Source organism: Oryctolagus cuniculus, chromosome 2 (assembly GCF_051225735.1).
Source record: "Oryctolagus cuniculus isolate XC-2025 breed Fujian yellow rabbit chromosome 2, ASM5122573v1, whole genome shotgun sequence".
Lineage (NCBI taxonomy): Eukaryota > Metazoa > Chordata > Mammalia > Lagomorpha > Leporidae > Oryctolagus > Oryctolagus cuniculus.
This window is the reverse complement of record NC_142868.1, coordinates 102282848-102427026: the sequence shown is the minus strand read 5'-3', so window position 1 is coordinate 102427026 and position 144179 is coordinate 102282848. Positions and strand designations below refer to the sequence as shown.

Genomic DNA, 144179 nt, shown 5'->3' with positions numbered 1-144179 from the left:
TCAGCAACCAGGCAGTCAACCAAATGCAAATACAGGAATGTGCTCGGCTCCCCACGCAGGAGACAGCAGCTTAAAACATCACCCCGTGGCAGCGAAGAGTGCCTTGTTGCTCCACATCAGCAGGGGTGGCTCTGAAGATGGATTGTCATCCCTCTGCACCTCTTGGACTTCTGGGACTGATGTGGTGGGCTGTGTGCCACTCTGGAAAAGAATGCTGCTTTTACACTGATCACTCGGGCCTAATAAAAAAATAATATGGCTGGCTAAATCAGGGAGGGGCTGGCAAAACAAAAAAGAGAACAGGAAGCCTCTCTGGGGTGGTTTGAGTCTTGGTTCAATTTTTCCCTGTGGCAAGCCACCCTACTATCAGGACTCATAGGGCCGTTATTCTCCTGATTTTAATTTTAACGTGTGGCCCTTGCTTTGTTAACAAACTTGTACAGCTTATGAAACAGAGATTGGGTACCATTCAATTAATGGTCCAACGGTCCCAATATAAACCCTTAAATGTTTGTAAAACCTATAAAATGTCAGTCCAAAACCCATGATTGGGTTTTTCAAACATGTACAAAAACAAGGGGGGAATGAAGAACCAAAGTGACTCCACTTTTAAACAATAAAAAAAGCAGCCTACATTTCCCATAGCAGACCCAAGTCCTTGTAAAAGCAGGCATTCAGGCATTCTGGAGATATCAAAGCTTACCAGGGACAGCTAGCTCGGTAGACCAAGACAGCACAGTAGAGATTGCTGAACAAAGTAACTCCCTGTGCCCAAAGCCTCCGTGCTGTAAGCGCCCTGCTGTAACGCCCTGTACCCAGAGCTTCCATGCTGTATGTAACTCTTTTTTCCTGCTGATGTAGCCCTTTTTTCCTTTAAAAACTCTCCCAAACAAAGACCGGGGCCTCACTCCTTCCTCCTCTGTGCTGGTTGGTTGGATGGGGTCCCTGTCGTGGCTTGTACTCCTGAATAAACCTTGCTTTTGCAGTTCAGTGTGATCGACTCTCTGGGGGTTTCTGCGGGGATCTAACCATCTGGGCACAACATAAGACATACAATGAGTAAAGCAATACGTACTGAAGAAAATGCCTTGTACTGGGCATGAGAACACTTGGATCCTGTCTTCCATTACATGTGATGTACACAGTAAGTACATCTATAGGAACAGCACATTTGTGTTGGCTTTGGTTTGGGAGAATTGAGGATAGGGAGGAGATAGAAAAAAAGTACTACATTTATTTTATTTGTTATTTATTTATTTGAGAAGCAAAAGGAGAAAGAGGAGAGAGCAAGAACAAGAGCAAGCCGGAGCCGCAGCTCACTAGGCTAATCCTCCACCTGCGGCGCCAGCACACCAGGTTCTAGTCCCGGTCAGGGTGCCGGAATCTGTCCTGGTGGCCCCTCTTCCAGGCCAGCTCTCTGCTGTGGCCAGGGAATGCAGTGGAGGATGGCCCAAGTGCTTGGGCCCTTCACCGCATGGGAGAGCAGGAAAAGCACCTGGCTCCTGCCATTGGATCAGCGCTGTGCGCTGGCTGCAGCGTGCCAGCCATGGCAGCCATTGGAGGGTGAACCAATGGCAAAGGAAGACCTTTCTCTGTCTCTCTCTCTCACTGTCCACTCTGCCTGTCAAAAAAAATGAGAGCAAGACCAAGTACTCCCATCTGCTGGTTCACTCATCACACAGTTAAAACTTAACTATGTCAAAGCTGGGAGCATCAGGACAGTCATTGCAGTACAGCAAGTTAAACTATCAATTTGGATGGTCACATCCCCTTTCAGAGTGCTGAATCTGTTCCTGGATATTCCTTTTGATCCTTCTTCCTGCTGATACATATGGGAGGCAACAGATGATGACCCACGTACTTGGGTTCCTGCCCCTCACAGGGGAGAATCAGATGAATGCCCTAAAGGCATTCCGATCTGGCTGAAAAGCCCATGAGAGTATTTCAGGCATGGAAAGCCAAGACACTCTGGAAAAAAAAAAAAAAAAAAACACCTAAATGAAAGATCTCTGTGAGTGAGATCCCAGTGGAAAGAACAGGTCTTCAAAGAAGGAGGTACCTTTCTCTGAAGGGAGGAGAGAACCTCCACTTTGACTATGACCTTGTCTAAACAAGATAAGAATCGGAGAACTCAAGGGGCTTCCATGGCCTTGGAAACTCATGACTGGTGTATAGGGAGATTACTGATGCCATAAACAGGAGTGTCAATTTGTAAAGTCAACAACAGGAGTCACTGTGCACTTACTCCTCATGTAGGATCTCTGTCCTTAATGTGCTGTACATTGAGAGTTAATGCTATAACGAGTACTCAAACAGTATATTTCATTTTGTGTTTCTATGGGGGTGCAAACTGTTGAAATCTTTACTTAATGTATACTAAACTGATCTTCTGTAAAAAAAAAATAAGAAGAAGTAGAAATTATCAATTCCCAACTTGACGCTCACTGGGATTAAAAATGACAATAGGTCTGATCTGATTTCATCATCATTTAAAAAATCATCTATTATTTTTCACTTTATGTTTCTGTGTGGGAGCAAACTGTTGAAATCTTTACTTAATGTATGCTAAGCTGATCTTCTGTATATAAAGAGCATCGAAAATGAATCCTCATGTGAATGGAAGGGGAGAGGGAGTGGGAAAGGGGAGGGTTGCGGGTGGGAGGGACGTTATGGGGGGGAAGCCATTGTAATCCATAAGCCGTACTTTGGAAATTTATATTCATTAAATAAAAGTTAAAAAAAAGAAATAATTCAATTTTTATAATATTTATAATTTAAGTGCTTCAAACTTAAATCCACATAAAATGCAAAACCCTTCTGTAGGCAACATAGCATCTTTATAAGTAGATATGGATAGAAATGCACGAGAAATTGATAACACTGTAGAAACGGGGTAATTAACATGATTGATTCAGGTTGGGATTTTTAGGAAAGGTGATGTTAATGTTACCTGTATATCCTTTACAAATATATTTATAAAATAAATTAATATAAACAAAACATAGTCGGACAGCATTGTAGCACAATAGTTTGGGTTGCCACCTGTGATGCCAGCATCCCATATGAGCACCAGTTTGAGTTCCAGCTGCTCCACTTCCAATGCAGCTTCTCATTAATGTGCCTTGGAAAACAGCAGAAGATGACCCAAGAACTTGGGATCCTACCACCCATGTTGGAGACCTGGATGGTGTTCCAGACTACTGACTTCAGCCTGGCCCAGCATCAACCATTGCAGCTATTTGAGGACTGAACCAGGAGATGGAGCATCTCTCTACCTATTTCCACCCCCTCCCACCAATTACTCTGCCTTTCAAATAAATAAATCTTAAAAAAATTACAAGCATGTTCAGATTCAACATGGACATGACTAATAGTATTGTTAGTGATGAACCAGAAAAGAATGACCTCATGTCTTAGTGCTGCTTGGATCCTAAATTAGTCCCACTCTCTGTTTATTATTCCCTTTATCTTTACCACAGGGACAGTTAATTCTTCTGCATTTAGTACAACTTAAATATTAGAGGGACCAGAGCTGTGGTGTAGCTGGTTAATTTGCTGCCTGTGATGCCAGCATCCCATATGGGTGCTGATTTGAGTCTTGGCTGCTCCTATTCTGCTCCAAATCTGTGCTTATGTGACTGGGACAGTAGTGGAAAATGGCCCATGTACTTGGACCTCTGCAACCATGTGGGAGCTCCTAGCCCTGGCCATTGTGGCCATTTGGTGAGTGAACCAGCAGAGGGATGATATTAATTCTTACTCTCTCTCTCTCTCTCTCTCTCTCTTTCCACCTTTCTCTGTGACTTTGCCTTTCAAATAAATATTTTTTAAAAAAATCAAACATTAGAGGGGCTGGTGCTGTGGGCTAAAGCCCTGGCCTGAAGTGCTGGCATCCCATATGAGCACAAGTTCTAGTCTCAGCTGCTCCTCTTCCAATCCAGCTCTCTGCTATGGCCTGGGATAGCAGTAGAAGATGGCCCAAGCCCTTGGGCCCTTATACCTGCATGGGAGACCCAGAAGAAGCTCCTGGCTCCTGGCTTCAGATCAGCACAGCTCCAGCCATTGTGGCCATCTGGGGAGTGAGCCAGCAGATGGAAGACCTCTCTCTCTCTCTAGACCTACCTCTCTTTATAACTCTGTATTTCAAGTAAAGAGTAACTTATGATCACTAAGTATTACATGGAGCTAAGAGAGAAGTGGTTACTTAAAGTCGGCTAACCGTAAGTGAGTATTGTGTTCCCACTTTTACAGTAATCCTCATGGAATCCACATCTCTAACCCTACTATGAACAACCCCTGCTAGTGGAAGTATGTGACCACCAGTATAGGAGCAATGACTCCTAAGAAAAAACAAAAGGATCAACTATTCCATGGTGCCAAGCTAGTTCCTTAATCACTGCACATTTATTTTCTATTTCAAGGAATGTGACTTTGAGACCTTTGTGTTCAGGGTACAATTGTGTTCTGAGATGGAGGTACCTAGGCTTGGACGTTTGAGACTGGGATTCTTTGATTAGCAGAATAAACTCACTGAAGGACAATGTCAGGATCAGAGAAGACACAGGAATTAGCACAGGGAAAATTGTATCTTAGACATAGAGAAAACTAGACATTGGTTGGGGCCCAATGCCCGTATCCCTATCACATCCCCACTCAAGCCCATACCAACACTGACCAATGCTTATCATTTGTAGAGGAGTAGTGATTGCAGTCATATCTCCATGAAACACTTGTGTTGACCTTGCTGGATTTGTGGCAAAAATCAACAAATGGAGGGAAAACTGAAGTCTAGCTTTCAGGACAATAAGTGAGGATTTGTTAGAAATTTAAATGGACAGTCAATGGGTACACAAATGGATTTCAGGAATTCCTAGGTAAATAAATACCAGACATTGGAAGTTTTGCATTTGTACAATGAATTTAGGATGAACCCACATTAAAACTTGGTATGCCATTCCAATATATGCAGTAGAATATTTTCCCAATGGGGGAACAAGATCCATGCATGGTTCAGGCATTCTTTTAGTAGATGAGAGCAAGCATCTTATTAAAGGGTTAGACATGAGTTGCTATAGCAATATTAGTTTTTTGTTTGAGGATATTAAAGTAAAATAGAGTCATTGTGATTTTCCTCATGCTTTAAGCAAGCATCTGTAATAATTAGATGTGTGTTCTATATGTACAATATAATTATCAGAACTAAAAATGAAAATAAAACAGAATGACAGTTATTAACAAATACTCTACATGTATTTGAATTTCTCAATTGTTTGTTTTGCTTGCTTGCTTGTTTCTTTTCCCTCTTCACCCACCCCCATTTCTTTTTTCTTTATTTTTACAGATGTATTTTGTTATTTGAAAGAGTTACAGAAAGAGAGTTTTTAAAGATTTACTTATTTGTTTGAAAGGCAGAGTTACAGAGAGGCAGAGGGAGAGAGAGTGAGAGGTCTTCCATCCACTGGTTCACTCTCCAGATGGCCACAATGGCTGGAACTGCATCAATCCATGCTAGGAGCCAGGAGCTTCTTCCAGGTCTCCCACATGGTTGCAGGGGTCCAAGGACTTGGGCCATCTTCTACTACTTTCCCAGGCTATAGCAGAGAGTTGGATCAAAAGTGGAGCAGCCGGGACTTAAACTGGGACTTAAACTGGGATAATGGCACTGCAAGCTGTGGCTTTATCTGCTACGCCACAGTGCCAGCCCCAGGAGATCTTTATCTGCTGGCTCAACCCCCAGATGGCAGCAATGGCCAGGGCTGGGCCAGGCTGAAGCCAGGTGCTTCATATGGGTCTCCAACATGGGTACAGAGGTTCAAACACTTGGGTCATCTTCTGTATTTTCCAGACCATTAGCAGGGAGCTGGATCGAAAATGGGGCATCCAGGACTTGGAATGCCAGCATCAAAGGCAGCAGCTTTACCTGCTATACCTCAACACTGACACCCCACCATTCTTTCAAATGTGAGTTTCACAAGCCAAGAATTAATCATCAGAATTCCCTATGGCTGGCACATGGATGAGGACCAACTCTGATGCATCATAGCTGGTCTCCAGGCAGCAGGGCTGAATACATGAGCTATGCAAATCCTTCTACTTGTTTCCTAATGGAGAGGTACAGAAGCTTGTGTAGTTTCACCCTCCATGACATTTGTAGCACAGAACCATGGGAAGGGCCTTCTCTGATTGGATCTGAGCATGGACTGTTCTGCTTTCATCTCAGAAATTCTGGGCTCTTGTAGCTCTCTGATCCTGCAGCACAGGCTCTGAGTGGATTATGTATCTTTGAAATTTGGTGTCAGGAAGAAAGATGGACCCAGCTGGTCATAGGGAGCCCTACTGAGTGGAATATGTGTTCTCCACTTTAAGGGGTAGAAACAACAGTGTCTCAGGTGGGCAGTATTTGACATGGAGTTGTGATTCCCAGCCTGGGCCTATGGGGGAAGTCAGTCTGTCATTGGATCCTCAGACCAGGAACAGGGCAGGGATACCATGTGCTGTACTTTCAGTGATTGCATTTTTTACAATTTTATTCTTATTTTTTCAGTGATTACATTTTAATAGGTGAGTATTCTGCCATAAGCTGATGTGTTCTTTTAGAGATACAGAGCCCGGTTTCAGAAACTCCATAAATGGAGTGGTCAATCCAAGATGTCTTTTTTTGGGACATATTATAGCCATACCATATTTCAAGTTCCATGTGTTTTTTGGTCTTTTCCAACCTATTGTTTAGCTTCAGTAGATTTTCATTTTAGTAACTATATTTTACACCTCTAGAATTTAATTATTTTTCTTTTTTGTTTACTTTTCTCCTAGTAAGCCCTATAATTTTTTCAAGTACTTTTATATAATCTTTTAAATACTAGAAGATATTTAGAGGCTTTTAACCATCTTGCCTGCTAATTGCAGCATTTGAATTAACTTGAGTTTTTCCTTTTAATAACTTTTCCCCTTGATCATGACTGATATTTTCTTTTTTCACATATATAGTGTTTCTGAATTTTGTCCTGGGTGTTGTAAATCATATGTTCAGGAACAGTGGATACTGTTGAACTCCTTAGAAAAATGATTTATATTTTACAAGGCAATTAATTAGCTGGATTCAGATTCCAAACTCTATTCCTTTCAGTGATCAATAAATGAACTTAGCTTCTGGTGGTTGTTTTTTATTCTTGCATCTGAAGTCTTCCATTATACATGTGTAGTGTAGTAGTCAACAATTTTGGTGAGTTTTTTTTTATGTCAATTTAAGCACTTAAGTTATTTTGTTCTCTTTCTTGCAGGGCTTATCTTCCTCCATGCTTTTACCTTCTCTAAGTTTTTAAAACATATTTATTTATTTGAAAGAGTGACAGAGAGCAAGATCTTCCATTCAGTGGTTTCCTTTCCAAATAGGTAAGCCACACTGAAGACAGAAGCCAGGAACTTCATCAGATTCTCCCATGCAGGAGGCAGTGGCCTGAATACAGTAGGCCATCTGCTGCTGCCTTCCCAGGCAGATCTGAAGGGAGCTGCTTTGGAAGACAAGCAGTCAGAACCCAAACTGGCACTCTGCTAGGAGATGCCAGCACGGCTAGCAGCAGGTCAACCTGTTGCACCACAATGCCTGCCTTTCTTCCTCCGTTGTTCACTTGTCTTCTTTGCCATAGACTTTCTGGTACAATATACCAAGTCATTAAAACTGCAGCTTTTCCTTCCTCGTTTTCTATACAAGCAGAATTTCCTGTGATAAAATATCCCAAATATTTGACTTTTTTTCTTTACAGCTTTCCTGCCTTTTGTTTTGGTTCCTAGTCAAATCTCCATATAGCTGTGCCTTAAATTTTGGTTGAATTGCATGTTTTTTCTTTCTTTTCAAGGGTTCATCTTGTAAAATATGTTGTCATCAGCATGATAATTTTCTGGTGCTGATAGTATAAAATCTGTCTTCTACAATCTAATCTCATAAGTCATTATTTCCACCCTGGATTATTGCTTTAGATATTGTCCTGTTTTATTTTTTCTGTTCAAATTGTCTTCCTTGCATAATGACTTATACAAATAAATATACATGTCAGATTTCACTGAATTCATTTTTATACATGGACTATGTGCTCCTCTTTTGGTTTACTGATTGTAACATCTTAAATAGTAGTTTTGTTTTTTAGTAGTCATTGCTTTTAATATTTATATGTGTATTTGAAAGGCAGAGTTAGTAAAAGGGACACACACATACACACACAGATATCTGCTGTCTGCATGCTCACTCTCCAAATAGCCTAATGGCCAGTATTGGGCCAGGCTAAAACCAGGAGCCAGGGACTCCATCTGGATCCCCTACATTGGTGACAGGGTCCCAAATACTTGGATCACCTCCACTGCCTTCCCTGGTACATTAGCACGGAGCTGGATTGAAAGTGGAACAGCCAAGACTTGAACTGGTACCCATATGTTATGTCAGCATCATACATAGTGGCTTAACCCACTGTGTCCCAATGCCAGCCCTGAGTCATCATCTTTTACTTGCAAATCATATTATACATCTTTGGGTATGGTATAATAACTGAATTACTATACATCCAGTTATCTTTTCCTGGTTTCTATATAATGCTTGTCCTACATTTTACCCCTACATGTTATTAAGTCCTTCAATACATTTTTTCTGTCTTGCTTCAAAAGGTCAGTGATTTCTTTTTTAATGGTTCATTTTATATATTTTAAAGGCAGGGTTACAGGGAGTGTCGCTCCCCCTCTTCGTGGAGGAACGACACAGGACCCTGCGCTGTTCTTTTGTCTGCTCGGCCCTCCCCGGGTTTGCTGCTGGTTCTTCCCGGGTTGGCTACTATCCCTTCCACCTCCGTGGAAGGGCAGTTCCCCCTGGCCGCATTCCCCACTTCCGCAGGGGAGCGGCACATCGCCGGCCGGCTCTTCTCGGGGGCTGCACAGGTGTTCCCTTAGATGTTCCCCATAGATGTTCCTGGTGCATGCCGTCTCTCTCCTCCTTTATAGTCCTCCTCCGCCAATCCTAACTCGGCTGCCCACACGCCGAGTACGCTGCTCTCCAATCAGGAGCAAGTCCTACAGTTTATTGGTTGAACTGGAGGCAGCTGGGTAGAAGCTGTTTTCTCCTCTCCCAGCGCCATATTGTAGGAGAGCAGATGCATAGAATAAGTCTTAATTCCAGTAACTCAGTCTAGTCCGGTTTGCTCCCCACAGTGGGAGAGCAGATGCATAGAATAAGTCTTAATTCCAGTAACTCAGTCTAGTCCGGATTGCTCCCCACAGATCCCCCTTTCTTTTTATTTTTGGCGTTGATGCGCGCCTGTCTTCGGTGTCCCGCGGCACACACGCTGCTCTACTTGCTAGAGTTGCCACAGGCTCTTACAAGTCCTATCAATCAGGAAAACCGAATCCGGGTCCTCTCTTCGCCATTGTGAGGAGGTTTTTAGGCACTGATGCGTGCCTGTGTTCGGTGCCCTGCAGCGCATGCTCTGGTCGAGCCTGCAGGGGCTTACAAGCCCTATCAGGCAAACCGAATCCAAGCCTTCTCATTGCCTTTTTGTGGGGAGGCCTTACTGATGTTAATTCGTGCCTGTCTTCGGTGACCTGCGGCGCATAAGCTGCTAGCCGCCCAGGTGCTCATCGCCTCACTAATCGGGCAGACCGAATCCAAGCCTTCTAATTGTTGTATTGTAGGGAGGCCTTTCTATTTCTCTATTTCTCTATTTCCGGGCATTCCTATTTCTCCCATTTTACTTCTATCTTCCAGCATTCCTATTTCTCTCATTTTACTTCTAAACTTCCCGCGGCTTCTCTTATCCCCGCGGTTTCCCGGCGGCGCTCGCCCCGAGGCTGCTTCTCGGCACCTCGCCCCGCGGCAGCTTCACGGCTCTGCGCGGCTTCCCGGCGCCTCGCCCCGCCAGCGCCCGCCCCGCGGCGGCTTCTCGGCTCTGCGCGGCTTCCCGGCGCCTCGCCCCGCCGGCGCCCGCCCCGCGGCGGCTTCACGGCTCTGCGCGGCTTCCCGGCGCCTCGCCCCGCCGGCGGGTTCCCGGCTCTGCGCGCACGCTCCGCGGTCTCCACGCACTTCGCGCCCGCACCACGGCCTCGCGCCAGCCCCGGCGTTCCCCATCTATTCACGCCCCGTGCTCTCTCTGCACGCGGCGGCTTCCGCGAATGTTTCCGCCACCACCGGCATTCAGTCCAAGTTCCCCGGACTAACCTGGCGAATTCCAACCTGGCGGCCCACGTCTCTGCCTCTGGTTCCAGATCTTCGCCTCTTGCTCCCCGGGGTGACTTGAAGAATTCCAAGGTGGCTTATGTCTCCGCCTCGGCCTGCACTCGCGGCTTCATCCTCCCTAACATTTTTCTCTACCCGGTACGTTTCCCTAAGTTTTCTTCCAACAATATTCCTCTCATTTCTCCTGGCTTCTCCCCACAGTCCGTATCCGAGTCCAAGCCTCCTCCAGGTTTCACTTTCGCTTTCAGTCTCCTAGCTTCCCCGCCATAGTCCGCATCCGAGTCTATGAAAGCTTTCACTTTCGCTGTCAATCCTAACTTCTTTCCCACAGTCCATATCCGAGTCTATGCCTAGGCTTTCAATAGCTTCTTCCAGCACCTAGGCTCTTTGCTAGTCTCTCTCTCCGGTATTTTCCCATTTCTTCCCGTTTCTTCCCTCCTAAGTTTGCTATCCGTCCTAGGTTTCCTATCCGAGTCAGGTTTCCTATCCGAGCTAGGTTTCCTATCCGAGTCACGGCACCATTATGTCGCTCCCCCTCTTCGTGGAGGAACGACACAGGACCCTGCGCTGTTCTTTTGTCTGCTCGGCCCTCCCCGGGTTTGCTGCTGGTTCTTCCCGGGTTGGCTACTATCCCTTCCACCTCCGTGGAAGGGCAGTTCCCCCTGGCCGCATTCCCCACTTCCGCAGGGGAGCGGCACATCGCCGGCCGGCTCTTCTCGGGGGCTGCACAGGTGTTCCCTTAGATGTTCCCCATAGATGTTCCTGGTGCATGCCGTCTCTCTCCTCCTTTATAGTCCTCCTCCGCCAATCCTAACTCGGCTGCCCACACGCCGAGTACGCTGCTCTCCAATCAGGAGCAAGTCCTACAGTTTATTGGTTGAACTGGAGGCAGCTGGGTAGAAGCTGTTTTCTCCTCTCCCAGCGCCATATTGTAGGAGAGCAGATGCATAGAATAAGTCTTAATTCCAGTAACTCAGTCTAGTCCGGTTTGCTCCCCACAGTGGGAGAGCAGATGCATAGAATAAGTCTTAATTCCAGTAACTCAGTCTAGTCCGGATTGCTCCCCACAAGGGAGAGAGAGAGGAAGATAGAGATCTTTGATCTGCTGGTTCACTCCCCCTGCAATGGGCAGGGCTGAGACAGACCAAAGCCAGGAGCCAGGAGCTCCTTCCAGTTCTCTCACGTGGGTGCAGGGGCCCAAGCACTTGGACCATCTTCCACTGCTTTCTCAGGCTATTAGATTGAAGCAAAAGTGCAGCAGCCAGGACTTGAATCTGCACTGACATGGGATGCTGGCATTGAAGTTAGTGGCTTTACCTGCTACACCACAAGGTGAGTCCTGTCAATGAATTTTTAAAGAGTTTGAAAATAAAAGGGAAATATATATATTTCTATGATTTGTATTTTATTTTTAATTAATTAATTTTAAGGGATACAAATTTCATAAGTACATCAGAAATGTAGTTATTCTTTCCACCACACCTGCCCTCCCAACCACATTACCATCCCTCCCCCTCCTCCCTCTCCCATTCCCAGTTGCATTCTCCATTAAGAGTCATTTCCAGTTTACTTTGTACATAGCAGACCAACTCTGTACTAAGTAAAGATTTCAACAAGCACACACACACACACACACACACAAAGCTGTTTGTAAACTGGTTTCACAGTTAACTCTCATAATACAACTCATTGAGGAGCGAGGTCTTGCCTCCTAGAAAAGGATTGAATGTGGGGAGGAGAGAGCTGACTCCTTAGAGAGAGAGGGATACCTAAGAAAGAGACATACACAGAGAGGCTACCTGAGAGACCTCTCCCTGACCACAGTGTAGGGTGAGAATCTGGGGGCACAGACAGAAAATATCTGCTATGCCAAACTTCTCATCAGTGCCCAGCCCTATCAAGAGCCATGTGTATTCACTGTGAAAAAAAATATTCCAGATGAGGTTAGTGGGACAAATGAAGAAGGAAAAGGAGGGAGATGTTTGGCCAAGGTTCAATGTTTGACCCCAGGTTTGACTTACAGGGTGGCAACTAGGAACCTGGAGGGGCCTTAAAGCTCTCTTAACTCCAACTTAATTTGGATTTCATTCATTCCCTAACCAGGACCACACCTATTTTCCTTTGGTGGCTCTGTTCTCTGATAGCCACAGCCCTTCCCACCCACTGCTGCACTAATGGCTGAGCCTGAGGATCCAAGAACCTCCATGGCCACTCAGACTGCTCTGCTGGCCCACTTACCACCCTCACAAGTGAAACTTGGGCTTTTGGCCTTAGCAACTCTGTCTTAGGCCTACCTCAACCTCACTCTGCAACTCCTCCTACCCTGTGCCTAGCACCTTCCCTGATCTATGTTACAAAGTCCAACTGTGAACACAGCACAGCCCCTGCCTGTTGCCAGGGAAGGCAGACATGGACTTCCAGGCTAGTAACTCTCCACCTCTTTGTCTTTGCTCCTCCTTAGCCCCTCTCTCATCTTCTCCCTGTGCCTCAATGCAGTAGCCCCTGCATGGCCAGATTAATCCTGTGTCTTTCCTCCTAGCCCTCCCACAGATCCTCTTCCTGTCCAACCCCAGGAGGGCATAACCAGCTCCCAGCCATCTTTATGGGCTCCAGTCAGGAATCCCTCTGCCTTGGAGCCAAAGGGGAGTAGAAGCTGGAATGGGGCACCCACAGGTCCACTGGTAGCAGCCACTGCATGGACTTGGCCACATTATGGGCCTGAGTATTTTGGCCCTGCCCAAAAGCTGAAAGATGTAGAGTACTGGGATTTCTGGCTTTCATCCCCTACCAGATGGCTGAGAGAACATGTGCTTATTGAGACTTTAGCCATAGAAGCTCTTAAGAAACACAAAAGCCACTGGCTCTAATCCTCATCAACATGCTGGGCAACACAAACCTGATGTGGCACTCGAATTTCATGCTCATAGCTTGACACTGGGCCAGGCCTGTGCTGCTGTGCTCAGACCCTATGGAGCTGGTTGCCTTTCTACCTGCCCTGTCAGCACCTTGTACCTTTTGGCTTCACACCTACTCCTACATTTTTTAAATTTTTTTTTATTTTTTTATTTTTTTGACAGGCAGAGTGGACAGTGAGAGAGAGAGACAGAGAGAAAGGTCTTCCTTTGCCGTTGGTTCACCCTCCAATGGCCGCCGCAGCAGGTGTGCTGCGGCCGGCGCACCACGCTGATCTGATGGCAGGAGCCAGGTACTTATCCTGGTCTCCCATGGGGTGCAGGGCCCAAGGACTTGGGCCATCCTCCACTGCATTCCCTGGCTACAGCAGAGAGCTGGCCTGGAAGAGGGGCAACCGGGACAGAATCCGGCACCTCGACTGGGACTAGAACCCTGTGTGCTGGCACCGCTAGGTGGAGGATTAGCGTAGTGAGCTGTGGCACCGGCCACCTACTCCTACCTTTAATGTAGCAACTCTCTTGCATGCATTGGCCACTCCCTGGAGTACCTGTTGTAGGAGTGCACTAATCTGGCTGTTCTGTGAAACTCATTGTGGTGAGCTGGCCTCCTTTCCCATGAAGCCTAGGGAGCCACCAAGCCTGGCCTTGCCAGCTCTTGTTCCCCCTTAGTCAGAGAACTTCGCTCTCCTCTTTCTGAATCCCTCTGTACCCTGAAAGTGTCATTCTGTTTAGCCCAGGAAGTGGTTGCCCTTAGCATCTCTTCCCTGACTCCTTTTAGGTAATCAAGCATCTCAGCATGGGCAGTGAAGAAGGCTGGCCCTAGGTCTAGGGGTCGGTCTATGGTTACTCTGCTCCTGGAACTTGGAATTTACTATAGGAGTTGCTTTGATGCAGAAGAGCCATGTCTCTCTCTCTCTCTCTCTCTCTCTCTCTTTTTACAATTTTATTTATTTTATTTGAGAGTTAGAGTTACAGACAGTGAGAGAGAGAGAGAAACAGAGATAAGGGTCTTCTATCAGTTGGTCCACTTCCCAGATGGCTGCAAAGGCCAGAGCTGCACCGATCCAAAGCCAGAAGCCAGGAGCCAGGGATTTCTTCCTGGTCTCCCACGTGGGTACAGGGGTCCAACGACTTGGGCCATCTTCCACTGCTTTACCAGGTCATAGCAGAGAGCTGGTCTGGAAGTGGAGCAGTCGGGACAAGAACCAGCACCCACATGGAAAGCTGGTGCCGCAGGCAGAGGACCAACCCCACTGTGCTACAGCACCAGCCCAAGCCATGCCTCTTGAAAGTGCTCATAGCCTCACCTGCTGGTCAGTCATATCCCATTTACTTTTACTTCAATCTCATAAGAAACACCTGCCTGTGAGATTGTGCCCTGGGCTTTCATGAGAGTGAAAGAGTTGGAGTGACAGACACCCAAGAGTGTCCAACTTCATGTGCTTTTGTGGAGGTTGGAGTTGGGGCATTGAGATATGGGTGTGAGCATTGAGGAAAGAGACTAAGAATGGAGGTGTTCCTGCTAGCATGCTTACCTTGACAAGAGGGAAGTCATCCTGTCTGCATGCAAACTCCCTGATTTTAACCCAATGGGGCATTTAACCCTGGGGAAGAGCTGCTTACCAATCCCAAGGATGGCATTGACAATGAGCTGGAGCTTGGACATGCAGGAGATTACATCCAGGGACTGACTGTTCACACAGGAGAAGGTCCAGTGAAGGACTTTAAGGCCCTGAGTGCAACAGTCATCAAAGACATTTACCTCTGTAGCAGCAGACCTCCATCTGTTTGTGGTGCAAGACGAGGAGGCTGGGCCTTGACTGTTAAGTCCCCTAGAGACAGACCCTACTAGTAAGCGTGCAGGCATTGGACTTTGCTTGTTTCTTTAATCTGCTGGCTATGCTGTTTATTTTATTTATTTATTTATTATTTTTTGACAGGCAGAGTTAGAGAGAGACAGAGATAAAGGTCTTCCTTTTCCATTGGTTCACCCCCAAATGGCCACTGTGGCCGGTGCACTGCAGCTGGCGCACTGCGCCGTTCTGAAACCAGGAGCCAGGTGCTTCCTCCTGGTCTCCCATGCAGGTACAGGGTCCAAGCACTTGGGCCATCCTCCACTGCCTTCCCAGGCCACAGCAGAGAGCTGGACTGGAAGAGGAGCAACCAGGACAGAATCTGGTGCCCCGATTGGGACTAGAACCCAGGGTGTCTGCGCCACAGGCAGGGGATTAGCCTAGTGAGCCATGGCCAGCTGGCTATGCTGTTTTGCACTATATTAGGCATGCTAAGAAAAAAAGCTTTTGGAATTTGCAGTCTCTCTAAGAGTTTTCTGTGTCCTGTGTTTTCCAGAGAAGAGTCTTGCAGGTCCCACGGGCCCAGAGCCCCCACAGGACTGAATGTGCAACAAACAAATGTCTGCCTGTGTGGATGACATGAATGTGCGGCACATGTGTGAGTGTGGGGAAGTACAGATGTGATTTAAAGGCCTATAGGAAGAACACTAAAGGAGGAGCCAGAGAAAGGCCCCTAAAGTTACCTCATTTTCTGTGAAAGGCAGAGCTGACTCATCCCAGTTCTGGAAGGAGTTGCAGTGCAAGATCTCAGCTGGACTGGGCAAGAGACCTAACATTGACCCTGAGGTCCCAAAGACTCCTCTCTGCAGAGAAGACTCCATTTGTGGTGGGGATCTGAGTACAGATCCATAGCCAGGACGATCATTACTCATCAACTGATTGGGCTTAGGTTAGCCGCTGGCTAACATGTTTTTGTGTACTGACAGCAGCAGCAAGTACACTAACCTGTAGACACCCTCCTTCAGCCCACAGCACCATAGACCCTAAACTTGCTAGTCCTCCAGATAGAACCAGAAATCCCACCCCAGGGACCTCTCATTTTGTTCCAGAAGCCTCAATAACTGTCTCTCCGCAGCTGAACTTCCTGATACCATCTTGTAGCAACTTGTAGTTTCATATCTTTGGACCCAAGCTTTGATTCAAAAGTCCCCTGATTCTCTAGGGGCCCCTATTCCAAGACCAAACCCCAGCCATAGCTATATCTATAGCGTAATGGAATGCTGCTTGTCCTAGCTGACTGCATTGGCTATGCTGTTAGGAAAGGATGCTATGGAATTACATATATATCTGGTAAGGGGCTAAAAGCATCCTTGTCCTCGGGGCTTCAGGAGCTCCTAAAGTTGTCTCCCCCACCCCACTTCAGGACTTGTGAGTTTGTCCCCAGCAGTACTAGGACTGTGCTAAATTTGCCCTGGGTCAGGAGCAACCTTACAACATTCCCTCCTCCAGGGAGAGAACATCAGTCCACCTTTGTCTCCAAGTCCATGGGCAAGTGGTCCTCACTGTGGATACTGTAATCTTCAGAAGAACATGTCAGTTCACATCTCAATTTAAAAAGGGAAGTATAGCATATGGAGATGGCAGTTAATGTGCTGCTTGTGATGTAAGAATCCATATGGTTATGACTGTTGGCTACTCTGCTTTAGATCCAGCTTCCTGATTGTGTGCTCCCTGGGAGGCTGCAGATAATGGCTGGAGTATTTGAGTAGCTGTCACCCATTTGTAAGATCTGGAGAGGTTCCAGGCTCCTGGCTTCATCCTGGCACAGCCCTTGCTGTTGTGGTCATTTGTGGGAGTAAACCAGTGGTATTTGAGGTCATTCTCTATTTTTTTCTGATATCCAAATAAATAAAAGAAATGAGTCTATAAAATGTATTGAAAAATTAATCATTAGAATTTAATAAAGAACAGGACCATGCTGCAGTGACTCTGAGGGAACATACAAATGTTTCACTATGAGTTAAGTTGGACTAAAATATGCTGTAGCAGCAAACATTTCCCACATCTTAGTGAATTCCAAAGGAACTTTCTGTTTGCGTACAATGCACATCTGGCACAAACAAGAAAGTAGCTACTCCATCTAGTCCCTCAGGCAAAAGTGGGCTCCATCACCTAGAAACCATTTGCCTCAATAGTAACTACAGTTTAGATTTTCATTGTCTTAACCTGGAAGGCATGAACGTATTTTTGATTTCTTAAATGTCACAGATTTCATGGACTATTTTAGAGTTTCAGATATAAGAAAAATAAAGCAAAATTTAAAAGTAGTCAACAAAGGGAGACTTAAAATTTTTTGAAAAGTACATGACTACAGGTAAATCTTAATATATACTAAATATAAATTAGGAAGTACATATTTAAAATCCTTGATGAAATAACAGCATGTAGAAATCAAAATGACACCTTTATAATTCAATAAGGTTTATCCAAAATTGTCAAGGAATATTGGGACATATGATAATACAATATTTGACTTTGAAAAGTCAGATAAAATAGATAAAATAGTTTACTAACCTGATTCTTGAATGGCCAAAATACATCTTACATTAGACAAAAACACAAGTAAATATCTTAGTGTGATAAAATATATTTACTAGAAACTACTTTTTTTTTTTTTTGACAGGCAGAGTTAGACAATGAGAGAGAGAGAGACAGAGAGAAAGGTCTTCCTTCCATTGGTTCATACTCCAAATGGCTGCTACAGCCAGAGCTATGCCAATCCGAAGCCAGGAGCCAGGTGCAGGGCCCAAGCACTTGGGCTACCCTCCACTGCCTTCCCAGGCCACAGCAGAGAGCTGGACTGGAAGAGGAGCAACTGACACAGAATCTGGCACCCCAACCTGGATTAGAACCCAGGGTGCTGGCACCACAGGTGGAGGATTAGCCTAGTGAGCCACGGCACCTGCCTCGGAACTACTTTTCAATATTGTTATTAAGAAATCAATGCATTCTATTTACATTATTATTGTATTTATTCACCTTGCACTAATTTATGAATGCTATGATTCTATTGGTGTTCTATTGTAGGTTAAAGTTTGTTTTCATCTCTAATAGCTACTGTTGTCATAGGTTTTTGCTTTATATTGGAGGGAGAAATATTAAAGTGCTTGAAGATGGAACCCAGTGATAGGAGAGAGTATACATTGGAAAAAGCAATCTCTAGAAGTGATAAGACAAGATATTAGATAATAAGAAATTGATAAAGTGTGCTTACAGCTGATATTTGGGAATAGATCAGGTCAAATTCAGATAACATTTTCAGAAAATAAATGAAAGAAACAATGACCTGTCAATTTGTAGTTTAGTGTTCATAAAAAAAAAATCTGTGCCCAATGAAATTCTATTTGAAACAGAAGCATGGTCTCGATTTTGGAAACAAATAAGCAGGCAGAAAATGCCAAAATGCAGTTTTCCAATATGAAAGAACAACTACAATGGAATAACTAAAAAAATTCATTCTAAAAAAACATCTCCAGCCTTCCTCTTCAGAAGTAGGGTAACTGGACACTCAATCAGTAGTTGCAACTGGTTCCTTTACTTTTATAAAAGAACAGACATTTAGTCATTCACCCACATAAGTATATAAACTTTCTTTTATTAACATAGGACTGGACTAGAGACCATGGTAGTAAAATGTCTCATGTTCAACTTTTGTTAAAGTTCAGGCAGCAAGATATATCTATATATAACAGCTTACAAATTCTAACTGAGTTACTCCATATCTGCTATTGTTTCCTTGAATTAGGCCAACGATTAGAAACCTGGCTACCTTGGCTGCTTCATTTCTCTCTCTACACAACTGTCATAACACACCTATACTTTTGCACAGTCATATTTTATAACATTGAAGGCTGTTGTAAAAGTGAAACAAAGAACTATCTTTAGAACTTTTTATTTCTTTTAATGAAAGTATATAGCCATCCACATTTTTCACATCCTTAATTTTGTTTCAACTTTGAGCTCCATATCTGAACTTTTTTAAACAAAGGCCCAGCAAATGATTTTTCTTCACTTCTGAGAAATTAGTGTATTTGGATCTATTAGTTAATGTGAATCCCACCTCTGAAAGTGAATCTATTTTGTTTCAGTAGAATCAGCAATTCATCTTTAACTCAGTAGGACTTTGGCTGATAAATCTAAATCTTCTATTGCTCCTTCCTTTTGACTGTTTCTTCTCTTTGTATTTGTTGTTTATTTTCTCCTACATTAGTTCATTCAAGACTCCTCATATCTTCTGTGAGGTCAGCTGGACTATAATTTAAAGAGATAAGGCAGAAAACTCTCCTAAATTATTTCATATTTTCCTGGATTAAAGGTGAGTATGTAGATAAAATCTTCAATGGGGAAATGTGAATAAACATTATGAAAATAACATTTCTAGTACCAAGGCTACTTTTGAGGGACCTGAGGTAATATTTAGGGTTCAATAATTACTTTGTGGAGTAGTCTTGAAATATTGTATACTTGTACATTAGGAGAGTGCCTTCTCCCAGATAGCTCAGTATTCAGCAATGTTTGTGCAGAAAGAAGGAAAACTTTCCTTCCACTTGTAAGTTTTCACCATCCAGTCTCTTACAATTTGCATAATATGGAAAAGTATGTAATACTCATGTGACAGCAAGAGTCAGCCTTAGGCTGTGAAATTTGCACCTCAGTCACTAATATTCTTGCAGAGCTCTCAGCCTGTATCAATATTTCAATGTTACATCCAGGTGTCCACCTGCTACTTATGTCGTACCTCAAAAATGTGATGACTCCTGAAATTCTGTAATTTCTTTGTATTGAAATATTTTCAGACATTGATTTACTTATTTTAAAAATAGGAAATAATGAGTTACATAGGTGTGCAGTAATATTTCTCTGGCTTGGAGCAAAATGGAGAAGAAATATTTATCAGGGTGATTTTGAAAATGAATTATTCCTGTTTAAGTGACAAGCCTACATTAGCTCCCTTAATTTGGATTGAAGTCACACATAAATAAATTTTAGCTGCTATTAATAAATGGACTTAATTCACTCTTTGTGTACATGACAGTTTGTTGTTTGTTTATTTGGAGTTATACTGTTTTCAGGATTTTTAAAAATTTGTTTTCAAGGGTTCTTTGGGGAGGGGAATATTTCTTTTGTATTTTCAATTTAAAATTTTAGTTAATTTTTAACAGATTCAATATAGTTTATAGATAAAATTATGAGAATAAAATGATATTCCCTTCTTCTCTCCCTGTCCACCTCCCTCCCCCTCTCCATCCCACCATCCTTCTCTCTCCCTTTCTTGCTTGCTTTCTCATCTTACACTTGAAGATAACATATTTTAAATTTACATAACAATAAAAGGCTTATTTATTCACCAAATGAGAAGTTTAACAAGTAAAAAGCAACCTAGTTTGGCAGGAATATAAGCAATGGCTATACACAGTAGTTGAATGGAAAGAAGTGACCATTTCACTCATGTAAAGTGCATTTTAAAGCAATCACAGATCATGAAACTATAGTAGTATAATAGTCCTAACCACTGGTTTGGCAAAGCTAAAAAGCAACATTTTATAAAATTATATTTCCATCAATACTGATACACACAGGTATTTCTTGTTTCGTTTTTATTTTTTGATGGGCTGATTTTTTTAGATAGAAACTTCTAGCAAATCCCTCCACCCCACTCCAATCAACCTTTTTGTTTCTGCTTTAAAAAATAATGCAAAAAAATCCACAAACCCTGCTCTCTGTACCCAAGCCCTTCTATCAGGAAAGCTAGTCTAACTGTGAAATCTCACACTGTCTTTGTAGTCAGATAACAGTAACAATGACAACAATAATAAATAGAACAAGACAACTGGAAAGTACTATTGGTGTTTACCAACTGATGTTTCTGTTTTGTGCAAGCTGCATGGAAAGGGCAGGAACCTGTGTATTTCAGGGCAGCACTTGAACCCCAAAACCCACTGTGGTCATGGAACCAGAGACACCTGGCCCACCTTCAGAATTCCACTCCAGCCAAGACCTCCACTGCAGTCCACTGGCAACACTGTATCTCCTGGATGCTGCTGCCACATCTGTCACACCCACACTTCCCTGCCTCTCCAGCCTCTCCTCCCTTAGTGCTCTGGAGTAGAGTAGGAGAGGCACCCAGGCAGGATGGCTAAGAGTTGGAATATGGAAACTGTGGCCTCATTCTGGCCCTAGGAGCCTTGCCTCCTCATAATCCTGTGTAGGGGCAGGGTGAGCTGGTATTTGTCCTTCCTCTTTTCTTCATCTTTCTTTTGAAAGATGGGCTGTTGACCAGAATTGCTTGTCAATGCTTTCAATAGGATGGAAAAACTTGGTCTAGCCATGGGGGTGCAGGGAGACCAGCAACCAAACAGATGTGGTCTGCTCTTGTATTTTATTTTTGAGTACTCACAAACTCCATGGTGGAGGCTGTCTCTTGCCAGAAAGTGCATGTTAGGGGCCCTCACCTGCCCTCACATTGAAGCCTCTGTGTCTCAGCCTCAAGACCCCCAGATTCCTTGTGTATTCATACTCACTTCTCTGCCCTGCCTCATTGCTCCTTGTTTCATTGCCCCTTTCTGATCTGTGTTTACCATATTTTGTGAGCTGGCCTCTGCCTGAGAAAACACCCTGTGCATTGGAAAATACAGGGGAGAACAGAAAAACATATGTTGCACTTAAGTAAAATTAAAATTTTGTGTAACAAGTGATTCTATAAACAAACCAGAAACACAGTTCACAGAATGTAAGAGTACACAGGGATACTTAAGTTCATGGAGAGGATGTGTATTATAAGAATAATGTGTGTGGATTTCAAAAAACATGTTTTGTACCAAAATAAATCCACCTTTTAATTCCATCTCCCACACATTTTAAAGTACTGTCTTACCTGGAAATTATATACTGATAAGGAATTAGTACCTAGTATATAAAAAGAACAATCACCACCCAACAACAACAAAAACCCTGAATTTAAAATGGAGACAGGTTCAGAATAAACTTTTCTCCAAAAAACATTCACAGGTTGCAAACAAGTACTTGAAAAGATGCTCAGAATCATTCATCACAAGTCTACTTGTGAATTCACCTCCATATAAATTACTACAATAAAAATTAAAAATCATTGGCAAAAATCATGGAGAAATCTGATGTTTATATATCGCTGGTAGTAATGTAGAATAGCACAGCCACTGTGGAAAATAATTTTTCAGATTATTCTTCAAAATTCAAACACAGAATTAGATCGTTCTTCAAAATCCAAACAGAATTGTCATGCAATCATGTCATCCAACTCCTTAGTATATACTCAAAAGAATGGCAAAGATTTTTATACAGACATTCCTGGATGTGTGATTCTCAGGAGCCAAAAGTGGAAAACAAGCCAAATGTGAATCAGCTGATGAGCTGATGCAGTGGAAATTGGCAACAAAGAGCAAGTTAGTGCTCATCCATCACAAGCTGTTGAGTGATCCATCCATTGATGAAAGATCACATATTAGATGATTTAATTTATATACCATACCTAGGATAGACTAATACATTCAAATGCATTCATGGTTTCCAGGAGTTAGTGGGAGGGAGAAACAGAGAATGATGGATAGTTGGTATAGTTTCTTTTTGTACTGATGCAATATTGTAAAATGCAGTAAAATAATAGAACGTTGTTCCCTTATTGTATTAGAGTGGTCCATTTAAGATTTTTTTAAATGAGATTACCTAAATAATGCAAATTTAGGTCATATTTATGAATGGAAAATTTTCTGTCATTTGATTTCCAATTAGAAGTATTAACACTTGGCCAAGACCATAATTTCTTCTTTTGTAAACACAGACAGATTCTACTTTCCTCAACTCTCATTTTTAAAATGTTGTTAAATGCTTTGAGAATGATTTATCACCAACAATCTTGTCTTTATTTCCTTGATGATAAGATGATTTAATGGGAAAGATGAGTTGTCTTGCATAAAATAGAAAAGGCTTTCTTCATGCTTGCTACAAACTTGGAGGTTCTTGGTTTAGAGCCAGATGCTCACATTTACACCAGGTCTTCTGTATCTTTAAATACATGTGCAGATACTTCTTTTTTTATTTTTTGACAGGCAGAGTTAGTGAGAGAGACAGAGACAAAGGTCTTCCTTCCATTGGTTCACCCCTCAAATGGCCACTATGGCCAGTGTGCTGTGCTGATCCAAAACCAGGAGCCAGGTGCTTCCTCCTGGTCTCCCATGCGGGTGCAGGGACCAAGCACTTGGGCCATCCTCCACTGCATTTCCGGGCCACAGCAGAGAGCTGCACTGCAAGAGGAGCAACCTGGACAGAACCAGTGCCCCAACTGGGACTAGAACCTGGGGTGCTGGAGCCACAGGTGGAGGATTAGCCTAGCAAGCCACAGCACCAGCCTGCAGATACTTCAATAAGTCATTCAGATACATATATACTGGAACTAATAATCCTGGACAAGGCATTTGTAAAATTTTATGTATTTTGAGAGACACAGAGAACACACACACACACACACACAGATGAGAGGGAGGGAGGGAGGTGGCGGGAGAGAGAGAGGGAGAGAGAGAGAGAGAAAAGAGGAAGAGGAAAAAGCATGCAGATAGAGAGCACCCATCAACATGTTCACTACTCCAATGTCAACAGCAGCCAGGTTGGGCCAGGCTGAAGCTGGGAGCCATGAACAACTCCCAAATTAGTGGCAAGATCTACCTACATAAACCATCATCTGCTGAATCCCAAAGTGTGCATTTAGCAGGATGTTGGAATTGGAAGTGGTGCTTTACATGGGTTATGCACATCTCAACAAACTTCTAAAAGTCTGCTTCCATGTAAATGGAATGACATTTTTAAAATTTTAAAATGTAAGACATTTTTAAAAACTTAAGACTCACAAAACATTGTTGAATTATTGATATTAATCCAAGAAGTTGCTAAGCTTTGACCTCATCATGTAACTTGCTTGTGGCCCAGTGATTTTTGCAAAAGAAGAAAATATTTGTAGAACAATTTGAAAAATATTACTGTTACTAGAAAATGTTACTGTTGAGAATGATATTGATAAATCTTTTTATTTATTTGAAAGGCAGAGAGAGAGAGAGAGAGAGAGAGAGAGAGACTTCCATCTGCTGATTCACTTCCCAAATGGCCACAAAGGCCAGGGCTGGGCGAGGTCAAAGCCAGGATCCAGGAGCTGCTTCTGGGTCTCCCATGTGGTTGCAGAGGCCCAAGCACTTGGGCCATCCTCCACTGTTCTCCTATGCCATTAGAAGGGAGCTGGATCAGAAGCAGAGCATCTAGGACTCAAAAAGGCACCTATTAAGGATGATGGTGCTGTAGGGAGAGGCTTAATCTGCTATACCACAGTACTGACCGTGAGAAATGATATTGGAAAATAGAAGTTCTGGGGGCAGGCGTTTTGGCATAGCAATTTAAACCACTGCTTGTGGTGTCTGCATCCAATATATGGAATGCCTGCAATTTAGTTTCACCTCTGCTTCCAGTCAAGGTTCCTCTAAATGCACCTTGGGAAGTACTGAGTGATAACTCAAGTACTTGAAACCCTGCCACCCATGTGTGAGACCTAAATGGATGTCCCAATGCCTGGCTTCAACCAGGGTCAGTCCTTGATGTTACAGACTGTTGAGGAGAAAAAAGATCTCTCCTTCTTTCTATATTTTTTTCTTTTGAAATGCAGTTTTAAATTTATGTAATATTTAACAGATTCAATATGATATACTTGCACATCTAACAACACAATAATATAACCTTCTTCCCTCTTTGTCACCCTCCTTCCTTCTTTTTTTTTCAGTTTTTGAGACAACATATTTTAAATTTACATTACAGTAAAAAGGGTTAATGCATAACTGAGTAAGAAGTTTAACAAGTAAAAAGCTAAATGTCCCTAGATTAATGGGAATATAAATAATGGCTATGAACAATTATTGAATGGAAAAAAATGGCCATTTCACTCAAATATAGTAAATGTTTAAGTAATCATAGATCATTCAAACTACAGTAGCACAATATTCTTAACCACTGGTTTTATAAATGTATAAAACAGTTTTACCCAATTATATTTGCAGTGATACTGATACACACAGACACTTCTTCTTTTCCATTTGTTTTTAAAATTTTCACTCCCACATGTAAGGTAGAACCTGTGTATTTTTCTTTCTGGGTCCAGCTTATTTCCCTCAACATGATGTCTTCCAGTTGCATCCATTTTGTTACAAATGGTAGAATTTCATTTTTTATAGTTAATATTCCATTGTGTATACATACCACATTTTCTTTATCCACTCATCTGATGATGGACAACTTGGTTGGTTCCAAATTTTGGTTACTGTGAACAGTCTTGCAATTAACATGGTGGTTCAGGTATCTCTTTTATACATTGTGTTCAAGACTTTTGGGTGTATACCCAATAGTTGGATTGCTGGATCATTTGTCAAGTTTATTTCTAGTATTTCCACACTGTTTTCCTCAGTGGCTTCACTAATTTACATTCCCACCAACTATGTTTAATATTTCCTTTTGTCCACATCCTCACCAGCATTTATTAGTCTCTGTTTTTAGCCATTCTAAGAAGAGTGAGGTGATATATCATTGTGGTTTTGATTTGAAATTTCCTGATGGCTAGTGATGTTAAGCCTTTTTTATACATTTGTCAGCCATTGATATTTCTTATTTTGAGAACTGTCCATTGATGTCCTTTAACTACTTCTCAGCTAGATTGGTTTTCTTTTGTTGTTAAATTGCTGATATATTTGGGTTATATTTTGGGTTATTAATTAATTTGTGTTGTAAGTGAAGGACATTTATACATAGACTATGTTCATTATTTTAGCATGTATTTATATATTTAGATGATAATTCTAATTGATTTATCTACTTCACTGACTTTCTAGTTTGCCCTTACAGACACTATCTTGTCTTTCTGTCTTAAATTATTCTCTCCTGGTGCCTTTTCATTCTTGCGTAACTTTCTATTATCTTTTCCTAATTTTTAAAACTTTCTTTACTGGTTTTCTTGTTATTTGTGTTCTACTATATTTTTTCATATCTTCCAGTTAATATTCCCCATTTTTCTATAGACAGAATAAGATCACATTGAATTTTAAGATTTTAATCAATCTTGCAGACTAATGAAACAGCATTTATTATTTCCATCTGCATTTAACATATGATTCAAGTGGTTGTTCAAATTAAGCACCCAAAATTTAAAGCACATAATGATTTATCTGGATACAATAAGTGGCAGAAATTAGGTATAATCCCAAGTTTCTTTTTTCTAAGTCTGCTACTCTTCTTTGTAATTATACAGAAACAAATTTTTTTTAGTGTTCTTACTAGATGAATAAAAATGGAAGAAGCAGTTGAACCCAATGGAAGGAAGTTTAAGAAGAAAAGGTCAGATTTGAAGAGGAACATTATTGACATGGATAGGAAAAATGCTTTAAAATGTTCTTTCTCATTTTTTATCTATTGTTATTATTTTCTATTTCTTTTTTGTTGTTGTTCTTTACTTTCTGTGTTCCTTTCCCCTCTTGTCCTTTTATTTTTTCTATTTTCTCATTCTTTCATATCCTCTAAACTTTGTTTTTTATTTTCTCTTCATCTTTACTTTATAAATTTTTTTCTTTAATCTTATTTTCTTTCCTCCTTGTTTTCATTCTCCTTTTTCACCTCTCTCTCTCTCTCTCTCACACACACACACACACACACACACACACTTTCATTCACCTCTAGGTAATACAGTCTAATTCCTATGTATTGATTTTTTTTTTTAACTTTTATATAATGAATATAAATTTCCAAAGTACGACTTATGGATTACAATGGCTTCCCCCCATACTGTCCCTCCCACCCACAACCCTCCCCTTTCCCACTCCCTCTCCCCTTCCATTCACATCAAGATTCATTTTCGATGCTCTTTATATACAGAAGATCAGCTTAGCATACATTAAGTAAGGATTTCAACAGTTTGCTCCCACACAGAAACATAAAGTGAAAAATAATAGATGATTTTTTTAAATGATGATGAAATCAGATCAGACCTATTGTCATGTTTAATCCCAGTGAGAGTAAAGTTGGGAATTGATAATTTCTTTTTTTCTTTTTTTTTTCTTTTACAGAACATCAGTTTAGTATGCATTAAGTAAAGATTTCAACAGTTTGCACCCCCATAGAAACACAAAGTGAAATATATTGTTTGAGTACTCGTTATAGCATTAAATCTCAATGTACAGCATATTAAGGACAGAGATCCTACATGAGGAGTAAGTGCACAGTGACTCCTATTGTTGACTTTACAAATTGACACTCCTGTCTATGGCATCAGTAATCTCCCTATGCTCCAGTCATGAGTTTCCAAGGCTATGGAAGCCCTCTGAGTTCTCCGACTCTTATCTTGTTTAGACAAGGTCATAGTCAAAGTGGAGGTTCTCTCCTCCCTTCAGAGAAAGGTACCTCCTTCTTTGAAGACCTGTTCTTTCCACTGGGATCTCACTCACAGAGATCTTTTTGCCAGAGTGTCTTGGCTTTCCATGCCTGAAATACTCTCATGAGCTTTTCAGCCAGATCCGAATGCCTTTAGGGCTGATTCTGAGGCCAGAGTGCTATTTAGGACATCTGCCATTCTATGAGTCTGCTGAGTATCTCACTTCCCATGTTGGATCACTCTCCCCTTTATTTATTCTATCGGTTAGTGTTAGCAGGTACTAGACTTGTTTATGTGCTCCCTTTGACTCTTAGTCCTTTCATTATGATCAATTGTGAACTGAAATTGATCACTTGGAATAGTGAGATGGCATTGGTACATGCCACCTTGATGGGATTGAATTGGAATCCTCTGGTATGTTTCTAACTCTACCATTTGGGGCAGGTCAGCTTGAGCATGTCCCAAATTATACATCTCTTCCCTCTCTTATTCCCACTCTTATGTTTAACAGGGATCACATTTCAGTTAATTTTCAACACTTAAGAATAACTGTGTATTAATTACAGAATTAAACCAGTCATATTAAGTAGAACAGACAAAAAAACTACTAAGAGGGATAATGTATTAAGTTGTTCATTAACAGTCAGGGCTATGCTGATCAAGTCACCGTTTCCCATAGTGTCCATTTCACTTCAGGAGGCTTCCTATTTGTTGTTCAGTCAGTTGTCACCGATCAGGGAGAATATATGGTATTGTTCCATTTGGGACTGGCTTACTTCACTCAGCATAATGTGTTCCAGATTCCTCCATTTTGTTGCAAATTACTGGATTTCATTGTTTCTTACTGTGGTATAGTATTCTAAAGAATACATATCCCATAATTTCTTTATCCAGTCTACCGTTGATGGGCATTTAGGTTGGTTCCAGGTCTTGGCTATTGTGAATTGTGCTGTGATAAACATTAGGGTGCAGACCGCTTTTTTGTTTGCCAATTTAAACTCCTTTGGGTAAATTCCAAGGAGTGGGATGGCTGGGTCGAACAGTAGGGTTATCTTCAGGTTTCTGAGGAATCTCCAGACTGACTTCCATAGTGGCTTCACCAGTTTGCATTCCCACCAACAGTGGGTTAGCGTCCCTTTTTCCCCACATCCTCGCCAGCATCTGTTGTTGGTAGATTTCTGTATGTGAGCCATTCTAAAAGGGGTGAGGTGAAACCTCATTGTGGTTTTGATTTGTATTTCCCTGATTGCTAGTGACCTTGAACATTTTTTCATGTGCCTGTTGGCCATTTGGATTTCCTCTTTTGAAAAATGTCTATTGAGGTCGTTGGACCACCTCTTAAGTGGGTTGTTTGTTTTGATGTTGTGGAGTTTCTTGATCTCTTTGTAGATTCTGGTTATTAACCCTTTATCTGTTGCATAGTTTGCAAATATTTTTTCCCATTCTGTCGGTTGTCTCTTCACTCTCCTGTTTCTTTTGCAGTACAGAAACTTCTCAATTTGATGCAATCCCAATAGTTAATTTTGGCTTTGACTGCCTGTGCCTCCCGGGTCTTTTCCAGAAACTCTTTTCCTGTGCCAATATCTTGAAGGGTTTCTCCAATGTTCTCTAATAACTTGATGGTGTCAGGACGTAGATTTAGGTCTTTAATCCACGTTGAGTGGATTTTTGTGTAAGGTGTAAGGTAGGGGTCTTGCTTCATGCTTCTGCACGTGGAAATCCAGTTTTCCCAGCACCATTTATTAAATAGACTGTCCTTGCTCCAGGAATTGGTTTTAGATCCTTGATCAAATATAAGTTGGCTGTAGATGTTTTGGTTGATTCCTGGTGTTTCAATTCTGTTCCATTGGTCTATCCATCTGTTTCTGTACCAGTACCATGCTGTTTTGATTACAACTGCCCTGTAGTATGTCCTGAAATCTGGTATTGTGATGCCTCTGGCTTTGTTTTTGTTGTACAAGATTGCTTTAGCTATTCGAGGTCTCTTGTGCCTCCATATGAATTTCAGCATCATTGTTTCCAGATCTGAGAAGAATGTCTTTGGTATCTTGATTGGGATTGCATTGAATCTATAAATTGCTTTTGGGAGAATGGACATTTTGATGATGTTGATTCTTCCAATCCATGATCATGGAAGATTTTTCCATCTTTTGGTATCCTCTTCTATTTCTTTCTTTAAGATTTTGTAATTCTCATTGTAGAGAACTTTAACGTCCTTGGTTAAGTTTATTCCAAGGTATTTGATTGTTTTTGTAGCTATTGTGAATGGGATGGATCTTAGCAGTTCTTTCTCAGCCGGGGCATTGCTTGTATATACAAAGGCTGTTGATTTTTGTGCATTGATTTTATATCCTGCCACTTAGCCAAACTCCTCTATGAGTTCCAATAGTCACTTAGTAGAGTTCTTTGGATGCTCTAAGTACAGAATCATATTGTCTGCAAAGAGGGATAGTTTGACTTCTTCCTTCTTGATTTGTATTCCTTTGATTTCTTTTTCTTGTCTGATGGCTCTGGCTAAAACTTCCAGAACTATGTTAAATAGCAGTGGTGAGAGTGGGCATCCCTGCCTGGTGCCAGATCTCAGTGGAAATGCTTCCAACTTTTCCCCATTCAATTGGATGCTGGCCGTGGGTTTTTCATAAATTGCTTTGATTATATTGAGGAATGTTCCTTCTATACCCAATTTGCTTAGAGTTTTCATCATGAAAGGGTGTTGAATTTTATCAAATGCTTTCTCTGCATCAATTGAGATAATCATATGGTTTTTCTTCTGCAGTCTGTTAATGTGGTGAATCACATTGATTGATTTGCGAATGTTGAACCATCCCTGCATACCAGGGATGAATCCCACTTGGTCTGGGTGGATGATTTTCCTGATGTGTTGTTGTACTCTATTGGCCAGAATTTTATTAGGATTTTTGCGTCTATGTTCATCAGGGATATTGGTCTGTAATTCTCTTTCAGTGCTGCATCTTTCTCTGGCTTAGGGATTAAGGTGATGCTGGCTTCATAGAAAGAATTTGGGAGGATTCCCTCTTCTTCGAGTGTTCTGAATAGTTTGAGAAGAAATGGGATTAGTTCTTTAAATGTCTGGTAGAATTCAGCAGTGAATCCATCTGGTCCTGGGCTTTTCTTTGTTGGGAGGGCCTTTATTACTGTTTCAATTTCTGTTTCAGTTATGGGTCTATTTAGGTTTTCTATGTCTTCATGGTTCAATTTTGGTAGATTGCATGTGTCCAGGAATCTATCCATTTCTGATAGATTTTCCTGTTTGCTGGCATACAGGTCCTTGTAGTAATTTCTGATGATTCTTTTTATTTCTGTAGTGTCTGTTGTTACGTTTCCTTTTTCATCTCTGATTTTATTGATTTGGGTCTTTTCTCTTCTTTTTTGAGTTAGTTGGGCCAATGGGGTGTCAATTTTGTTTATTTTTTCAAAAAACCAGCTTCTTGCTTGGCTGATTTTTTGTAGTGTTTTTTTTTTTGGATTCAATCCTGTTAATTTCTTCTCTGGTTTTAATTATTTCTCTTCTCCTACTAGATTTGGGTTTGGTTTGCTGCAGTTTTTCTAGGTCCTTGAGATGCACTGAAAGCTCATTTATTTGGTAGCTTTCCAATTTCTTGATATAGGCACCTATTGCTATAAATTTGCCTCTCAATACTGCTTTTGCTGTATCCCACAAGTTTTGATATGTTGTGTTGTTATCTTCATTTACTTCCAGAAAGTTTTTGATTTCTCTTTTGATTTCTTGAATGACCCAGTGTTCATTCAGGAGCATGTTGTTCAGTCTCCATGTGTTTGCATACTTTCTGGGGTTTCCTGAGTTGCTAATTTCCAGCTTCATTCCGCTGTGGTCTGAGAAGCTGCATGGTATGATTCTAATTCTTTTAAATTTGCTGAGACTTGCTTTATGGCCTAGTATGTGATCAATCCTAGAGAAGGTTCCATGCACTGCTGAGAACAATGTGAAGTCTGTAGACGTAGGATTGAAAGTTCTGTAAATATCTGTTAGATCCATTTGGGCAATAGTGTCAATTAAATCTGCTGTTTCCTTGTTGATCTTCTGTCCGGATGATCTGTCTATTTCTGAGAGTGGAGTATTGAAGTCCCCCAGTACTATTGTATTGGAATCTAAATCTCCCTTTAAGTCCCTTAACATATCTTTTAAATAGACCGGTGCCCTGTAATTAGGTGCATATACATTTATAAGTTACATCTTCCTGTTGAATTGAACCCTTAATCATTATATAGTGTCCCTCTTTGTCTCTCTTAACAGTTTTTGTATTAAAGTTTATTTTGTCTGATATTAATATGGCTACACCTGCTTTTTTTGGTTTCTGTTGGCATGGAATATCTTTTTCCAACCTTTCACTTTCAGTCTGCATGCCTCTTTGTTAGAGAGATGTGTTTCTTGTAGGCAACAAATAGTTGGGTTGTGTTCTTTGAGCCAATCAGCCAAACGGTGTCTTTTAACTGAAGAATTCAGACCATTAATGTTTAATGTGACTATTGATACGTAGTGACTTTGCCCTGCCATTTTCCCGGAAATATTTTCTAGTATATGCTTTGAGCTTCCCATGCTCTTTTACTGGTAGGTGTTCTTCCTTTAACTTCTTTCATATTGATGGCCGTGTTTCTGTGTTTCTGAGTGTAGCACATCTTTAAGTATCTTTTGCAGGGCCGGACGAGTGGCCACAAAGTCTTTCAATTTCTGTTTGCTATGAAAGGTCTTTATTTCACCTTCATTCACAAATGAGAGCTTGGCAGGATATAATATTCTGGGCTGGCAATTTTTCTCTCTTAGCACCTGTGCTATGTCTCACCATTCCCTCCTAGCCTGTAGTGTTTCTGATGAGAAGTCTGCTGTGAGTCTGATTGGAGATCCTCTGAGAGTAATCTGACGTTTCTCTCTTGCACATTTTAGGATCTTTTCTTTATGTTTCAGTGTGGTAAGTTTAATTACCACGTGTCGTGGTGAGGATCTCTTTTGGTCATGTTTATTGGGGGTTCTATGAGCTTCCTGTACTAGGATGTCTCTGTCCTTCTCCAAACCTTGAAAGTTCTCTGCTAGTATCTCACTTAAAAGGCCTTCTAATCCTTTCTCTCTCTCCATGCCTTCAGGAACTCCTAGAACTCGAATGTTGGTTTTTTTTTAATAGTATCCTGTAGATTCCCAACAATATTTTTTAGATTTGTAATTTCCTCTTCTTTTCTTTGGTTTGACTGTATGTTTTCCTGTGCTCTCTCTTCTAAGTCCGATATTCTCTCTTCTGCTTCACCCATTCTGTTTTTAAGGCTTTCTAATGTGTTGTCATTTGATCTATTGAGCTCTTCATTTCATTTTGATTTCTCTTCACTATCATACTTTCCTGTTCTACTAGTTTCTGCGTTTCATTTTGATTCTTCCTTAAAATTTCATTTTCATGAGAGAGATTTTCAATCCTGTCCAATAAGGATTTCTGTAGTTCAAGGATTTGCTTTTGAAAACTTCTAAATGTTCTTATCATAAATTTTTTGAAATCCGTATCTTGAATTTGTTCTATCTCATCATCTTCATAATCTTGTTTTGGGGTGTTTTGTTTATTTGGAGGCATCATAGTGTCATCATTGATCTTGTTCCCTCGATTTCTGTGTTTGTTGCTTGGCATAGTTAATTCTTCTTTCGTCACGGTGCCTTTTTTTTTAATTTTTTTTTTATTTTATACTATGTCTGGGTTAAGTGGACTGCCTGCTGTTGGAGGAGCCTTGGAGGTTTGAGATGGGTGTGGCCTGAGAGCTCTGCTTGGTTCTTCCTGGTTACGGGTGTGCAAAGGTGACACCCTCAGGTTATGCATGGTAAATCTCTCTCTATTTTATTTATTTATTTATTTTATTTATTTGGGGGGTAAGTAATACCACACGGCACGGCTGTGCAGAATTGATGGTATTGAGCTTCCAGTCTCTGGCTTCTACCCAAAGAGTCTGTGTAGGCTCCTCTGGACTCCCACTGGGTTGCCTAGGCTACTGAATTGTAGTGACTCAGTTCCTTAGCTCTCCCCTGTTGATATGTAAATCCAGAGAGGGGGCCTGCTCTTTGTCTCTTGTGAATTCTTCAAGCCTTGCAGCTTTGCAACCTTTGCAAGGTTGGGGGAGAGAGAAACCCCCAAGCTTTTTTTTTTTCCTTCTTTCTGGTAGTGAGTCTGCTGCACTTTCCGGCCCCCTCTAGATTCTGACACCCGTTTCCCTGCCAATGTCTCGGGTTATTGAGCTCACCTCCCCTTCCAGCGCCGATGTGTGGACTCGGAGCCCTGGATGTCCCAATTCTCCCCGCTGGTGTCTGTGTGACATGCAGTCCCCTTCCTGCACTGGCGCGCAGACCCTGCAACTCCCGCGACACCTGCGGCTCCCGCGGCTTGGCTTCCGCCCAGTGGGCGACCTTGTTCTCCCATTAGGTCCTCCGATTCACAGCCACTCGATCCAGAAGAGTTTCCTCTGCAATATTTTCCTGGTTCTTTTTTCTGAGGCTACCGTAACTCCCCTTTTATTAAACTAAATTTTCCCGGACTATCAGTGCACGCCCTCACTATTCTGCCATCTTGGCTCCACCCCTTAATGAATCTTGATCCTTAACTATATCAACCTCAGTAGACTTTCTGACTTTGATGCCGGAGGATATGACAGAATATAAATAGATCAGAACACTCAAACCCGATTTTTCTCCTTTGACTCGAATATGACTCAGGCTTACAATCCAAATGAAAGCTCACTTGGGTGGGAAAATGTGCTTTCCCCCTGGATCTCCCAGGACTAAACAAATGTCCCCAGGACCAAGTGCTATCTGGCTTCCCACTTGCACACATTCCAGGCAGGGCCCTGGTACAAGAAGGAGACAGAACTACATGAGACTCAGCTACACTGCCTTAGTTCACAGTCATGCTCAAGTTTAAATCCAGACTTCTAGGAATAGGACTTGAAGAAGAAATAATGTAAGCAGCCAACATGAGATGGTCTCAGGGCTCCCCTCCCCTTTGCCCTTTCAAAAGGTGTGAATGTTCCCAACTTCAAAGGAAGATCCTGAAGAAATACACAATCTCTTAGCCTGTGGTGCCTTTTCCAGCCCTCCCCTTGCAGCCCATGCCAGTAACCACCTTTGCAGGACCTGGATGTGTCTTCATGTAACACAGCAGCAGGCAGTGGGATGGCCTTTTTCTTGGTCAGAAACCCATGTCATAAAATTCGGCCTATATGAGCAGAGGGATATGCTCTGGGATACGCTGGTCGATGAACCTGTGTACCATCTCAGTGGAAACATAGTACCTGAGACACAATATTATGATTCTATTTGGGTTGTCATGTACACATCTATAAGCAGCAATTCAGGATGAGGAAAGGTAGCAACTCCTAAGGTCTAAGAAATCTGCTCTTCCATATTTCTTTCCAAATGTGTAACTAACTGTAAAGTAAATCAATAATTTATACATGTATTTATAAAAACATTGATACCACAAAGACAGTCATACTTTTTTAAAAATCACTTCTGCTGATTAAAACACTATTAAATCAAACCTTTATTGTTATTATCCCATATAATTATAATTCCTATACTTTTCTTCATCCTGAATTATTTCCTATAGATGTATACTTGACAACCCAAATAGAATCATATTATTATGTCTCAGTTCCAAGCTGTAAAAAATACAATTCAACATATTTTTCTTTAATTGTCATCAAGACATTTACATACATATATACATCCATTTATAATATAAGATAATATTTTGCCATATGATGAATTGAAATAATATTTGGGTTTTTAATTAGATTTTATTTCTTTGAAAGTCAGAGATACAGTGATGGAGGGAGCTTTAGAGAGAAAGATCTTTCACCAGCTGGTTCACTCTCTAGATGGTCACAATAGCCACAGGTAAGCCAGGCCTGAAGCCAGGAGTCAGGAACTTCTTCGTTTCAAACATGGTTAGGAGGAGCTTAAACACTTAGCCATTTTCTGTTGCTTTCCTGGGCCATAGGCAGGGACATGGATTGGAAGTGGAGTAGCTGAGACATGAAACAGTGCCCACATGGGCTGTTGGCATTGGTGGTGACAGTGCCAGTCCCAATCTTTGGGTTTTAGATACACTTTGTTTTAGAACCCAAATGATGATTTCACTCTAAGCCTTAGGAAATATTTTATGCTATACTACACTGACTTAAATAAATGAATCTTGCATATTAGTAAAATTTTACTATGCAGAAGCAATGCAGTTAGCACATAATTACATTACTAATCATAGATTGATCATTATAAATTTACGAAAGTCCTATGGCCATATATGGAGATGAATAAGTCAAGTCTAAGAATCATATTTGTGGGCATCTGGCCAATAGTTAAGAAACCAGTTAGAATGGCTTCATCCCAAATCAGAAAACCTGGATTTGATTCCTGCAAGGGGCTCCTGATGGCAAATTCTTGTTATTGTGCTCTCTGGGAGTGAGCAGGTGATTCTGAGGTGGCTGATTCCTTGCTGCATATATGGCAGACCAAGACTGGTCTACTGGCTCCTGGCTGTATCCTGGGACAGCATTGGCCAATGAAGTCATTTTGGGAAATAACTGTTAGATGGGACATCTCTCTTCCTCTATCTCACCAATCTAAAATAATCTTTTAAAAAATGAAAGAAGTATGTTTCACATTTTAACATCAGTAAAAATTATGCTGAAAGATGTAAGTAGCAATGGACAGTTCTCAGAATTCCCAGGTGATTATCTTCTTCTCCTAATCCTAATGCAGATATCATGTCTATAAAATGTAGTTAATCATTCATGAAAAAATGTGTACTGTTCATGTTAAATACATACACATTGATGAATTAAATACATGCTCATGAATATTCAGCAACTAAAAGCAATAGCAAGAAAGAATTACAGATGTTTGAAGCAGTTAAAGAAGGATAAGTTGGGGCAGGCATTATGGTGCAGCAGGTTAATCCACCACTAGAGACAACTACTTCCCATCTCAGAGTGTCATTTTGAGTCCTAGAAATTCTGTTTCCAACCCAGCTTCTTGATAATGTAACTGGCAATGAATTAGGTAATGATTTAAGTACTTGAGTTCCTGCCATCCATGTGGGAGACCTGGATAGAGTTTGAGGTTTTGACTTCAATGTGACTCAAACTCAGCTGTTGGAGGCATCTGGGGAGTTAACCAGCAGATAGAAATGAGATCTCTCTCTCTCTCTCAATTCAAATAAATAACTGAGAAAACAAGAACAAAAATTATAAAATAAGTCTTTCTAGGAATAGTATCAGAAAGAAATGGATATCATATTTGGATCTACCCACTGTAGTTTTTCTAATAGCATAAGGAAAAGTTTTGTATAAACTTTTATAAAGGCATAAGACACAAAATCAACATATGAAAGGAGAAGTATATTTATACACCAGTAATGATCTTAATGAAAGAAAAATCAAGAAAGAAATCGTATTCATAATAGCTACAAGAGTTATATACTCAGGAATAAACAACTAAATAATTGAAAGAGTTACACAATGGAAAATATGAATTATTGATGAAAGAAATCATCAAAATCACAAAATGAATTGGAAGAATTAATGTCATTAAAAGTCCATAGTCTCCAAATCAATTTACAGGTTCAATGCAATCCCTATCAAAATAACGATATTAGAATTAGAAGAATTAATTAGAAGAAACAATGCTAAAATTCATATAGAACCATAGTCATAGGATAGAAAAAGTGATCCTGAGGAAAAAAGTCAATTAGGTGCCGAGGAGCTGCAGAGGGCAAGAAGCCCAGCATCCCAGGTTACTGCAAGCCCTGCAGCTTGCGAGTCCCAGAAAGCAAGCACTCTGATCAGCCCCAGCCTTCAGTGGCCCGCCCCTCACACCTAAATTTGTAGTCCCTGTTGCCTGTTCTTGTCTCCAGCCGCTACACCACTTTCACCAAGCAAACAGGAGCGACTGCCCTTGGTCTGCTTCACCAGCCTTGGCACCTTTGTGGTAACCAGTGATTTAATCCTATTTGTTGGCTGGCGCCGCGGCTCAATAGGCTAATCCTCCGCCTCCAGTGCCAGCACACCGGGTTCTTGTCCCGGTTGCCCCTCTTCCAGGCCAGCTCTCTGCTGTGGCCAGGGAGTGCAGTGGAGGATGGCCCAAGTGCTTGGGCCCTGCACCCCATGGGAGACCAGGAAAAGCACCTGGCTCCTGGCTTCAGATCAGCGCGATGTGCCAGCCGCCGCGCACCAGCCGCGGCGGCCATTGGAGGGTGAACCAACGGCAAAAGGAAGACCTTTCTCTCTGTCTCTCTCTCACTGTCCACTCTGCCTGTCAAATAAATAAATAAATAAATAAATAAATAAAATAATCCTATTTGTCATTTTCACACCTGATGGAGGAGCTGAAGAAAAACTCACCCTTCTGAAATGGGAAGGTAAAACCTTCATTGTTGAGACTTCTGGCCACCCTCACCGCCTCTCAAGACTAAGGATAACCCTGTAGATGAACGACTGGTTTCCAGTCGACCTCCCAACAGGGTGTTTCCAACCTCTGAGTGCACAATCTCTGTAACCAAGCAACGCTCCAGAACACAGGTGCACATACACCCTCTAGCGGTCAATGGCTGAGCATGCGCACAGAAGTTTGGAGGCAATGGGTGCTCCATGTGCACTTGCAAAGTTTCTATCTCTCAAACAGGATGGATTTTGTTGCTTCCAAATGTCAGTGGGATTTGACTGAGTGTTGAGGTCACTGTAGGAAAGTAACACTCGTGCCTGTGGGAAAGCAGTCTGCACTGGACCAGGACTACAGTGGAGTGCAATTTCAGGATGCCAAAGGCCTCATCTAAGTAAACTTTTAAAATCCTTCTCTCTAAATACCCTTATTGCTCTTTATTCCCCCTCCACATCCCTTTGAGTCCTAGTTGGTTTCAATGGGACTTTTTAACAGATGGTAAAACAAAATCATTTTGCATGATTTCAGAAACTGTGACCATATGTGTCAACAAGTGTGAACTTGGGACAAGAAATCAACACAGATTTTCCAGAAGTAATGAAACCACCGTTCGTTGTGCCTCTTACACCTCTCATTTTGCCCATTTGAGTTTTTGCTATTATTTCCCTTAACTGAATCTTTAGTGAATCCATACTTGAATTTGGAGCATCATGTGGTGTTTACAAATTTTTGTAAAGTGGCTGTTCACTTATCCCAAACACTTCATGTTTTGATGGTATGTTACAATGCCATTTTTAACCTGAAATATCTAAGTATGCCTTTTTTGTTTCTGGCTTTTACATTGTGTTCTATTAAGCGGTCTGCTTCTCTCTTTTTTTTCTTCTAATCCATGAACATTTTATTCCATCACCAACCACTGTGCCCCATCTAAGCAACAGTCCATAAGTCATCAATCAATTACAATCCAGTTGTAGAATGATCTGAGGCATTTACAGTATTTTTAAGTTTGAGGAAACAGAAATCAAACCAAAGAATCTCCAAATCCTTTGCCCCAGTCAATACAAGTAATGCAGCAATTTTATGTGTATTACATGTCCGATACTCCAGAGGGACTCCACAGCTCGGGGACAAAACCCCTACATGATCAGGCTATGAAAGAAGCTGATGACCTCCTCCTCCCCACTGTGACTGACCCACAAGGGAGAGGAGACTTCAGATAGCTTGTCAATGTTGGGGAATGCATAGAAGCAGGAAGTGTTTCTGGAATCTGGAAAAGCCTGCTGTAGACTGAACACTTGAGAGGAACAGAGGATGACTGCTGTGCTCTGGTACCACCAGGCCAAGTCTACCATGGGCACAGTCCCAGTAGATAGACACCCACACTGGATAAAGTTCTCAGGACCAGACCCAGTTCACAGAGCCTGCCATGCTATGTCTGCATGGAGGTTCTTCTTGGAGGATTGTCCTGGGCTCAAGTTGTAGCCTGAGTATCCCTAGATGTACCTGATATGCGAGATGAAGCCATCAGAAAAGCTGCACATCCAACTCAGTTCCTCTGCATTACTGTTGGAGAACAGCTAGTAGAGGCTGCAGGGCACGCAGTGCATGGACATGCAACCCTGCCAGTTGTGACTGGTCGAGTGCTGCTGGTACTGTCAGTCACGCATTTGCTGATGTGCAGTTTGTGCAAGCACCAGGAGCCAGGTCTGGGCCTCAATGACTACTGGTGGTAGAGGCCAGGGCCACAGCAGCCTTCTGAGCAGGCACCCTGGGGCTTTGCTGCTAGGGAGCAAGCACCATGTGTAGGTAGGCTCCGGCTTCAGGAAAGCTATTTTGGTGGCACTGTGGTTCATCAGGGAAGACAGCAGAAGAGCCAGCACAGCTCTCCTAGTGAGAAATCCACTCATCTTGGACCTGGTTCTTGGTACCCAAGGCCACTGGCCAGGAAAGCAGAGCACAGGGCAAGTGGCCCATGGACAGCCTGAGCACATGCTCAGGTGGTGCAGCCTGCTCAGCCTGCCCCAGAAAAGGTGACACCCAGATTATCAGTGCACCTTAACTCACTCACCTCTGAAGTATGCAGGATGTTGGTGTGAGTGTTTAGAACATTGGTTAGGATACCACGTGGGATGTCCACATCCCACATAGGACTGCCTCGGTGCTTGGATCAAGTCTAGGTTCCTATTTTTCCTGGCCCATTCCCAGTTGTTGCTGTCATTTTGGGAATGGACCAGTGACAGGATGATCTGACTCTCTGTCTCTGTCACTCTCTGCAATTAAAATAACATGAAAGGAAATAAAATATTAAAATTTTAAATGGACAGTATTTTAAAATTTGTTACAGTTAGAAAACTCCCACCTTTTTTTCCCTTTCAGGATTCTCTTGGCAATAATTATTATTATTTGAGGTTAATTTTTAAACCTGTGCAATTTTTTAATCTATATAAATTTAAATAGAATATGCTTTGGGATTTTTATTGTGATTAGGTTAAGAACAGTATTTTAACTGTACACCCAAATGTTGCCTTCCCCCTACTTTTTGTCTTATTTGTTCTTAAAACCCATTTGAGAGGCAGAGTGGGTGTTCCTGCATTTTCAGGAAGCAAGCCAGGGAATCTTGTACCTAAAAACAATTTCTCTAACTCCCTTCTCTGATGTATTTGTTGTCTAAATGTCCATAGTACATGATTTAGCACATTTAGCACATTCCTTTGTGATCTTCTGATACAATATCCTTGGATAGAAGGGAGAACAATGTGAGTTGGGCTTAGAAGAGTAGTATTTGAATTATAACTCTTTAAGTGCTAGCAGTGAGCTGCTGAAGCCTGTTTATTCATATATGAAATGGCTGTAGCATCCCTAACTCATGTAGTATGGGATTAACAGTGATTGTGTTTGTCCAAGGGAAACTGGATAATAAAATGATTTTTTTCGTTAGTTGACATGAAGATTTGCCTTAATGGGGCCATCATTGTGGCTTAGTGGTTTTGTCACCAGCTATCATTTGGGTGCCATTTTGAGTCCTGATTGTTCCACTTCTGATCCAGCTCCCTACTAGTAGCTTGGAACTGAATTCTGATATTTCACTAAAGCCCATCAGTCTGGGTTTGGTTTTCTAGGAAGGTATTTCATTGATCTGATCAGATTTGTTTGCTTCTTGGAGAAATGGATTTCTAACACTCTAACACATATTCCTATGGTTTTTCTGCTCATCTAATGTTTTTATGTTTGTTTATAAGAGGAAAAATCTGTTGGGCTTGGATAGGAATGGGTTCAATAACCTTCTCCCTGAGCTACCTCCAGGGGATAGATAAGTTTATAAGGTCTACTAAGACCAGTGTCCTGACTTCTGAATACTGTCCTTGTGTCCCTGAGACCTCTTTCTTCCACTTAATCTACCCAGACTCAGAGGGCTTTGGCTTACTCCTGGCCAGATGTTTTCCCTTTGGTCGAACTGTGAAGATAGTTCACCATCTTTACAGATTTTTTACTTCCCATGGGGCTTTTTCAGGCTAGCAACACATGTTTTCCACCCTAAACACCTGCTTCCTTCATGTTTCCCACCACCACGGTAATGTGTGCATCTATCCTCTGGCGCAGTTTCACCAGGGACAACTTAAAATTGCAATGGTCATTTTGAGAGACCTTTGGACATCTCCAAAAGAGGTACTTTGAATAAATAAAGCACTGTGGCCTGGCAGGTAAGGTTGCCACTTGCAGTGCCAGCATCCTATATGGGCACCAGTTCAAGTCCCGGCTGCTCCACTTCTGATCCAGCTCTCTGCTATGGCCTGGGAAAGCAGTAAAAGATGACCCAAGTCTTTGAGACCCTGCACCCATGTGGGAGAGCTGAAAGAAGCCCTTGGCTCCTGGCTTAGGATCGGCACATCTCCAGCCATTGTGGCCATCTGGGCAGTGAACCAGCAGATGGAAGACCTCTCTCTCTCTCTCTCTGCCTCTGCCTCTCTGTAACTCTTTCAAATAAATAAATAAATCTTTTTTAAAAATTCAGAGGAAACTTCTTCAGTGGACTATCTTGTTTAAGAGAGATCATTTTGTTTAATGTAGAAGATATAACCTCTTCAGTTTACATATTTGGGGTTTAATAAATACTAGCTAGCTATTTAATTATAACTTGATAGAGTTGACAAAGATCCATGTAATGTCAAAAGCAGCTATTTTCCACTCCCTTGTGGGTGCATATGTTTCAAAATCTGTATTTCTACATGTTAACATTCTTTTTGCAAAAGAAACTTAAGTAGCCTTTTACAGTGATAACTGTAAATTTGATTGTAGCTGACTCCCTCTTAATTTTTTCTTCTGTCCACTTCTTTTCTTTTTCTTTCTCATGAACTTTTAAAGATCAATATGTGAAAAATTCATTTGTTGTCATGAATATACTTTGGGAATACAGTCCAGATAAATTTATCTAAAAGCAAAATTTAAAGTAAGTAACATTGAGGGTACGCTGTTTCCTAGGCATCATTGTAGCCATGAAAGAAACAGAAGTTAAAAAAAAGAAAAGAAGGTGGACGCCCTCAGTAAAGTGGTTAAGATGACACCTGAGATGTCTCAATCCCTTATCAGAATACCTGTGTTGGAGTATAACTCCTCTCCCAACTCCATCTTCCTGTTAATGCACACCTAGGGAGGGAGCCTGTAATGTCTCAAGCCCCTGAGTCCCTGCCACCTGGATTGAGTGTCAACCTCCTGACTTCAGCCTGGGTCTTGTGGGAATTTGAAAAGTGAACTAGTAAGTGGACGATCGCTCTGTCTTTGTATCTCAAATACATTAATTAAATAAAATTATTAAATGAAATTTAAAGGATATCTATACAATTGTATTCAACTAATGGAATGATAATAATGGAGATCTTTCAAAGGCTGTAATTTCATGAAATGCAATGCTATGAATCATGACAACTCAGTGATAACCAAGTTGGAATTTCCAAATTCTCAGCTAATTTTAAGAACTTAGTGCTAATTAATTAAAAATAATCTTTGGGTGTTTTTACTGTTCCAGAAGAAAAAGAAAGTAAATACACTGATTTACACTGACTTTTTAAATGACAGAATGATAATAAAGCATGCAAATTTTCTTGGAAAATATTATATAGGTGTGTATATATATTATATAGATATATACACTTATATACATATTTATTTTATCATATATACATAATTAAGTTTTCAGAGGAGATATATATCTACTTCTTGCTTGTGAGATGAAGGGAGCTTTGCTTAACAACCCTGTAGCTCTGTTTCCTCAATTGTAAATGGAGATACATAGCATCTTACTCCTAAAGCTGTTTTAAAGAATAAATAAATAATTACCTTCAGGGCACCCAGAATGCTGACACCAAGAAGGAGCTCAAAGAATATTTGCTGTTATCATAAGGAGTAGCACTGTGTTTCTGCATTTTCTTGCTGTTTTTCCAGTTATAATAGAAGATTGAATTTCAATTCATCTGGTGTGGTTCATTTAAGCAGGTTAGGAAGCCTCTGGGAATAAATAGGAAGAGATCAGTTCCCCTCGGGAAGTTGGAAAATAATCCTGGAACTTGTTAATTAAAATCTTGCTAATTAACCTGCTTATCCATGGTCTATTAAATAATCAATGAAGTTTGCCACACAAGTAAAGGCCTTGCCAAATGCCTCCTTTCCCAATTCTCCTGGCCCAGCTCTGTTAATGGTCTCACCTAAGGGACACAACCTTCCAAATTCTTCCAAATCTGATACAGTCCCTTCATCTCATCATAGTGGTTGAGCACAGAGTACAGCTATGCTTTCATCCTAGAAAAGATCTCTAGGGCAGAAGATGGTCACATGTTGGTGTGATCAGCCTCTCATCTCCTTTCCTCCAAGCTGAGTAATGCCCAGGTGTTTGTCCCCAGTGTCTTCAACACTCATCTGCACTTCTGTATGAACCACACAAATGATCTGCATAGTCCTCTCTATGAGCATGATTCCTGCTACAGAGATCTGCCCTGGCAACCAAAGAGTTCTGAGAGTGTGACTCTGCATCCAGAGCTTGCCCAGACCCAGGCTACACCTTGCCTCCTCCCAGGCAGTCACAGTGCTTTCACAGTCTCAGCACCCAGGGCTCCCATGTTCAAGGACTGCCAGAGGGTACACTCTGCCCCACTAGCCTGTTCTGCCCAGACTGAGGAGTTCCTGGAGCCACAGCCCATGTATTCTACCCTGGCAGATGGAGCCTCTCAGCCAAACTGAAAGTCAGTAGGGAATGTGAATTTTTCCCTCTGGCAAAATCTTTGGGTGACATGCATGTGCAATACCTGCCAGCCACAGCCCCACTCCTTTCACAGTTGTGCTGGCTGTGTACAAGTGTCCCAACTGGCAACATTTCCCTTTGGTTGCAATAGATTCTCCTCCAAGACTATTGCAGGTTGAGCATGGAGGAGCTGGTGTTTACCTGATGACAAGGTGGAGACAGTAACCACCAATTTACTTAAAGTGCTGTGGTTGCCCCTGCCAACAGTTCTTGCTAGTTGCTGTGAAACACAGAGTAATAGAATTCACTAAACTGTACATTAAATTTCCATGAAGCTGCAAATGTTTGAGAAGTCATAATATTGTAAGTTGAAAATGCTATTTAAATCTGAAAATCCTAATATTATTCTGTACACTTTTGAAAAAGTTTCAAGATTTGGAAATACTTTGAGCAAAAACTGAAAACTTGAAAGTAGTTTATGTAAGCGCTTTTTGTGATATTATTTTTGAGACTTATTTCATGTTTTGGTGAATTAAAAAGCAAATATATATTGGCCAGCACCACAGCATGGGAGACCAGGAGGAAGCACCTGGCTCCTGGCTTCAGATTGGTGCAGTGCACTGGCCATAGTAACCATTTGGGGGGTGAACAAACAGAAGGAAGAGAAACATGAGAAATCCATAGAGATATTTTTGTTGGTAATTGTCATGAGACACATATGATGAAAGGCATTTAGTTTAAATTCTCATTTCTAATATTTCTAAGGAAGATCATAATAGACTATTACAAAAAATTGTAGCTTTATAAAGCCCTATTTAAAGCATATCAGACATAGACAGTTGTGATAGAGAAGTAGATGTATTTATAGCAAGCCAGGGTATTTTATGTTATTTGACTTTATATATATGTATATCAGAATATACATGAGAAGGGTGGCATTATCATGACATTTTAAAAGCACATTTCCAGGAGAAGTCTTATAGATTTTTATATACATATATATATATATATATATATATATTTAACTTTTATTTAGTAAATATAAATTTCCAAAGTACAGTTTATGGATTACAATGGCTTTTCCCCCCATATCTTCCTTCCCACCCACACCTCTCCCATCTCCCACTCCCTCTCTCATTCCATTCACATCAAGATTCATTTTCAATTATCTTTATATACAGAAGATCGATTTATTAGATTTGTAATTATTTAAAATACAAAGTGGTGAAACGAAGGGCTGGCATTATGGTGTCATGGGTAAGGCTGCTGCCTGAGATGCCAGCATTCCATATGGGCACCAGTTCTTGAACCAGCTTACTCAACATCCAATCTAACTCCCCACTAATGTCCTGGGAAGATCAGAAGAAGATGGCCCAAGTGCTTTGCCCCTGCTCTCCATGTGGCAGAGCTGGAAGAAGTTCCTGGCTCCTAGTTTTGGCCTGGACCATAGCTAGCAATAGCCATCTGGGGAGTGAATCAATGCATAGAAGATATCTTTCAATGTCTTGATCTGTCTTTCTGTCTCTCTCTCTGTCTCTCTCCCTCTTCTTTTTTCCCTCTCTCCCTGTAACTCCTTCAAATAAATAATTATTTTTTAAAAATAAACACTAAAGTGAAATATTCACCAGAACAATAAGTTCAAGAAATATAAGAATGACTTGGTTTCTTGTCTCAGAATTAATTAATTCTATGCAATTTCCAACTAAGCACAAAAAATAAAAACAGAATATAACTACAGAAAAATATAATCCATCTATATGACTCTTTAAATGATGCTTGAAGCTCTACATGCACTCTTTAAATACGCAAAAACCCAGTGACAATTATTTTTTTATTTCATATATTTGGTTCTGCATTCAATTATGACTGCCACCAAAAACTTGGTGTAGACTGAAGGTATTAATAATTATCAATTATTTACCATTATTATTCATCACCATATGCTTTTCACTTACCCTTATATCTGGATAGTGAGCAATCAATAAATAATGATTCAAAATTGAATGCAAAACTGGTTAATATTTCTAACTCTTTCAGAAGCTAACTAAAACCTTTCTTAAGGAATTTCTCTTGTCCTAGCAGATTCATATCAAAGATGTCAAAAGCCTGCTTTGAATATTATAGGCTTTATTCACTATTTGCTAAGTTAAGATGCAGGAAACCATAATTTAAAATTATATAATAAATTCAAAGCAATAATTCCTTTACCACTTTTTTGCAGAGAAATAATTTCTTCAGTCTGTTGGGGGTTGAGAGTGTAGAGGAATCACTGAGCCATATATTTCAAATAATTATTTAATGTTAGTTTTATTATATTATCATATTTGAAACAAATTCCTATGCCATCATGTGTTCTGAACACAATAATAAAATGAACCACATATGTTCTTCAACACATGCTGGTTGTCATAACAGGAATATCATTACATCATTACAGTGCAAGTATATGCTGCTTCCCTGAGCTTGCAGAGTGCATCTGTGAGTTACTGGCAGGGTGCCTTTCTCCCCATGGAGGCCCTATGCTGTGAGTATGTCAGAGGCCAACAGGACACTGGAAGTTCAAGCTTGGACTGGTTGAAAAGTTTATTTGTGCTAATGATTGAAGTGCATCTTTTGCAGTAAACAAGAGAGCAGGGAGAGAAGGATTCATATTATATTTGAAACTAATCCTTGGAGCTTGACACATTATCTTACAATATCAACATCCATTTGCTTAAAAAATCTTGGAAGTAAACCTCATCAATTTTCAGAATGTAAATAGAGAGTAATATAGTATGGTTGGTTGTATTTCAATGGTAGAAGCACTAAGAAATGCAATAAGGAGGAGGTTTGATGTATTTGAAGGTTGTTGGGAGGAGTAACCATCAAAGTAGGATGATATAGGGAAATTTTGTTTATCACTTTCTATTTTTCCCATTGTTTTTATCCCCTAGACAAAGTTCTAGCAAAAAAGCATAAGTAATAACAGAGAGGTGGGAACAGAGAATGTTCTAGTGGTCTGATTCCTTAATTCTGATGGAGTCAGTTGCCAGAGACTTGTTTGGTTTTCAGCCATGCAGCAAAGCAACTGTGTTGGGAGACCTGGCACTAAATGCATCATGTCATCAGATTTTAGGGCCTGCAGCATTAATTAGGCATTTCAGCCAATGGTAAAGTTTAGGGAGCAGCCAGTTAGGACCTTATCCACAAGTTATGGTCCCAACTGATAAAAATAAGACAACAAATTTTATTTCAACTGTTGTTTCAAGCATTCAAGAAAATATACAATAAAATTATTAAAAAGTATAAAATAGGCATGATTGAAATGTGAATTACAAACAATAAAGATGGTTGCTTATTTTTTGAATTTTTTTCAGTTTATGAGTTTACTCAGTTGGGAGTGCATCACTTCTAGGTTATTATACAATTCTTGGTGATAGGTTTACTCATGTGGTGCCACTGCAAAGAAGGTAATAGTGAATGATTTCAGTCTGGAAAATGTCCTCTGACATTCTGTATTTTGACAGAGGGAACTTGAGTTGGTTGTCTTGCATTTACTGTCTAATGCACATACATACAATGAAATGCACGTTCTTTGGAAGTTTTCTGTAAGTCTTATGTGGGTAAGTGCCAATGTATCTGAGGTCATGAAAAATTCCACTTCATCTCCATTTCTATTTCTCCAGACTTATCCTCTAGGGGAAAATAAACAAGGAGTAGAGGAGTGAAGAGAGATGAAAAATTCAATGTCTGTGACTTGAAAAATAAACTACAGATGAATATTTTCTTTAGAAATTCATATGTAATACTTGAAACCCTATTTTAAAAATTAGGTTCTGTTTCTGATAACAATTCCTTTTACAAACCATTTTTCAGACCTTTCATTAATTTATCTAGAAGAAAAAATACATATAAAGCATCCTATTATTATATAAGGCACCATATTTTGAACATCAAAGTTCACACACAGAAACATATGCATATAAAACACATATATACTATGAAATTCTGTATAAGCACATGACACCAAATTAAGTAGTTATCTAAATTGCTGTGTCATTGTTGCCTTGTAATTTAAAAAACTGTAAGATATTTTTATACAGTTTAATGTAATTTGTCTAAATACCATGACTCACAAAGGAACAATATTGTATTTATATGGCTTAGTGTGACATAGACATTAATGTCCTATTCATAATTTTATCATAAGCTTTAGTAAAATTATGCAAAGAATGTAGAAAAGCAAATCCATTGTACACACTACTCCATAACAACAATTTCATCACATTAAAATATTTATTTATTTATTTATTTATTTTTAAGGTTTATTTATTTGAAAGGCAAAGTTATAGAGAGGTAGAGGCAGAGAGAGAGAGAGAGAAGGAGGGAGGGAGGTCTTTCATCCAATGGTTCACTCCCCAGATGGCCACAATGGCCAGGTCTGTGCCGATCCAAATCCAGGAATCAGGATTTTCTTCCAGATTTCTCACATGGGTACAGGGGCCCAAGGACTGGGGCCATCTCCCACTGCTTTCCCAGGCCATAGCAGAGAGCTGGTTCAGAAACAGAACAATCAGGATTTGAACTGGTACCCATATGGGATACAAGCACTGCAGGAGGAGGCTTTACCCTCCATGCCCCAGCACTCTCCCACAGCACTAAAATCTTACAGTGGAGTCTTTCACTGAAAATATAACTGAGCAAATTACTTTGTTAATATTGTTAAGCCATAAAGGCCATATTAACATATTTTAGAAATTATGTTTAGTTAAGATGTCACAGTAATGTGTTGCCAATAGAACAATGTATTTTTTGCTTTCAGATCATTCAGTTGTTCCATTAGCAAGGGTGATAGCAATGATGATACTTCTGGAATCTCAAGGAGAAATTTAAATGGGATTACGGAGGAGAGACATTGCTTGTTAATGTAATATTATCAATATAAAGATCATTTCAAATGAAAGGAAAAAAAGTCCATTGCTGGCAGGCTTTGTGGCTCATCAGATTTATCCCCACTAAACATAATTTGGAAAACAGATGTTGAAAGGGTAAGAACTGATTCCCATTGTGGTAAGGCTGCCTGGCATGGCCACAGCGGCTGTTGCTCAGGAGAATGGCAGGAGACAGGGCCAGCACCATGGTGTGAGCATCCCCTATGAATGGTGGTTTGAGTTTCAGCTGCTCTACTGCTGATCCAGCTATCTGAGAATGTACTTAGGAAAACAGCCAAATATGGCCCAATGTTAGGGGCCCTCCATCAATGTTGGAGACATGGGTGGATTTCCAGGCTTCTGGCTTTGTTCTGGTGCAACCCAGGCCATTGCAGCAACTTGGGCTGTAAACCAGTAGATGGAAATGTGTGCTCACTTGTGCTCTCTCTCTTTTCTCTCTCTTCTGTCCTTCTCTCCCTCTCCCTCTTCTTTCCACTCACTCTATTTCTCTGATTTTCAATAAATGAGATATTTATAAAAACTTAAAAATATTTCTCTGATTTCTCCAGTTTTGACTAAATTTAGTAAAAAAAAATTAGAGTGGAGACAGGTTGTTCATATCCATGTTTGACAAAGAGCACTGTCATGGAATTGTAGGGAGTTCACCAGTGTGTGGCAGTACATCAAAAATACCTCTGGATGATCAACAACAAACAGCACAAAGAAGCACTTGAGGTTTGGGCTATAGGCTCTCTGACATGTTCCATGACATTCTCAGTTGAATGATTAACCAGACATTGGCAGGGTCAGATAGCATTGTGACTTCATCAAATGCTGCATTGTCCTGAAATGGCTGATGGATATATTCAGACACTGCCATATGTATCAGGATGGTAGGATTCAGGTGTGTAATCAGCAGTACCTTCACATGGTCCTCAGAATCATATAACATCAGCCTTCTGTGATTAGCCACACAACTATGCAGGAAACACTGATGCCAAATATCTTACCTTTAATGAAACAGAACACAGTACTAGATTTTATATAGTTAATATCTGAGGACCTGTTAAATATGTGTATAGTTGATTCATGTTTCTGTAGTTCAGCAGTATTATGATAATGCAAATATTGCAGTTATGATGGTATCATGGTGAACACATTGGGTTTGGTAACTCGTTAACTTCAACAGCCTTTGTATACACAGGCAATGCCATGGCTGAGGAAGAACTGCTAAGATCAATCCCATTCACAATAGCTACAAAAACAATCAAATACCTTGGAATAAACTTAACCAAGGATGTTAAATATATCTACGATGAAAATTACAAAACCTTAAAGAAAGAAATAGAAGAGGATACCAAAAAATGGAAAATCTTCCATGCTCATGGATTGGAAGAATCAATATCATCAAAATGTCCATTCACTCAAAAGCCATTTATACATTCAATGCAATACCAATGAAGATACAGAAGACCTTCTTCTCAGATCTGGAAAAAATGATGCTGAAATTCATATGGAAACACAGGAGACCTTGAATAGCTAAAGCAATCCTGTACAACAAAAACAAAGCCGGAGGCATCTCAATACCAGTTTTCAGGACATACTACAGAGCAGTTTTAATCAAAACAGCATGGTACTGGTATAGAAACAGATGGATAGACCAATGGAACAGAATAGAAACACCAGAAATCAATCCAAACATCTACAGCCAACTTATATTTGATCAAAGATCCAAAACCAATTCCTGGAGCAAGGACAGTCTATTCAATAAATGGTGCTGGGTAAACTGGATTTCCACGTGCAGAAGCATGAAGAAAAACCCCTACCTTACACCTTACACAAAAATTCACTCAACATGGATTAAAGACTTAAATCTATGACCCGACAACATCAAATTTTTAGAGAGCATTGGAGAAACCATGCAAGATATATGCACAGGAAAAGACTTCCTGGAAAAGACCCCAGAAGCACAGGCAGTCAAAGCCAAAATTAACATTTTGGATTGCATCAAATTGAGAAGTTTCTGTACCACAGAAGAAACAGTCAGGAAAGTGAAGAGGCAACCAACAGAATGGGAAAAAATATTTTCGAACTATGCAACAAATAAAGGGTTAATAACCAGAATCTACAAAGAGATCAAGAAACTCCACAAAAACAAAACAAACAACCCACTTAAGAGATGGTCCAACGACCTCAATAGACATTTTTCAAAAGAGGAAATCCAAATGGCCAACAGGCACATGAAAAAATGTTCAAGATCACTAGCAATCAGGGAAATGCAAATCAAAAGCACAATGAGGTTTCACCTCACCCCGGTTAGAATGGCTCACATACAGAAATCTACCAACAATAGATGCTGGAGAGGAGGTGGTGAAAAAGGGACACTAACCCACTGTTGGTGGGAATGCAAACTGGTTAAACCACTATGGAAGTCAGTCTGGAGATTCCTCAGAAACCTGAATATAACCCTCCCATAAAACCCAGCCATACCACTCCTTGGAATTTACCCAAAGGAAATTAAATTGGCAAACACAAAAGCTGTCTGCACATTAATGTTTATTGCAGCTCAATTCACAATAGCTAAGACCTGGAACCAACCCAAATGCCCATCAACAGTAGACTGGATAAAGAAATTATGGGACATGTATTCTATAGAATACTATACAGCAGTCAAAAATAATTTAAACCGGTCATTTGCAAAAAAATGGAGGAATCTGGAAAACATTATGCTGAGTGAATTAAGCCAGTCTCAACGGGACAAATATCATATGTTCTCCCTGATCGGCAACAAGTAACTGAGCACCAAAGGGGAAACCTGTTGAAGTGAAATGGACACTATGAGAAACAGTGACTTGATCAGCTCTTGTCCTCACTGTTGATGTATAATGTAATACGTTATCCCTATTAGTATTTTTTTTGTTCTTGTACTATTGGTTGAACTCTGTAATTAACACACAATTATTCTTAGGTGTTTAAATTTAACTGAAAAGTGATCCCTGTTAAATATAAGAGTGGGAATAAGAAAGGGGGGAGATGTACAATTTGGGACATGCTCAATCAGACTTGCCCCAAATGGTGGAGTTAGAAATGTGCCAGGGGATTCCAATACAATCCCATCAAGGTTGCAGGTACCAATGCCATCTCACTAGTCCAAGTGATCAACTTCAGTTCACAATTGATCACACTGATAGGTCTAAGAGTCAAAGGGATCACACAAACAACACTAGTGTCTGCTAATACTAACTGATAGAATCAAAAAGGGAGAGAACGATCCAACATGGGAAGCGGGATACACAGCAGACTCATAGAATGGCAGATGGCCTAAACAGCACTCTGGCCTCAGAATCAGCCCTTAAGGCATTCGGATCTAGCTGAAGAGTCCTTGAGAGTATTTTAGGCATGGAAAGCCAAGACACTCTGGCAAAAAAAATAAATAAATAAAAATAAATGAAAGATCTCTGCAAGTGAGATCCCAGTGGAAAGAATGGGGCCATCAAAGAAGGAGATACCTTTTGCTGAAGGGAGAAGAGAACTTCCACATTGACTATGACTCTGTTGGAATAAGATTGAAGTCAGCGAACTCAAAAGGCTTCCATAGCCTTGGCAACTCATGACTAGAGCCTAGGGAGATTATTGAGGCCATAAAGAAGAGTGTCAGTTTGTTAAGTCAACAACAGGAGTCACTGTGCACTTACTCCTCATGTGGGATCTCTGTCCTTCATGTGCTGTACATTGTGATTTAATGTTATAACTAGTAGTCAAATAGTATTTTTCACTTTGTGTTTCTATGTGGGTGAAAACTGTTGAAATATTTCCTTAATATATACTAAACTGATCTTCTGTATATAAAGAGAATTGAAAATGAATCTTGATGTGAATTGAATGGGAGAGGGAGCTGGTTATAGGAGGGGTGTGAGTGGGAGGAAAGTTATGGTGGGGGGAAAGCCATTGTAATCCATAAACTGTACTTTGGAAATTTATATTTACTAAATGAAAATTAAAAAATAAAAAAAAATCATAAAATTACAAATGTAGAAGGAGATATTATAGGTGATACCACAGAAATAAAAAATCATAAAATTACTATGTATAAGTACATAGTAACAAATTTTAAAATCTCAAATAAAGCGATAAATTCCTAGTTACATATATTATAGCAATTACAAGGTTTTTTACAGGTTTTTAATTTTATTTTTTGGAAGGTAGAATGACAAAGTGAGAGACAGACAACGAAGTGATCATCAGTCTGATTGTTCTTTCTCCAAAGGACCTCAATTGCCAAGGCTGAGTTCTGCAAAAGCCATTAGCCTGGGAATCCATCTGAGTCTCCTAATGGATGGTAGGGGCCCAGCTACTTGGTCCATCATTCTCTGCCTTTTCAGGTACATAAGCAGGGAGCTGTGTTGGAAGCAGAATAATGGTGATGTAAACAGGCACTCTAGTATGAAGTGTCAGCATCACAAGCAGTAGCTTAATCTGCTGAGCCACATGATGGCCCTCATAGTTGGTTTTTTACCCAGGGGGTAACATCATTAGGTCTAAATTTTTGAAAATACAAAAGAATATCTGAAAGTCTGAACAAGGTTTCAGGAGGCAGGGTTGAAAGGAACACAGTTCAAAGATTACTGCAGTAATCCTCGGGTACATAGTAGTAACCCGAACTTGGGTAAAGACATGGGAGAAGCAGAATCAACAAAGACTAGAAATGTCACTCTCACTGAGGAAAGTACCCTGGGAATTATATTAACTCCTTGGCTGAGAGTTACCTTATACAACATTTTTATTCAATTTAAATATAAAGATATTTCTGAGATAGACAGCACTATGACATATCAGTGCTTGATGTGCAATGCAGATATTCTTAGAATTACAGCATATGTAAATATTTCTTTTATAAGTATTTTTAAAACAAATTATTTATTTGACAGGTAGAGTTACAGAGAGAGAGAGAGAGAGAGAGAGAGAGAGAGAGAAAGGTCTTCCTTCCATTGGTTTGCTCCCCAAATGGCTGCAACGGCCAGATCTGCACTGATCCTAAGCCAGGAGCCAGGTGTTTCCTCCCATTCCCCCATGCAGGCACAGGGACCCAAGCATTTGGTCCATCCTCCACTGCTATCCCAGGCCACAGCAGGGATCTGGACTGGAAGTCGAGCAACCGGGACTAGAACCCAGTGCCCATATGGGATGCCAGTGCCACAGGCAGAGGATTAAACTAGTGTGCCACAGTGCTGGCCCCATAAAAATTTCTTATATTCTTGCATTGGTCTTATGTTTACAATGAATTCCATGTTGTTCAATTAGCAATATTGAAAGTTTTAGAATAAGGCCACTCAAAATCCTCTCGTGTTGTTTCAGGTGACTGAGTGATAGCATGGCCATCTGTAAAAATTATACTAGTTGTAATTTTAAAAATACTTGTACCATATTCTTAAATGTAGAGAAGTACTAATTATTTTTATGAGGAAATCCGTAAGTACTTGTTAATAGAACCTATTGATTGTCAAGTGATGTTTAATCACACTTTCACACTAAATCCATTTGCAAGACAATTTTTTCATTTTTCCTTTTATATTTTAAATATGCATTTTTGTTGTTTTGAAAAAGAATACTTGTTTTTTTTTTCATCTACTTGAAAAGCAGAGCAAGAAAAAGAAAAGAAATAGACAAATCTTGCTGCTGTTATACTCTCTAAATTACAAGAACTGTCAGGGCTGGACAAACTACAGCCAGGAGCAAGGGCCCATGAGCTAGAAGCTCCATCTGTGACTCATGTGGGTAGGCAGAAACCCAAATGATCCATCATCTACTGCTTTTCATGGTGGGCTGGCCGAAAGTCAGATTGGAAGGCAGGTTTCCAGGACATGTGTCAGCACTCAAATACTATCATGGGAATAACAAGTGATGGCTTATTTCACTGTGCCACACCTCACCCCTACCTTACTCTCTTGCAATATATCACTTTGACTTTATAATGTGTTTGTCTAGGGAAGTCAGTTGGCCATCCTTTATAAGATACAAAATATGTTATGCAAGTCATAGAATTTTGTTATTGTAATTAAAGTGAATTTAACAAATTCATACTGCTTAATAATAATCATTTCATGGGATGTCCTGCAATGAAATTAAATATTTAACAAATAGTTTTCAGTACCCAGAGATGCTTGTCTTTATTGAAAATATCTTTAAGGGTGGGCATTTGGCTTAGTGGCTAAGACACCACTTAGTATTCTTGTATCCCATATTGGAGCACCTGGGTTCAAGTCCTGGGTCCACTTCTGTTTTCTGTTTCCTGAATGACAGATTGTGGTCCAAGTACTTGGATCCCTGCCACTGCTGTGGAGAACTCAGATTGAGCTCTTGGGTTCTGACATTGGCCTAGTTCATAACCGGATGTTGCAGGCATTTGAGTAGTGCACAAGTGGGTGGATGATATATCTTGGTCTCTCTTTCTCTGCCTTACGAATAGAAAATGAATTTAAAAAATATTAAACTTGGTTTATTTCTATCAAACACAATGAGTAACTTTCTTTTTCCTTTTGCTTTGACAGAAAGCTTAATGTAAATTTGATTATATATTGAGTTAGTATGAGCGGCATGATTTTCTTTGTCCCTTAATATTATTCATTCTGTTTCCAATTTAATCCCCATGTATAATATATAAGTTACATAGAAACTATCACTAGGAAAAAAATCAAATTACAATTTGCATTACAAACACAGATATTCTATATAAGAGAATATTTTACCCATTTTAATTTTTAGCTTTACCCTACCCATTTTAAATTTTATTTTCACGTTTTTAATTTTTCATTTTATTTAAGCATTTTAATTTTTGTCTGTTCTTCCCTGAATCTTTACTCAGAAACAAGTGCTGGACCCTAAGTTGTGGATACTTTAGTCTGAACCATAAGTTATTTCTCTCCACATGAATTCCCCATAATGTATACAGTGTATAAAATGAAATGCGGACATTAAAAATCAACTACGGGAAACAATCAATTTTGTTCAATCACTTATCACCTGCCAGTGAAGTGTACTATAGAGGGGATTATGATGAACTTGGACACCGACTGAGGTTTAGGCTTTGCTTCTGCTGCTCTGAAAGGCGGCCTGGGTGCCTCTCCCTCTCAGGGGAGGAGGGCCTGCGGGAGCTGGGCACCCAGTGTTTCTGGTCACAGGAGGGCGGCCTCGGCCACTGTTCCTGAGCAGCGGAGCTGCTGCCCTCAGACGTCCTCACTCACGCTGGCAGCCTTATCCTTGTCAGGAAGAGGTACCTGGGCTGTGATTTTATCCCATTCGCCATCTCTCATCCAGCGGAGGAGCTCAAGAGACATGCACCCCCTTCAATGGGGAGGTAAGACCTCCTTCACGGCTGATCCTTCTAGTGGCTTTTCCCAGCATGGGAAGCCCTGGCCTCAACGTCCCAGCACACAGGCTTCCTGTTCCCACAGAATTAACTCACAGCTCAAAATAGAATGTTTTGGCAGCTCCTCCTTTCAACTCTTTCACAAGTCAGAAAGATAAGTTTTCATCTGGAATCATTAAATTTAGAGAAAATATCTAATGTGGGACAGCAAGATAAGAAAAAATCAATTAGGGAACTGTTTAAAAAACTGTCCAGTAAGAAAGGTAGGAGGTAGGAAAGAGACATTTCACTACAAAACTTGATATTGAAGACCTACAAATTAGATAAATGTAGTTTGAAAATGTTTCCTGTCACCATTTAGAAAACAGCAAGCCTATTGAGAATAAACACAATGACAGGAACTTTCTTTGAAAAACAGTAAAGATGAAATGAAACAGATGAATTAAGATTTGTTTAAAATATCCTCTGAAGTGCTTTATAGGTCTCTGTGAAGAAATGGAGTTGAAATGTTTTTAGTGCAATTTTGAATGTTGGCATTCTGGGTAAAAAGATACTACAACATTTTCTTGCCAAATATACATCTTTTTGAAAGACCAACCTGCTTTGATAATTAATTAGAAAATTCATTAGAGTTCTCTCAAAGAATAGAAAATACACTAACATTTCATAATGCAATATTTAATCATAATGGTAGAAATAATGTTATAACTAATTTCTATTCAGATAAATGACTATCAAAATGTATGCTAGAATGTCATTTTATGTACTTAAAGACATATAAAGAGGTATTTACAAAAATTTCAATTAAATATGAATTTAATAAATTAGTAATTTTATAAATTGTAATATAAATGCTTTGCTTTGAGTTATTCTTAAGGATTGATGTTTTATGATTATAAAGGCACACAGTATTTCTGCTTTATTTTTATTGAGACACTATATAAGACACTGATATTTCTTAAGTTTATTTGGTGTGAACATTAGATTCAGCTGGGAATTTCATTAAAATTTTAATAATTTTTTAAAAAATGAAGTCACATTTAATAATGACATCAGATCTGTATATAAATTTAACAAATGAATAATTACAAAGTAACAAAAGAAGAGCATAGTTTGTTTCCCATTATAATTCCCAGTATTTTCACCCTGTCGTAACTGTAAATTCAATTCTTCAGTCCCCTCTGCTCACTCTGCTGTGGCATGACACAACTCTGTCATCATGAGACTGAGCTGGCTCATTCTCATTTCTAGCATAGCTCCTCCTGTCAGCTATGTCATCCCACTACAAGATGGAAACCAGCATGAGAGGGATGGTGGTCTAAACTAATATCTAAAGATAGTTCTGAACCCATGGTCTCCTGAGTCCATAACCTCTGTAAGTATGGACTGAGCATGAGAATATCTTATTTTTAAAATTGTCTCTGACCAAGTTAGCTGAATGGTGACTTCTCACTCTATCACTAAGGAAGTGATGTCACATTTACTTCCTTACCTGATCCCTCTCCTCCAATAGGAAAATTCCAAAATCATTCTCCATTGATTTCCCAGAAAAATTAGCAGGGAGTTGGATTGGAAGTGGAGCAGCTAGGACTTGAAATGCTACCCATAAGGGATGCCAGCACTGCAGGCTGGGACTTTAACCCACTGTGCAATAGCGCTGGCCCCTAATGGTTACTTTTGACTTTCCTATTTTCCATTAAAATGGTTACATCAGTCTACACAAAAGCAGAATATTAAAACAATAACTTTCTGGAAATTTATGCTCATTAAATAAAAAAAAGTTCATGGAAAATAAACTTTATCTCTTAAAAAAAAAGATAACTTTCTGCCACTACCTGTATTATAGATAAACATGTAGCTAAAAATTCTTTTAAAATTATGTATAAAATGCAAAACCTAAACCACATCCCCATGAATCATTCATTCATAAATTGATTTAATTTAAAATTTTAAACTATAGTTTAAAACTAGTTTTATAGTTTTAAACTATAGTTAAACTATAGTTTCTTTCTCATGCTAATAGTTCCTACTTAATAATTGACTCATATAGACTCATTTCATTTACTCTACAGCTGGATTTATTTTAATTGCAGAATTGTGAGAATGTAGCAAGTTAGTATGTAGGTAGCAAGTAGGTAATCACTTTGGAAATCTTCAAAATGAACCCCGATAAAATGAAAACCTATTAACCATATGAACAAAATACAATTGTCTAAGAATCTGGACTTCAATAAGGCCATCAGATATCCAGAGTAGTGACTTCATTCAAAAGATTTGGAAGCAGATAAAAAAGTTAGAATTGTGAAATTGGAGATTATGTGGTGATCTTCTGAATTATTTGGATCAACATGAAGCTAAAACAATATTGGAAGAGAATCCTTAGGATTGTGGTGAGCCCTAATCCATTCTAACTGGTGTCCATATAAGAAGAGACACACAAAAAAGACCCCAGAGGTGTGTGTAGGCAGAGGTACAACCAGGCTGGGATATAGGAAGAAAGCTACTATTCTGGACTGAATGTGTCCCCCTAAAAGTTGCATGTTGAAACCTAACCCCTAATGTGACAGCATTAGGAGATGGGTCCTAATTGTGCCAAAGGGTGGTGCCCTTGTGCATGAGATTAGTGCCCTGGTGAAAGGGACCCAGAGAGCTCTATCATGGTCTTTCTGGCATATAAGACACAGGAGAAGGCAGGTGTCTGAAACAGCATAGAGGTCACCACCTGACCACAGTGCAGTCATGCTGGTATTCTTGGTCTTGGACACCCCATCTCCAGAACTGTGGGAAATGTACTTCTGCTGTTTATAAAAGCCTGGTCTGTGCTACTTTGTTGTATCAGTGCCATACCAAGACAGTGGTCATCTGCAAGTCAAGGAGAGAGGACTTAGATGACACCAGTCCAGTCTGACCATGTCACATTCAACATACCTGTTCTTGTCTGGTCTCAGGACCCATCAAAGTTGTGCCTGGTTCATACTTGGAGGGGAGAAGAAACCAAACCTGAAGACACCTTGTTCTTGAGTTTTCAGCTTCCAGGACTGTGAAGAACGAGTCCCTTTTGTTTAAGCCACCAGACTGTGGTATTTCGTTATGTTAAATGAAATGAAAATCAGATCTTTCTTTCTCACTAGACTCTGAAGGAATGGTTCAATGATCATTCAACCTCATGGCTCCTGGCATGTTCTAGGCATTTGGTGGATGTTTATTCAGTAAGTGGATGTGCAAGTGATTGAGTTGCTTGGAGAGGGCCCTCAAGATCATCTGGTTCAATTTAAGTCACCTATTTCCCAGACTCATGCCCTTTCTGCCACTCAGATGGAGGCCTTGCACGTTCTCTGCAAGTTCAGATGTTCTCATGTGTTGTTTACAGTGCCATTAAATAATTTAAACAGGTGAGTCTCTGCCACTAAACTTTTCTAACAGTTTGTTCTTGCTTGACCTCCACTCCCATTTCCAGAAAAAAGCCACAGAATATTAAAGCCAAAAGGAATTTTTGTGGTTACACAGCTGAATCCCTTAACTGATACTTTTCTCCTTCCTAAATATAATCTCAGAATATTGGAGAAAATTTTGAAAATACAAGGAAATAATTATTCTTACCAACTATTGGTATTTTGCATATTTGTTACCTCCATGTTTTTCTCTATATGGTGGTTACTATAGTATGTGAACAGATTATTTTTTAAAAACAAAGAATCATTGATTGATTTGCAAGGCAGAGTTACAGAGAGAGAGAGAGAGGGAGGGAGAGAACATCTTCCATTTGCTGGTTCACTTTCCAAATGGCTGTAATGGCTGGAACTGGGCCAATCTGAAACCAGGAGCCAGGAGCTGCTCCCGGGTCTCCCATATGGGTGCATGGCCCCAAAGTCTTGGGTCATCTTCTACTTCTTTCCCTGGCTTCAGCAGAGAGCTGGATCAGAAGTAGGGCAGATGGAACTTGAACGGTGCCCATATGGATGAAGGCACTGCAGAAGGCGGTTTTAACACCATATACTACATAGAGTATATTCATTCCTACAGTAATCTATATATAATCTAATATATATAGTAATATATATATATAACTAATATACTCTATATTGCTAATATACTATGTATAGTAATATACTATATAATTATATAGTATATTAGTATATAGTTATATATATTACATATTATATACTACATATTATATATTACATATTACTATACTATGTATAGTAATATACTATATATTATTATAGTATATAATTATATATAGTATATTAATATATAGCTATATATGTTACATATTATAGTAATCACCATATAGAGAAAAACATGCAGGTAACAAATATGCCAAAATACCAATAGTTGGTAAGAATAATTATTTCCAGAGCTGGCCCATGAACAGATTTCTTTTGTTTCCCCACTTCATGAGTATGTTGCTGTCATTTCATACAATTAAAAATTTTTAGTTTCTTAATTTATTTTCATTTTTTTGAAAGAGAGATATAGAGATAGATCCTCCATCTGCTTGTTCCTTCCCCAAATGCTTGCAATAGCCAGAGCTGAGCCCAGCAAAAAAGAGCAACCCAAAACTCAATCACCATCTACTATCTGGGTGTCAGGGACTCAAGTATTTAAGGTATCATCTGCTTCTTCCTTGGGAGTACATTAGCAGGAAGTTATATTAGAAGTAGAAGAGTTGAGACTCGAGCTGACACTCCAATTTGGGATGCAGGTATCTAGTGGTGACTTAACTGCTGCACCAAATGCCCACCTCCATAGCATTTTTAGTGATTGCATAACACTCCTTCCAAGTATATGCGTTCCATCTTCTTTGTGTTCTCCTTTGAATATTTAGATTGTTTTATTTTGAGGCACAATATTCATGAATATCTGTGTTCTTATAAATAAATGTTTTCCATTTTCTTGGGAGAGAGCTCCCAAAGTAGAATTACCAATCAAAGAACAGTTTTGTGGGGCCAGCATTGTGGTATAGTGGGCTAAGCAGCCACCTGGGATATCAAAATTCCACATGGGTGCCAGTTTTAGTCTGAGCTGCTCCACTTACAATCCAGTTTGCTGCTAATGTGCCTGGGAAAGCAGTGGATGAAACTCAGGTCTTCTGGCTTCATCCTGGATCAGCTCTGGTTTTTATGGCCATTTGGGAAGTGAAACAGCAGATGGATGATCTCTCTCTATTTCTCTCTCACACTCTGCCTTTCAAAGAAACAAAAAAATAAATAAAAATAAATAAATAAAAAGGGGTACAGTTTTGTGTTTCTTGAAACTATTATCAAATTGCTTTCAAAAGAGCTGTCTTAATTAAATTGCTCTGTTTCTCTCTATTTTATTTCAGAAATGGAAGCCCAGAGAGATCAAATGAAATATCCTAAGTTATAAAGGTAATAATGACACATCTAGAGTTAAAACCCATCTAGGTCCAACATCCTTATTCTATTGTTTTTTTATGCGGCCATAGGTGACTCTAATTTCCTGGGCATGCCTGAGAAGGAATCTGCACAATCCTAGAGTATTACATCTCCTAATCCTCAAACACTCATGGGCTGCTTTTATGAATTTTTTCTACTTCTATTATTATATACTTCATACTTTTTATCTAAATTCATTTTACAAAACACCATCACTGTATGCAGTATTATATCTGAAATGAGTTTGAAGTATGCTTAGGTTTATTTCTAACATGCAATTAAAATAAACATGTAACTATTAAAGTGAAAAAAAGCTAAGTTATATTCCACAGAAAATACATTTTAGGAAACATGGATATGTAGTATAAGCATGGGCTTTATATCCAGATACGTGTGAGGTCAACTATTGGCTCTGTGGCTTAGCTATGTTGTCTTGGACACATCACTTAGCCTCCTTGATCTTTGATTCCCCGATGTCTAATCTGAGGGCAGTAATGTCTCCCTCACAGGACTTTTGGAGCTCCAGTGGCTACTTAATGCCCAGGCAGGCAACGCGTACATGATGCTTCCTTTGTGGCTATTACTAGGACTGCTGCTTATTCCCAAGAAAAAGTCCATACTGGACTCTCAGGCTGGTGGCTTTCTGCTGACATGTGTATGTGAAGAAGTTACTTCCACTCCTTAGGAATTGCAGTATGGCTGTCTGTATTTTGATTTCCCCCTTCCACTACATGTGCACTCTGTGATTTTTGGAATAATTGCTTACCTTCTCTGTGCCTCATTTACCGAATTTGTATTCTTTAAATTTACACATGAACATGATACGTATTTATAAAGAACAATGTGATGTTTGATGTATACACACACACACACACACACACACACACACACACATATAGTCATCTTCAAATTGCAGAATGCATGTCCATCTCCTCAAACCATTATCATTTCTTTCTGATAGCTCTTTTTTTTAAAAAAAAATTATTTATTTCTTTGAAAGGCAGAGGAAGAGAGAGAGAGAAAGAGAGAGGTTTTGCTATCTACTGGTTCACTCCCCAAATGGCCACAATGACTGGAGCTGTGCTGATACAAAGCCAGGAGCCAGAAGCTTCTTTTAAGTCTCCCATGTGGGTGCATGGGCCCGAGCACTTGGGCCATCTTCCACTGCTTTCTCAGGCTATAGCAGAGAGCTGGATCAGAAGGGGAGCAGCTGGGTCTCCGACTGGAACCCATATGGGATGCTGAAATTGCAGGCAGCGGCTTTTCCCATGTACGTCACAGTGCCAGACCCTCTGATAGTTCTTTTGAAATATATAGTCCATCATCCTTGCACCTTACTATACAGTAGGACATATGAATTTATTTCCCAAAATTATAACTTTGTCCTAATTTGTAAAATGTGGCCAATAATAGTATGGTGGACACAATGGTTAAGCATAGCAGTTAAGATACCACTTAGGGGGCTGGTGCTGTGGTGTAGCGGGTAAAGCTGCTGCCTGCAGGGCTGGCATCCCATATAGGCACTGGTTCAACATGCTCCAAACTCATCTCGCACCTCCCTGCCACAGCCCTGCCATTTCTCCAAAGAGCTCTGATCCCTTTCATGGGAGGAGAGTACTGACAAGCCCAGGGTACTAGATATGCCCTTGCTAGCAGGTGACATTGGTCCTGGACCCTCTAGTGGACAGACCTGTGAAATAATATGTGAGGACACACATATTCCGAAAAAAAAAATTCATGGAAAAATACACACATAGTTTCTTCTTAATAGGAACTTTTCATGAACTTTTAAAAAGAGTATCTATTTGGTAGGCAGAGATGACAAAGAGATAAGTTCTCACTCACAGATTCACTTCCTCAAAAGCCTGCAATGGCCAGGATGACAGACTGAAATCAAGATCTAGGATCTCAATCCAGGTCCCCCATGTGGGTGGCAGGGACTCAACAACTTGAGCCAGTACCACTTGCTCCAAGGTTATGAATTAGCAGAAATCTAGACTCGGGAGCAGAGTTGGGACTAGAACCCAGGCACTCTGATAAGGGATACAGGTGTCCCATATGGTATCTTTAAAATAAAAAAGATTTTAAAGATCATAAAGTAAGCAACTGCTTGAAAAATTATTTAAGTATGTCAAAACCTCATAAAAGGGGGTGGAGCCAAGATGGAGGAATAGTGAGGGCATGCACCAATAGTCCAGAAAATTTAGTTTAATAAAAATGGAGTTACGGTAGCCTCAGAAAAAGGATCAGGAAAAAATTGCAGAGGAAACTCTTCTGGATCTAGTAGCTATGACTCGGAGGACCTACTGGGAGAACAAGGTCGCTCAACGGGTGGAAGCCGAGCTGCGGGAGGCACAGGGTCTGCGCGCCAGTGCAGGAAGGGGAGTAGATGTCACACAGACACCAGAGGGGAGAGTTTGGACGCCCAGGGCTCCTCGTCCACACATCGGCGCTGGAAGGGGAGGTGAGTTCAGTAACCCGAGACATTGGCGGGGAAACGGCGGTCAGAATCTAGAGGGGAGCGGGAAAGTTCACCAGATTGACCCCAGGAGAGAGGAAAAAAGGTGGGGGGTTTCTCTCTCCACCAACCTTGCAAAGGTTGCAAGGTTGCAAGGTTTGCAAGAGTTTGCAAGAGTCTGCAAGGTTTGCAAGAGACAAAGAGCAGGCCCCCACTCTGGATTTACATAACAACAGGGGAGAGCTAAGGAACTGAGTCACTACAGTTCAGTAGCCTAGGCAACCCAGTGGGAGTCCAGAGGAGAAACAGAGCCTGCACAGACTCTTTGGGTAGAAGCCAGAGATCGGAAGCTAAAGACCATCAATTCTGCAAAGCTGTGCGGTGCGGTATTACTTACCTCCCAAATAAATAAATAAATAAAATAAAATAAATAAATAAATAGAGAGAGATTTACCACGCATAACCTGAGGGTGTCACCTTTGCACACCCGTAACCCGGAAGAACCAAGCAGAGCTCTCAGGCCACACCCATCTCAAGCCTCCAAGGCTCCTCCAACAGCAGGCAGTCCACTTAACACATAGTATAAAATAAAAAAAATAAAAAAAAAACAAACACTCAGTGACAAAAGAAGAATTAACTATGCCAAACAACAAACACAGAAATCAAGGGAACAAGATCAACGATGACACTATGATGCCTCCAAATAAACAAAACACCCCAAGTCAAGATTAAGAAGATGAAGAGATAGAAGAAATGCAAGATACGGATTTCAAAAAATTTACGATAAGAACATTTAGAGGCCGGCGCCACGGCTCACTAGGCTAATCCTCTGCCTAGCAGCGCCGGCACACCGGGTTCTAGTACCGGTTGGGGCACCAGATTCTGTCCCAGTTACCCCTCTTCCAGGCCAGCTCTATGCTGTGGCCAGGGAGTGCAGTGGAGGATGGCCCAGGTGCTTGGGTCCTGCACCCCATGGGAGACCAGGAAAAGCACCTGGCTCCTGACTCCTGCCATCGGATCAGCGCGGTGCGCCGGCCGCGGTGGCCATTGCAGGGTGAACCAATGGCAAAAGGAAGACCTTTCTCTCTCTCTCTCTCTCTCACTGTCCACTCTGCCTGTCAAAATATAAAAAAATAAAAATAAATAAATAAATAAAAAGAACATTTAGAAGTTTTCAAAAGCAAATCCTTGAACTACAGAAATCCTTATTGGACAGGATTGAAAATCTCTCTCATGAAAATGAAATTTTAAGGAAGAATCAAAATGAAACGCAGAAACTAGTAGAACAGGAAAGTATGATAGTGAAGAGAAATCAAAATGAAATGAAGAGCTCAATAGATCAAATGACAACACATTAGAAAGCCTTAAAAACAGAATGGGTGAAGCAGAAGAGAGAATATCGGACTTAGAAGAGAGAGCACAGGAAAGCATACAGTCAAACCAAAGAAAAGAAGAGGAAATTAGAAATCTAAAAAATATTGTTGGGAATCTACAGGATACTATTAAAAAAACCAACATTCGAGTTCTAGGAGTTCCTGAAGGCATGGAGAGAGAGAAAGGATTAGAAGGCCTTTTAAGTGAGATACTAGCAGAGAACTTTCCAGGTTTGGAGAAGGACAGAGACATCCTAGTACAGGAAGCTCATAGAACCCCCAATAAACATGACCAAAAGAGATCCTCACCACGACACGTGGTAATTAAACTTACCATAGTGAAACATAAAGAAAAGATCCTAAAATGTGCAAGAGAGAAACGTCAGATTACTCTCAGAGGATCTCCAATCAGACTCACAGCAGACTTCTCATCAGAAACACTACAGGCTAGGAGGGAATGGTGAGACATAGCACAGGTGCTAAGAGAGAAAAATTGCCAGCCCAGAATATTATATCCTGCCAAGCTCTCATTTGTGAATGAAGGTGAAATAAAGACCTTTCATAGCAAACAGAAATTGAAAGACTTTGTGGCCACTCGTCCGGCCCTGCAAAAGATACTTAAAGATGTGCTACACTCAGAAACACAGAAACACAGTCATCAATATGATAGAAGTTAAAGGAAGAACACCTACCAGTAAAAGAGCATGGGAAGCTCAAAGTATATACTAGAAAATATCTCCGGGAAAATGGCAGGGCAAAGTCACTACGTATCAATAGTCACATTAAACATTAATGGTCTGAATTCTTCAGTTAAAAGACACCGTTTGGCTGATTGGCTCAAAGAACACAACCCAACTATTTGTTGCCTACAAGAAACACATCTCTCTAACAAAGAGGCATGCAGACTGAAAGTGAAAGGTTGGAAAAAGATATTCCATGCCAACAGAAACCAAAAAAAGCAGGTGTAGCCATATTAATATCAGACAAAATAAACTTTAATACAAAAACTGTTAAGAGAGACAAAGAGGGACACTATATAATGATTAAGGGTTCAATTCAACAGGAAGATGTAACTTATAAATGTATATGCACCTAATTACAGGGCACCGGTCTATTTAAAAGATATGTTAAGGGACTTAAAGGGAGATTTAGATTCCAATACAATAGTACTGGGGGACTTCAATACTCCACTCTCAGAAATAGACAGATCATCCGGACAGAAGATCAACAAGGAAACAGCAGATTTAATTGACACTATTGCCCAAATGGATCTCACAGATATCTACAGAACTTTCAATCCTACGTCTACAGACTTCACATTCTTCTCAGCAGCGCATGGAACCTTCTCTAGGATTGATCACATACTAGGCCATAAAGCAAGTCTCAGCAAATTTAAAAGAATTAGAATCATACCATGCAGCTTCTCAGACCACAGCGGAATGAAGCTGGAAATTAGCAACTCAGGAAACCCCAGAAAGTATGCAAACACATGGAGACTGAACAACATGCTCCTGAATGAACACTGGGTCATTCAAGAAATCAAAAGAGAAATCAAAAACTTTCTGGAAGTAAATGAAGATAACAACACAACATATCAAAACTTGTGGGATACAGCAAAAGCAGTATTGAGAGGCAAATTTATAGCAATAGGTGCCTATATCAAGAAATTGGAAAGCTACCAAATAAATGAGCTTTCAGTGCATCTCAAGGACCTAGAAAAACTGCAGCAAACCAAACCCAAATCTAGTAGGAGAAGAGAAATAATTAAAACCAGAGAAGAAATTAACAGGATTGAATCCAAAAAACACTACAAAAAATCAGCCAAGCGAGAAGCTGGTTTTTTGAAAAAATAAACAAAATTGACACCCCATTGGCCCAACTAACTCAAAAAAGAAGAGAAAAGACCCAAATCAATAAAATCAGAGATGAAAAAGGAAACGTAACAACAGACACTACAGAAATAAAAAGAATCATCAGAAATTACTACAAGGACCTGTATGCCAGCAAACAGGAAAATCTATCAGAAATGGATAGATTCCTGGACACATGCAATCTACCAAAATTGAACCATGAAGACATAGAAAACCTAAATAGACCCATAACTGAAACAGAAATTGAAACAGTAATAAAGGCCCTCCCAACAAAGAAAAGCCCAGGACCAGATGGATTCACTGCTGAATTCTACTAGACATTTAAAGAACTAATCCCATTTCTTCTCAAACTATTCAGAACACTCGAAGAAGAGGGAATCCTCCCAAATTCTTTCTATGAAGCCAGCATCACCTTAATCCCTAAGCCAGAGAAAGATGCAGCACTGAAAGAGAATTACAGACCTATATCCCTGATGAACATAGACGCAAAAATCCTCAGTAAAATTCTGGCCAATAGAGTACAACAAGACATCAGGAAAATCATCCACCCAGACCAAGTGGGATTCATCCCTGGTATGCAGGGATGGTTCAACATTCGCAAATCAATCAATGTGATTCACCACATTAACAGACTGCAGAAGAAAAACCATATGATTATCTCAATTGATGCAGAGAAAGCATTTGATAAGATCCAACACCTTTTCATGATGAAAACTCTAAGCAAATTGGGTATAGAAGGAACATTCCTCAATATAATCAAAGCAATTTATGAAAAACCCACGGCCAGCATCCAATTGAATGGGGAAAAGTTGGAAGCATTTCCACTGAGATCTGGCACCAGGCAGGGATGCCCACTCTCACCACTGCTATTTAACATAGTTCTGGAAGTTTTAGCCAGAGCCATCAGACAAGAAAAAGAAATCAAAGGAATACAAATAGAGAAGGAAGAAGTCAAACTATCCCTCTTTGCAGACAATATGATTCTGTACTTAGAGCATCCAAAGAACTCTACTAAGAGACTATTGGAACTCATAGAGGAGTTTGGCTAAGTGGCAGGATATAAAATCAATGCACAAAAATCAACAGCCTTTGTATATACAAGCAATGCCCCGGCTGAGAAAGAACTGCTAAGATCAATCCCATTCACAATAGCTACAAAAACAATCAAATACCTTGGAATAAACTTAACCAAGGACGTTAAAGATCTCTACGATGAGAATTACAAAATCTTAAAGAAAGAAATAGAAGAGGATACCAAAAGATGGAAAAATCTTCCATGATCATGGATTGGAAGAATCAATATCATCAAAATGTCCATTCTCCCAAAAGCAATTTATAGATTCAATGCAATACCAATCAAGATACCAAAGACATTCTTCTCAGATCTGGAAAAAATGATGCTGAAAGTCATATGGAGGCACAAGAGACCTCGAATAGCTAAAGCAATCTTGTACAACAAAAACAAAGCCAGAGGCATCACAATACCAGATTTCAGGACATACTACAGAGCAGTTGTAATCAAAACAGCATGGTACTGGTACAGAAACAGATGGATAGACCAATGGAACAGAATTGAAACACCAGAAATCAACCCAAACATCTACAGCCGACTTATATTTGATCAAGGATCTAAAACCAATTCCTGGAGCAAGGACAGTCTATTCAATAAATGGTGCTGGGAAAACTGGATTTCCACGTGTAGAAGCATGAAGCAAGACCCCTACCTTACACCTTAAACAAAAATCCACTCAATGTGGATTAAAGACCTAAATCTACGTCCTGACACCATCAAGTTATTAGAGAACATTGGAGAAACCCTTCAAGATATTGGCACAGGCAAAGAGTTTCTGGAAAAGACCCAGGAGGCACAGGCAGTCAAAGCCAAAATCAACTATTGGGATTGCATCAAATTGAGAAGTTTCTGTACTGCAAAAGAAACAGTCAGGAGAGTGAAGAGACAACCGACAGAATGGGAAAAAATATTTGCAAACTATGCAACAGATAAAGGGTTAATAACCAGAATCTACAAAGAGATCAAGAAACTCCACAACATCAAAACAAACAACCCACTTAAGAGGTGGTCCAACGACCTCAATAGACATTTTTCAAAAGAGGAAATCCAAATGGCCAACAGGCACATGAAAAAATGTTCAAGGTCACTAGCAATCAGGGAAATGCAAATCAAAACCACAATGAGGTTTCACCTCACCCCGGTTAGAATGGCTCACATACAGAAATCTACCAACAATAGATGCTGGAGAGGAGGTGGTGAAAAAGGGACACTAACCCACTGTTGGTGGGAATGCAAACTGGTGAAGCCACTATGGATGTCAGTCTGGAGATTCCTCAGAAACCTGAAGATAACCCTACCGTTCGACCCAGCCATCCCACTCCTTGGAATTTACCCAAAGGAGTTTAAATTGGCAAACAAAAAAGCGGTCTGCACCCTAATGTTTATCGCAGCACAATTCACAATAGCCAAGACCTGGAACCAACCTAAATGCCCATCAACGGTAGACTGGATAAAGAAATTATGGGATATGTATTCTTTAGAATACTATACCACAGTAAGAAACAATGAAATCCAGTCATTTGCAACAAAATGGAGGAATCTGGAACACATTATGCTGAGTGAAGTAAGCCAGTCCCAAATGGACAAATACCAGATGTTCTCCCTGATCGGTGACAACTGACTGAACAACAAATAGGAAACCTGTTGAAGTGAAATGGACACTATGAGAAATGGTGACTTGATCAGCATAGCCCTGACTGTTAATGAACAACTTAATACATTATCCCTCTTAGTAGTTTTTTTGTCTGTTCTACTTAATATGACTGGTTTAATTCTGTAATTAATACACAGTTATTCTTAAGTGTTGAAAATTAACTGAAATGTGATCCCTGTTAAACATAAGAGTGGGAATAAGAGAGGGAAGAGATGTATAATTTGGGACATGCTCAAGCTGACTTGCCCCAAATGGTAGAGTTAGAAACATACCAGGGGATTCCAATTCGATCCCATCAAGGTGGCATGAACCAATGCCATCTCACTATTCCAAGTGATCAATTTCAGTTCACAATTGATCATAATGAAAGGACTAAGAGTCAAAGGGAGCACATAAACAAGTCTACTACCTGCTAACACTAACCGATAGAATAAATAAAGGGGAGAGTGATCCAACATGGGAAGTGAGATACTCAGCAGACTCATAGAATGGCAGATGTCCTAAATAGCACTCTGGCCTCAGAATCAGCCCTAAAGGCATTCGGATCTGGCCGAAAAGCCCATGAGAGTATTTCAGGCATGGAAAGCCAAGACACTCTGGCAAAAAGATCTCTGTGAGTGAGATCCCAGTGGAAAGAACAGGTCTTCAAAGAAGGAGGTACCTTTCTCTGAAGGGAGGAGAGAACCTCCACTTTGACTATGACCTTGTCTAAACAACATAAGAGTTGGAGAACTCAGAGGGCTTCCATAGCCTTGGAAACTCATGACTGGAGCATAGGGAGACTACTGATGCCATAGACAGGAGTGTCAATTGGTAAAGTCAACAAAAGGAGTCACTGTGCACTTACTCCTAATGTAGGCTCTCTGTCCTTAATGTGCTGTACATTGAGAGTTAATTCCATAACGAGTACTCAAACAATATATTTCACTTTGTGTTTCTATGGGGGTGCAAACTGTTGAAATCTTTACTTAATGCATACTAAACTGATCTTGTGTTAAAAAAAAAAAAAGAAATTACCAATTCCCAACTTGACTCTCACTGGGATTAAACATGACAATAGGTCTGATCTGATTTCATCATCATTTAAAAAATCATCTATCATTTTTCACTTTATGTTTCTGTGTGGGAGCAAACTGTTGAAATCTTTACTTAATGTATACTAAGCTGATCTTCTGTATATTAAGATAATTGAAAATGAATCTTGATGTGAATGGAAGGGGAGAGGGAGTGGGAAAGGGGAGGGTTGCAGGTGGGAGGGATGTTATGGGGGGAAGCCATTGTAATCCATAAGTCATACTTTGGAAATTTATATTCATTAAATAAAAGTTAAAAAAATTATCATATGTAAAAATTAAAATTGCATTTATCCAACACAAGTACTAATTACCCATTGCTGTTTCATTGAGCACTGATTACCCAGAAATCTGTTAAAATAAATTGCAAAATAATTTCAGCAAGTCACAAAGCAATATTTTTAAGGCTAGTGAACATCCTAGATTCAAAGAAAAATTAGTTGCCCTCCCTCTTTTTTTTAAAGAATATCTCAGGCCCCATGACATCATAGTCTCAGGCCCCACGACATCATAGTCTACCAGCCATGTGGGGCTGCTTTTGAAACAAAGGTTTAGGCAGCTGACACAGTTCCCACTCTAGATTTTCCTGTCTGCCTTGCTCAAGATAAAGACAAAAGAGCCATCAGAAGGGTGAGATACCTAATTTGTTTCTCAATAAGCAGGGAGCCCAAGGATGGGATTACCACTCCCTTGCTATTCTTATGGTAAAACTGAAACAAGAGAGGGACAAAAGACCAATTGGAAATCATGGAGACAACCATTAAGACGAGGAGAGCAGGCTTTGGAACAGGCCTGGTTCTAAGATAAAGTCCGAATTCCTAGGCACAAGGGGGATATATAGTGAGCTGAGATAGTGAAGTTGCGACCACACATGTGGAAGGCAGAGGTTTAGGTAAGGCCAGTAGTAAGCAGAGGCACTTTCCCTCCCAGTGACGAGAGGTATTGAATTGTCAATGGAGAGAAAAAAAAAAAAAAAACAGCCCTAGGGAGTACTCTACCTAGAGATATCTGGCCATGCCTGCATGGGTGCATCAGGCCATGTTGACTGGAAGAGAGTGCAGAGAAAGGCCATGGTCACCCATTTACAGGGAAGACTGTGCACACCAGGGCCTAGCAGGGCTGGCCACGGGGTTGGGTAAGCACGCTGTTTACAAGATGGCGACAGGGAATCTAAGAGAGGGGAATAACCATAAAGGGGTGGCCACATGGGCAGAATTGGAGGCTCGGTGGGTTGAGGCAGCACTAGGCCTTTAGGGGTTGCCACCACACCTGAAGACTCCACCTTCGTTTTAACTGCCTCTGGGGATTTATGAGCCTCCCTCAGGCCAGCACAGGCTGTCTGATGATCAGCATTCATTTCTTCCCAAACAAGCATCTTAACAAACTGATACAGAAGGTGCCCAGCTGGGAACCTTTTTTTTTTTAACTTTTATTTAATGAATATAAATTTCCAAAGTACAGCTTATGGAGTACAATGGCTTCCCTCCCCCATAACTTCCCTCCCACCCGCAAACCTCCCCTTTCCTGCTCCCTCTCCCCTTCCATTCACATCAAGATTCATTTTCAATTCTCTTTATATACAGAAGATCAGTTTAGTATATATTAAGGAAATATTTCAACAGTTTGCACCCACATAGCAACACAAAGTGAAAAATACTGTTTGAGTACTAGTTATAGCATTAAATCACAATGTACAGCACATTAAGGACAGAGAGCCTACATGAGGAGTAAGTGCACAGTGACTCCTGTTGTTGACTTAACGAATTGACAATCTTGTTTATGGCATCAGTAGTCTCCCTAGGCTCTTGTCATGAGTTGCCAAGGCTATGGAAGCCTTTTGTCTTCACTGACTCTAGTCATATTTAGACAAGGTCGTAGTCAGAGTGGAAGTTCTCTCCTCCCTTCAGAGAAAGGTACCTCCTTCTTTGAAGACCTGTTCTTTCCACTGGGATCTCACTCACAGAGATCTTTCATTTAGGTCATTTTTTTTTTGCCAGAGCATCTTGGCTTTCCATGCCTGAAATACTCTCATGGGCTTTTCAGCCAGATGCGAATGCCTTAAAGGGCTGATTCTGAGGCCAGAGTGCTGTTTAGGACATCCGCCATTCTATGAGTCTGCTGTGTATCTCACTTCCCATGTTGGAGATTCCTCCATCTTGTTGCAAATGACCGGGTTTCATTGTTTTTGACTGCTGTATAGTATTCCACAGAGTACATTCCCTTAATTTCTTTATCCAGTCTACTGTTGAGGGGCATTTGGGTTGGTTCCAGGTCTTAGCTATTGTGAATTGAGCAGCAATAAACATTAATATGCAGACAGCTTTTTTGTTTGCCAATTTTATTTCCTTTGGGTAAATTCCAAGGAGTGGGATGGCTGGGTTGTATGGTAGGGTTATATTCAGGTTTCTGAGGAATCCCTGATTGACTTCCATAGTGGCTTAACAAGTTTGCATTCCCACCAACAGTGGGTTAGTGTCCCTTTTCCCCCACATCCTCTCCAGCATCTATTGTTGGTAGATTTCTGAATGTGAGCCATTCTAACTGGGGTGAGGTGAAACCTCATTGTGGTTTTGATTTGCATTTCCCTGATGGCTAGTGATCTTAATAAAAGCTAAAATATACACAGTTTATAGTCACATATTACATATAATGAGTATTTCAAAATATTTGAGGAGTATGAAATTCAAAGACAAATTTACTTTTGTGCAAGAAAATTTGTAATCCATTTATATAAAGGATCTTTAAAAACACATTGAAAATCTATTTTAAGTTTTTCTTAATATAAATCATTTAATTCCACTTTATGTGAAATTTTACAGTATCATTATACATATTGTTTTGAAATATGTATGTATTGTGTAATGGCTTAATAAAGAGAATTAGCGTACATATAAACTTGTACATTTTTCAGGGGTAGAACATTTTCAATCTATTTTCTCAGTAATTTTGGAGATTAAATTACTTTGCATTGACTATAATCACCAGAATTCACTTTTTTCTTTAGCTTCGAGGTCAATACTTCCATATTTTTCTTTCCCTCATAAAGATGATTAAATATGTGTTTGCTTCAACTTAAAGGCAATCTTTCTAGCCTTCATACTGAAAGTTACTCTCTGTCATTATGTTTTATAAAATATTTATTTATTTGTTTGAAAGTCAGGGTTACACAAAGAGAGAAGGAGAGGCAGAAACAGAGAAAGAGGTCTTCCATCTGCTGGTTCACTCCCCAGATGGCCACAATGGCAATTGCTGCACAGATTGAAGCCAGGTACCAGGAGCTTCTTCCAGGTCTCCCATGTAGGTGCAGGGGCCCAAAGACTCGGGCCATCTTCCACTGATTTTTCAGGCCATAGAAGAGAGCTGGATCAGAAGTGGAACAGCTGGGACTCGAACTGATGCCGTATGAGATGCCAGCACTGCAGGCAGTGGCTGTACCTGTTATGAAATAGTGCCAGCCCCTGTCATTATGTGTTAAACTCAAATAATTGCCCATAGTTGAGTTTTTCAAAGTGTTAGAGCTGAGGTAATCTTTGTCCTCTGCATTAGGACCTATCAATTATTTTATTTTTTCTCCAGAGCACTTTAAAAACTTAACTATTTTTACATATATAATTTGTAAAACCATCTTCATATATGCTCTGTGAGGGTGGAGTTTTGCCATTCAGGACACTCCAGTAAATAGAAAAATCAGTTATATGAATCTCATTAGCATCAATAAAATTTGGCAATTAAATAACATCCCCATAAAGAAAAAAATAAAAACTGATGATGAGTACAGATCAGATGATTCAGATGTTGTCAGTAGTAAATAAGGGAATGTCTACCTAAGATATCTGGGAAATTTTAGTTGCTTCTCTAAAAGAAATCAGGAGAGACATGGCTCTATGAGGATGTGATAGGTTTTGAGGGCTCATAGTTCTTTTCCAGACATGGAAATGGTAGTTGACGTGCTGAGATTACTAGGCATACAACAGTAAAGAAAAGGAGTGCAATGATTCTGTTACCAATCAGAACATATGGGTTGCAGACATTGAGACACATTTAGCCTGTGTTGGCTGCAGGCCCATGGGGGTTGAAACATTGATAGACAGACAGGGCCTGCATATACAGCGTTTGGAAACACAAGAAAGAATAAAGAGAATGCAGATAAATCAGTGCCTGGAGATAATGTACAGCTTTAAATTATGATGTTAAAATAAAATACTGAAAATCAAAGATTTTTTTTTGTAATCAAAGATTTTTTTTTTGTAATCAAAGATTTTTTGTAATCAAAGATTACCTCAGCTCTAACACTTTGAAAACTTTGTCAAGAATAAAAAATATTGAGAGAATATTTAATAAAAGCAAGAGAAAAAGATAACGACAGACATCTATGAAATATCATATAAAGTACCACAAAAAAACAAGGATATAATTTTTTTTAATAAAAATGTTAACAATGTTAACAAGCCATTAAAAAAAAGCATTTAAGGAAACAAATGGGACAGTAACACAAACAACTGTCTCCATAAGTTAAACAAGATCATTATTTTCTAGAGATTATAAGCCTTTTCCAAGATATAAGGAGAAAGCTGTGAAAACCTTAGAGGTAAAAATATGACTACAGAGTTCAAAATTCATTGTATTTTGAAAATCAGTTTCCAAAACAAAAATACAAATTAGAAAAAACTCATATAAACCAAGTAAGTTGAATCACATTTTAAAAATTCCAACAAATCAATAATGAAAAAAGTCTCACAAATCTAGATTTCAGATACAGATTTAAAGAATACCTCAGACTTTCAAAGAGGAAAATGCAAATCTACATTTCCCATACATACTCAAGTGGAAATAATAAGAAAAAAATTTTTAAATTTCTTTTGGAAAATCAACATTACATTAAAGATGATGCAAATGGACCAGAACTTACTTTTTTTAAAGTACCCCTTCAATAAACACAGCTACAAGTATCTTAAGCAAAATATCAATATAATAAATGAACTCATTTCATAAAAATGTAACATATCCATAGCAAGCAAGAAGTAATGAAAAATGCAATAGTGGTTACGATTTCCAGACCAGGCATCCAGGAAGTAAACAGTAAAGGGAAATCACACGATCATGTAGATTACGTGTTGAAAAGCATTGGATAAAGTTCAGCATCTAGTACAAAATAAAACTGCTAAGAGAACAAGAGAAAAGTCAGTGATCTCCTTATATGATCAAGAGCAAAAGGAACCTATAAAAAACTACACAGCTAATACAGGATCATTGAAAGTATTTTCCCTGGAAGTAAACTTAGACAATGCCTGCACTTTCTCTCTTCAACTTTCTACTGCAAGAGTGGTCAGGGAAATAAGCAGCAAAAATCAAGCATAAGTTGTAGAGATCAATTCCTATGTAATACAACGTGAATATTTTGGATTATGCTTATATACAGATAATTGATGAAAATCTTTTAAAAAAAACTGATAAATGAGATTACTAGAAAGATCATAAAATCCAGTCATTACTAAGAATCAGTATGAAACAAATAAAAATAATACTAAAGGACAACAGAGACACTTGAAAAAATCTGCAAGAGAAATGGAAGCAAACGGATTAAATTACCTGTCTCTAAATGTTCTTTAAAGCAATATAAAAACAACTGTAAAGTGCGTCACACATACGATGAAAAATGCTCAGGAGCTAATAAACAGCCTTTAAATTGTTTTTTTTTCTTCTTCTTCTCCTTTTTCTTTCTTTTTGACAGGCAGAGTGGACAGTCAGAGTGAGAGAGACAGAGAGAAAGGTCTTCCTTTTCCATTGGTTCACCCCGCAATGGCCGCTGTGGCCGGCGCGCTGCACTGATCCGAAGCCAGGAGCCAGGTGCTTCTCCTGGTCTCCCATGTGGGTGCAGGGCCCAAGCACTTGGGCCATCCTCCACTGCACTCCCGGGCCTCAGCAGAGAGCTGCCGTGGAAGAGGGGCAACCGGGACAGAACCCGGTGTGCCAGTGCTGCAAGGCGGAGGATTAGCCTAGTGAGCCATGGCGCCGGCCTAACAGCCTTTAAATTGTTACTGTTCTGAAGCAGGTTACTGCGAACCCAGGTAGGATCCTCGTAGGAAAGACCTTGGAGGCAGGAGTGGGCCCAGCTGGCGGTGGACCAGGGAGGTGAAAACCCCCGTGGTAGGACACAATTTCAGAACGGAACACAGGACTCACCACTTATTTTTCCTTCCCGCAACATCTGAAGTTATCTGTCAGCACTGTGGAGGATGCTGATTGATGCGACTTTGGTAACGTGCATGCTCACGGATATCCACACTGTCCAATCAGGCGTTGGGCGTAAATGCTACGTAATCACGTGAGATCTTGACGCCATAATAGTCTTCCAGCGTCACAGCGGAGAGAGGTCCAGGGCGGGGCCTCTGGTGTTTACTGAATTCTGGTGTAACTCAGCGTCAGGACAGTGCTCCCCTCGGAAGCTGTCATGGTGAGTGTGAGAGTCCCGGCATGCAGACGTGGGGAAGGAGGAGTTGGGGAAAGTTGTGGGGAAGGCTGGTCTGAGGCGGGCCTCCCCAGGGTCCTCTCTGGGAATCTGTGGGCCGCATCTCCCTGCTGACACGGCCCTTCCCTCGGCCCACTCTGGTCTGTGGTGTCGGGGCTGGGGTGGCAGCTGGGACTCCTGGAGTCCTGTCTCCTCACAGCCAGTTGTCGGCTGGACCAGTTTCTGAGAACCAGTGTTGGTGGCATCCCCGGCCTCCCAGATTGTGCGGTGAGCACGCGATGGACACCAGGGAGAACCCAGACCCTGTGTGTGGGGTTCATGCAAGGGAGGAGTTGTCCTTCATGGAGTGCACCGTTATTTTTTCCAAGACTGACTTCATTCCCTTGTTTTCTGATTTTGTGAGAAGCAGGGCCTCAGCATAGCTCATGCTAAGAATCTTGCCTCCACTTTCTGCTCACAATAACAGTGTCCTAGACTAGGTAAATTAAAAACAAAGCAGTTTTATTTGACTCAGGTTTTTGTACAGGTTGTGGGGGGGGCAGGAGGACACTGTACATTGATGTTTGGATGTCATCTTAGCCCTGCTCATTACATGGACAGGCTGTCATCTGTCTCTGAACTTTCAAAATACGAATTTTAGCTGGTCATATTTCTGTTTTAAAAACTGTTTATGGTCCTTGATTATCTTTCCACCTCAAAGATATAAACCCAGATTCCTAAGTTAGTTTTTTTAAGTTTTAGTTTGATAGAGGTGATTTTTTAAAGATTATTTAAGTATAATTGACAGACAAAATTTGTATACATTCAAGGCCTGCAACATGTTTTGCAATGTGGGGGACTTTTACAAGCTTATGGAATAATCACATTATATTTTAAGCCCTTTATCAGAAACCTTTTAGTGTCCCCTTATACATATATATTGTGAAGTGATTAGGACAATTAACTATCTATCACCTTACATAGTTTTTAAAAGATATTTCAGATGTTAACCTGTTGTATCTAATACTGTATTCATATCATTACTGTGCTCTATTATACATCTCAATGTTAATTTATCTCCTAACTGCAAATGTGTCATTCATCTAACATCTTCCAGTTTCTTTCACCCTTAGCCCCTCGCAACCCTCGTTATATTCTGTGCTTATGATTGACTTTCTTAGATTCCACAAATGAGTAGCATTTATTTTTTTGTGAGTATCATGCTCTATCTTTTGATCTGTTGACAATGTGGTTATTTCAATATCTTATTCTTGTAAATAATGCTTCCATGAACATGGATGTTCAGGTGTACCTTTGAGATAGTGATTTTATTTCTTATGGATGCACATAAATTAATGAGATTGTTTTGTCATTTGTTCCATTTTTTAGAGGCATCTCCATAGTGTTTTTCATGGTGGATGTACCAATTTACATTCCTACAACCAATTTATATGTTCCCATTTCTCCACACCTGGTTCAATACTTGTTACCTTTTTTTGTACTTTTTGATAATATCCATTTTTACGTATATGAGATGATAACCATTTTAGTCTTGATGATCCATACTGAGCCCCTATTAGCTGTTTGTGTGTCTTCACTGGAAAAACAGATCAGATCATTTGTCCAAACTGATTAGGTCATTTATCAATTTTTATTATATTTGCTTTTGATTTCTGTATGTCTTATGTATTCTTTCTTTAATCATACTGTTTGCTAATATTTTCTCCCCTTCTTTGCTTTCTGTTTTTGTCTTTTCCTTTAGCATGTAGTTTTTTGTTGTTGTTCTTTACAGTCCTATTTCCTTATTTCATTTTTGTCACCTGTGTTTGGTGTTATATCTAAATCATTGTTGAATTTTTAAGCATTTGTGAAGTGACAAGTTGAAGAGAGTATTTTTTTCTGTCTTTCTCTTTGTGTGTCTCTTTTTTAAGACTAATTAATTTCACCCCCCTCAATGAAACCTTTTATTTGAGGAATGCAAACTTTATGCATTTCATAAGTACATGTTTAGTAACATAGCTATTCTTCCCACCATACCTGCCCTAACACCCACTCTCTCACTCCTCCTCCTCCCTTTCACATCCCCAGTTCCATTCACCATGAAGACCTATTTTTGACTAACGTTATACACAGAAAACCAACTCTATACTAATCAAAGAGTTCAACAATTTGGACATCAATAAAAAAAACTGTTCCTCAACAGTCGAGACAAAGGCTGTTCAAAATCATTGCATCTACAAGTTAATTTCACTTTTTTGTTAGAACCTTAATTTTTAAGAAGCACCCAAGAATGATACGCCTTTTGGGAGCACTTTGACATGTTTATAATAGAACTCTTTGAGGACAGAGTTCCTGCATGGTAAGTTAATGCACAATGAATCTTTTGGTTAATTTAACAATTAACACTCTTATGTATGACATCAGTGATCACCCAAAGTTCTTGGCGTGAGCTGCCTAGGCTATGGAAGCATTTTGAACCTACAAACTCCATCAGTATTTAGACAAAGCCATAAACAAAGTGGAAGTTATCTCCTCCCTCATTCTTTGATGACTACTTCTTTCCTCTGAGGTTTCACCCGCCAAATTCCTTCATGTAAGACATTTATTGCCACAATATCTTGGCTGTCCATTCCTGAAATGCTCTCATGGGTATTTCAGCCAGGCTAGAGTACCTTAAGGGCTGATTCTGAGGTCATAGTGCTATTTAAAGTGATTGTTTGTTATTTTGTGAGTCTGCTGTGTGGAATGCTTCCCATGTTGGAGCATTCACCTCTTTTAATTTCTTTATTATTATTACCAGAACCTCAATCCTATTCATATGATAACTTTAGCACTTAAGATGGTATTTTTACCCCCAGCTTAAGGGATATGGGACCTCATGGAAAGTTTTTAACCTGTACCCTTAGAAGTAAGACTGTAGGAATGTATGTGGAGCTTTACAGCCAGAAACTTCATACACTTCATAATTACAACTTTAAGTATATGGTGATCCTTCCCATCATACCCATCCTCTCACCCATACTTCCAGACTACTCTTCCTTCTTCCTCTCTTATTTCCACTCTTTACTGAGATCTATTTTCAATTGACTTTATATACAAGAGTTCAAAAAATAATATAAAAAATGCTCTTCCACTATCAAGACAAGAGCTGTTCAAGTCACTGCTTCTCAAAGTGTCAATTTCACTTCTACAGATCAGCTTTTAGGTGCTCTACTAGTTATCACAGGTTAGGGAGAATATGTGGTATTTGTCTTTTGGGGACTGGCTCATTACACTAAGTATAATGTTTTCCAGATTCTTCCATTTTGTTGGAAATGACTAAATTTCATTTTTAGCACTATGTAGTATTCCATAGTGTACATATCCCATAATTTATTTTCCCAGTCTTCAGTTGATGGGCATTTGGGATGATTCAATGTATCAGTTATTGTGAATTGAGCTGCAATGAACACGGGTGTGCAGATAATTCTTTCATATGATGGTTTCATTTTCCTCGGGTACTTTCCAAGAAGTAGAATAACTGGGTCATATGGTAGACCTATATTTAGATTTCTGAGGTATCTTCATTCTGTTTTTCATAGTGGCTGTGCCAATTTACATTCCCAGCAACAGTAGATTAGGGTACCTTTTTTCCCACATCCTTGCCAGCATTTGTTGTTTGTTGATTTCTGTATGAATGGCATTCTAACAGGGGTGAGGTGAAACCTCCTGGTGGTTTTGATTTGCATTTCTCTAATGACTAGTGTTTGAGCATTTTTTTCCTGTGTCTGTTGGCCATTTGCATTTCCTCTTTAGAAAATGTCTGGGTAAGTCTTTTGCTCATTTCTTCACTGGATTGTTTGTTTTGTTGTTGTTAAGTTTCTTGATCTCTTTATATAGTCTAGTTATTAATCCTTTTTCCATTGCATTCTGTTAGTTGTCTCATCAGTTTCCTGAGTGTTTCTTTTGCAGTACAGGAACTTTTCAACTTGATGAAATCCCACTTTTGAATTTTTGCTTTGATTGCTTGTGCCTCTGGGTTTTTTTTTTTTTTTTCAAGAAGTCTTTGCTTATGCCAATGTCTTGCAGAGTTTCCCAAATATTCTCTAATAAGTTGATGTTATCAGGTCATAGATTTAGGTTTTAATCCATTTTGAGTGGATTTTTGTATAAGGTGCAAGATGAGGGTCCTGCTTCATACTTTTGCATATGGAAATCCAGTTTTCTAAGCACCATTTGTTGAAGAGGCTGTATTTGATCCAGGGATTGATTTTAGTTCCTTTGTCAAATTTAAGTTGGTTATAGATGTTTGGATTGACTTCTGGCATGCCTATTGTGTTCCATTAGTCTATACATCTGTTTTTGTATAAGTACCAGAATGTTTTGATTATAACCACCGTGTAGTGTGTCTTGAAATGTGGTATGTAAAAGCTATTTAGATAATTGACACCAAATCTGAGTTAGATTATGGCTGTTAGTTCCTAGTCTTACATAGAATGCTGGGGTGACTGTAGTACACTGTAAAGTATTCTATACTTTATAAGCAAATAGAACAACAGTGTTCCAAGGCTTGATCATGAAGTGCGATTCCAGAGAAGGGAGAATGTTGCCTACCCTGATTTGATCAGTAGCCACTGTTTTCAGTGATTAAAATTTCACATTGTAGCCCATATATATGTATAACTATAGACAAAAAAAAAACTCAAAAAGCACCTCACTCAGTGTTTAAAATTAAGGAGTGTTAAAATATTTAAATTAGTATCACAGCTAAAATTATGATGTTTGCAAGCAGTTTATTAAGAGAAACAATCTGGAAATTACTGAATTGATATTTTGTCATGGTACATGGTTTGGTTAGGAATCAAAAATTTCCTTAAATTGGTGATTAATACATCTTTTACATTGTTTCACATAAGAAAAATGAGATATTTCTCAAGCATAAGTGGAATTAATTTGAATTAGAGCAATTGAACAATCTCAAGCAATAAATGAGGAATTAAATGGTGTAAGAATTTCTAGAATCATATGCATAGTTCTTTCACACAAAAACATTGTCCATGAATTTAAGTTCCCTCATATTATAGTTTTATATATTTTTAACCAAATTGAGGGTGTTTTAATTTCATATTCTACAAAGCATGTGAAACTCTCTCATATTTGTTTTTTTTCTTTTTTTTTAACTTTTATTTAATGAATATAAATTTCCAAAGTACGGCTTATGGATTACAATGGCTTCCCCCCCATACCGTCCCTCCCACCCACAACCCTCCCCTTTCCCATTCCCTCTCCCCTTCCATTCACATGAGGATTCATTTTCGATTCTCTTTATATACAGAAGATCAGTTTAGCATACATTAAGTAAAGATTTCAACAGTTTGTTCCCACACAGAAACATAAAGTGAAAAATAATAGATGATTTTTTAAATGATGATGAAATCAGATCAGACCTATTGTCATGTTTAATCCCAGTGAGAGTCTATTTGTTTTTTTAAGATTTATTTTATTTATTTGAAAGACAGAGCTACATAGAGAGGCAGAGAGAGAGAGAGAGAGAGAGGTCTTCCATCTGCTGGTTCATTCCCCAGATGGCTGCAACAGCCAGGCCTGTGCCAATTCAAACCAGGAGCAAGGAGCTTCTTCCAGGTCTCCCACTCAGGTGCAGAGGCACAGGATTTGAGCCATCTTCTACTGCTATCCCAGGCCACAGCAGAGAGCTGGATAGGAAGTAGAGCAGCTGGGACTAGAACCAGTGCCCATAGGGTATGCTGCCACTTCAGGCCAGGGCTTTAACCTGCTGTGCCACAGTGCCAGCTCCAACTCCCTCATATTTGTTAATTTTCACTTTATTCTGTGAAGACCAAACTCAGGATGCTATCTGCCTAGACCTAACTGCCCCATGTTTTAAGTGAGTATTCCACACTTTCTAAAATTTTTGGAATTACATAATGATTACCACAGTCTAATATAAGCACATTTTGTTAATTTCAAATAATCAGTATTATTCACAATAAATCCTCATTCACCATCAGCAACAGAGAGGCACTAATTTACTAATTTAAAATCTGTTTTCAGAGATTGAACTTTTTTTTTTAAATATGGAATGCTTCATGAATTTGCGTGTCATCCTTGCGCAGGGGCCATGCTAATCTTCTCTGTATCGTTCCAATTTTAGTATATGTGTTGCCGAAGCGAGCACAGAGATTGAACTTTTTTGGATGTGTCCTAAAATTGGAATCATAGAGTCTTACAGTATTTGGGGTTTTACTTTTGATTTCTTTTTTCTTGTGAATTTCACTAGATCTGTAGTCTGTCATTTCATAATTAATTATGATTGCCAAACAGCATACCATTATGAAAGATGTACTTCATAACATATTTTCTTATACTTCGGTATTTGTGTTGCTTTTGCATTTAGCTTTCATGAATATTGCTGCTGTGAGCCTTTGTGTGCATGTGGATTTTGAATATTTTAGTGGCATAGCTGGGAGAGAAACTGCTGAGGCAATAAATTGCCCATTGTAGAGTTTTTTTTTTCTTTCTTTATGTGATTTCTTTGGCAGAATCCTCTACTCAACTGATGAATAGAAGTGTTAACAGTATCTGTGCCTTATTCCCATTTATTGAAGTCTGCTATAGATTTCCTATATGTGCCTTTCTTGTGGAAATGCTCTTCAATTCATAGTTTGTTTATGGTTTTAACGATAAGGCGAATTCAGTCAAATTTTTCTTGATTAATGTGATTAATGAACCTTTACTTTCATTTATTAACATAGCTTATATATTAATGCTTATCATTAGTAGTAGTAGTATGTTAATTTGAGTGGCAGAGATGGACACAGCTCCTAACTCCCGGTTCACTTGCCAGATGTCTGTGATGACCAGATCTGTACACTGTAACTGGAACCAGAACCAGAAGCCATACTTATAATCCTAGCCTCCTAAGTAAGTAGCAGAGACCCAATTATTTGTCACATCATGACTTGTCATATTTAACATTGACAGGAAACTTGAGTCAGGAGCCAGAATTGAACCCAAATACTGTAGTATGAGATGTGGACATCTTTTTTTTTATTATTTTTTTAAAGAGGCAGAGTGGACAGTGAGAGAGAGACAGAGAGAAAGGTCTTCCTTTTTCCATCAGTTCACCCCGCAATGGCTGCTGTGACTGGCATGCTGCTGCAGCTGGCGAAACTGCACTGATCCAAAGCCAGGAGCCAGATGCTTCCTCCTGGTCTCCCATGAGGGTGCAGGGCCCAAGGACTTGGGCCATCCTCCACTGCATTCTTGGGTCATAGCAGAGAGCTGGACTGGAAGAGGAGCAATCAGGACAGAATCTGGCACCCTAACCAGGACTAGAACCTGGTATGCCGGTGTCGCAGGCAGAGGATTAGCCTATTGAGCCACAGCACTGGCAGGGATGCAGGCATCTTAAACAGCATTTTTACTGAGAGACCAAATGCTCACCCTTAGCTTCTCTATTCCATTACTTTGATCTTTGCATCTGTGTTCATGCTACTTCCACAATTTTTGATTACATTTCCTTTTGAATTAAGGGATTGTGAGACTTCCATCATTAATATTATTTTTGAGAATATGTTGGGCATTTGGATCCTTTGTCATTCCATATGGATTTTCTGTTTTTTTTTTTATTTTATTTTTAAATATAACTATTGGAGTATTATAAGGAATCATTTGAATCTATAAATCAATGAGATCATTTTTATTATTTTTATTTTCAATTATTTACATAAGGTGAACAAATTTGATGTTTCTTATATACAGATTTAGGAGCATTGTGATACATCCTGCCCTAGCCTCTCTCCTACCCATGCTACCAACCTCTCTACAGCCTTCTTTTCTTATTTTTTCTTTTCATAGTTACATTGACTTACTTTCAGTTTATGTTACTTAGCCTTCCACTGAGCAAACAATTCAACAAGTAGTAAGTACAAAAAAAAAAAAAAAACTATTCCTCAATAGTATAAACAAGGGTTATAAACAATAGTTAAATCTCAAAATGTCAATTTCATTCATATAATATACAGTTTTGTACTCTGTATCATAGTTACTACAAATCAGGGAAAATACAGGATATTTGTCATTTTGGGGGACTGACTTATTTTATTAATCATAATGGCTTCCAGGTCCATTTGTTTTATTACAAAAGGCAGGAATTCATTATTTTAAGGCTGAGTACTATTCCATAGTGTGTGTGTGTATCACATTTTCTTTATCAAGTCATCAGTTGATTGCCATCTGGGATGATTTCACATCTTAGCTATTGTGAATTGTGCTGCAATAAACATGGGGGTACAGATCACTCTTTCATATGCCAATTTTATATCTTGTGGGTACATCCCCAGGAGTGGGTTGTCTGGGTCATATGGTGAATATATTGTCAGATTACAGAGAAAATATGGTACTGTCACCAATAATGGTTATACTACTTTATGTCATAACAAAAGTGTACTAGGGTGCCTTTTATCCCTCATCCTCACCAATATCTATTTATTTATTTATCTATTTACTTATTTATTTTTGGATGATAGGTATTCTAACTGGAATGTGGTGAAACTTCACTGTAATTTTTTAAGCTTTATTTATTTATTTGAAAGAATTACAGAGAAAGAGAGGCACAGGCAGAGAGAGAATGTTCCATCTACTAGTTCACTTCCCAAGCAGCTGTAATGATCAGTTCTGGGCCAGATCAAAAGCATCAGCTAGGGGCTTCATTTGGATCTCCCACATGGTATAGGGGCCCAAGGACATGGGCCATCTTCCACAACTTTCTAAGGTGAATTAGCAAGAAGCTGGATCAGAAGTGGAACAACTGGGACTCATATTGCTGCTCACAACGATGCTGCAGGAGATAGCTTCACATGCTACAAGGACAGTCTGGCCTCTCATTGTGTTATATATTTGCATTTCCCTGGTGGCTAGTGATTCTGAGAACTTTTTTATTGTTGTCCATTTGAATTTCATCCTTTGAAAAATGTTTGTTCATGTCCTTTGCCCATTTATTAACTGGATTGTTTGTTTTGTTTATGTTAAGCTTCTTGAACTCTTAATACATTCTGGATATTAATCCTTTATTTCATAATTTGGAAATAATTTAACCAATTCCATTAATTACCTCTTCACTTTGCTGAGTGTTTCCTATGCAGTCTAGGGTCCTTTTAGCTTAAGTTAATTCCATTTGTGTATTTGCTTCTATTACCTGTAATTCTGTGGTCTTTTCCAAGAACACATTTCCAATGCCAATGCCTTGCAATTTCCTTAATGTCTTCTTCTAGTAATTTGATTGCATCAGGACATAGATTTAGATAGATATAGATTTAGATTAGGACATAGATTTTGAGTTGATTGTTGTATGAGATGTAATGTAGGGGTCTTGTTTCATGCTTCTGTATGAGTAGATATAATTTTCTGACATAATTTGTTGAAGACTCTTTTTTTACAAGAGATTAATTTTAGCTCATTTGTGAAAGATTAGTTGGTTGTAGATGGGTATTTCCATATATTAAATCTTCCAATCCAATCCACAGATATGGAAGAGTTTTCCATTTTTTTGTGTGTCTTCTTCTATTTCTTTTTTTTAATGTTTTTAATTTTTATTATAGAGATTTTTCACATCCTGGGTTAAATTTATACAAGGTATTTAAATTTTTAGCAAATATTGGGAATGATACTGATCTTACAAGTTCATTCTCAGCCATGGAATTTTCTTTGTATACAAATGTTATTAATTTTTGTGTGTTGATTTTATTTTCTGCAACTTTACCAAACACTGTTATGAGTTCCAATAGTCTCTTGGTGGAGTCTTTTGGTTTCACTATATATAGGGACATGCCATCTGCAAACAAGGATAATTATTCTACTTTCTCCTTTCCTTTAATTTCTTTTTCTTACTAATGGCTCTGGATAAATCTTTGAAAACTATATTGAATACTAATGATGAGAGTGGACATCCATGTCTGGTTCTGGATCTTAGTGGAAAAGCTGCAAACTTCTCCACATTCAGTATAAGGCTTGCTATGAGTTTGTAATATATTGCCTTGATTGTGTTGAAGAATAAAGACTTTTATCATTAGATGATATATTTTATCAAATGATTTTTCAGCATCTATTAAGATAATCTTATAAATTTTATTGTTACATTTGTTAATGTGATGTGTAATATTTATTTATTTCCATATGTTGAACCATTCTTGCATACCAGAGATAAATTCAACTTGTCCAGGTGAATGCTCTTGCTGACATGTCATTGGATTCAGTTAACTGTTATTTTGTTGGGGTCTTTATATCTGTTCATCAGGAATATTCATCTATGAGTATCTTTCTTATATCTTTTTCTGCTTTAGGAATTTAGGTGATGCTGGCCTCATAGATGTAGTTTGGGAGGATTACTTCCTTTTCAAATATTTTGAATAGTTTGAGAATTGGAATTAGTTCCTCTTTACAAATTTGCTAGAATTCAGCAGTGAAGCCACCTGGTGCTGGGCTTTCCTTTATCTGGAGGTTGTTTATTTCTGAGTTAAACTCCCTGTTGGTTATTGGTCTGTTTAAGAGTTCTATACCTTCAGGAACCAATTATGCCAAATAAAACAACAGAGTGACTATTCTCAGGCAATAAGTAAATGCTTGTGAGGATGCATAGAAACAGGAGCACTTACAATTTGTTAATGAGAATGAACTTCACTACAGCCACTCTGGAGACCAGTATAGATGTTCCACACAAAATTTAAAAAAAAGCTCTGATTTATGATGCAGCTATCCCACATCTAGTCATATGTTTGAATGAAATGAAATTAACACATAAAAGAGAACCTGTGCTCTCATGCCTGGCTTTATACACAGTAACGAGGTATGGAATCAATGTAGATGTCAGTTGATTCATGAATAGGAGAAGAAAATTCAATACATAGAGACAACAGAATATTTTTGAGCCATGGATAGAATGAAATTCTAACATTACCCAAATATGGATCCAACTGGAAATTATTATATTAAGTGAAATCAGCCAATATTTCCCAAAAGAAAGTTGAAAACAACGTGTTATCACACTTATATGAAAGTTTAATAAAAAAAGATCTGAAATTGTAATAATAACTACTGAAGATTAGGCATTATGGGGTCAGGGTAGAGAAAGGTTGGATAAAGAGTGTCAAAACATAGAATTAATAAATTTTAATATTCCATAGTACAGTAGGATAACTATAGCTTATAATAATAAAGTTGATGTTTACTTTTTTGAAAACAAATCCATTGGAAATGGGGCAGGCAGGCCTCAAACCGGAACCCATATGTGATGCCCACACCACAAGCAGAGACTTAGCATACTAAACCACAATTCCAGCCCATGCACCTCCTTTTCTTGAGTTTGATTCTTTAGGTCAAATTAACTTCATGATGGAAGAATTCCTAAATCAACAATTCAGATATCAGATCTTAGAGACTGACCATTCCTCCCACCATGGGGTCAACCAGCCCAATGTTGGAAAGCGGAGAAACTCCACCTGATGGTGACGTGGACCATAAACTTAATCATTCCTTCCATAAATTGTATCCTCAGTATCTGATGGGTCCCTGGAGCCCATTAAGAGGGTCTCAAGGCATGCAGATCCTTGAGTACCATCTCCCAGATATGGCCCTACTTGTAGAGCAAGTCCAGGGGATTGGTCTCACACACCTAACTTTGAAGACTGCCCATGAAGATTCAGATTTCTTCCATGCCACCACACTCCTCCACCCAGAACATCATCCACACTGTCAGGTGATGTGTCTCTTCACAGCCCATGAGGATATCACCCTCACCTATGCCCAGGTCTTCCTATACCATCCACATAGGCTCCAAAGCACTCTGCACGCTCCAATGCACATGTTAATCACTTCTAACTTTCAGCTTCTATAGTAATTGGATGATTATTGAAGAATTTCAAGTTATCTGTGTTATAATTCAGATTAATAAACAGGAATGCTTCTCTATACAAATATATGTGCTCATGCATATATACATAAAGATATCTTCCTTCTCAGTTTGAATGTGTTTTCATTCTTGCCTAATTAGTCTCATTAAGTCTCCTAGGGCTATGTAGATTACAAATGGTGAAAGTTTTCTTTCATTATTTATTATGTTGAGATAGTTTTCTAGTACTAATTTTTTGAGTCTCTTTATCATGAAAAGGTGTTGTGACTTTTTTTGCTGTATCAGTTTAAATGGTCATATTTTCCCCTTCATTCTGATAATGTGGCATTATGACAATGATTCATTTTCATAAGTTGAACTAACCTTGCTTTCTAAGAATAAATCCTTTCTGTAGAATCTTTTAAACAAGCAGTTGCATTTATTTTGGAATTGTTTTGTACAGATTTATTGTATCAAAATGCATAATAGGTATGAATTTTTGGGATCCCTCTTTTTCTTTTTCTTTTTTTTTTTGACAGGCAGAATGTACAGTGAGAGAGAGAGAGAGACAAAGAGAAAGGTCTTCCTTTTCTGTCGGTTCACCCCCCAATGGCCGCTGCGGCTGGCACACTGCGGCTGGTACACCATGCTGATCCGAAGCCAGGAGCCAGGTGCTTCTCCTGGTCTCCCATGCAGGTGCAGGGCCCAAGGACTTGGGCCATCCTCCACTGCACTTCCAGGCCACAGAGGAGAGCTGAACTGGAAGAGGAGCAACCGGGGCAGAATCTAGCACCCCGACCAGGACTAGAACCTGGGGTGCCAGCGCCACAGGCAGAGGATTAGCCTATTGAGCCATGGCACCAGCTTGGGCTCCCTCTTTTTCTAGCAGCTTTGCCTGCCATTCTTATTAGGGTATTGTTTTCCTCTTATAATAAATTAGAAATGTTTCCTTCCTTAATTTTCTGTTTGGAAAGAATTGTTATTAATTATTTTGTATTTTTTTTAAATTCATCCATGAATGCATTCGTCCTCAGCTTTATCTCCATTCTGGGGTTTCATTATTAATTCATGTGTATCTCTTATTAATTTTCTCATTAATTATAATTTGATTTAAATTTTTATAACTTTTTTAAATCTCAAGATATCTATTTCACTCCATTACATTATATTTTAGATACTATGTTAGTTATCCCAGATCCAGGAACACATATGGTATCTATCATCTCAGTATTGTCTTATCTCGCTCAGTATAATGGCTTTCAGTTGTGACCATCTCGTTACAAAAGACAGGATTTCATCTTTTTCTCAGCTGAGTAATATTGCATAGTGTAAATATAACAAAATTTCTCTAGCCAGTCATCAGTTTATGGGCATCAGCATTGATTCTGTCTTAGCTATTGTCAATTGTGTTGTAGTAAACATGGAGGTTCAGGTAACTCATCTACTGTTTTGTTTTGTGTAAATTCCCAGGAGCGTGATGGTCTGATGGCTACACTGTATGGTAGGTCTATATTCAGATCTCTGAGATCTCTGTCTTCCACAGTGGTTGCACCAGTTTACATTTCCACCAACAGTGTACCAGGGTACTATTTTACCTACATGCTCTTCAGCATTTGTTGATTTCTGTATGTGGGCTGTTCTAACTGGGGTGAGATGAAACCTCATTGTGGTTTTGATTTGCATTTCCCTAATGGTTAGTGACCCTGAACATTTTCTAAGTGTCTGTTGGCCACTTGAATTTCCTTTCTTGAAAAATGCCTGTTCAACTACTGTCCCATTTCTTAACTTGGTTTGCTGTTATTGTTGCTGTTGTTGTTGAGTTTTGTAGTTTGCAAATAATTTCTTTGATTCTGTCCATTACCTCTTACTTATGCTGACTGGTTCTTTTGCAGTGAAGAAGATTCTCAGCTCTATGTAATCCCATTTGTCTTATTTGGATTTGATTGCCTGTGCTTCTGGAGTCTTTTCCAAGAACTCTTTTCCTATGCCAAAATCTTGCCTAGTTTCCCCATTGTTCTTTGAAGATTTCATGGTATCAGGTCATAGATTTTTGTCTTTGATACATTTTTGAGTGGATTTTTGTGTGAAGTGTGAGTAGGAGTCTAATCTCATACTTCTGCACATGGAGATCTAGTTTCCCCAGAGCCATTTGTTAAAGAGACTCAGTTCTCCAGTGGTAGATTTTAGCTTCATGATCAAAGATAAATCAGTTGTATGCATGGATTCACTCCTGGAATTTCTATGCTGTTTCATTGGTCTACCAGTCTATTTTTTGGCCAGTACCAGGCTGTTCTGATTATAACTTCCTTGTAGTATTACTTGAAATCAGGTATTGTGATGCATCTGCCTTTGTTTTTATTACATAAGATTGTTTTAGGTATTCGGGGTCTCTTTTGTTTCCATATGAATTTTAGCATCATTTTGTTCTGGACAGGTGAAGAATGTCTTTAATATTTTCACTAGAAATACATTGAATCTTCAAATTACTTTTACTAATATGGGCATTTTGATTATATTGATTCTTTCAATCCATGAACATGGATAATTTTTCAATTTATTATGTCCTTTTCTATTTCTTTGTTTGGCATTTTGTAATTTTCACCTTAGATATCTTTGACATCCTTGGTTAAATTTACTCCAAGATATTTTATTATTTTGGAACTATTGTGAATGGAACTGATCTTTCTCAACAATTACCTTGTCTGTGTATACAAAGACTATTTTTCTGTGTTGGTTTTATGAAACTCAGAGTCAGTGCTGATGCTAATTTTCCCCATGGTAAAAATCCATATATCACAAGAGTTCACATTACCCACCAGCCACAGCCCTACTCTTCACAATTGTACTGGGCAGGTACAAGAGTTCCCATGGGTGGCACTTTCCTTCTGTGGTGCTGGCTCCCATTCCACACCCATTGCAGGATGAGCACAGTGGACGGTTGTTGTCCCAGTGTCTGTATGGGGGCAGACCCCAGCAGTGCTCTCAAACTGGTCTATTTGCCTCTGCTGACAGTTCCTTCTAGCTTCTGTGTGTGCACAGAAGAGCTGGAGCAGCTGCTACTGTTTATGTCTGAAATGGCACAACCTTTTCACAGTTAGCCACAGGGCATTGGTGTGGAGGAGGAAGAAATGGAGACAGATGCACCGCTTACCCCACTCCCCATTTGAGCAGTATCCTATCTCTCCTGAGGGTTCTGGGCCAGACTCAAACATGGTGTTGTCTACTAGGCTGCCCTCCAGCCATATCAACAGTGGAACGGGCCAGTGCAGTCTTACCTCAACTTGCTAGCCAGTGTGGGCTGCTAGGTTCTTTGTTGCTTTCATGCTGTGTGCTCCATGCTGCATGCCTGTATCTTCCACTCAGGTCCAGATCATTTCCACTACTTTTACATCACCTCCCACTGCAGTTGTCCCTGCAATTTCATGGAACCTAGAGCAGACCTACCTGCTACTATTCCATCATCTTGCCTCCCCCATAACATACTGTTGATAGACCGTGCTTTTAGAAATTTTTAGGCATGGAAATATTTGTGAATGTGACTTATAATAGTTATAGCTATTTAAGGAGTCACTATTTTGTCATGTTTTATCTTTCTTTGTGTCTTGTAGTATTTTTGTCTAATTCTACTTATTTATAGCAATACAGCCTCTTCTCTCTTTTGATTACCATTTTCATGAAAAAACTTGTCTCCATCCTTTTCAGTTTCAAAATAAGAATCTGTTTATATCTGATTTCAATCTCTTATAGGCACTATATAGTTTAACCTCTGTTGATTTTTATCCATTCAAGCTATCTCTGATTTTCATTGGGAAATATTATATTCTATGTTCTCATTGGGAAATATTAAATATGGACTAGATTACTTAGTTTTGCCATGATGTTCTGTGTTGTCTCTAGGTCTTATATTTTCTTTTTCAGTGACCCCTACTTTTGTTGGCTTCCTTTCTTTTTTTGACAGGCAGAATTAGACAGTGAGAGAAAGAGAGACAGAGAGAAAGGTCTCCTTCCATTGGTTCACCCCCCAAATGGCTGCCACAGCCGGTGCACTGCTCCAATCCGAAGCCAGGAGCCAGGTGCTTCCTCCTGGTCTCCCATGTGGGTGTAGGGCCCAAGGACTTGGGCCATCCACTGCCTTCCCAGTCCACAGCAGAGAGCTGGACTGGAAGAGGAGCAACTGGGACAGAATCAGACACCCCAAATGGGACTAGAACCCGGGGTGCTGGTGCCACAGGCAGAGGATTAGCCAAGTGAGCCATGGCACCGGCCTTTGTTGGCTTCCTTTATGTTCACTTTTTGACACATTCTGAACACCTTCTCATTCCTTTTTTGAACATAAAATGTCTTTGTGTGATTATATTATTATTTTATCTATGGGGATTATAAATGTTGTTCTAAAGTTGTAATGATTCATGTCAAGTTGATTCTGACTTAAGTGTATATGCATAAATAATTTTTCCCTGATCTGTGGTAATTAATAAATTACCTGAAATGTAATATGTTGGAGTGAAATTGACATTTTGAGATTCAATGATTGTTTATTGCCCTTGTCTTTTCTGTTGAGGAACAGTGTTTTCTTATTCATACTATTTGTTGAACTGCTTTCTCAGTGCAGGGTTAATATAATTAGTATAAAGTAAACTGAAAATAGATCTTTGTAAAAATTAAGAGTGAAAATAGGGGAGAAAGGAGGATGAGATGCGGGAGCATGGGCCATAGAAAGGATAAGGTGGGAAGTATCACCATGTTACTAAATCTGTGTATATGAAATATATACCTTAAGTAAAATTTTAAAATATATTTCTTATTGGGAAATTTTATTCCTGGACTGATGAATTAATTTTGGCAACAAAGTACATAGTTTTCCATGTTCTGTGTTGTCTTTAGGTCTTATATTTTCTTTTTTAATGTTTCCTACATCATTGGCTTCCTTTGTGTTTAACTGATTTTTTTGTAGTGACTCATCCTGATTACTTTCTCATTCCCTTTAATATATAAAAATGGCTCTGTGGTTATTATGGGGATCATGCATATTGTTCTAAAGTTACAATGACTCATGTTAAATTGATACTACATTAAATGTATATGCATACAAAAATTTTAATTCTTTGTATAATTCATTTATAATAATATTAAGTCTTTAAAGTTTATATTATTGATGACACAAATTATATCTTTGTATACTACAAACCATCAGAAGTGATTCATTTGGAAAATTATTTTATGATTCATTCATTTATTTGAAAGCAGAGTTACAGAGAGAGAGGGAGACACAGAGGGATGCCTTCCATCCACTATTGACTCCCCAGATGGCCACAACATCCAAGGCTGGGCCAAAACAAAGTCAGGAGGAAGGAACTTCATGTGGTCCCCCACGTGAATAGCAGGGACTCCACAGCTCCAGCTCCACAGATCCCGGCTGCTCGGCAGCTCTAGCTCCTCCTCAGTGACCAGCCGCTCCAGCTCCAGCTCCTCATCAGCGTCCAGCCAATCCAGTTCCAGCTCCTCCTCATTGTCCAGCTGCTCCATAGCTCCAGCTGCTGCTTGGCATCCAGCCACTCCAGCTCCAGGCCCTCCTCAGCCCTCAGACGCTCCAGCTCCAGCTCTTCCTCAGCATCCAGCTGCTCCGCAGCTCGAGCTCTTCCTCAGCCCCCGGCCACTCCGCAGTTCCAGCTCCACCTCAGCCCCTGCTGCTCCACAGCTTCAGTTCCTTCTTGGCATTCAGCTGCTCCATTTCCAGCTCCTCCTCGATGTCCAGCCACTCCACAGCTCCAGCACCTCCTCGGTGTCCAGGCACTCCAGCTCCAGCTTCTCCTCAGCATCCAGCTATTCCAGTTCCAGCTCCTGTTTGGCATCCAGCTGCACCACAGCTCCAGCTCCTCCTTGGCATCCAGATGCTCCATCTCCAGCTCCTCCTCAACATCCAGCCACTCCGCAGCTCCAGCTCCTCCCTGGTGTTCAGCCTCTCCAGCTCCAGCTCCTCCTCAGTGTCCAGGCACTCCAGCTCCAGCTCCTTCTCAGAATCCAGCTACTCCAGTTCCAACTGCTGTTTGGTGTCCAGCTGCTCCACAGCTCCAGATCCTCCTCGGCATCTAGATGCTCCAGCTTCAGCTCCTCATTGTCCCATTGCTCCAAAACTCCAGCTCCTCCTCAGGTCCTGGCAGCGTGGCAGCTCCAGCTCCTCCTTGGTGTCCAGCCACTCCAGCTCCAGCTCCTCCTTGGTGTCCAGCTTCTCTGCATCTCCAGCTCCTCCCCGGTGTCCAGCTGCTTCAGCTCTAGCTCCTCCTTTGCCACCTCCTTTGCCGTCCAGTCACTCAGCAGCTCCAGCCCCTCTAGGCCCACAGCCACTCCAGTTCCAGCTCCTCCTCTGCATCCAGCCACTCCGCTGCTCTAGCCATTCCTCAGCCACTGGCTGCTCTGCATTTCCAGCTCCACCTCAGCCCCTGCCACTCCACAGCTCCAGTTCCTCCTCGGCATCCAGCCTCTCCAGCTCCAGCTAATCCTCAGCGTCCAGCCACTCAGCAGCCCCAGCAACTCCTCAATGTCCAGCTGCTGCACAGCTCCAGCTCCTCCTCAGTGTCCAACCGCTCCAGCTCCAGCTCTTCCTCAGTGTCCAGCCACTCCAGTTCCAGCTCCTCCTTGGCTCCCAGCCACTCCAGCTCCATCTCCTCCTCAGCATACAGCCACACGACAGCTCCAGCTCCTCCTCAGTGTCCAGCTGCTCTGCAGCTCCAGCTCCCCTCCACATCTGGCAGCTCGGCAGCTCCAGCTCCTCCTCGGCGTCCAGCTGCTCCAGCTCTAGCTCCTCCTTGGCCCCTGTCACTCGGAAGCTCCAGCTCCTACTCGGCTCCCAGCCACTCCAGCTCCAGCTCCTCCTCAGTGTCCAGCGGCTCCAGCTCATCCTAGGAGTCCAGCTGCTCTGCAGCTCCAGCTCCTCCTCAGCCCCTGGTTGCTCCATACCCCCAGCTCCTCCTTGGCATCCAACCGACCAGCTCCAGCTTCTCTCGGTGTCCAGCCACTCCGTAGCTCCAGCTCTTCTCAGCCTCCGGCCGCTCTGCAGTTTCAGCTCCTCCTCGGCATCCAGCAGCTCCAGCTCCAGCTCCTCCTCAGCGTCCAGCCAATAAAGCTCCAGCTCCTCCTTGGTGTCTAGCTGCTCTGCAGCTCCAGTTCCTCCTCAGCATACAGCTGCTTAGTGGCTCCAGCTTCACCTTGGCATCCAGCCGCTCTGTGGCTCCAGCTCCTCCTTGGTGTCCAGCTGCTCTGCAGCTCCAGCTCCTCTCGGTGTCCAGGTGTTTGGCAGCTCCAGCTACTCCTCAGCGTCCAGTTGCTCAAGCTCCAGTTCTTGCTCAGCATCCAGCCACTCTGCAGCTCCAGCTCCTCCCCGCATCCTGGCAGCTAGGCAGCATCAGCTCCTCCTTGGTGTCCAGCTGCTCCAACTCTAGCTCCTCCTTGGCCCCCAGTCACTTGGAAACTCCAGGACCTCCTCGGCTCCCAGCTGCTCCAGCTCCAGCTCCTCCTCAGTGTCCAGCAGCTCCAGCTCTAGCTCGTCCTAGGAGTCCAGCTGCTCTGCAGCTCCAGCTCCTCCTCAGCCCCTAGTCACTCCATACCCCCAGCTCCTCCTTGGCATCTAGCTGACCAGCTCCAGCTTCTCGGTGTCCAGCCACTCCACAGTTCCAGCTCCACCTTGGCTCCCAGCCACACTAGCTCCAGCTCCTCCTCAGCCCCCAGGAGCTCCAGATCCAGCTTCTTCTCGGCATCAAGCTGTTCCAGATCCAGCTACTCCTCAGCTCCCAGCCACTCCTCCTTGGCATCCAGCTGCTCCAGCTCCAGCCCCTCCTCGGTGTCCAGCCACTTGGCAGCCCCAGCTCCTCCTCGACGTCCAGCCACTCTGCAGCTCCGGCACCTCCCAGGCTCCTGGCCACAAGGCATTTCGAGCACATCCTATGCATCCAGCCGCTCCAGCACCAGTTCATCCTTGGTGTCCAGCTGCTCTGGAGCTCCAGCATCTCCTCGTCCAGCCCTTCCAGCTCAAGCTGTTAACCAGCATCCACCCACTCTGCAGCTCCAGCTCCTCCTCAGCTCCCGGCTGCTCGGCAGCTCCAGCTCCTCCTCAGTTCCCAGCTGCTCAGGAGCTCCAGATCCTCCTCAGCTCCCAGCTGCACCAGCTCCAGCTCCTCCTCAACCCCAAGGAGCTCCAGCTCCAGCTCCTCCTCAGCATCCAGCCGCTCCAGCTCCTCCTTGGCATCCAGCCACTTGGCAGCTCCAGCTCCTCCTCAGTGTCCAGGCACTCCATAGCTCCAGCTCCTTGGCATCCAGCTGCTCAGCAGCTCCAGCTCCTCCTCAGCCCTCAGATGCTCCAGCTCCAGCTCCTCCTCAGCATCTAGCCGTTCAGCTGCTCCAGCTCTTCCTCAGCCTCTGGCTGCTCTGCAGCTCCAGCTCCACTTCAGCCCTCAGCCGCTCCAAAGCTGTAGCTCCTCCACGGTGTCCAGCCACTCCTTCCCTGCTCCAGCTCCTCCTCAGCATCCAGTTGCTTGGCAGCTCCAGCTCCTCTTAGGCCCCCAGCCTCTCCAGCTCCAGCTCCTCCTTGGTATCTAGGCACTACAGCTACAGCTCCTCCTCAGCATCCAGCTACTCCAGTTCCAGCTCCTGTTCGGTGTTCAGCTGCTCCACAGCTCCAGCTCCTCCTCATCATCCAGCCGCTCCAGCTCCAGCTCTTCCTCGTTGTCCAGTTGCTTGGAAACTCCAGCTCCTCCTCAGCTCTGGACAGCGCGGCAGCTCCAGCTCCTCCTTGGTGTCCAGCCACTCCAGCTCCTCCCTGGTGTCCAGCTGTTCCAGCTCTAGCTTCTTCTTTGCCCCCAGTGTCTCGGCAGCTCCAGCCCCTCTAGGCCCTCAGTTGCTGGCTGATCCGCAGCTCCACCTCAGCCCCTGCCACTCCACAGCTCCAGCTCCTCCTCAACGTCCAGCCACTCAGCAGCCCCAGCACCTCCTCGACGTCCAGCCACTCCACAGCTCCAGTTCCTCCTCAGCTCCCGGCCACTCGACATCTCCAGCTCCTCCTCGGCATCCAACTGCTCCAACTCCAGCTCCTCCTAGTGTCCAGTCTCTCCAGCTCCAGCTCCTCCTCAGCACCCACCACTCTGCAGCTCCAGCTCTTCCTCAGCATCCAGCCATTCCACAGTTCCAGCTCTGCCTCAGCCCCTGGGCACTACGCAGTTCCAGTTCCTCTCTGGCATCCATCAGCTCCAGCTCCAGCTACCCCTTGGCATCCAGCCACTCTGCAGCTCCAGCTCCTCCTCAGTGACCAGCTTCTCCAGCTCCAGCTCATCGTTAGCATCCAGCCACTCCAGCTCCAGCTCTTCCTCGGCTTCCAGGCACTCCACAGCTCCAGCTCCTCCTCAGAACCCTGCTGCTCAGCAGCTCCAGCTCCTCCTCAGTGACCAGCCGCTCCAGCTGAAGCTCTTCATCAGCATCCAGCCGCTCCAGCTCCAGCTCCTCCTTGGTGTCCAGTCACTCCAGCTCCAGGTCCTCCTCGTTGTCCAGCCCGTCCAGCTCCAGCTCCTCCTCAGAGTCCAGCTGCTCCAGCTTCAGTTCCTGCTCAGCATCCAGCCACTCCAGCTCCTCCTCAGCATCCAGCCACTCTGCAGCTCCAGCTCATCCTCGGCATCCAGCCGCTCGAGCTCCAGCTCCTTCTTGGAGTCCAGCGGCTCCAGCTCTAGCTCTTCATTGTCCAGCTGCTCCAGCTGTAGCTCTTCCTCGGCCCCCAGCCACTCCAGCTCCAGCTCCTCCTTGGTGTCCAGATGCTCCACAGCTCCAGCTCTTCCTCAGCCCCCGGCTGCTCTGCAGCTCCAGCTCCACCTCAGTCTCCACTGCTCCACAGCTCCAGCTCCTCCCCAGCGTTCAGCATCTCCAGCTCCTCCTTGGTTTCCAGGCACTCCAGCTCCAGGTCCTCCTCAGTGTCCAGTCACTCAGCAGCCCCAGGTCCTCCTCGGTGTCCAACTGCTCCTGCTGTAGCTCCACCTCGGTGCCTAGGCACTCCAGCTCCAGCTCCTCCTCAGCATTCAGCTGCTCCACAGCTCCAGCTCCTCCTAAGCCCCTGGCCGCTACTCAGTTCCAGCTCCTCCTCGATGTTCAGCCGCTCCAGCTCTATCTCCTAGGCACCCTGCTGCTTTAGTCTAGCTCCTCCTTGGCCCCAGTCACTCGGTATCTCCAGCTCTTCCTCAGCCCCCAGCCGCTCCAGCTCCAGCTCCTCCACAATGTCCAGCTGCGCAAGTTTCAGCTCCTGCTTGGCATCCAGGTGCTCCAGCTGCAGCTCCTCCTCAGCCCCCATCCGCTTGGCAGCTCCAGCTTCTCCTAGGCATCCAGCCACTCCAGCTCCAGCTCCTCCTCAGCCCCCATCCGCTTGGCAACTCCAGCTTCTCCTAGGCATCCAGCCACTCCAGCTCCAGCTCCTCCTCAGTGTCCAGCTGCTCTGTAGCTCCAGCTCCTCCTAAGACCCTGCCACTCTGCAGCTCCAACTCCTCCTCAGATCCCTGCTGCTCAGCAGCTCCAGCTCCTCCTCAGTGACCAGCCGCTCCAGCTCAAGCTCTTCATCAGCGTCCAGCCGCTCCAATTCCAGCTCCTCCTTGGTGTCCAGCCACTCCAGCTGCAAGTCCTCCTCAGTGTCCAGCCGCTCCAGCTCCAGTTCCTAATCAGCGTAAAGCCACTATGCAGCTCCAGCTCCTCCTCGGCTCCCGTCCACTCAGCAGCTCCAGCTGCTCCTTGTTCCAGGGCTGCTCAGCAGCTCCAGCTCCTCCTTGCTGTCTAGCTGCTCCAGCTCTAGCTCCTCCTCGGTGTCCAGCAGCTCTAGCTCCATCTCGTCCTTGGTGTCCAGCCACTCTGCAGCTCCAGCTCCTTGGCTCCCGGCCCCTCAGCAGCTCCAGCTCCTCCTCAATGTCCAGCTTCTCCAGCTCTAGCTCCTCCTCAGCATCCAGCTGCTCCAGCTGCAGCTCCTCCTGTGTCCAGCTGCTCCAGCTGTAGCTCCTCCTTGGCCCCAGCTACTCCACACCTCCAACTCCTCCTTGGCTTCAAGGCACTCGGCAGCTCCAGCTCCTCCTTGGTGACGAGCTTCTCTGTGGCTCCAACTCCTCCTCAGACCCCGCTGCTATGCAACTCCAGCTCCTCCTCAGCACCCGGCACTCCTCAGCTCCAGCTTTTCCTCGGCATCCAGCCATTCCACGGATCCAGCTCTTCCTCAGCCCCGGCCGCTCTGCAGCTCCAGCTCCTCCTTGGCATCCAGCCACTCCACCTCCAGTTCCTCCTCGGCATCCAGCCACTCCGCAGCTCCAGCTCCTCCTCAGATCCTGGGTGCTCGGCAGCTCCAGCTCCTCCTCAGAGTCCAGCCACTCCAGCTGCAACTCCTCCTTGGAATCCAGCCACTTCAGCTCTAGCTCCTCCTCAACCTCCAGCTGCTCCAGCTCCAGCTGCACTTCAGCATCTAGCCACTCCACCTCCAGCTCCTCCTCAGTGTCCAGCTGCTCCACCTCTCCAGCTCTTCCTCAACCCCCAGCCGCTCCGCAGCTCCAGCTCCTCCTTGGTGTCCAACCACTCAAGCTCCAGTTCCTCCTGAGTCCAGCCACTCCAGCTCCAGTTCCTGCTCAGCGTCCAACCACTCCAGCTCCTCCTCATTGTCCAGCCACTCTGCAGCACCAGCTCTTCCTTGGCGTCCAGGCCTATGCCACTCCAGCTCTTCCTCAGCCCCCAGCCACTCCAGCTCCAGCTCCTTGTCAGTGTCCAGCCGCTCCAACTCTAGCTCCTGCTCAGTGTCCAGCCGCTCCAGCTCCAGGTCCTCCTCGGCACCCTGCTGCTCAGCAGCTCCAGCTCCTCTTCAGTGTCCAGCTTCTCACCTCCAGCTCCTCCTCGGTGTCCAGCCACTCAAGCTCCAGCTCCTCCTTGCCTCCCAGAAGCTCAGCAGCTCCAGCTCCTCCCAAGCCCCTGGCCACTCCTCAGCTCCAGCTCCACCTCAGTGTCCAGCCACTCGGCAGCCCCAGCTCCTCCTCGACGTCCAGCTGCTTCAGCTGAAGCTCCACCTCGGTGTCCAGGCACTCCAGCACCAGCTCCTCCTCAGCACCCAGCTGCTCTGCAGCTCAAGCTCCTCCTCAGCTCAGGCCCACTCCAGAGCTCCAGCTCCTCCTCAGCATCCAGCTGCTCTGCAGCTCCAGTTCCTCTTCAACCCCCGGCTGCTCCAGTTCTAGCTCCTCCTCAACACCCAGCTGCTACAGCTACAGCTCCTCCTTAGTGTCCAGCCACTCCACTTTCAGCTTCTCCTCAGTGTCAGCTGTTCTGCATATCCAGCTCCTCCTCGGCATCCAGCCACTGCAGCTCAGCTCATCCTCAGCATCCAGCCACTCGGCAGCCCCAGCTCCTCCTTGAAGTCCAGCTGCTTGGCATCTCCAGCTTCTCCTAGGCATCCAGCCACTCCAGCTGCAGCTCCTCCTTGGCTCCTGGCAGCTTGGCTACTGCAGCTCCTCCTCGCCATTCAGCCACTCCAGCTCCAACTCTTCCTGAACATCCATCTGCTCCAGTTTCAGCTCTGCTTGGCTTCCAGTTGCTCCACAGCTCCAGCTCCTCCTCGGTGTCCAGCTGCTCCAGCTCCTGCTCCACCTCAGCATCCAGCCACTGCAGCTCCAGCTCCTCCTTGGTGTCCAGCTGCTCCAGCTCCAACTCCTCCATGGCTCACAGAAGCTCGGCAGGTCCAGCTCCTCCTCGGCATCCAGCCACTCAAGCTCCAGGTCCTCCTCGGCATCCAGCCACTCTGCAGCTCCAGTTCTTCTCAGCCCCCAGCTGCTCCGCACCTCCAGCTCCTCCTAAGCATCCAGCCACTCCAGCTCCAGCTCCTCCTTGGCATCTAGCCATTCCACAGCTCCAGCTCTTGTTCGGCCCCCAGGTGCTCCAGGCCCAGCTCCTCCTCGGCGTCCAGCTGCTCCAGTTCTAGCTCCTCCTCAATCCCCAGCTGCTACAGCTCCAGCTCCTTCTCAGTGTCCAGCCACTCCAGTTCCAACTACTCCTCGGTGTCCAGCTGCTCTGCAGATCCAGCTCTTCCTCAGCATCCAGCCACTCCAGCTCAGCTCCTCCTCAGCATCCAGCCACTCGGCAGCCACAGCTCCTCCTCGAAGTCCAGCCGCTCCAGCTCCAGCTCCTCCTTGGCTCCCGGCCACTTGGCAGCTCCAGCTCCTCCTAGGCTCCCAGCCGCTCCAGCTCCAGCTCCTCCTTGGCTTCCAGCCACTCCAACTCCAGCTCCTTTTTGGCTTCCAGCCACTTGGCAGGTCCAGCTCCTCCTCAGTGTCCAGCCACTTCAGCTCTAGTTCCTCCTTGGCACCAGTCACTCCCCAGCTCCAGCTCCTCCTTGGCATCCATCCACTCCACAATTCCTGCTCTCTTCAACCCGTGGCCGCTCTGTGGCTCCAGCTCCTCCTCAGCTCCCAGCCACTCCAGCTCCAGCTCCTCCTTGGCCTCCAGCTGCTTGGCAATTCCAGCTCTGCCTTGGCATCCAGCTGCTCCACACCTCCACTCCTCCTTAGCTACCGGCCACTCCAGCTCCAACTCCTCCTCATCATCCAGCCGCTTCAGCTCTAGCTCCTCAATGACCTCCAGTTGCTCCAGCTCCAGTTCCACCTCAGCATCCAGCTGCTGCAGCTCCAGCTCCTCCTCAGTGTCCAGCTGCTCTGTGGCTGTAGCTCCTCCTCAGCCCCTGGCACTCTGCAGCTCCAGCTAATCCTCAGCACCCACTGCGCTGCTGCTCCATCTCTTCCTCAGCTCCCGGCTGCTCTGCAGCTCCAGCTTCTCCTTGGCATCCAGCTGCTCCAGCTGCAGCTCCTCCTCGGTGTCCAGCCACTCTGCAGCTCCATCTTCTCCTTGCATCCAGCTGCTTCAGCTCCAGCTCCTCCTTGGCATCCAGCCACTCTAACTCCAGCTCCTCCTTGGCTCCCAGCTGCTCAGCAGCTCCAGCTCCTCTTCAGTGTCCAGTCACTCCAACTCTAGCTCCTCCTTGGCCACCAGTCGCTCCTCAGCTCCACCTGCTCCTTGGCATCCAGACACTCTGCAGCTCCAGCTCCTCCTCGGCTCCCGGCTGCTCCAGCTCCGGCTCCTCCTTGGCCTCCAGCTGCTCGGCAGCTCCATCTCCTTGGCATCCAGGTGCTCCAGCTCCAACTCTTCCTTGGCTCCCCCCATTCATCAGCTCCAGCTCCTCTTCACTGTCCAGCCACTCCAGCTCTAGCTCCTCCTTGGCCACCAGTCACTCGGCAGCCACAGCTCCTCCTTGGCATCCAGCTGCTCCAGCTCTAGCTCCTTCTCAGCCCTCAGCCCCTCCAGCTCCAGCCCCTAATCATCCAGCCATTCCAGTTCCAGCTGCTCCTCAGCATCCTGCTGCTCTGCATTTCCAGCTCTCCCTCATCTCCTGGCCGCTCAACAGCTCCAGCTCCTCCTCGGTGTCAAGCTGCTTCAGCTCTAGCTCCTCCATGACCTCTAGCCACTCCAGGTACAGCTCCACCTCCGCATTCAGCTGCTCCAGCTCCAGCTCCTCCTCGGTGTCCAGCTGCTCTGCATCTCCATCTCTTCCTCAGCCCCCGACAACTCCACAGCTCCAGCTCCTCCTAAGTATCCAGCCACTCTGCAGCTCCAGCTCCTCCTCAGATCCTGGATGCTCAGCAGCTCTAGCTCCTCCTCGTGGTCCAGCTGGTCCAGCTCTATCTCCTCTTTGGCACCAGTCGCTCGGCAGCTCCAGCTCATCCTCAGCCCCCAGCCTCTCCAGCTTCAGCACCTCCTCGGTGTCCAGCTTTTCCAGCTCTATCTCCTCTTTGGACCCAGTCGCTCTGCAGCTCTAGCTCCTACACGGCCCTAGCCACTCCACTTCTAGCACCTCCTCAGCGTCCAGCCATTCTGCAGATCCAGCTCCTCCTCAGTGTCCAGCTATTCCAGCTCCAGCTCCTCTTCAGCAACTAGCTGCTCCAGCTCCAGCTCCTCCTCAGAGTCCAGCCACTCATCTCCAGCTCCTTATTGGCCCCCAGCCACTCCAGCTCCAACTCCTCCTCAGCATTCAGCCATTGCAAATCCAGCTCCTCCTCGGTATCCAGCTGCTCAAGCTCCATCTCTTTCTTGGCATTCTGCCACTCCACAGGTCAGGCTCCTCCTCAGCCCCCAGCTGGTCCGCAGCTCCAGCTCCTCCTTGGCCCCCAGCCGCTCCATCTCCATTTCCTCCTCAGTGTCCAGCCCCTCCGCAGCTCCAGCTCCTCCTCGGCTCCCATCCGCTCAGCAGCTCCACCTCTTTTTTGGTGTCCAGCCACTCCAGCTGCAGCTCCTCCTCAGCCCCAAGCTGCTCCGCAGTTTCAGCTCCTCCTTGGCTCCTAGCCACTCAGTATCTTCAGCTCCTCCTCGGTGTTCAGCCCCTCCAGAGCTCCAGCTCCTCCTTGGTGTCCAGCAGCTCTGCAGCTCCAGCTCTTCCTTGGCATCCAGCTGCTCCACAGCTCCAACTCCTTGGAGTCCAACTGCTCCAGCTCTAGCTCCTCCTCAACCCCCAGCTGCTCCACAGCTCCAACTCCTCCTCAGCATCCAGGCACTTGGCATCTCCAGCTTCTCCTCAGCATCCAGCCGCTCCAGCTCCAGCTCCTCCTCAGCATCCAGCCACTCCACATCTCCAGCTCCTCGGCTCCTGGCCACTCGGCAGCTCCAGCGCCTCCTTGGTCCAGCTGCTCCAGCTCTAGCTCCTCAGCATCCAGCCACTCAAGCTGCAGCTCCTCCTAAGTGTCCAGCCACTTCTGCTCCAGCTCTTACTCAGCCCCTGGCCACTCTGCAGCTCCAGCTCTTCCTCAGCCCCTGGCTGCTCCACAGCTTCAGCTTCTCCTTGGTCTCCAGCTGCTCCAGCTCTTCCTCAGCCCCCAGCTGCTCCACAGCTTCAGCTTCTCCTCAGTCTCCAGCTGCTCCAGCTCCAGCTCCTCCTCAGCATCCAGCTGCTCAGCTCCTCTTTGGTGTCCAGTCGCTCCACAGCTCCAGCTCCAGTAGCTCCTCTGGCTCCCCGAATGCCTCCTGTCACAGGCAGGACAACAAACGGTGCCTGTGCTCCAAATCCAAACCACCTAAAATGGAGAGGAAAAGATGGAGCACATCTCCTAAACCCACCAAAGTGCACATTTGGAGGCTCACCAGGAACGTGACCAAGGACCACATCATGGAGATATTTTCCACCTATGGGAAGAGTAAAATGATTGACATGCCTGTCGACAGGATGCACCCATCTGTCTAAAGGCTATGCCTGTGTGGGGTTTGAGGAGGCCAAGAAGGCACTGAAGCACATGGATGGAGCACAAAATGATGGCCAGGAAATCACTGCTACTGCTATGCTGGCCTCCTGGCCCAGGCCACACCCTTGGGGATTCATTCCTCCCAGGAGAATGCTTCTGCCACCTCCTATGTGGCACGGGTCACCCCCCATGGATGAGAAGGTCTCCTCCCCGAGTCCAGGTCTCCCATGCACCAGCAATCTTGCTCTCCTGGCTGCCTCCACCACAGGAGCCCCTCCAGCTCCAACTCTTCCCACTGAAATTTGTTCCCCTGTAACTTATATCCCAGCCACCTCAGTTCTGTCGCTTTTCTGGCTGGAAAAGGATCAGTAGGAAAGGGAATTCCTCACGCAGGCAGGCTTCAGTGTCCACAGTGGAGTCATTTTCTCTACAGGTCGAGTTCTGGTTGCAGAGCCTTGAGGGTGTGGGGTTGTGCCTGGGAAGATGCCCTCCAGTTTCAGAGCCAAAAAGCTCACCCATTCCTGGCTCCCAAGAGTCCCTTCATCAGGGACAAGTGAGGCTTCTGATACAACGAAGCTCCACCTGGCAGTGCAGTGACCCTTCCACAGGTGGCCTGGGCCAGGCTGTAGCCTTCTCACACCCTTGCTGGGCACTGCTGTCCTACAACCAGCTGCTGTTGGCCCAGAGGGGTGGCCACGAATGGCTCTGTCTCTCCACATACTCCTCACACCCCTCTCCAGGTCCCATCACTCATTGACGTTGTTGAGTGAGCTGAGAGGCCGCTCTGCAGGGTCATCATGGAAACCCCCCATTGGCACCTACCACTCATGGTGGGCTTGCTGGTTACCTTGGTATTGCTCTTGTTGGCTTTTATTGTACAGTCAGTGCTATCAAATTCTTGTTTTGAGTTTTCTAACTTTGCAACATTTTAGGTAACTGTTGTGGTTGTTCTTTGTTGTGTATAGCGAAAGAATTGTGTTGAATGAAGCTAGGGTTAGAATGCAAAAAAAAAGGATGTTTATGTTAATACTATATTTTCTAATTTAATTGTGAAACCAACATTTAGAAATTCCAATTACATAAAAATGTTTTGTTACAAATTCATTTACTCTTCTACCACATTGGAGCACACAATAAAAGAAAGATTGTTTCCTTAAATTTTTCTTCTGAATTTTCTTCTTATGCCTTAACCTAATTGATTTGGATTTGAGCAAGCTGACTTATGCTTATATCCTTGTTTTATTCCCAAGCTATTGACTGGAACACAACTGGTACTTAAATTTGTAAATTGTCACCAAATCAATAACTGGAATTGATCTGTGTCTTAATTAAGCCATACTTCCATATCTAATTTTTATCTCTGCTAATTTTGACCACCCAGATATAATTTAACAGATTTTTCTTCAATTTTTTGCTAAAAATATATGTACCTGAAATTTTGTGGGAAAAATGTGTATAAAGCAATTTCTATTCTTATTAGTGATTCAGTGTCTTGATTTATGATGGAACTGAAAAATTTGGCAGCACTTAGAACTGAAATGATATTTTGAGGTTAGAACTTGGATCCAATGTGTCGCTCCCCCTCTTCGTGGAGGAATGACACAGGACCCTGCGCTGTTCTTTTTTCTGCTCGGCCCTTCCCAGGTTTGCTGCTGGTCCTTCCCGGGTTGGCTGCCGACCCTTCCACCTCCGTGGAAGGGCAGCTCCCCCTGCCACTTTCCCTACTTCTGTGGGGGAGTAGCACACCACCAGCCGGCTCTCTCAGGGGCTGCTCAGATGTTATCCGTACGTTCCTGGTGCCTGTTGTCTCTCTCCTCCTTTATAGTCCTCTTCCACCAATCCCAACTCTGCTACCCACACGCCGAGCACGCTGCTCTCCTCCAATCAGGAGCAGCTCCTGCAGTTTATTGGTCAAACTGGAGGCAGTTGTGTAGAAGTTGTTTACTCCTCTCCCAGCACCATATTGTGGGAGAGCAGATGCATAGAATAAGTCTTAATTCCAGTAACTTAGCCTAGTCTCAGTTGCTCCCCACACAATGGATTTCACATTTTGAGCGTTAAATACCTTTGTGTCCTTGGAAGAAAACTCTGAGACATTTCTATCCTGTTTTTAAAATTCATCAAAACATGAAAGAAATTTCAAAACTAACCTCACAGAAAGTGCTTATGTAAACTACTCTCAAATTTAAAGTTGGTGCTCAAAATATTTCCAAATCTTGAAACTTCTTCAACAGTTCATGAAAATTACACTATAGTAGCATTTTCAACTTTAAATAGTATTTTCCATTTCCAATCATATGTGACTTCATAGAACTTTAATCTGTACCTGAAATTAAAAACATACAAATGAAACAGAGATCTATAAAGTTTATTTAGGTGTAAAATATAAATTATCCCAGAGTTCATATATACATACATATTTATGAAGGCCATCATTTACTTCAATCATCCACAAAGAACAGATATTCAAATAAATTAAGTTGCACTGTTAATAACATGTAATATTTAGTTAGGCTTACAATGGTTACATCTGTTTTGAATAGGTACATAAGTTTTTCATCTTGTCAGTATGCCATGAATAATACAGTTTGAAAAGTATTTACAAAGAATGTACTTGGTATTCCATACCATAATATATTTAGAGATTAAAGTATGTAAAAGAATGTGCATAGATTATTTGCAAAAACTCTGATATTTTATGTTGGGTACTTGAGCATGCATGTAATTTTGCATGTATACCAAGTGGAAATGTATTTCATAACTAGTATGGTAACAATCATTCTAACCAGAAACTCAGCTACTCAAAAGAGAGGCTAGTCAATGGGTACTGACTGAATATCAGCTTTTCTCTAAGATAGACAGAAGATACCAACAAATATATATGTGTACACAATGTAAAATAGTTCCATATTAATCATCTTGAATCATACAGAAGGCAATTTATTGTCTCCTAAGCTTGGTTTAACTGGGGCCTTCCTGTAACCTATTGTATCCTGTCAGGGAGTCTACTATGCCGTGTTTGCCTATTTTCTTAACTGTGTAGCTTACTAAACTGAAGCTTTGGGTCAGAGATTCTCCTCATTCAGCAATGGATTTTCTTTGATAGCACACTATCCTTTACATATTGCTTTATAAAATCAAACATAATTCAAAGGAAGTATAAAATAGCGTCTGACTTCAAGAGCCACAGATGACTACTGAAACCACAGCAAGTTAAAGGCATCTCCCAAGTGAATTGTATAGATTTTGAAGGTATTGCCCTCCAGACCTTATTAAGTAAACTGTAGTATCTCAAAGGGTTATGAAAGATGGAACTTACTGACTCTTTATGCCTGGAAGAACAGGAGCCCTTTGAAAGCCTGGAGCCCCTAGGGTCAAATAGATAAGGCATCTGAGTGACCAACATCAGCAGAGATGGAAATTAGAGATGGAAATATGACTTAACTAAGTCACATATTAATGACAGCTTTTGATTTGATGACATTATCAAAAGCTTAACTGATACCACTATGTTACAGTTTGTAGCCAGGGGAACAAAGCAAGAACATAAGCAAAAGTCAAGTTCTTCAGTAGTCAATTCAATGAGGTCAAGGTATAAGAAGAAAATCCAAGAGAGGGTTCTATGGGAAAGCATGCTGTCCACCCTTTATCTTGTGCTTCAATTGTAAAGAAGAGTAATTATATTTTATATTTATTCATTTCTAAATACTGGTATCAGAATGTAAATGGGAAGCATGATTTTACCATGGCATTTTTAAAAAGAAATTTCCAGGAGAAATATTGTAAATTTATAATAGTTTAAAATACTAAATGGTGAAATTAAATATGCACCCAAATAAAAAGTTCAAGAAATGTAAGAATGGCTTGGTTTCTTGACCCACAAATCAGCTAATTCTATGCAACTTTCAGCTAACCACAATAAAAAAGTACAAAACAAATGCAGCAAAATTTTATTCAATGGTATGATTTGGCACTTACCCTTATGTCTAGGTAGTGAGCATTCAATGAATGATGATAAAACAATTGACCGCAAGACTAGTTAAGTATTTCTAAGTCTCTCAAAATCCCATTAAAACCTTTCTAAAATGTTTCTTAATAAATTCTATAGTCTGAGTACAATCATATCAAATATGTCAAAATCCTGCTATACACATCTCAGACTTTATTCTCTATTTGGTAAATGAGCAGAAAATTTCATAAATGAAACTGATAAAATTAATACAAATACATAGTTTCCTTGCAAATACTCACAGCAGAATCACTTCTCCAGTGTATGGGGAATGAGATTATAGACTGAACACTGAGTATGTCATTTGAAATAATTAGTTAACATCAATTTTATCACATGTGAGGCAAATCCCTATGTCATTATGTGTCCCCAACACAATGAGAAAATTAGCCATGTATGCTCTTCAAGAAATTTTTTTTGACACGCAGAGTGGACAGTGAGAGAGAGAGACAGAGAGAAAGGTCTTCCTTTGCCATTGGTTCACCCTTCAATGGCCACCACGGCCATTGCTCTGTGGCTGGCGCATCGCGCTGATCTGAAGCCAGGAGCCAGGTGCCTCTCCTGGTCTCCCATGGGGTGCAGGACCCAAGGACTTTGGCCATCCTACACTGCACTCCTGGGGCATAGCAGAAAGCTGGCCAGGAAGAGGGGCAACCGGGACAGAATCTGGCACCCCAGCTGGGACTAGAACCCGGTGTGCCAGCACCGCAGGTGGAGGATTAGCCTACTGAGCTGCGGTGCCAGCCTCTTCAAGAAATTTTGATAGTGCTGAATAGCATCACATCACCACAGAGCAACTATGTGCTGTCACCTTGAGCTTGCAGAGTGCACCTGTGAGGTGCTGGTAGGATGACTTTCTTCCTTCCCAATTGTGAACATATACTAGGAGTATGTCAGAGTCCAGCTGTACATTGGAGGGTCAAGTTTGGATTGAATGAAAAAGGCATCTTTGCAAATGACTTAAAGACACTTTTGTATTTACTTCCCAGGATGATGGAGGAGCAAAGAAAAGAGAACAACTAATCGTTGGACCCAATAAGTCATCTTATAGTATAAACAAATAATTGATTAAAAAAATCCTGGCAGTTACCATCATCAATTTTCAGAATCTAAACAGTAAAACAGTGTGGTTGGTTTTATTTAATGCTAGGAACCTTAGGAAATACAGGAAGTGGGACACTAGATCAGTTTGGATACTGCAGGGCAGCAGTGCCTATCAGAGTTGTAATGGTAAAGGGAAATTTTTGCTTATCACTCATATTCTCATTTTCTCCCCTGCCTCAGTATCATCCAGTAGAGAAAGTTCTAGCAAAGCCATATATGTGATAACAAAGCAGTGGATGTAGCGAGTGTTCAAGTGACACAAATCCTAAGTTCTTATGGAATCTGTTACTAGGAACTTGTTCATTTTTGAACCAAGGAGTGAGGAAAGCAGTTTTAGTATAATTGGCTTTAGTGTATCATGTTATTAGATTTTAGGTCCTGGAATATTAATCAGGAAGTTCAGCAAATGGTAGAATTTGGGGTGCAGCCAAAAAGGACACTATCTATAAGTCATTGTCACAGGTCATTAAAATAAGACAATTACCTCTATTTCAACTACTGTTCAAACATGCAAGAAAATGAAGAAAAAATTAAAAGGTTTAAAATCAAGATGACAATGTTAATTATAAGCAATGGGTGTGGTTACTTATTATTTCTGATTTTTCTTCTCAGTTTGAAAGTTTGATTCTCAGTTGGGAGGAAATCTCTGTTAGGCAATAATAGAATTCTCTGGTGCTATGGGGGTTACCCATGTGTTGCCACTAGAAAGAAGGTAATAGCAACTAGCTTTCACCTGGAAAATGTCCTCTGACATTTAAGATTTTCATAGAAAGGAACATGAGTTGATTGCCTACATTGAGAACCTAATACACATGCATACAATGAAATGCATGTTCTTTATTTTTGGAAAATTTTCTGTATGCCTATGTGTATAATACCCATATACATGAGATCCTCAAAACCCCACTTCACCAATATCTCTGTTTCTCCAGGTTCATCCTCAAAGGGGAGAAAAATATGTAGAGAAGTGAAAAGAGATGAAAACTTTAATGAATGAGACTTGATGAAAATAAGATACAGATGAATGACTTCTCTCAACTGTTCATATGTAAAATCACAAACATTTTTAAAACTAGATTCTGTGTCTGGTGCTGTGGTATAGTGGGTAAAGGCACTATCCATAGTGCTGACATCAAGTCCTGGCTGATCGAATTCTGAGCAGGGACTTGATAATGTGCCTGGGAAAGCAGCAGATGTCCTAAGTCCATGGGACCCTACACCATGAGGGAGACTTGAATGAGGCTCCTGGCTTTGACCTAGCCCAGCCCTGAATGTTGCAGCTGTCTGGGGGTGTCCCAGCAGTTGGAAACTTGATCTCTCTCTCTCTCTCCCCCACCCTTCTGCCTTTGACTTTCTCTGTGATTTTGTCTTTAAAATCAGTAAATAAACCTTTAATAGTCTCTGTAAATGCAATTCCTTTTACATGTAGAGCTTCTGATAATTTATCCAGAAGAGAAAAATGCATATTAATCATCTTAGTATTATCTAGGGTACCATATTATGAATATTAAAATTTACACACAGAAACCCACCCATGTATATAGAGAAATACTATGAAATCTTGTATGATTACATGACACTGAATTAAGTAACTGCTTCTTAAAATGCTATGTACCATTGTTTCATTGTGATTGAAGAAATGAAACATGACTCACAAAGGAACAATAGTGTATTTACATGGCTTAGTGTAATATACACATTCATGGTCTATCTATAATTTTATCATAAACTTTGGTACAACTACACAAAGACAGAAGGAAGGCAAATATATTGTTACACATTATTCTGATTCATATACTTAACATTAAAATCTACAGTTGAGCTTTTGATTAGAAATATCATTAAAATTATGTTTTCTGTGATGTTAAACAATATCAGCTATAATGGCATCATACTACCAGTTTTTTTCTTTCAATATTACATTTAATTAAGTTGTCAGAGGGGCCAGCCCTGTGGCGTAGCAAGTAAAGCCACCTCCTGGAGTGCTGGCATCCCATATGGGTGCCTGTTCAAGTCCCAGCTGCTCTATTTCTGATCCAGCTCTCTGCTATGGCCTGGGAAAGCAATAGAGGATGGCCCAAGTCCTTGGGCCCCTGCGCCCACATGAGAGACCTGGAGGAAGCTCCTGGCTTTGGATCAGAACCAATCTGTTGTGGCCAATTGGGGAATGAATCAGTGGATGGAAGACCTTTCTCTCTCTCTCTCTTTCTGCCTCCCCTCTCTCTGTGTAACTCTGATTTTTGAATAAATAAATAAATCTTTTAGAAAATATGTCACAATGATGTAGATCCAATAGAACAATGTATTGTTTTTCTTTCAGATCATTTCAGCGATTCTATCCGCAAAACTAATACCTACTCCGAAAATTCTAAAATATGAGAAGAAATCTAAGTGGGATTACATATGGGAGTCATTACTTGTTAATATATTATCAAAATAACATTTTTAAATGAAAAAAATATCTTTTGCCATTAGGCTTTGTGATGCTTCAGGTTAATCCCTGTTAAGGATACTTTGGGAAATAGATGTTGACAGTGTAAGTAAAGAGAACTGAGTTCCCACTGTTGTAAGTGTGCCTGGTAGAACCACAATGTCTGTCACCTAGTAAGAGGGCAGGATAAAGGGCCAACATCGTGGTGTAGCAGGTTAAGCCACCACCCATGATGCAAACATCATAATGAGTGCCAGTTTGACTTCTAGTTGGTCTACTTTGGATGCAGCTCCCTGTGAATGTGTTGAGGAAAGCAGAAGAAGACTGGCCAGTATTTGGGCCTTAGACATACAAATAGGAGACCTAGATGGATTCTGAGGGCTGGCTATTCCTTGAACCAACCCAAGACATTACAGCCATATGGGAAGCAAACCAGTAGATGGAAGATTCTTTCTCTTCCTTCCTTCCTTCCTCCCTCCCTCCCTCCCTCTCTCTCTCTCTCTTTCTCCCTCTCTCTCTCTCTCTTTCTCCCTCTCTCTCTCCCTTTCTTTCTCTCTCTCTCTCTTTCTCTCTTTCTCTTTCTTTCCTTCTCTCTCTCTCTCTCTCCCCCTCTCACTCTCTCACTTTCTCTCTCCCTCCTTCTCTCCCTCCTTCCCTCCCTCTCTCCCTCCCTCCCTCCCTCCCTATTTCCTTCTCTCTCCCTGTCATTTCCACAATCCCAGTAACCCTGAGGTTATAAGGGTGGACAAAATGAAGTGCGGATTAAGGCATAAACTTTTTTTCTTGACATTTTGAGTCCTTATTAAAAACTGAAACTTCAAAGCAAAATGAAGAATGAGATCTTACATTTTCACCAGGATTTCCAGAAGGACACTCTGAACCACATGTACCAATACAATTCCAATAACAACAACAAAAAAGGAAAAAGATACTCATATCTGCTAACATAATACATTTATTGAAATAAATGAAAAAATGTCACAGATAATTATGTCAATACTCTGTGATAGTATGAAGTATCCCTCCCTCACATCCTGTGTTCAGCAAGAAAATAAAATTATCTGCACAAGTAAAAATATCTAAGAACCATAGACCAAGTACATTCAGAGTATTTTAATTCAGATACTCTACCAAAAGGAACATATTGCTTAAGCCACTCAATAGGACAGAACTCCCAAACTAGATTGTCATTTCTTGTTACATTAGGACAGACCTAGAAAAATAAATAATGGGAGAATCCTGTATAACTAAGTCTCCATGCTTCCTTGACATGTCCAATTGGTACAAGTTCACAAGGAGTCCCTGTAGGTCTACTACCGCCATCATCTTGTTGTTCATCACTGACATCAATTACATTTTTTATTTTTATTGGCAGTCAAACTCCATGAACATACTGATGATAGTGTGGCAACTTTATTAAAGTTTTTCTAAAAAATCTTCCTAATGTTTATGAAATGACTATAAACATAAAATACCCCTGTGCCAATATTTTATTGGTATTCAATAGGCACAGTGGAATAAGTTGTTCTATTTTGTTTTTAAAAAGATTTCATTGATCTATAATCCTGACCATTATTTCTGGTAATATCATAAGGTAATGACTTTTTGTGAGGCAATTTCATATCCTCACAGTTGGCATATAGTCCATTATGTGAGTTTTCAATATGGCATGAAATAAAGATCTCTTATTTTAGAAGTCAGGTCACATAATCCATGGTATTGGAAGGCAAGTCACATAAATGATAACTATTTAGGCACTGAAGAAAGTTTGAAAAATATTGCATGGATTTCTGTGATTAAAAAATTACTTAATATAACTTACCAGTGGACATTATAATGTGCAATTTAAAGGACAGCCAAAAGGAATCATGTCACATTGATTTTGCTTTCCTTTGTCTATACTATAAAATTCAATCATAAGATCTTACTTGCTGCCCACATAAATCTTGAAGTTTCCTTACACCAAACTGGAATCTTTAAAAAAATAATAATTATGCAGTGCTCACATTTAGTTCTCATTCTAAAGCTGGCTTAAGTTTAGAATCTGTAAAGTGAAGCTTTGGCAAAGGGACTGAGGATATTCTTTCTGCATTCACTTGGAAGGCAGCTAACCTCTACAATCACCAGGAGGGCAGCTAACCTCAAGGCCAGGAAAGCTCAGACAAAATTTGGGATTATGAGGGCTGGCGCTGTAGCGTAGTCAGTAAGGCCAATGCCTGCAGTGCTGGCAACCCCTATAGGCACCGGTTGAAGTCCCAGCTGCCCCACTTCCAACCCATTTATTTGCTATGGTCTGGGAAAACAGAAGGTGACCCAAGTCCTTGTGCCCCTGCAGCCATGTGGGATACCCGGATGAAGCTCCTGGCTCCTGGCTTCAGATCAGCACAGCTCTGGCCATTATAGCCATCTGGGCAGAGAACCAGCAGATGGAACTCCCTCTCTCTCTGCCACTCCTCTGTCTGTGTAACTCTGACTTTCAAAATAAGTAAACCTTAAAAAAATTGGGATTATGTAATGCTATCTGTGATATAAAGGAAAGTAAAAAAAAAATGCCCAGACTCACCCAAAGTCTTTAGTACAAGTGTGTTGTTTAAGTTGTTTCCAAGATGGCAAAATAGCAACAAGATGATCTGAATCATGTAGGACAATATTAATATTTAAAAAAGAGAGAAGATATACAGCTGAGATAAAGCTGTGGGAAATTTGAAGTGGGAAACCTAGTGAGAACAGCAGAAATGCTCCAGGTCTGCACTGAAAGCAAATAAGGAAAACAAAAAGCAGAATCTCAAACCTGGGGTTGTGAGTGCTGGCCCCTGGCAGACCATGTGAGAAGTGAATCCACAGGTCCACAGAGCTGCGGATAGCAGCAGGAAGGAGAGCTTGGCAAACTGCCTTTGAAGATCCAAGCAGGAAAAAGAAATATAAAGGAACAAATAGGGAGATTGGGCATCTCCCTCCCCACTTCCTCCACCCTGCAGGGACTAGAAGCTGGCCAGGAAAAAGCATTTTGCTCCTTTGTACTTTAGGAGGCAAGCAGATGGCTGCCATCCTTGCCTTCTGTGCTTGTGCCCAGCAACAGCAAGGATCACCTCACTTCATGTCCCCATCCAAAAATGAAGACCTCAACAATTCAGAAGGATTTCATCCCCTACCATGCAAGCTGTATGACAAGGAGAAGCCACACTTATTGGAAGCTCACAACACTGAGAATGAGCCAGTTTCCAGTAGGTGGAGCTCCAAGCACCAGCTTGCAAAGCATAGACCTATAGCAGCTCATAACAGAGGGAAACATGCTCACAGTAAGTCTTCATAGATAAAAAGATGCTGTTCATTAAGCAGTGCAAACTAATGCTGAACACAGCAGGGAAGAGCACTGGGGAGTCCTGCTACTATGAGGATAAAAGCAGGTCACACCAACAAAAGTGAGCACCCTCTTCCAACCAGATAACATGAGGAAAGCTACAAAGCCCTATGGGGCCTTACCTTTGGTAATTGCTTTATCCTGAAATACTTAAGAGAGAACATAGGTCACATCCAGCACATGCCTCTTGGTACTCACGGAAAGTATAGATGTCCCACTAAAGCACAAGAAACAAATCAAAGAGAAAAGGAGCCAGCCTGAGTGGTCTGAACATAGACCTACCATGTGACTCAGCCATCCCTCTCCTGAGAATTTACCCAAGGGGAATGAAATCAGCATATGAAAAAAACTATCTGTACCTCCATGTTTATCTCAGCTCAATTTGCAATAGCAAAGATATGTAACCAACACAAATGCATTCTTTCAACAGAAGACTAGATAAAGAAATTATGGGATATGTACACCATGGAATACTACACATCAGTAAAGAAAATGAAGTCTAGTAATTTGCAACAAAATGGATGAAAATGCAGAGCATCATACTTAGAGACATAAGTCAGTCTCAAAGGGACATCTTCTATATGTTCTCCCTGAGCTGTGATGACTAATACAGCACCTAAAAGGCAACATGTAGAAATGAAAATCATTGAGAAGCAATGATTTTTACTTCCTTTCCTTTGACTGTTGAGGAACCACTTTTTATTCTGAATTTTTTATTTTTTTTCTTTATAATAATTTTCTTATCTTTTTTCTTTCATAGAAATCATTGAACTCTATAACTTACTTAGAGTTAAGCATATATCTATAAAGTTAATTGAAAAAGATCTTAGTAAAGAATAACAGTGAAAATCAGGGAAGAGGAAAGGGTTGATTATGTGGGTGGGAGGGCAAGCACAGTGGGAATAATTCTGAAGATCCTAAAGCTGCAATTGTGAAATGTATGAAGTTTTTAACTGCAAAGCATTATAGTACTACATACTTTCCAGTGGACTTACTTCTAAGGGTACAGCTTAACAACTTGCCATAGGACTCCCAAATCTCTTAACCTGGCTCATGAAAACAGCAGCTTAAGTATTAGAAAGATCAACTGAATAGGATTAAGTGGAAAAGAGACCATAAATATAGGACCAAGTGATAAAGCAATCTTATAAGTAGGACTAAGTGTTTGGAAACAATAATAGATAGAATTAAAAAGGAGTGAAGGCTACAACATGGGAAGCAGTCCATAAAGCAGACTTATAGCATGACAATCACTTTAAGAAGCACTCCAACCTCAGAATCAGCCCTTATATCATTCTGGTCTGGCTGGAAAGCTGGGGCGGGGGGCATTTTCAGTCATGGGAAGCCATGGAACTCTTATAAAAAATGTCTTGCATAAAGGACCCTTCTGAGTGAGACCCCAGTGGAAAGAATAGCTACCAAAGGAGGAGGTACTTTTCTCTGAAAGGAGGAGATAACTTCCACTTTTCTATGGCCTTGTTGAGATAGTGAATTCAAAATGCTTCCATAGCCAAGGCAAGAGCCTTGTGTTATCACTGATGTCATTTATATGAATATTATTTGTTAAATAAACAAGAGTTACTGTGCACTAACTTTTCATACATGACCTCTATTCCCAATGAGTTGTACCATGAGACTTGTTCTCAAGGGTCACTTCCTCTTAGTGCATTAAATGGAGGATATTAAACTATATTTATGTCTAAGAGTTCATAAGCTATAGTTATGTCTAAGAGCTCACAACAGATGTATCATCCTTGGGTTCTTTAAAGACAATTAATTTTCCAACAGCAAAGAAGTGGGAGGAAGGAAGGGAAAAAGGGAAGGGTGAAATAAAAAAGCAAAGTCACCTTAGAGATGAAATAACATAGAACAGTTCTTGTATAGACTGTTGAGGAACAGTCCTTATTCTTTTTTTCTTTCTTTTTCTTTTCCATTCTCAGACAAAACAGGAGAGTGAAGAAGAAGTGGGGGGAGTATGGGTGGTAGGGTGGGTATGGTGGAAAAAATTACTATGTTCATAATGTTGAATTTATGAAATACATACAAATAAAAGTAAAATTTAAAAAAAATGCTTTGTTTAAAGGATGATTAGTGGCATCACCCTGGATGCTTCAGCACAGTCTCTCTTCAGCCTATGACTCCTTCTCCTAGAGCCTTTGTCTCTGTCATTCTTCTGATCCATAAGAAGATCCTTTGGAAGTCTTCCAGAGCTCTTGTAGATAAACACAGATAGAGGGAGATAGCCCACAGTGAGTTTCATTCAGGGGTATCCAGTGGCATATGGACTTCATTTAACCCAGTGACTATCAGTTAGATCATACTATGTTTGACAAGAGACTGGTGAACTTCAGAGAATTCACCAGTGTGTTGAAGTACATCACAAGCTGACAAAATAGCTTCTGTTTGAGACAACCTCAGGATGATTGACAATAAGAATCATAAGCAAGTACTCTTAGCTTTGGGCTAAAGACTTTCTGATCCATTCCATGATATCCTCACTTGAATTGTTAACAATGATGGGACAGAAAGCACTTGCTACTTCATCTAGAGCAACATAGTCCTGCAGTGATTGATGAATATATTTCAATGCTGCTATATGGATTAGGATGGGAGGGATTAGGTGTCTTATGGACAGTACCTTCCATTATATTCAAAAATCATATAACACCATTATTTTTTGAATAGGAACACAAGAGACAGTAAAAATTCCAAGTACTATATTTTATATAATTAATAACTGTTTCCCGTTTGTAAATATATGGATAGCTGATTTTAACAGTATCATTATTATGTAAAAGCTACAATTATAAAGAAATTGTTATGCAAATATTGGGTTTAGAAACTCTTTAATTGCACTACTACATATATTTTATTGTTAAAATCAATAATGTGTCAGGAATTCTGCTTAGAAAAACAGATCATGTATTTTTCTAAGTATTTCTACTTCTACAGTAAAAATATGTGTATCCATCAATGTTACTTTACTACAGAATTTGCATGGATAGATTTTGTGTGCCTTACTTTTAAAAGAGGTGTGTTCATTGGAATATGTACTGTAAGCAATAAAGTAATACCTATTAAAAGAAATAATACTTTAAATCTTTCCAAGTATTGCATGGACATCTAGATTCAGAAGGCTCAAGAACCCAAAGCAGACTTGCAAAAAACAAACATACTCCAACAAGTATTTTAGTCTGTCTCCCTCTCCCTCTGTGGCTCTGCCTTTCAAATAAAAAAAAAAAAAACTTTAAACAGAGGAAGTTAATAATTATTTTAAAAACACCCAACTATATGCTGCCCACAGTAAATTCACAACAGTACAGAAACACATAAACTGAAAGTGAAGGGCTGGAAAATGATATATCAGGAAAAGGAAACCAAATATAAATGGCAATAGCTATACTGGTATTAAATAAAAAATCATATTAAACAAATGCAACATAAATAAAAGTCAAATTATTCAAATACTGTAGAAACAGACAAAAGGGTCATTATATATTGCTAAAAAGATTCACTCAGTATGAGGGAATAGCAAGCATAAATATATATTCTCCTAACACAACACCATATAAATAATATATTCATAATGCATATTATTAGACTTAAAGGGACAGATACACTCCAATACATTAATAATGGGTAAATTCAATGCCACATTATGATCAATGAACAGATTACCCAGACAGAAAATCACTAAAGGAACATAAGAGTTGAGGCTGGCTCTGTGGCACAGCGGGTTAATGCCATAGCCTGAAGCACTGGCATCCCATATGGGTGCTGGTTCAAGAGGTGGCTGCTCCATTTCTTATCCAGCTATCTGCTATGGCCTGGGAAAGCAGTAGAAGATGGACCAAGTATTGGGTCCCTGCACCCACATGGGAGACCCAGAAGCTCCTGGCTTCTGGCTTTGGATCGGTGCAGCTCTGGCCATTGCAGCCAATTGGGGAGTGAGCCATCAGAGGCAATATTCTCTCTCTCTCTCTCTCTCTCTCTCTCTCTCTCTCTCCTCTCTATGTAACTCTGACTTTCAAATAAATAAATAAATCTTAAAAATAAAAAAAAAAACATAAGTGTTGAACCATACTATTGAATGAATGGACCTAACGCACATTTTAAATACTCTATCCAATAGCTATAGAATGCACATTCTTCTCATCAGTACATGGAAGATTTTCTACTATTCATACATTAGGCAGAAAATCAGGACTTAGCAAACTTTAAAAGATTGCACTATATAAGTTCTCAGGCTGCAAAGGATTAAAAGTAGAAATTATCAAGAGTAATAGAACATTTGAAATACATGGAAATTAATCTACCTGCTACAGCATGACTGGAGTCATTGGAGGAATTGAGAAGGAAGTAAAGAAAAAAGTTCTTAGGAAAATGACAATAACATATTAAACCTGTAGGGAATAGCAAAATCCACATAAGAGGAGATTCTATCACAATATGTTTTTACAGTTAAAATCAGAAAGAGCTCAAGGAATGACTTATGCATCTCAAGGATTTAGTAAAACAAAAATCAATGCAAAATTAGCAGGAGGTGAGAAATAATAACATCAGGGTGTAAATAAATGGACTTCAAACTAGAAAAATGATACAAAAGATGAACAAAATCACAATCTGATTTGTAGAGAAGATAATAAACTTTTATACAAAGAAAATAGAGAAAATTCAATTAAATAAAATTAGAGATGCAAAGTTGATACCTTATATATCAGATATTCAAAGGATAATAAGAAACTACTATAAAACTGCCTGCTATCAAGTCTTAAAATCTCAAAGAAACAGATAAATCCCTGAACACATATGTTATAGGAATAACAAATGATTGTTGGATTTCTAAAAGATATTTTTAAATTTTTTTTGAAAGCAGAATGACAGAGTGAGGGAGAGACAATAGAGAAGGAGTTCATTGATCTGCTCTTTCACTCCCCCAATGACCTCAGTGGCTTGCGCTGACCTGGAACACAGGCAGTAGACTGGAACTCCTTTGGGTCTCCCACATAGGTCACACAGCCTCAACTACTTGGGTCATCATCCATTGCATTTCCATATGCGTAAGCAGGGAGCTGGATTGGGAGCAAAAAAACTGTGACTTGAACAGGTACTCTGACATGTAATGACATCATCACAAGCAGTGACTTAATCTGTTGTGCCATAGTGCTGGCCCCTATGGTTTGGTTTTAAGCAAGCAAATAACATCATCAGATACAATTTTTGAAAAAAAATTTTAAGAAAAGCTGCAGATATGGCCAAGGTTTCATGAGGCAGCGTGGCAAGGAAAACAATTAAAATGTTACTACATGGATTCCTGAGTAGTGCATGGTAGTAATTCTGACATTGGGTAAAAACATAGGAGAATCAGAACCAACACAAAAGACCAGGAATGCCGTTCACACTGAAAAAACTACACTGGTAAGTATATGAATTCCTTGGCTAAGAATTCCATTATACAACAGTTCTTATTCAATTTAAATATCCAGGACATTTCTAGATAGCACTATAATGTATCAGGTATTGATATGTAGATATTATTACAGAAATATCTTAGAAAAGTATTATATTCATGCAATGATCTTATCTGTACAATGCATTTCAAGTTGTTCAATCAACAACACAGAATATTAAAACAATTCATAATCCTCTCAGGTTGTTTCAGATGAATGAGCAATATCATCATGGCCATTTGTAAAATAAACATTCTGGCTTTGATCTTAAGAATTATTTGTACCTTAATCTTAAATGTATATATGTGCAAATTATTTGTATATGAGCAAAACAAAAATTAATACTTTAAAGAGCCAATTTCTTTTCAAATTACAGTTTCTTAATCACCCATTACAACTAAGTTCCTTTTTAAACAAAAGATTATATTTGGGGTCAGTGCTGCCTCATATAAAGTTAAACCTCCTGCTGCAGTGTCAGCATCACATATCAGCACCTGTTTGCATACCAGCTGCTCCACTGAGAAAGCACCAGAGAATAGCCCAAGTACTTGGACCCTTCACTAACCTGGGCTACCTAGAGGAAGCTCTTGGCTCCCAGGTTTGGCCTGGCCCAGCTCAGGCTCTTGTGGCTATTTGGGGAGTGAACCATCAGATGAAAGATCTCTCTTGCTCTCACTCTCTCTCTCTCTCCTTTTCTCTCTGTATCTTTGCTTTTCAAATAAATAAATAAATCTGTAGTAAAGATTATTTTACTTTGCCTTTTATATTTTAAATTTGTATTTAAATAGTAATTTATTTTTATCTGTTTGAAAAGCAGAGTAAGACAGAGAAAACAGATACAGAGAGAGATCTCCCATCTGATTCTTTGTGCCATCAATTCTCACAAATATCAGGGTTATACAAGGCCACAGCCATGAACAAGAACCCAAGAGCCAGGAACTACACCTGTGTCTCCCATGTTGGTGACTGAAGCCTATACACTTGATCCATCATTGGCTGCTTTCCAGGATGCATTATTCAGAAGCTCAGTTGGAATTGGAGTTACCAGGACACAAGCCAGCAGTGCAATATTAATGTGAGTGTTCCAAGTGGTAGCTTAACTCACTGTGCCATGTTTCTGCCTTGCTTACACTCTTGCAATAAAATGATATGGGCAAGTCAGGGATATAGATTATGTTCATGAGCTGAAGACCACACCTCACCTGCCTCCATGTGATCCACCTGTATCCTCCTAGCTGTCAGATTATGTAACTGCTCCCATTTGGAAGTGAGTAAGAAATCTGGTGAAAGGGAGGGGCATTCTTTTTTTACTGCTTACTCTTTCACTTGCTTGGTCCTCTGGATTGCTCCTGCACTCTCTTTCTTTGTGGGCTCCTGGAATGACTGGTATGAAGGTCCTCATTTACCCTTTCTAGTAAACTCTCCCTTAATAATGTCCTCATGTCCTTTTGTATTTTCTCACTTTCTAAATAAAACAAATCTTACTATGCTGCATGTCATGTTTGAGCCTATGCTTTGAATTCTGTAAGTAAAAGGCAAAAGCCAAAGTTCTTAATTTTTAGGTTAATATAGCTAACAACATATTGTTGACCATGAATGTCTAGACATTTGTTTCAAAAGTGGCAGCATGGTAAGTGGTTTGCAATATCTATCTTAGCATAGTGTGGTTTCTTTTTCTTTTTCTTTTTTTGACAGGCAGAGTGGACAGTGAGAGAGAAGAGAGAAAGGTCTTCCTTTTCCATTGGTTCACCCCTCAATGGCCGCTGTGGCCAGTGTAATCCGGCCGGCACACCGCACTGATCCAAAGCCAGGAGCCAGGTACTTCTGATCTCCCATGTGGGTGCAGGGCCCAAGGATTTGGGCCATCATCCACTGCACTCCTAGGCCACAGCAGAGGAAGAGGAGCAACCGGGACAGAATGCAGCACCCTGACTGGGACTAGGTCATCAAAGAAGGAGGTACCTTTCTCTGAAGGGAGGAGAGAACTTCCACTTTGACCATGGCCTTGTCTAAATATGATCAGAGTCGGTGAACTCAGGGGGCTTCCATAGCCTTGGCAGCTCATGACAAGAGCCTAGGGTGATTACTGAGGCCATAAACAAGAGTGTCAATTTGTTAAGTCAACAACAGGAGTCACTGTGCACTTACTCCTCATGTAGGAGCTCTGTCCTTAGTGTGCTGTACATTGAGATTTAATGCTATAACTAGTACTCAAACAGTATTTTTCACTTTATGTTTCTGTGTGGGAGCAAACTGTTGAAATCTTTACTTAATGTATGCTAAACTGATCTTCCGTATATAAAGAGAATCGAAAATGAATCTTGATGTGAATGGAAGGGGAGAAGGAGTGGGAAAGGGGAGGGTTGAGGGTGGGAGGGAAGTTATGGGGGGAGCCATTGTAATCCATAAGCTGTACTTTGGAAATCTATATTCATTAAATAAAAGTTAAAAAAAGTTACAGATGCTAGTAGAAGGTGGACTTTAGAACATAGGGTTATACTCTCAATGCCCTCAATGGAAAATTATTAAGGAAATACATGACTCAACCCATCAGAGGAGAGGAGCTTTAGTGTGCATAGTCTCTCGAGTGGTTAGATTGAAAGGAGCAAGTGTTGTCATAAGGGAAGTAACTCATTCTTGTCCACTTTGTGTTTTTTTTTAAGATTTATTTATTTATTTGAATGTCAGAGTTACAAAGAGGGAGAAGGAGAGGCAGAGAGAGGAGAGGCAGAGAGAGAGAGAGAGGTCTTCCATCTGCTGGTTCAATACCCAGTTGGCCACAACGTCCAAAGCTGTGATGATCCAAAACCAGGAACCAGGCACTTCTTCCCAGTCTCCCATGTGGGTGCAGAGGCCCAACGACTTGGGTCATCATCTACTGCTTTTCCAGGCCATAGCAGAGAGCTGGATCAGAAGTGGAGCAGCTGGATCTTGAACTGGTGCCCATATGGGATGCCGGCACTGCAGGTGGCAGCTTAACCTGCTGTGCTATAGCACTGGCCCCTGTCCACTTTGTTTAAGAATAACCCTGGTGATCATGTGAGGCCACCTTCTTTACTGACTCCTGTGAAAGAAGAGAAACATGTTTCAGGTGAAGATTGGCAGATTGACTTTACTAATATGCCTCCAATAAATAATTATAAATACCTTCTAGTTTTAGCTGATACTTTTACAGGATGGATAGAAGCTTTTCCAACTTGAACAGTCACGAAAGGTATCCAAAGCCATTCTGAAGGATATTGTGCCATGCTTTGGACCCCCACCATCACTCTAGAGTGACAATGGACCTTAATTTGTATCTAAAATAACTGAAGAGTTAGCTGCTGCTCTAGGAATTTTTTTATCATGTCGATGCCTCTTAGAGATCTCAGTTGTTGGGTAAAATTGAAAAAGCTAATCATAATCTTAAGAAAATTGTAAGATCTGCCAATGGACCTCAGAAAATTGGAAGAAACTATTGCCTATTGCCCTTCTCAGAATGATAATACCATCCAAGACTGTCTTCAAGTTTAGTCCATATGAGATGCTGTTTCAAAGGCCATTCTTCACTTCTGACACCCTCTTTGATTAAGAGATTCAGGATAAGATAGCACATAGTATCAATTTAGGCCAGGTACAGAAGGCTTTGATAGGGTGATAAAGTTCTCCCAGTGCCAGATTCTAAGTCACATGAGTAGCCTATTTCCTCAGGAAATTTAGTTTTGTTGAAAACTTGGAAACAAGGATCACATTCAGACCATTTGCAGCCTAAATGGAAGGGACCCTGCCAGGTACTACTGAACACGCCTACATCAGTGAAATTATAGGGCATCCAAAGCTGGGTGCATTTGTCAGGATTAAACTTCTACATCCTAAGTCTTTGCCAGATGCACTTGAAAGATATTATGGCCTTCTACTATGAGCCAATGGAATGTCTACAATAAGTGAAGCATTTCTTTTTGAAACATCAAGACTGCTGCACTTACAGCAGACATGCTGTACCTCCCTCTTCTTTTGATTCTTCCTTGGAGCTGTTATTGGCAGAAGAAATCCTTAGTATTTTTTTCTATTATAATATTCAATGATCACACTGAGCCAAATGAATCTGATTTTAAAAACCTGGCCACTGATTTAGGCAATCTGGCTTACACTTCAGGCCAACCTTTACAGCAAGTACTTATGTCTGTTGGCATTCTATTGAAGGTAGTTATGGACAGTTGACAGGCCTTGTAAAATATGTTAAAAAAAAAACAAAGAGGGGCATGCACAGTGATTAGTGGGATCTACCACCTCTACTTTAACAGTACTATGAAAGATATTAAAAAACTGCTACACTCAGGCAAAATGATTTTATAATCTGCATAAAGATAGCCTGTCACCACTCACTATCCGGGAGTCTATAAAATATATTATTTCCATCTTAAAGGACATTCCACTTCCAATTTGTTTTGTTCCAGTTTTGCTCATGCAGATTGATAAATTTGTATGTTTTAGAATTCAACAACTTCTGAGAGTAATGATGACCATGTTGGGGACACAGGAATCAGCCATGACTGAATATACTCCAGCTCATGAAATGAATTCATTAGATTACTTGGGAAGAGACTCCAGACTCAGGACATGCAGGGCCTGTGTCCACGATGAGCTGGAAGTAGATACAGAAAATATGATGAGCCTATGCCCTTCAGTGAAGATGAGGGCTCTTTTTTTCAGTATTTGCTCTCTAACTTTCTCAGTTCTATAGCTTGCTCCCACTCTCTCCTGCTGAACCCTTGGAATGAGTGGTATAAAGATCCCCATTTACCCTTTTGAGCCCACTCTCACTTAATAAAGCCCTAATGTCCCTGTGTATTCTTCTCACACTCTAGACAAATCTTACAATGCTGCATGCCATGTTTGAACCTGTGCTTAGACTTCTTCTCTAAGTAAAAGATAAGAGCTTCTGAAATCCATCTGTCCATCTAAATATCTAACAAATCTTCACTTACTGTTCTAAGGAATGGATCTGAACTTTTCCCTCTACTTACTGGTTTATGTTACAAACTAGGCAAAAAGGTCAACAGAGGGTTTCATAAAACTCTCAAATGAGGATGGCCAGAATTGAGATGGCCTTGAGTGAAGTAGGACAGGGTACTGACTCTTGTCCCACAGCCTATCCCTGGCTTTCTTTATGCCTCACCTATGGTTTGTCCTGTTGAAATTCCCAAGCCTTCTCTGATCCTGCCATTGCCCATCAGTGACTATTGTGCAAAAGCAGGAACTTCAGTCTTGAATTTATAGCCTAGGTACCCTCATCTCAGGACACAGAAGAAATTGCATGCTTAAAAATGGGTCTCTATGGCATATTCCTTGAAATAAAATGAACTTTCATGGATAAAAGAACTAGCCTAGCAACACAGAGTACTGGTTTCTCATACCCATTCCCAGGAATTGTTCCCTTGGTCATCACACACCTCTGTCAAAAGGGGCTGTTCCTACTGGGGTTGGATATTTGGATTCAATGAGGAGTCCTGATATGAATAAAAGTGGGAAGACCATACTCACAAATAGATGGCTAATCTTACGCAAATTCTTTATCTGTTTCTTAAGTATAGATATCATATGACAATTGTAGTTCATGATTTTGAGCACCAAGTCATGACAGCAGTTCTAGTAAGTAATTTGTACTGCATGAATGGGAATAAAGAATCCCTGTAGTATAAAGGGATAGATGAATAGAAAGGAGATTGGGTAATTAAGATTCCACCACAAGGATTATGAAATGAGGTTGATCTTTTTCTTTTTTAAAAATTTATTTGAAAGGGAAATAAGGAGAGAGGCAGGAGAGGCTGACAAAGAGATAGGTGGATCTTCTTTCTTGTGGCTCACTTTCCAAGTGTCTGCAACAGCCAGGGTGGGGCCAGGAGTCAGGACCAGGTAGTTCTATCTGGGTCTCCTATATGGCCGGTAGGGATCCAAGTTCTTGGGCCATGTTCCACTGCTTTCCCAAACACACTCACAGGAATGTGGATCAGAAGCAGAGTAGCTAGGACTCAAAATGGCATGCCAATATAAGATGCCAGCATTGCAAGCACTGTCCTAACCCACTGCACCACAATGTCAGTCCCAAATGTTAGTCTTCTCAGATTCATCTCTAGTAAATTATATATTCAATGTTTCTGGTGTCTGACCATGTTTTGTTTCATGTTAATTCATTTCTTAATTTTATTCTCAGAAAAGATATACAGAAAAGATTAATGTCATCTTTTAACCAATATCCCTTGGACCTGAATCAATCACTGTTCTTTATCTAGTTAATATGCTGTCATCACTTGGTCCTACATTTATATTCATATTTATATTTATATGTAAATATAAAGTCACATTTTATGTGCATTGGAGTTTGACACTAAAATATATATTACATGAAAAGTTTGAAATAATACAATATATTCTAAGTCAAATAATTTTCTTAAATAGCATAATTGAGATATAAATGCAACTTACCATGAGATTCACCACTTAAGAGTATCTATACAATTCACTGTTTTCATTTAGTTGTAACCATCACCATCAACAATCATAGAATATTTTTTATCTCCTTAAAGTGTTGAAGTTGAGTATAGTGTTTAGTACACTGCTTGGGTCAGCACATCCCAGACAGCCTGGGTTTGAGTCCCAGCTCAATCCTAATTCAGCTCCAGCTTCCTGCTAATGCTCATCCTAGGTCTTTATCACCCAGAAGGTAGAGGCTCAAGTAGCTGGGACAACTAGCTACATTAGTGACCAAAATTGAGTGCCTAATTTCCAATTTATAACTGTTTAAAAATTAATTTACTTGAAATAAAGAGAGAGTGACAGAGATTTTCCATCTGGTGGTTTATGTCCCGATCTCCCCAAATACCTACAATAGCCAAAGTTGGGCCAAGACAAAATTAGGACTGAGGAACTCCATGCACGTCTCATCTCCCATACTGGTGTGGGCCAACATGTGTTGCCTTCCCAGGCATATTAGGTGAAGCCGGATTAGAAGTAAAGTGGCAGGGATCTGAACTGACCCTCTGAAAAGGGAAGTGAGCATCCCAATTAATACTTAATTCTCGGTCGGCGCCATGGCTCAATAGGCTCATCCTCTGCCTTGCGGCACCAGCACACTGGGTTCTAGTCCCAGTCGGGGCGCTGGATTCTGTCCCAGTTGCCCCTCTTCCAGGCCAGCTCTCTGCTATGGCCCAGGAGTGCAGTGGAGGATGGCCCAAGTCCTTGGGCCCTGCACCCCATGGGAGACCAGGAGAAGCACCTGGCTCCTGCCTTCAGATCAGCACGGTGCACCAGCCGCAGTACGCCGGCCATGGCGGCGGCCATTGGAGGGTGAACCAATGGCAAAGGAAGACCTTTCTCTCTTTCTCTCTCTCTCTTCTCACTGTCCACTCTACCTGCAAAAAAAAAAAAAAAATACTTAATTCTCAGTGTTATCATGCCTGTCTTACCAGCTCCCAATTTTAACTTAGCTCACCCTTATTTGTTTTGAATGGAGAAAGACCCAGCAGATGGAAGCTTTCTTTCATTGCTATTTGTCTTTGCTTATAAAATAAAAAAAAAAATAAAAAGAAGGCTGCCTCCTAAATATCCCCAATACTTTCAACCTAAAGTCACTGCAAATGTACTGTTTCTATGGATGTGGCTACAGTGGACATTGCATGTTGTGGGAGATGAGATCCAAGTGTCCTAATGCCCAATACAGAGTCTCCATTATTCAAGTGTGGTCTGAGCCCTACCTCTCAGCTACACTCACCCAGTACATAGTTCTGGCAGCAGGCAACTGAGGACAGAAAGAAAAATGAGGATGTCATCCCAAGCTGGCAGCTAGCAGGAGAGAGGGCCATGTGTTCTCAGTTGCACTTAGGAGTGGAGTTTCCATTGCACTGAGTCATGATAGGGAAGGTAGGAAACTGGTCTGGACCCATAAGCACTGAGTCTCTCTGCTTTTAACAAATATGTCTTCAGTAAATATTTCTTTACTTGCAAGTGTCTTTGGAACCATTTCTAGGTAAGGTACAAGAATTTTCCTTTTTTTTTTTTTAATAAAATTTGTCAGGGCTGGCATTGTGGCACAGTAGGTTGAGCCACCACTTGAACTACTTGGCATCTGCATTAGAAAACCAGTTCCAGTCCTCAATACTATGAATCTGATCTAGTTTCCTGATAATGCACCTGGAATAACAACAAACAATTGTCCAAATGCTTCAGCCCCGGCCACATATATGGGAAACCAAAAGGAATTTGGGGCTACTGGCTTTGGCCTTGCTATGCCTGGATCCTTGGAAAACTGATGGCGTAAACTCTCCCACCCTTTCTTTGTCACTCTGCCTTTCAAATGAATAAGTAATATATCTTTTTAAAACATTTTTATATATCCTACTAAAATGAAGGCACACATATGCTCACACTGTCATGCCAAAATGCTTTATAGGGAACATACAATCTTAATGCTTACATGCTTTATCAATTATATTTCTAACTGCCAAACAGTAATGACACATTAGCCATAAAAATTAAACTAAATCAAATATCTCTAATAAATTACTGATGTGATAATTTATGTGCTTTGGAGGCTTTGAAGATTTTAGGGAGACCTATGTCATTATAATATAAATTTCATTTTAAATCCTGCAATGGTCACCCCAGTGTTCACTGAACTGGCAATATCAGTGCCTGTGTTGAAAAAACACACTCAATGATAAATTTGTAAATTTCTTAAATGCTATAAGTGGTATTCAAAGAGCAGAAAAGCCCACCATAATTCACAATTTAATTAAGTAGATAATATTTAAAAAATATGAAACAACAATGAAAAAGGTACTACAGTGGTATTGGATTTATGCTTTTGGTAATGTAGCTTGCCATTGTGTCCCTATAATGAAAAGTTTAAGTTTAGAGTAATTATAATTTAAAATTTTGAACATGTTAAGAAAACATTCCTCTGTTTGCTGTTTATGTTTTAGAAATTATATATTGGATAACACACTTATTAAGTTTTATCATTTTCTATTTTTCATCATGTTATGTTTGTTACTGTGTCATTTTTAATAAAATCTGTTTTATTTATGTGAAAGGCAGAGATGCAGAGAGAAGGGGAGGAAGGGAAGGAAGGGGAGGGAGAAAGGGAGAAGGAGACGGAGGGAGAGATAGAGAGAGATGGAACATCCATCCATCACTCCCCAAATGGAAGCAACAGCTGGGGCTACACTAGTCTGAAGCTAGGAGCCAGGAGCTTCTTCTAGGTCTCCCACGTGGGTGCAGAGTCCCAAGTACTTGGGCCATCTTCTGCTGCTTTCCCAGGTGCATTAGCAGGGGGCTGGATCAGAAGTTAAGCAGCCAGGACTTGAACCCGCACATATATGGGGTGCTGGCACTGCAGTCAGAGGCTCAAACTTCTATTCCACACTGCTGGCCCCACTATGTCATCATATGGATTACCATATTTACTTTATCTCCATGCAACCATTAAACATCTTCACAATAATGTATCTATGTTCACAGGGGTTTGTGCACATGTGTGTTCATTCATGCACCAATATTTACATCAATATTGAAAATAATACTGTGAGAAACATTAACACACATTTCAGAAACTAAGTCTTCCTTGGAGACAGCTGCTTACAGGGCAAACCCCTGGGCCCTTCTAAGTATTACAGGCTGATATGTATCTCTCTAAAATTTATATCATGAAATGCTGACAACCAATGTATCTCTCTAAAATTTATATCATGAAATGCTGGCAACCAATGTGACACTATTTGGAGACAGGACTTTAAGCAAATAATTGACATCAAATGATATCATAAGCATGAAGCCCTGATCCAAACTAATCAATGTTCTTATAAGAAGGGCTGCACATAGACAGAGGAAATCCATATAAGGGTGCAGAAAGATGGTGGCTATGTGGTAACCAAAGAGAGGTCTCAGGAGCAACCAAACCTATTATCATTTTGCTCTCAAATATTTAATCTAGAACTATAAGAAATATATTGCTGTGATTCAAGCCACATATTTGACAGTATTATGTTATGGCCACCCAAGCAAAGCAATGCACTTTTTATCTCTGCCTATATTTCCTACAGCCACCTAGAAGGCACCACAATTATCAGACAAACACAGAAACTAAAAGCCATGGCTGGCAGCCAGCATTGTGGGACAGTGGGCTAAGGCTCCACCTGCAGCACGAGCATCTCATATTGACACTGATTTGTCACCTGGCTGCTCCACTTCCAATCCAGCTCTCTGTTTATGGCCTAGGAAAGCAGTGGAAGATGGCTCAAGCCCTGGGCTACTGCACCAATATGGAATACTTGGAGGAAGCTTCTGGCTCCTGGCTCCTGGCTTTGGATCAGACCACCTTCCAGCCCTTGGGGACATTTAGGGAGTGAAGCAGTGGATGTAGACCTTTCTTTTCTCTCTCTTTCTCTCTCTGTCTGTAACTGCTTCCCAAATAAATAAATAAATTCTTTAAAAAAAGAGATAATTGATATCACAGATATATAACAGATCACTGGGACTATTAACAGCAACTAATAAACCAACAGGTGGCAGCTCTACCTGGTATGCCACAGTGTTGGCCCCATCTTGCAGAAATTTAAGGAGTGAACTAGCACATGGTAGATTACTCTGTTTCTCTGCCTTTAATGAATTAAATAAATGAATAAAAATTTTTAAAATATAAAATAAAATTACAAAAAATATTTAAAAACAAGAATCGGCATGGGCATTTGGTGCAGCAGCTAAACACACACCAATTTTGATAACCATGTCCCATATCAGAGTGCCAGCTTTGAGTTCAGCAACCCCACTTGTGATTCAATTTCCTGTGAATGAACCCCCTGGGAGGCAGTAGGTGATGGCTCAAGTTATTGGGTCCCTGCCACACATGTGTGAGACCAGGATGGACTTCCTGGCTCCTGTGTTCAATCTGGCTGAGTTGCAGCTGTTGTAGGTTTTTTTTTTTTTTTTTTTGGAGGGGATGAAATAGCCAATGGAAGATCTCCCTCTCTCTGTCTCTCTGCCTTTCAAACAAACAAAAATCAATAAATAAGACTTTAAAAAAATAACAGAGAAAGCAATTGCAACCATATTACATACTAACCCACTTACATGGATAATCACTTTAAATGTACATTATCTAAATACACTAAAGATAGAGATTGACATGGGAAAAATAAAACCAAGACCCAACTTCATGCTGTCTATAGGAAAACCATTTAAATATACAGACACATGAAGGGGATTTGAAGTCATCTTGGCCAATCACATTTGGTGTAGGAATACATTCAAGAGGTATGTTATGCAACATGGTGAGAATAGTTAATAACAAAGTGTCCTACTACAGAAAAATAAATAATAAGAGTTTAGACTTTTAAGTATTCTCATCATGAAAAATAGGTATATAACGTAGTGGATGTGATAACTGCCTTGCTTTGTTCATTTACATTACATAAATATTTCCAAATTCCATTCTTATCAACTTAAGACACATATATACACAACTGCCTAAAAATAAAAATATGCAGAAGAATAGTCCATTATAATATGAATCCAATGAAATGTAGAAAAACAGCATTCATTTCAGACTAATCAGAATTTAGGTCAGACTACTACAAGGGTTACACAGTGAGACAACCGGCAGTTCTCCAAGAAGACATTACAAGGCTTCCTACCAGTGTCCCTAAACAGAGCATTAAGATACCTACGAGAAAACTTGTATAACTCAAAACAAAAATACAAATTCACCATTTGTAATCAGTACAAATATATCAATGGTATAAATACCCAACCAGTGGCCATTAGTAACTAGGAATATGGTACCAAACAGAAACGTCAGTTAACACCAGGTGGGATAAATAATAAGGTCACTCTAAGTGCTGGGAAATCAAAAACTAAGTGCATAAGCATGAGAAGTTAGATACTTAATCCTCGTACTCCACTAAGTGCTCACACCACCTGGGGTTGGCCTCCCCCACACTCCATTTGTCCACGTGGGATCTGTGCCATCCCAAGCCTGCACCAACAGAAAGTCCATCCCCACACCCTGCCCCTCGTCCTTGTTCCAAAAGCGTGTGGTAAATATACCACTGAGTCTCTGCTGTTATTTCATTAGCAACAAAATGCTGACTCAGACCCTAGGGAAAGCTATGGACCTGAGACCCTGGTGCCCAACTCAAGGAAATCAGGTCACGTGTGAGGTTCAGATTCTCCTTCTCCCCACACAACCTGGAGAGGTGAGGCCAGGTTCAGGCAGAGTCTCTGCATGCTGAGACAGGGCAGCACACCAGGGCCCCAGCGGCCCACCCCTCTCCCCTCTTGTGGGCCCGGGACTCACACTCACTGCTTCCGGTGTCCAGGGACTCTGGGCCTCTTCACAGGGCCCTGTGCTGAGGGGAGTTCAGGGTAGAAGTGTCTGAGCCAACCGGGGCTGTCGGGAGCAGAACCGGAAGCTGACCTTGGCAGCAACGGAAAGAGGATCCCCCAGGGTCTGCAGTGCTGCCCTGGGGTGCCTGATTCTACAGTCACAGAGGCGACACGATGTCACAGAGGATGCACCCAATCATCATCGTCCCTAGCCTGAGGGCGGACCCTTAAGGTTGTGCCGGGTGGGGGCAGTGAGAGGCGGGGCTTGGCCTCAGGCGTGAAACTTGGCCTTCCCGACAGCAGGGGGCACTGTCCTGCCCTCAGGATCCCATCTCCTGAGATCCTGTTCAGACCTTGAAACTGGAGCTTGCCATAATCTTCAGGTGATTACGGATTCTGGGCCTTTTTCTCTTTGTGTTCTTGGCTTATTTTTCTGTTCGGTCATTTGATTTTGTTAAATATGGATTTGAAGAGTATTTCTAATACAGATATTCATTTTCTGGATTGTACTTTGTCTGTTACCATTGTTTTCTATTTGCTTTTTATGCGTTCCTGGTAACCCACTTGATTGTATTGATCCTGCACCTAATAATCTTGCTTAATTCATCTATCATCTTATATTTGGTTTTGGCTAATGTTGGATTATCTACATATATACTAGTATCATTAACATATATTAAGTGTTCTATTTCTTAAAAGCTGACCCTATACCTTACATTTCTTTTTGTTTGTTTAATTTCCCTAATTATGCATCCAGGACAATGTTGAAGAAAGAAAGAGGAGAAAACCTTGTCCAAGATTATTTCCAGGGAAAAATCGTTTAGTGTTCTGTGTTAATTATGGCGTTTATTATTACTTCTCTGTAGCTAGTCTTAATTACAATTAGGGAATTGCTATTATTTTTTCTGTTATTTTTATAGTTAAAGCTGTTTTATTGAAAGCTTTTCAACATTTAATCTCAGTGATCATGTGATTTACTTAGATTTTTCTTACACATGAATTATTTACTTGGATTATTTTGGTACGTTAAATCATCTTTTTATCTTCTAATGTATCCTGCTTGTTGTTGATCTCTTCTGTTTTCATATTTTGCTTAAAATACCTGTATCTCTTATTAAAGATTTATGTTAAGTTCCTTCCACATGATCTAACTGTGTCACTAATGTAAAACAATGAATTCAAAAGAAATTCAAATATATTCTCTGTTTATTGCCACTTGGATGAATCTGGGAAAATGAGGAACAACCTTCCTTGAATGTCTAGAATTTTCTGAGTCTGAAATTTTGCTTGTGGAATTTTCAAATTCATTGATCTGATTTTTCCAATACTGATTAGTCTTATTTAACTTATATGGAAGTTCTCTCCATTATGCATATCTTTCTTACGGTATATTGGTTTCCAAAATACAGTGACTTTTGATATCTCTTTAAAAAATTTTTACTCCAAACTATTTCTCAAAATCCTTACTCTCTTGTTAAGGCTTATAAATGGAGGAGGGTAGCTGGGGGATTTGTGGTGTAATGGGTAATGCTGCTGTCTGGGATGCCAGCATCCCATAAAGGCACCAATTTAAGTCCTGCATGTTTCCCTTCTGATGTAGCACCCTGCTAAGTGGCCTGGGAAAGTAACTGAAGATGGCTCAAGAGTTTGAACCCCTGCAACCCACACAGGAGACCCAAGTGAAGCTCCTGGCTCCTCACTCCTGGCTTCTGCCTCCCTAGCCACTGTAGCCATTTAAGTAGAGACCCAAAGGATGGAAGATCTCTCTCTCTCTCTCTCTCTCTCTGTGTGTGTGTGTTCATGTGTATGTGTGTAGCTCTTTTTCTTTTTTTTCTTTATTCTGCTGCCTCCCCTGTAACTCTGACTTTCAAATAAATATTTAAAAAGAAAAAAAAATTTGAAGATGATGCTATTTGGATTGCTGAAGCTGGTTGTTTGTATGGTATTTCTCTTTTATTTCCTTAATGACTTATACTAGTTTTTATTAATTTTGTTATATGCTTTAAAAACTCTTTTTCCTTATTTCTACTGTGCATTTTTCTACAGGTATTTCATTGATGCCTGCCTGTTTTTACTTGTCTCTATTGTATGGTTTATTCTATAGTTAATTTTAGTTCTTAAGAAAGAAACTACAGGGGCCAGGCATTGTGGCATAGTGGGTAAAGCTGCCACCTGCAACCCCAGCATTCCATATTGGTGCCAGTTTGAGTCCAGGCTGCTCTATTTGCAGTTCAGTTTCCTGCTAATGGTCTGGAAAAGACAGCAAGAGATTGCCAAAATGCTTGGCCCCAACACTTATGTGGGGAATCCAGAAGAAGCTCCTGGCTCCTGGCTTCAGACTGGCCCAGCTCTGGCCATTAAAACCATTTGGGGAGTGAACCAGTGGATCGATGGAAGATTCTCTCTCTCTCTCTCTCTCTCTCTCTCTCTCTCAGATAAATAAACAAATCAGTTTTAAAAAGGGAAGCCATAATGACTGGTTCTCAATCACTTGAGGCTCTAAATTTTCTCTAAGCAGGTCTCCAACTACTGTGACAATTTATATTGCATCTCCTGTATTTTTTGCTGTGTTTCCAAATCCTGTAATAATATGCCCCATCTGCCTCCTAATGTTTCCAGTTCCATGTGTCTGCTCACTTTGCATATTTAATCCTGTTCCTAAAGCCCATATGTTATTTGCTATTTCAACATCTCCTTTATCTGGGACCCTTGTTCATTTTGATAGTTTTGTCATTTAAAAAGTGTCATCCAAGCCAGCTCTTTGAAGCTTCTACTCCTTGTGTCTGCAGTATGCACCAGCTGTGAGAGTGCTCATCCCTTTTATGTACAGCACATCTCTCTGCAAGTCTCCTGCTGGGCCTGTACACCATGCCAGTCCTCATGGGTCCCCAGCCACTCTGTATGTAGCCCTAATTTTCCCTAAGTGCTGACCTCCCTTGTCCATACAACTTGTCAGGACTTGTGTGTCTCCAGTCCTTCTCTGTATAGAGTGACCTTTCTCCTGACCTGCAGTGACTTCCTCCCTTTACTCCCAGTTCATGGAAGCCTGTGGGTACCACTCTGCCCTTTGCTTACAACTACATCTTCCTTCAGCTGTCTGCCTGCTACTTAACTGAAGCCAATGTCCTCCTTTTGTCTCTGGAACCCCTGTGACTCCAGCCCATGCCTTTTTCTCTTGTGTCCCCATGTCCAGTGTCCATGCCCCATATTTCCTAATCCCATGTGCCTTCAAGAGCCTCCACCTGCTGTGACAGCTTGGCTCTCTGTTTATCTACTAAAGAACATTGTGATTTCATTCAGGTTTTAGGCATTAGGAATAAAGCTTCTGCATATGTTTTTATCCTAGATTGTGGTTTTAAGCTTTCAAGTTAGCTGGGTAAATCTATCAGGACATCTTTCCTGCACTGTATGATGATACTATCATAGGCTTTGTAATAACTTATCCAGATATATTGTGAAAAATTTAGCCATTTTGACCAGTAATGAATAATATTTTTGAATGCTCTACATCCTAGTAAACAATTGGCACCATTATGATTGTTTATTAAGATATTTTATAAATATATGGCCAGCGCCGCGGCTCACTAGGCTAATCCTCCGCCTTGCGGCACCAGCATACTGGGTTCTAGTCCCAGTCAGGGCACCAGATTCTGTCCCGGTTGCCCCTCTTCCAGGCCAGCTCTCTGCTATGACCCAGGAGTGCAGTGGAGGATGGCCCAAGTGCTTGGGCCCTGCACCCCATGGGAGACCAGGATAAGTACCTGGCTCCTGCCATCGGATCAGCACGATGCGCCAGCTGCAGTGTGCTGACCACAGCGGGCATTGGAGGGTGAACCAACGGCAAAAGGAAGACCTTTATCTCTGTCTCTCTCTCTCACTGTCCACTCTGCCTGTCAAAAAGAAAAAAAAAAAAGAAAAAAATAGATTTTATAAATATGTATTGTTTATACCTCATTGGCATTTAATTTGCATTAATTTTATGAAACATTCATTCTTTTATCTCACAATTCCCTAAAGTTCAATATATCGTATGTATTTATTTCTAATCTGCATATATCCTATGTAAATGTAACGCAATTTATTTAGGTTTAAGTTGGAGGATTTATCACCTTATTAAATCTCACAAGCTTCATGAAATTTGCAGGCAATTCTTGTGGATATATGTTTTACAAGTATTACCTCCCTTTGTGGGGCTTATCTTCTGCTATTTAAATAATATGTTAGATAGAGAACATCTTTAGTTAACACAGCTTACATTATATACTTTTATGGATCGTGCATTCAATGCTATATGTAAAACCTCTCATATAAATTAATTCATGTCTTCTTTAAAAGGAGGATAAAACAATGTATGTACATTATGATTATACCTGTGCAAAAAACACTTGGATAGCAAAAGGTGTCAAAACTATAATAAATGAGATTTTATCAAGTTAGCAAATTCATGGGTGATTTTTGTTCCTTTGTTCTAAAGAAAATGCTGTTCATTTTGGAAAAAGGAAACGCTGAAAAGCATTAGTATGAAAAATAACCCTATGATGCCATCATCCACAGAAGTCACTGCCAATACTGAAGTATTCTGCTTTGTTTCTGGATTTCCCCATTTAGCCTATTCTTCAATTGATTGTATGGTTTTGATGCACCATAGTCTGCATATTTTATATTATAGCTTGCTGGCAACTTTTCATTGGAAAAGAAATGACAGAGTCATGTCCTTACTCAAATCTGAGAAGCCCTCCCAGGGACTGGCTTTGTGGCCTATGAAGGAAAGCCACAGCCTGCAATGCTGGTATCCCATATGGGCTCCAGTTCTCCAGGCTGCTCCTCTTCCAATCCAGCATTCCACTAGTGGCCTGGGGAACACACTTTAAATCTGTGTGGGTGCAAACTGTTGAAATCTTTACTTATCATATACTAAGTTGATCTTCTTAAAGATAATTGAAAATGAATCTTGATGAAGAATGGGATGAGAGAGGATGTTGGAGATGGGATGGTTGTGGTGGGAGGGAGGTTATGGGGGGAGGGAAGCCACTATAATCCAAAAGTTGTACTTTGGAAATTTATATTTATTAAATAAATGTTAAAAAATCAAAATACAAAAAAAAAATTCCTAGGTGTTTAGCCCCTGCCACCCACATGGGAAACCTGGAAGAAACTCCTGGCTCCTAACTTCATCCAGAGAGTTGGCATAGAGGTGGATGGAAGTCAGGAGAAGACTGAAGCAAAAGGGAGCACTGTGGCCCTCCCTCCACCCCAGGTCATCTGGGAGAATCTTAAAGCTATGAACTCTATCAGCAGCATTTCTGACCTCAGTGCTCCCCTCCAGGGCAAATGAAATTTGTCTTGGGCCTTAGTCTTACACAGGGGTGGGCTCCCAGAGAAGGAGGCACAGCTAGGTATAGAGAAGGAGCCCTCCCCTATTTAATTCTCCTAATCTGAGCTCTGGGTTGAGGCAGTGGAGGGTGAAGCTGAAGCCAAGGATTATGTGCTAATGGCAGAAGAGGGAAAATGAGGGGCCCAGTGACAGAGTCAGAGGCCTTCCTAGTCCAGAGCTGACCAGAGCTGACCACGGAAAGGAATGGGGATGGAAGACTGGGACTTTCAAGGCAGATGTTCAGAAAGGCATGGGTTGGCCCTGAAATGTAGATGGCAAGGAGGAAAGAGAGAATCCAACAGCCAGGAGGAGGAAAGCAGCAGGCTGATGAGAGCTTTCCCAGTGATGGAGGCACAGGTTGGTGAGTCTGGGGGGTAGGTAGTGACAGTTTCCTGAGTGTGCCTGGGGCATAAAGGAGATGAAAGATGAGCAGTGGGCTGGTGGAGTAGAGGTGGGTGCATGAGTCAGGAAAGAGGGGATGGACGATGGGAGAACAACAGGGTAGTGCATCTTTGGCCCTCATGTCACCTATTGCTACTGTCTGGATGTACACAGTTTCCTTAAAGAGAGGCAGGATTCAGTGACACCAGATGCCTGGAGTCTACAAGAGCTGGTAGGCAGAAGTGCATGCGCTACATCTTGGGGGGCAGGCAATCGATGTGCATTCCGTAGGTACAAGCTCTCCTTGCTGGGGAACCAGCGCAACACTGGAGCCGTGCTGCAGCCACCTGGGGCCAACAGGAACCCCTAATTTCTGAGCAACCTGGTGGCTTTCATGGCCACCTCAACTCCAAGCTGTGTGGCCAGCTAGGGGCGGCCCTCTACAGTGCTCAATGGTTCCAGCCTTGCACTGCACTGCAAGGCACCATGCTGCCAGCTGGAGCTGAGGACCATGAGGATAGGGGAGCTTGGGAATATCACCAGAGGGATCCCAGGCCCTGTGCTGCCAGCACAGTTAAATCTACCTGCAGCACCAGTATCCCATATTCCCTAAAATTCCATGACTCCATTCTCTGCAAGTGATCCTGAGAAAGCAGTGGAAGATGGCCCAAGTGCTTGGGCTCCTGTACCCCCACTGAAGACCATCAAGATGTTTTGGAGCTCCTGGCTTCAGCCTGGCCCAGCCAGTGGATGGAAGGTCTCTGTTTCTTCTTCTCCTTCCCTCTCTGTAACTCTGCCTTTCAAATAAATACATAAATCTCTTTTTAAAAACTTAAAATTATCAACTTATTTTTCAAAATGAGTGATCTTAAAACTCTATATCTGGTCTATAGTTCTTGATCAAAGCATCCTGGTTAAATGAGTGACTATGTTTCCAATGATGTGGAGTCTTATTTGGATGGAATGTTTTAAACTTCAGAAGATTGTGGGTTTTTTTTCATATCCAAAATTCTAAATTAAATCTTTTAACTTTGGAATTTCCTGTAGGATTTCTTGAGGAATAATATTGTATATAATGCACTGTCAAGTTATTTAGGGATATTTCAGAGTCTTCAAGACTTCCCTTCCACACGTTGACAATGCTGCATGTGTACCTGGGTCAACCATCACAATTGGAACTGAGTTTCAGAGCTGATTCTTTCTCATGGCCTGACTAGGCATCATTAGGTCAGGATAGGGGTTAAAGTGGAAGGTTCTACAGCCAATGCACTTGCGGTGCCATCTCACAGGGGCATTGGTTGGTGCCTTGGCTGCTTCACTTCCAGTCCATTCCCTGCTAATCTGCCTGGGAAAGCAGCAGAAGATGGCATAAAGCCTTGGGCCCCTGCACCCATGTGGGAGATTTGGAAAATGCTCCTCAATCCTGGCTTCAGATCAGCCCAGCTCTGGACATTACTCTCATTTCAGGGGTGAACCAGTAGATAGAATTTAGCTCCCTCTCTGTGTGCCTCCCTCCCCTCTGTGTAACTCTGCCTTTCAAACAAATGCCTTTTTTTAAAAAATGGAAGAGTCTGCCATATAGGAAAGGGCCCTGAGTGAGAGATTTAGAAATATTCAGGCTGGGGTTATTCAATAAGGACTAGTTGATTCTATCACTGGGATTATTTGATTCCATAACCCAGAAGTATTGGCAGGCTTGTTCTTCTTCAAATGGGAGATCATTCAGGAATGGCTTGTTATCTCCCCTTCTTTGTTGAAATGAGCAGAAATGCCTGACTTGATGTCACTATTTCTCTTTATTCTGTGCCAGGTGAGACCCATGGCTTTATGATAATGCTATATGGTATGAAAACTGCCATGATTTGATTCCTATTCCTTAGAGAATGAATGAACAATCATTTTCTGTAGTATTCCTTGGTTGCAATATAAACTTAAGGGGAAAAAAGCACAGCCAGAAAATTGGAACTTAACTTGTAATACCACTTTATTGCTAGAACTATTGTGTCATGTGTGTGGTAAATAGATATCTTTTATGTAGAGGCCTTTATGGCAGCTTAACCAACTACTACTGAGAGCAAAGCCTGCCAATCTTTTGCTGATCCCATTCTGGAGCATCATTCCAGCAAAGAAGCTGGAATGTGGTAGCTCCTTACTGCCCATAGTCTTCTTTTTAAGATTGATTGACTTATTTGGTAGGCAGAGTTACAGAGGGAGAGAGAGAGAGAAAGAGGTTTTCCATCTGCTGGTTTTCAATCCCCAGTTGGCTGCAACAGCCAGAACTGAGCCAATCCCAAGCCAGAAGCTTGGAGCTTCTTCTGGGTCTCCCATGCATGTGCAGGGACCCAAGCACTTAGGTCATCTTTCACTGTTTTCCCAGGCCATATGCAGACATCTGGATCAGAAAAGGAGCAGCCAGGACTTGAACCATATGGGTACCCATATGGGATGCTGACACTGCAGACAGAGTCTTAACCTACTACACCATGGTGCAACCCTCCCATAGAGTCTTCAGACAGGGGAATCCACTTCCAAAGAGGACCACCAGGTGACAGAGGCCAGTGTGCATTTGGGTGCCACTGAGGTAGGGAGGTGCGTATGCTCACAGGGATAAGATGAAGAGGATGGAGCAACTGAGGATGATAGGGCACATTGCAGGAAGCTTAGATTGTGCATAAAGGCATAGCCCAAATCTCATACATCCTGTCCATACTGTGAGTCTGGCCTGTGCTATGATGCAGATCCTGGGTGCTGAGACAGCCCAGGTGGTGCAGAGAACATCAGTGAAAGTGGCTAGCAGTTCATTTATTTGCTGTTTGCTGTATTTGTGTATCTGCTCATGGAAATCACTAGAGTTCTGAATTCCTTGTGTTCCTTCTCCTCGATGCATGCAACTTCTTTCTGGACCTCATGTGTTATCTCTGGGGCTTTTGATAAGAAATGGAGATAATTTGGCTAATGTTAAAATTGTGTGCTGAATGGTCCTTTGTCTTAGATGCAGATCTCAAATGTCCTGCCAACATCTATGATATCCAAACAGTGTCACTGCTTACAACTGCAGCATGGTCTACACCCTGCACATTTCCTCGCCCAGCAAGACTAGTAGAAGTGTAGACAAGATCAAGTGGGTGATGATAGCAAGCGTGCCACTCCCATTAGCTCAATGCAGACAGCAAATTAGCAGGAGGGACAGTATAGCTGTTATAGCAGCATCCATTATCAAGGGAAGGATTAGATGTTGTAGTTTTCAATGGAATCCATTAGAGAACTAGGGAGTAGTGGTTGGGTTTATAGTTAGGGGCATACTGATGGACAGAGGGGTCAGGTTCCATGGCCATGAACCCAGCTCCAAATTTCTCACAACAAATGGTCCTTTTGCACTGTAGTCTATTTCATTATGATGCTTTTTTTGGAGTTTAGCTTTCTCAGCTTTTTCTATTTTTTTTTTTTGACAAGCAGAGTGGACAGTGAGAGAGACAGAGAGAAAGGTCTTCCTTTGCCGTTGGTTCACCCTCCAATGGCCGCTGCAGCCAGCGCACTGCAGCCGGCGCATCGCACTGATCCAATGGCAGGAGCCAGGTATTTTTTCCTGGTCTCCCATGCGGGTGCAGAGCGCAAGCACTTGGGCCATCCTCCACTGCACTCCTGGGCCATAGCAGAGAGCTGGCCTGGAAGAGGGGCAACCAGGACAGAATCCTGTGCTCCGACTGGGACTAGAACCTGATGTACTGGTGCCACAAGGCAGAGGATTAACCTATTGAGCCATGGCACTGGCCCTATTTTTTTTTTTAATGGGAAATCTGCCTTATTGATTTTATATATGTCTTCTTCATAAAATAGATTTTTTATATCTGT

General features: G+C 41.3%; 1 protein-coding gene, 1 long non-coding RNA gene and 1 other non-coding gene across 3 annotated transcripts; 1 reads left to right on the top strand and 2 right to left on the bottom strand.

The window, feature by feature from the left end:
• Window positions 1–83773: 83773 nt before the first annotated feature.
• Window positions 83774–83880, bottom strand: LOC127486666 (U6 spliceosomal RNA). The gene has a single exon (XR_007913287.1). It is a non-coding gene; the product is annotated as a U6 spliceosomal RNA (small nuclear RNA).
• A 10414-nt stretch (window positions 83881–94294) lies between these two features.
• LOC149127958 (uncharacterized) lies at window positions 94295–107220 on the top strand. The gene is given in 4 exon segments (XM_089327051.1): window positions 94295–94315; window positions 104477–105846; window positions 105848–106062; window positions 106065–107220. Coding segments are annotated over 4 exon segments (1698 nt in total). The 3' UTR covers window positions 106157–107220.
• Window positions 107221–124863: 17643 nt separating this feature from the next.
• Window positions 124864–134819, bottom strand: LOC149127957 (uncharacterized). Its single transcript, XR_016229646.1, has 2 exons — window positions 134544–134819; window positions 124864–125276 (listed from the first exon to the last, which is right to left on the bottom strand). It is a non-coding gene; the product is annotated as an uncharacterized LOC149127957 (long non-coding RNA).
• Between the last annotated feature and the right edge of the window lie 9360 nt (window positions 134820–144179).